At 39.5% G+C, this 144179-nt stretch overlaps 1 protein-coding gene across 1 annotated transcript; it reads right to left on the reverse strand.

Annotated features, from left to right (window-relative positions):
* Positions 1–11788: 11788 nt before the first annotated feature.
* LOC124621357 (lysosomal alpha-mannosidase-like) lies at positions 11789–112079 on the reverse strand. The gene is made up of 17 exons (XM_047147134.1): positions 111925–112079; positions 106720–106822; positions 106411–106492; positions 90634–90819; positions 77490–77695; positions 77174–77310; positions 72165–72298; positions 69942–70161; positions 69629–69828; positions 69278–69468; positions 51626–51831; positions 51333–51549; positions 50795–50912; positions 50436–50712; positions 35100–35351; positions 22697–22846; positions 11789–12472 (listed from the first exon to the last, which is right to left on the reverse strand). The coding sequence occupies exons 1-17, from the start codon at positions 112015–112017 to the stop codon at positions 12248–12250; spliced, it is 2997 nt and encodes a 998-aa protein (XP_047003090.1). The 5' UTR covers positions 112018–112079; the 3' UTR covers positions 11789–12247.
* Between the last annotated feature and the right edge of the window lie 32100 nt (positions 112080–144179).

The following is a 144179-nucleotide window of genomic DNA, read 5'->3' on the forward strand; positions in this document are numbered from 1 at the left end:
TGAAGTGGAAGTCAAAACAAGATGTTTTTTGTCTTTCCACAAATCATAAGTCTACCTGCACTAGTATTCAAGTGAGGGCCAAAGGTGGAATAGCAGAAATTTTAAGGCTAGACGTTATTATTGATTACAATAAGAATAAAGCTGGAGTTGACAGAGCAGATTAGTTCTCCAGCTATCATCCGTTTGCCCGAAAAACTTTGAAGTGGTGGAAAAAGCTGTTTTTCCACTTGTTTATCGTGTCAACTGTCAACAGTTTTATTTTATATAAAGAGAAGACTTGGAAGAATGTATCCCTAGTAGACTTTATTCACAAAGTGGGGAAGAAACTGGCTGAGAAGAGCGGAAATGTTTTTCAGCAACAAGCCGCTTAATCCACACAAATTGTGAGGACATTTGCAAGGCACATTCCAGAGAAGGTCCCACTCACTGCAAACAAGGTGAATACTACTAGGTACTGCAAAGTATGTTCAGACGGGGGGAAGAAAGAGACGGGTAAGCGCATCAGGATGGAAAGTAGATGGTGGTGCAAGGACTGTGGCGTTGGTCTTTGTGTCCCACAATGTTTCCAGGATTTTCACACAAAGGCTAACTACATTTGAACTATTAAAATACTCTGGTTTACAGGTACCTGCAGTTATTAGAGTCCAGTGATATATTGTTTTAAATTTAGATACAGTGATAATGGCATTACTCAAGAGAGGTCATGTAAGACTTTTTTATCCACGACATTTTTGTGTTTTCTTTTTTTAATTATAAACACCCATGTGTTTTTTATGTTGTAAAATAAACTCACATTCATGTAAAGCTCTTACTTTTTCCTTTTAAATGATGCAAGATCCATATTCCTATCATTTTTCTGTTCTTTGCAATCTAATTTCAAGCTTCCATTAAATATGCCAGTTCACAGCCAAGTGCCGGGTGTAAAGATGGCAGTGTTGAAAGTGGTAATAAGCCTAACAAGATCACAGAAGTTCGTTGTTGTCAAAAAAAAAAAAAAAAATCAGTAAAAGCCCAGGACTGTCACGTGCTAATGGATTAATGAAATCCCTTCGGAACATAATCCAGAGAAAATAGGTAAATTGCGGAAACGAAGATATTGTGTTGTATAGTATGGAACTGGGGACCTAGAAATGAAGGAGAAGCTTCGTCCCAGCCGTAGCCCTCAGTGGTTCACAACCCCACAACATGAAATTTTGGAAATTTGTGGTACAGTACTATGGGACCCAACTGTTGAGGTCATCGGTCCCTAGGCTTACCCACTACTAAATCTAACTTACGCTAAGGACAACACATACACTCATGCCTGAGGGAGAACTCGAACTTCCGACCGGAGGAGCTGGCCCACAACAGGCTACAGCAGTCCACTCACCCCACCGCCGCCCCACACCGAACCCAGGGTTATTGTGCGGTTCGGCCCCCAGTGGACCCCCCTCTCCCCCGCGAACGTCACACACCAGACGACTGTGGTAGAGTAATTATGGTGTACGCGTACGTGGAGACAGTGCTTGCGCAGCAATCGCCGACATAGTGTAACTGAGGCGGAATAAGGGGAACCAGCCCGCATTCGCCGAGGGAGATGGAAAACCGCCTTAGAAACCATCCACAGGCTGGCTGGCACGCCGGACGTGGACACTAATCTGCCGGGCGGATTCGTGCCGCGGACCAGCACGCCTTCCCGCATGGCTAAACAGGCGGGCAAACGAAGATATACTGGAGTTTGTAAAATTTTATTAAGTAGTGTTGCAAGAAAGTTCGTCTGCAGCAGGTAAATTTCCGTTTGGAAATAACAAGAAAACGCTCTGGCGGCGTGAGAGACTTCCAGTTCATACACTACTGGCCATTAAAACTGCTTTACCACGAAGATGACGTGCTACAGACGCGAAATTTAACCGACAGGAAGAAGATGTTGTGATATGCAAATGATTAGCTTTTCAGAGCATTCACAAAAGGTTGGCGCCGGTGGCGACACCTACAAAGTGCTGACATGAGGAAAGTTTCCAACCGATTTCTCATACACAACGCCGGCCGCAATAGCCGTGCGGCTCTAGGCGCTGCAATCCGGAACCGCGGAACTGCTACAGTCGCAGGTTCGAATCCTGCCTCGGGCATGGATGTGTGTGATGTCCTTAGGTTAGTTAGGTTTAAGTAGTCCTAAGTTCTAGGGGACTGATGACCTAAGATGTTAAGTCCCATAGTGCTCAGAGCCATTTGAACCATCTCATACACAAACAGCAGTTGACCAGCATTGCCTGGTGAAATGTGTTGTAATGCCTCGTGTAAGGAGGAGAAATGCGTATCATTTGGTTTCCGACTTTGATGAAGGGCGTATTGTAGCCTATCGCGATTGCGGTTTATCGTATCGGAACATTGCTGCTCGCGTTGGTCGAGAATGTGGAATGTGGAATCGGTGGGTTCAGGAGGGTAATACGGAACGCCGTGCTGGATCCCAACGGCCTCGTATCACTAGCAGTCGAGATGATAGGCATCTTATCCGCATGGCTGTAACGGATCGTGCAGCCACGTCTCGATCCCTGAGTTTACAGATGGGGATGTTTGCAAGACAACAACCATCTGCACGAACAGTTCGACGACGTTTGCAGCAGCATGGACTACCAGCTCGGAGACCATAGCTGCGGTTACCCTTGACGCTGCATCACAGACAGGAGCGCCTGCGATGGTGTACCCCACGACGAACCTAAGTGAAGGAATGCCAAACGGCATTTTTTCGGATGAATCCCCATTCTGTTTGCAGCATCGTGATGGTCGCATCCGTGTTTGGCGACATCGCGGTGAACGCACATTGGAAGCGTGTATTCGTCATCGCCATACTGGCGTATCACCCGGCGAGTTGGTATGGGGTGCATCGGTTACGCGTCTCGATCACCTCTTGTTCGCATTGACGGCACTTTGAACAGTGGACGTAACATTTCAGATGTGTTACGACCCGTGGCTCTACCCTTCATTCAATCCCTGCGAAACCATACATTTCAGCAGGATAATGCAAGACCGCATGTTGCAGATTCTGTACGAGCCTTTCTGGATACAGAAAATGTTCGACTGCTGCCCTGGCCAGCACATTCTCCAGATCGCTCACCAATTGAAAACGTCTCGTCAAAACTCTTGGTGAACTGTGGTATCGTGTTCAAGCTGCATGGGCACCTGTACCTGTACACGCCATCCAAGCTCTGTTTGACTCAAGGCCCAGGCGTATCAAGGCCGTTACTACGGCCAGAGGTGGTTGTTCTTGAGAATGTAATTATATGTCAGTTCTAGTATAATATATTTGTCCAATGAATACCCGTTTATCATCTGCATTTCTTCTTGGTGTTGCAATTTTAATTGCCATTAGTGTAATTTTCTCAGTATTACAACTCTGCTACAAATTCTGAAAGCAACGCTAAAAAAATGACGTTTTCGATTTGAAAACTCATGGAAACATACCTAAGGAACAACACTCAAAGTAGGCTGACAAGGAAAACGTCCAATAAGACATGTCGAAACCTACCCTGAAATTTTTTCACAGGAAGAAGATAACGAAAGAAATGCACTGCCAAAATTTTAGCTTCTAAGAGGCACTGCAAGTATTTTATAAGAAATGTTGAAGTTACACGTTTTACGGCGCGAAGAACAGCCGTAACATCGGTTTGTACAGCTCTGCCCGCCTAGCGTGCGACTGGGCGAATCATACACGCAGCTCTGCGTGGCGGAATTATCCGGAGTTTACAGACGCCAGTTTTAAGCACCTAAAGCCTGGTTTACAATGGAGCGTGTGTAATCGAAAACACGTGCGGATGAGCATTTGCAGAAAATTCACTACCTAGCGCTTGTATATGGGAAGAATCGTTTATACTAGAGGGAACGGAAGAGAACACGAGATAGCGAACATTGCTTATGAACGCTGTGTTATTACTTTTTAGTTTTGGAGCTAATATTTGGTATAAAGGATACAACTCAATCTTGTTAGAGCCACAATGCGAAACTTTGCTATTCAGTGAGGATTATTTCGCATGCCGATGCGCAATATTGTTGACAGAGTATGCAAAATGGTGCAGGGAAGGAAGAATGTGAGTGTCTCAATTTGTATGGAAGCGTGACATGCGTGGGGATTCAGCACTTTACACAGAATTGCATCTCCATCTCTCCTTAGCACTGGTCCAAAAATTTCCATGTATGTCAGCTGCCATTTCTCCCTGGCGTCTCATTACCGTTGAAGGGAAATTTATAGACAGAACCAGAGGCGGATTTACATATAGACCCACTAGGCACGGTCCTATGGGCGGCACCTTAAGGGGACGGCATTTTTTGCTCTGTACTCATTTTAACCTTTTACGTTTTAAAATAACTGCGCTTACAAAAGACAAAAATTTCTAACGAGACGAATTCCAGCCGGCAGTTGTGCTTCTACTCTTCACTGAAAACAGAGAAACAGGGGACAATGAAATTAAATTATTCTGCATTGTCGTTCTGCCGTAGCACAGAAACGTCGAGTAATCCGAGTTGGTCAGTTCATCGCTCCGTGTTTAAAAGAAAAATCTTTGTGCTCGTGTGCCGTGTCTGAAGTAAAAAGCTTTGCGCTCATGTGCGGTGTAATACGATTGGAATTGGATACAGTCTTTTTTCGTTCCCTTTCACAATTTGATTTTATTTTGTTTTGACTGTTGGTTGACAACTTTGTAAGTGCCTTAACATGAATAACAACGAAAAAAGCAAACGTGCAGAATTAAGTGGGGCGGCATTTTGGAAATTTTCGAAGGAAAGGCGAGAACGAGAAGCCAATGTTCTAAAAACGCTTGTCAGAGTAGATAAATTTTTCGCAAAAAATGTTGCTGGTTCGACTTCGAGTTCAAGTGGTATGGATGATATTTCTGGCACTGCAGCTGTTGTAACAGAAGTAAATACAGACGAATCAAAAGTTAATGTAGAAAAGCACATTGTTCCTGATTTCGAGTTTCACAAAAAAACTAAGTGTCAAGTCAGGCATTACAAAAAGAAATAACTTTGTTAGTGATGATCCTGCAGAATGTCGTGTCACTGAATCAACAATCGACATTCTCTTACAACGTGGGATTAATCAAAATTGTAACGGTGATTTTTCTAATTCAAGAAGATCAATAGGCTATAAAACCAGATATTTGAACAAAAATGTATTTTACCGTAAACTTTTAAATGGTGAATCAACTTTGCGTGATTTTCTAGTATACTCCTGTAGCACCGGTGCTGTTTTTTGCGTCCCATGTAAATTGTTCAGCGGTAAGGCCGTGATTGCTATTAATGGTTTTTAATGTTGGGATCCATAAGGTTCCCTTTCTGTGCAGCGACCGTGGAATAAAAAATTATTATAAAGAATGTAGTAACCAGTCACGGGAATGTAATTTATTTATCTTTTTGTAAATCGATGCCAAGGACAGTACTTCTACTGATGGCATGTATCGGTTAGAAAAATGCATCGATGATGATTGATATCAGTCGAAATCGATTTGCAACAAGATAAATAAATTATGTTTCCGCAACCGATTGATACATTCTTTATAATAATTTTGCTGTGAATGGTATTGCAGATTGGAAAAAATTTCTAATATTTGATCTCATCGTGAGAATTCACTTGAACACAAAAATTCTGGGATATCACTCTTAAGACGAAAAAAGTCACCTTCAACAGTAGATAACCATTTCGAGCTATATGTTGAGACAGAAAAAATGTACTGAAGCAGTGTGTTGCAAAGGGTGTTTACAGTAGTGAAGAAGCTAACAAGTCGTGGATTTGCCCTACATGGATACGTTGAAAGATTTCCTTCATTACATGATGGTCAATTTATGATGTCTCTTGAACTTATGGCCGAGTTTGATCCTTTTCTCACAGAGCACATTGAACGATATGGAAACCCAGGCAGGGACATACAAGTTATCTTTCTTCAACAATCTGTGATGAAATAATTGAGCTTCTTTCTGAACGAATAAAAATATCATAAGTGAAAAAAACAGGCCAAATATTTCTCTATAATAGTAGATTCTACTGCGGATATTTCACATATTGATCAATCATCTTTCATCTTAAAGATTTGTGAACGAGAATGGTGAACCAGTTGAACATTTCCTTCTGTTTTTACCAAACCCGGGACACAAGTTCGAAAACTTAGCTGAGGCCGTTGTGAAACCCCTGTCTACAAATTTTGATACTAAAATAGTGCATGAATTATATGAATCACTTGTAGGATTTATTGCATCTGTTCATGCCATGTTCGACTATTATGAAAATTAATCCATGGAGATTGTGAGTGATATAGACAATGAATGCACCTATAAAAGATCACGAAAACGCAAATTTCATGATGACGAAGAAGCGGACTCTGAAGAAGTTTTTCTGACTGGAAGGGAAAAATTTAGAGTCCGATACATTTCTCCCAGTACTCGACAACTTGTACGCTGCATTATGGAGGAGGAAGGACAGCTATAGAACAGTGTTGGACTCCTTCAGTTTCCAGTAACCTTAAGAACAGTTCAACTGACGATATTGCTGAACGTGCAGCAAAACTCCAAGCGCCATATGACACAGATTTAGATCCCTCCTTCCCTGGTCAAAATGAGTAAATTTTTACGAAAAGAGCGGTTACAGTCTGTATTTCCGAATGTTGACATTGCTCTTAGAATGTTTCTATGTATGGCACTTACAAATTGTTCACCAGAATGCTCGTTTTCGGCTCTTAAAAGGGTGAAATCGTACCTACGTTATATGTTGTCTGAAGAGAGATTGAAAGCCTTGTCCATTCTTCACATCGAAGCCAATCTCCTAAGTGATAAGCGTCTGAACTACGAAGATATGAACAACGAGTTTTCTGCCGTCAAAGCCAGACGCAAACTTTGCTGACTAGTGAGTTTGTTTATTTATTCATATTAGTTTTAAAAATTTAAGATTATAATGTGATTTTTGATCTAACTTATAGCACTTTAATTGGATTTACGAAGTACGTATTACCTGTTTATTTTAGAATTGTCGATGGCAGAACGCGGAACTAAACTTCGTTTACGTGCATACGTGACCGAAGGCGCCCGACAATACTAAAAAGTACCCTAATGACGAAGGCCGCTCAGTGCTGTACAGTCAAGTCTTACAGATACTGTAGTATATTACAACTAATGTGTATTCTTGGCGTCTGCCAATATGTATAGTTATCGCGGAAACATTTGTCGTCAGAGAGTACGTTCAGATGAAAAGTGTTAACAAATAACGAACGTAGTTCAGTTCTGTCGATAAATACGTAAAAGCTTTGCTAATACCGTTAGAAAGAGCTATGGTGAGAGCAGTAGCTGCAGTACAAAACTGTTCAGCCCTTACATGGATTAAAGCTATTGCACACACTTATTACGCAGCATCTAGCTTCACAGACCCTAATGCTTTTACACGTTAACTATTAGATTATAAAACAAATTTGATTTTTCCGCACTAGTCTGTAAAATTATACAACAACAAATCAAATTCTGTGTTTGTTCGTCCGTATTTATTAGTTATTAGTCCCTCAAGGGCGACGATGCCCTCCACCTGACTTCTCCTGCAGTAGGCCTACAGTATGACATCTGTTGTGCAAAATAAAATTCTGAAAAAATTAAGGTGAACACTTAAAACTATAAGGATGAAATAGACGAAAGCACTTTAGGCACAAAAAGTTTAATAATGTTATAAAAATTAATTGTTTATAAGGTTTTTTGAGAGTGATAAAATTCAAAGCACGGCGCAATACATAATGCTGGGTCTGCAGGGCACGTTTTGCATGTACATTATGTGTCTCTTCTTTGCTGGTTTGTTGTACACAGCACACATCTCCTTAGGACCACTCTTCTGTTTTTTGTTCCTGGATTTTCTTCAGGGGAGCGTCTACCAGTAGGTTGGTGACAGTCACTCACATCAGAAGGTCCTCCTTGCTTCTGTTCAATGGCACTGTGGTGGTAATTAGTTATGAGCTCATCTATGAGCTTCACTCTAAACTCTAAATCGTCCTTCCTATTTCCGTTCTGACAATACAATACGTAAGCATTTAAAACAGCCACAGTCAACAATTGCTTAAAAAGTTTTTGCACCGAACCTTGCTTTGCTTTCTTTCCACAAGGAATGATTCCAGTAACTGGTCTTTCAAGTCCACTCCCCTCATGTTCTGGTTGTAGTCAGAAACACAGATCTGTGCCACTTGACTGTCGTTTAAAAATCATCATTTGATGATGAGCCATTTAGAAGACTTTCGAGCCCATAGAGCCGTTACTGGCACATTTGTGTGATATATCTTAAAGTGTAATATGCACAAAAAAGATCAGTATTTTATGTGAAATCGTAGCTTCTCATGCAGCGTATGAACCTTAGTGACCAATGTTATATGTGAAAGCTTGGCTTTCCTTGTAGCAGCATTATGTATATTAATTTAAACCATTAACTCTTCCTTTTTTGTGTGTTCGCGCTACTTAACAGTAATGTTGCTATGGGCTGACCATCACGTGTACTATGCTCTGAATATTCGCTGTCATCTGCCGGCGGGATCACTTGACATGAGCTATGACTGGCTTACAAAAGTGCATCGCAATCTCGATTTCAACGCTTCAGAAAGTAACATGCGGTGTTTGGTGGAATTCGAATTTGTACTTCCATAATACGAATATATGCAGTGTACATGTTGCTACACATCAAAGATCTTCTCAAAACGTGCCTTTTTCCCAGAGTTTCCTTTCCTAAAGTCCGGGGAAATTCTACGTCCGTGTATAAAGCCAAAACCATTCAAAGGTTTCGTAAGTTTTATAGTTCAGAGGGAAAATATACTGTCACTTAACACAGAAAAAAATACGTATTCATCCGGGAGAAAGTGCATTTTTAAATGGGAAATCCGGAAAAAATCCAGGAATTTCTTTTTCCTTGTCAGCGTATGCACCCTAGCCCTTCAATTTACCCCGTTTTTCGTATGTTTGCTGGCTCACTCATGTTGGGACACAACGAAAATATGCACTAAAATCACACAAAAATGACTATGAACACAAACCGCGTGACCACTTCTATGTTAAAAGCCAGCATAGAAGTGGCAGAGACTAGTTTCGAGGCTGGCCACTGTGGCCGAGTGGTTCTAGGCGCTTCAGTCTGGAACCGCGCAGCTGCTACAGTCGCAGGTTCGAATCCTGCCTCGGGCATGGATGTGTGTGATGTACTTAGGTTAGTTAGGTTTAAGTAGTTCTAAGTCTAGGGGACTGATGACCTCAGATGTTAAGGCCCATAGTGCTCAGAGCCAATTGGTTCAAACGGCTCTGAGCACTATGGGACTTAACTTCTGAGGTCATCAGTCCCCTAGAACTTAGAACTACTTAAACCTAACTAACCTAAGGACAGCACATACATCCATGCCCGAGGCAGGATTCGAACCTGCAACCGTAGCGGTCACACGGTTGCAGACTGCAGCACCTAGAACCGCTTGGCCACTCCGGCCCGCAGAGCCAATTGAACTACTCTTGATACTTGCTAGCAAATGTTGCTCCCCAGCCTTTGTAGAAGAGGGGAAGAGGAGGGGACCCACGAATGCCACTAAAGTGCAGGCACACACAGCCAGCTAAGAGAAGTGAGGCAGAGACAGAGCAGTAAAGTCTCAAGCAGGCAAATACACCAGTACTCAGGTTGCTGCGCAACCTACAAAACTGACATCTTCGCACATTTGAGCTCTTATTAGAAAGTTGTTTATATTTTTTATTTGAATTAATATTGAATCTTTTTTAAGCATGAATACAGGGGAGACTTGAGTCTTAAAGTGTCCTCTCTCGCTATGCCACTGGTTCTTTACAAATTACGATGGGGTACTGTCGTGTTTCCTTTTACAAATATATCGCCAACCTCGACTCTGTGTGTGTGTGTGTGTGTGTGTGTGTGTGTGTGTGTGTGTGTGTGTGTGTGTGCAGCGCCAGTAGGGGTGTACTATGGGTGTACATTACTGCCGCTGCCTGCCGTGCTACGAATTTTGCAATTTTCAGCTTTTTACACATATATATATATATATATATATATATATATATATATATATATATATAAAATTTTAAAAAAGCTGAAAATTGACTGTCAATGTCAGACGAACTACCTAAGTATTTTCATAGGGCATTTAATGAGACCAAGCGCATACTTATGATGTGAACTTTCTGACAAGGGAAAGGTCCAATAAGGCAGTGCCTTTCTTTCATTGTCTTCTTCATGTGTAAAAAATTTCAGAGTACCTTTCGACAAGTCTTATTGGACCTTTCCCTTGTCAGAAAGTTCACATCATAAGTACGCGCTTGGTCTTGTTAAATGCCCTATGCAAATACTTAGGTAGTTTGTCTGACATTGACGGTCAATTTCTTTTTTTAGTCCTTGTCATAAATTAGGTTACCCATAATCTGTGATGATAATTCTGTAGTCTGCATGTTAATTCCTAAAGATGTCAAGAGAGAAAAAAATTAAATGATGCCAAGTAAGATAGCTTGCACAGACCTACCGTTTTCACTGTTCCTTATTGATGTAATTAAGCATGAAGTTCACCTTTTTACAAAAATTATTAGTCAGCACCATGTCTTTCAAACTACACAAAAAGATTGACCAAAACATGCTGTGACATTGTTAAAGGAAGCATCCTGATTTTTATCTTAAGTGTACTTTGTGCAACTACAGAAAACGTAAATCAGGGTGAATGAACCAAAATTTGGCCTCTTCAAAAATAAATACGCTTGCTGAACACTACTTACAGCTATTTCATGTTGCCTGATCTATTAGAGCAGTGATGTCATGATTACATGGATCAATAATTCTGTAACACACATTTGACTTTTTAGTTTGTGAAATTATTTTAAACTAACTGAGAGCAGCTAAATTCTCTTATTTCTACAAGTTTCTTGTGACACTATTTTTACTAATGCCAAATATTGCCTTTTGCTACTGATTTTCTTTCAGCTTGAGGAAATGTTAACATCAATCGTCAAAACCCGAAAAAACTTCAACAGTTACATGATACAGTCCTTGAATATCATGAAGAATATTCACTGATGATGGAGCAGTAATATAGTTCAAATTATACCACATATCTTGAAAAGATATTTCTTTCTAAAGAGAAGAAGCGCTCCACGCACTCTTCATGAAAAGTGTGTGACCTGTGATTCAGTTACACATTTCACGAAGTAAGTGGATGGAATGGGGTATAATATAAGCTTAACATTGTATTCACTGTCAACATTCAGATGAATATGGAGATTCATTGGTAAAGGAACCAGTAAAATATAACTGTGAGGAGGAAAAAATATTTATGTCCATGTTACTGGTTTGTAGCCCATGACAAATGTCATCGTTGTGCGTCATAAGTCCATGTTGTTCATGAACCACATAATGTATTTCATATTATTGATGACAAGGCATGCTTTCACTGCTTGGAAAATATTATGAAATGTAAGTTGTAATAGAAATGTGTGTCATCAGTTGAAGATCTAGGGCCTGGTAATAACAAATCACACATTTATTTGGCAAAATTATATGTGATGATGTTTCCTTCTCATCATTCAACATCTGGAAAGATTTCTAGGACAACCATTATGGTGATAGCAATAATCTCTGACATAAATAAATATTATTTCAAAATCAGTTTTTTTGCAGTGAGTTTTCATTAGTTTTAGGAATTTTCATTAGTTCTAGATTTATTTTAGTGATTGTTAAAAGGTATAATTTTCAACACTCTCCCAGCAAAATTATAGGCTGGCAGTAAAAAATCTGTGTTTTTGAGGACCTTTCATGTAGGGACATTTTGCAATCTTCATTTGCAATATAATTTTATTGTATCTCTTGAGAAATCTTTCATTCAGCATTTACAACTTCTTTACATACATTTTGGCAACTTCTTTAAATATCATTTTATGCAAATCAACCATGCTTGATTTTCAGAAATTCAATGTATTCCCTTAATTCACAGTTACTTTTGTCAAATTTTTACTAGTCTTCACATATGCAATTCATTCCCTACCTTTTAAAATGTTCTTTTGTTGTACACAACTCATCAAACTAGCTTTTATTTTCATTAATGTAACAAGACTGTGCAGGAGAGCAATTACACTTTTATTCCATAGCCTCCACATTTGAATGAATTTTATTGTGCGATGTGGAAACAGGTGTGACATCCGTGCACTTAATGGTGAGAGAATAACACACCAAATTATGTATTAATTAATGTAATAAACCACAATCTACATATGTTAATACTGAAGATAGATCTTATCAGAACTGAGAGTTGCGTGCACTTTGGCGATTAATTTCAATTATAAATGTGCGTATCTGCATGGGTTCCAGTACGACATTAGGAATGTCATCTGTTGGCTGCCTGGTTGTTGAAGCAGTACCTGTCTCATCAGTCCATATCAGCCTTGTGTTGTCCTCCAGCCACTGGTTTGCACCCAGTGTTGTCTCTCTAATAGACGAGACATTGAATGGAGCAAATAGTGCCTGAAATAGAAAAAGTATAGATCATAACTCTCTTGAAAGACATTTAAAGAAGAATAATTTACTAAAAAAAGTTAACTGATGAAAATTAAATTAAAGGATAGTTTCCACTCACCATGTAGCAGAGATGCTGCGACACAGATAGGCATTACTAAAAGACTGTCAAACAAAGCTTTCAACCAAACATGCCTTCATGACAACGTACGCACACACACACACACACACACACACACACACACACACACACACACACACACACACACACACTCATGCAAATGTACATCTTGCCTTGGCAGTCAGGGACTGTACTCATGTGTGTGTGTATGTGTGTGTGTGTGTGTGTGTGTGTGTGTGTGTGTGTGTGTCGCATTTGCATGAGTGCGCGTGTATGTTGTCTAATTCTGATGTAGGCCTGTTTCGTTGAAAGCTTTGTTTGACAGTCTTTTTGTTGTGGCTATCTGAAACTCAGCATCTCCACTAGATGGTGAGAAGCAACTATCCTTTTAATAATATTGTCAAAATTTTATCAGTGTCCTACTATTTTGCTGCTCACACTCAAATAATAATTCCAGTTCATTTTCCTGTCTGTATCTTTCAAGAAAACTACAGTGAAATCTCCACAAACTACTAACTGTCATTTCTTGTCTGATGGGTAGCTTAATAAAGCATCTAGATTTCTCATAAATAGATGAAAGTCTCCTAGAGGGGATCTTTAAACTTACAGTTATGAGCGAAATATTCTGCAGTAACTAGTCACAAGCATATGCTTCTAGGTTCTGATTAACACAAAAATTATTTGTTTCAATATATTTGACTTTGTGTCCAACTTTTACATTTGTTGCAACTCCTCCTTTTTTATGTTAATGCTACACAAAATGATGCAAGTCTATAATCCCTGATATGTAACTTCTCCATCCCTGTGGTTACATAGTGTTTAGAGGGGCAGAGAATGTCTATCACTTCAGAATTTTCCACAGCCATGATGAATGAACTCACATAACGTAACTAGTGCTTCTAACAAGAAAGACACAAAGTGTTGACCTTGATCTGTTGTCACATCTGTTGGACACCAAAACCTTAAAATCCATGTAATCAAAAAGGCCGGTGCAACTGTATCTACGGAAATGTCCATAATAGACATGGATTTGACCCAGCAAGCAGATGTGTCAGTAGCAGTGAGAATATATTTGGTTCATTGGACTGGGGGCATGGCTCTGTGAGGTCTATGTGGACATAAGAAAATGGCACCTCAGTTTTGGAAAGGAACAGGAGGCTTGTGGATATGGTGAGTGACTTTGGCTGACTGACAAGTTAATTAGATTCTAACCCAAATACAATAACCACATTGTACTCCCAGCTGAACATATCCATCTGTTACCGTACAATTAGTTGTATTAGTGGCGGGATGTGTGAGGCTGTGAATTGCATCAAAAACCTATTTACTACAATGGAAAGACATGAAATATTGGGGTTGGCTCTGAGAAATGTCACACTGGATGCGGAAGTTTCCCATAGTTAATTGTTTCAGCTGCACATCCATTGTTTGTTTCATATGGAATTAATGTATTTTCTCATCTATTTCCTGTGCCATAGCTATCTGGGTTGGATTCACTCTTGCTGAGAGCAATTTGATTCCTCAGAAATAGTTAGCAAACACATCATCAGCTCCTCTTAGGTGACAGAAATTGGTAGTGAATTGTGTGATGAATTCCCAGTGGCTGAAATGCCAAGGAGAGTAGGAATTGTGAGGATTGTTAAACACCAAATAAACAGGTTTGTGGTCTGTAAGGAGAATGAAGTGGCATGCCTCAACTTGGTGACAGAAACGTTTAATTTCTTCATAGACTGCTAACAGTTAGCAGTTGTAGGCGCTCTACTTAGTTTGTGTGTCAGACAAGTTATGGGAAAAATGACTGAGGGGCTGCCATGGCCCCTTTACCTGCTGTTGCAGTGCTACCCCTATAGATGCCTCACTGGCATTGATGACCACAGTCAGTGGCACTGAAGTCAGAGGGTGTGCAAGAAGTACTGCCTCTTTCAAGGAGGAATGTACTTTGTGAAAAACGGATAACATTTCAGGTGTCCACGTGACAGAGCATTGTCCACATGAAGTGATGCCAGAAAGTGTTGCTGTGAGTGGTGCCTGGACAGCTGTTGCACATGGTGGTTGGGGCCTGTAGAAATTAGCAACAGTGAAGAAATGACACAATTGCTGATATGTTTTGTGAAGTGAAACTGAAGAAGCAAGTCCACTTTAGTCACCTCACACCCCAAGAAACCCAATGCTTGTTGGGAAAGCACACACTTGGCACTATTTATCTTCAGTCCATAATCAGAAAGTCTTTCAAAAATAGTCCATAGGTGAATTTCATGCTCAGCTGCACAAGTGGAAAGAATCAGCATATCACCGAGGTACGTGAAGCAGAAATTCAGGTTGTGGAGGACCTCATCAATGATATGTTGCCATGTTTGTGTGGCATTCTTAAGGCTGAATGGCATACGTACATATTCAGAGAGGCCAAGAAGCATGAGTACTGGTGTCTTTTGTACATCCTCTGGTGCTATTAGAATTTGGTGATTGTCCTTTTTTAAGTCGAAAACACTAAATTTTTGGGAGCCTGCCAGAGCAGCCATGAAATCATGTAAGTGGGGACAGGATAATAGTCCTGTGTGGTGCGCACATTCAGCATGTGATAGTCTCCACACGGACCCTGTGAGCTATCATTCTTTCAAACTAGATGTAGAAGATATGCAAAGGCCTGTCAGAAAATCTAATAACCCACATAGCCAGCAATGCTTTGAACTCATTCTTTGCAGTAGTATACTTATCAGGAGCCAGCAGACAGGTCTTGTATGCAGCCAGCAGCCCTGGCATGGCAGGTTTTGGTGTGTATGTTCTGTTGCACTTGAAACTGTGATTTGGGTTGGTGTTCTGCTGTGTCCACAGTCATACCGGGAGTGATGTCATCCTTGAGCAGACATAGATGCTCAAGTCATAGCAAGTGTGGTGGCACTATCTGACTGCAGACACAAAGGGTCTCATTGTCAATGAGGATGTCCATCTTCTATTCTTCCACCATCATAACTTTTGAAATTAGTTCGCTAACAATGGATAGCAAATGGTATTTTTCACTGAACACACTGGAGCCCTCTCATGTAGTGGGTAGGGTTATTGCCGACGTGAAATGGTCTTGCACTGTTATCTTATGACCACTTACAATTTCATTGTTCATGTGAAATGTAGCCTCCCCTATGGACAACAACATCAGAGATCTGGAAAGTCCACTCAACTAACTGAAGAGGTGTTAGGGGGTATCAAAAGCAAGGAACATGTGGCAGGTGTATACCTAGACCTGGAAAAAGCCTTTGATTGTGTGAATGTTGGGATCCTATTAGCAAGCTATGGAACATGGGCATTAGAGGCGCTGCTTATGACCTAATGAAGTGTTATATGAGAAATAGAAAACAGTTTGTTCTGCTTAAAACGGAAAGTGGTGTCTACAAATCAGAGAGAACTTGCATAAAATATGGCATGCCCCAGGGCTCAGTGTTAGGCCCCCTTCTGTTCTTGATCTATGTAAGTGATATTAAATACTGTACTACAAATTCCAAAATTGTTCTATATGCTGATGACATGCCCATTGTGTGTAAAAAGGAATCATGTAATGAACTAGAGGCTGAGTGTAATAATGTGACAAAAGAAATTGCTCAGTTTTTTAATGAAGCCACTTAAATGTAAGCACCAGTAAAACATGTTTGATGGAGTTTAACAAAAGTAGTTTGAATAATGAAATTAAATTATAAATTGGCAACAAATTAGTAAAGAAAGAGTTAATGTAAAATTCCTTGACGTAACAATCCAAAGCAACCTGAAGGGAGACACACATATTGACTCCCTAGCAACTAAGTTGTCAAAAAATATATTTGCAGTCAGTACTATTAGCAAGTTCTGTGAAGACACTATAGTCCTAAAGACTGCATGCCATGCTGTTTTCTCCTCTCACTTGAACTACAGCATTGAAATTTGGGGGGCAACAACCAACGCTAATCTAGAAAAGCTACTCATTCTTCAAAAAAGGGGTGTGAGAATAATCTGTGGAGCAAAATATAGGGAACCTTGTCGCAACTAGTTTCCAAAAACAGAGCTGTTAACTGTTATAAACACATACATTCTAAAAACCATATTGCTTGTGAAAAGACTACACCCAAACACTTATTCAGATTTCCACCAGTACAATACTAGAAATAAAGAAAGATTTTACATTGGCCACATGTTCCTACCCCCAGACCACACAGAAGCATCCCCCTTGTCACCCAATATTATCCTGGCCTCGAAAACATCAACAAATTACTCCGCCAGGGATATGACTTTCTCAAGTCAACCCCTGAAATGAGATCATCCCTTGACAAAATTCTCCCCACACCACCCAGAGTTGCCTTTCGTCGCCCCCCTAACCTCCGTAACATCCTTGTTAAACCCTACAATATTCCCAGACTACCTTCTCTACCCAGCGGTTCCTACCCCTGTAACCGACCCCGCTGCAAAACCTGCCCCATGCATTCGCCCACAACCACCTACTCCAGCCCCGCTACTGGTAAAACATACACAATTCAAGGCAGGGCTACGTGTGAAACTACACATGTCATTTATCAACTGACGTGCCTGCACTGCACAGCCTTTTACATCGGCATGACAACAACCAAACTGGCTGAGCGAATGAACGGACACAGACGAACTGTCCGCCTAGGAGATGCCCAATACCCAGTAGCGGAGCATGCCCTCCAGCATAATTCTAGGGACCTAGGAACCTGCTACACCGTATGTGCCATTTGGCTTCTCCCACCCAACACCAGTCCCTCTGAACTGCGGAGATGGGAACTTGCACTCCAACACATCCTTTCATCCCGCCATCCCCCTGGACTGAACCTACGTTAAACAACCTCACTCCCATTCACTCTTCAGTCTTCTCTTCTTTCCCTTTCCTCTTTAGCCATTCACGCATCTTTTCATCCTACATAGTTGTGTTTATCTTTATACTTTACTTCTGTATGCATCCTCTTTGGTTTGAAGCTGGCACAGTACTTACAGTAGAATATCTTTGGCTTCCCTCTGACAACCATGCCTCCATCCTTGCTACCCTCCCTGTTTACCTTTCCCTGTTGCTTCATAACCTGGGTTGTGAGTAACTGAATCCACTTTCCCTTCTTCCCTTTTTTCCCCTCTCTCCTCCCTGATGAAGGAACAAAGTTCCAAAAGCTAGGAATGTAAATTTTCATTTCTGTTTTATGTGTATCTATCGGCTGTACTGAGCTGAGGTAAGTACTGGCCAGCCCCTCTATCTCTTTGTTAGTATTTGTTTCACATCTTATATGAGATTTTCCATTAATCATTTAGATCACCTATATGGTCCACATCCTTCATTGTTTTGTCCCTTTTGTTAGCTATCACTTACGTCTGTCATCTTAACACTTTCTCTTCTTCAGTGTTTTATATATACATAAATAAATATTTTCGTCACCAACTGTGCTATTTTCATCTTCCTCCTATTACCTTGTTCCGTTTATAGTCCTCTTCTCTTTTTTATTTATTGATTTATTTATTCAACATTTCATAGTTTTAACGTTCGTTATTCGCTGTTTCCCAGCCAACAATCACTGCCAACAATCTCTTCCACACCTACCAGTATCATCCATTTCCGTCGATTTCTTGTTGCTGGCGATATTTTTGTGCCATTGGCTATCTTTCTCTGCCACAAGAAAAATTTTTTGGGACATTTCTGCCCCACCCGCGATCTTTTTTGCGGAACGCGCGATCTTTTTTGCGGCACGCGCGATCGCTTTTGCGGCACGCGCGATCGCTTTTGCGGCACGCGCGATCTTTTTTCGCCACTCGCTATCTCTGTTTTTGAGCTACGTGTGTTCTTTTTCCCCTGATCTGGACATACTTGCTTGGTCTGGTCAACTTTTTCCGTATTTTTCTTATTTACTGGTCTTCCTTTGGTATTGAACATTACCAACACAATTTCTTTCCTTCTCGTCCTTCCCTCCGTGTTTTACTCCTTCTTATGATTACTATCTCAACTTTAGTTATTTAATTTCCCTATCCACCAGTTACCCACTATGTACCCTAATCCTATACCACATTATTTACATTCATTCCGGAAACATGCATTCACTGTAGCCAAACTGCAATCCCACATACTTTTCCTCCAGTCCTGCTTAACCTTTGGAATTACCCCTAAAGGGCTTACCTTAAAAGTTCCCATCTCTGGGTGCAATTCCTCCTTCCACCAGTCTCTCCTGGACTTCCAGAACCTTCAATCCTTAGCCCTTACCCAACTTGTCCTGAATCTCTACACTACTTCATGTAACCACCTCTCCCAACAGCTCCTATCTCTCTTCAAAGTCCTCCACCTCTCAAACCCTTGCTTGGAGAACACACTGAGGAACATCATCCTAGAAGCCAGCTGCAAACTTGAGTTCCATGCCACACAACACCTGAAAAAACTATCCACAGTGCTAGTGCAACACCTAAGAAGTGGGGTCCCTCTCCCTATCCCTCACAAACACCAACTACAACAGAACCTTCAACAAACCCCCCTCATAGCCAACAAACCTAGCCTAGCCACCCTACTCAATCTCCCCATCCCAGCACATACCCCACACAGACCAAATCTCAACTATAACCACAGTCAAATGCCACATATCACCAGTCCCAATTCAGTCCTAAACCTCTCATCCAGATCCCTCTCTCCTCCAGAGACATCTGTTCTATCAAAAGGCTTAACCTTTAGCCCCACACCTAAATTCAACCACACTGCCCTGGTTAAAGATCTCCTCTCATTCACCCGGAACCTCAACTGGAAATATCACTTCACTACCCAAACACAGCCCCCAAGTACTAGACCCAGTGTTGAACCCTGTCTAGAACAGTTTCGACTGCCTTCTCAAAGGGATCCTCCTCCCCTCCCCCAAAACCATCCCTTGCAGACATTTCAGGAATTCCTCACATCCAGTGTTGCCTCCCAGTCCTTCTTGAAGAACATCCCGACAACCCCCAACATCACCCCAGCTGAATCTCGTGCCATTAAAGAGCTGAAAATAGACCACTCTATTGTCATCCTCCCGGCGGATAAAGGCTCCACAACTGTCGTACTTGACCGTGTGGAGTATGTAGCAGAAGGACTGCGTCAACTCTCTGACACCTCAACCTACAAAGCTGTTACCCAGCATCCCATTCCCTCCATCCAGACTGAGCTGCAAAAAATCCTAAAAATCCAAGGTCCCTCACAAGGCCTCACAACGGCTTCCATAGACTTACTCACTCCACCTGAGCCACGTACCCCTACCTTCTACCTATTACCCAAAATCCACAAAGAGAACCATCCTGGCCGTCCCATTGTAGCAGGCTTCAAATCCCCAACCGAACGTATCTCAGCTCTGGTAGACCAGCACCTACAACCTATCACCCGCAGACTCCCATCCTACATCAAAGACACAAACCACTTCCTAGAACGCCTCAAATCCGTTGCCACTCCTCTCCCACCTGAAACCTTTCTTGTCACCATAGATGCTACATCCCTTTACACAAACATCCCACATACCCATGGTCTCTCTGCCCTTGAGCACTACCTCTCCCAACGCCCACCCGAAGATCTTCCAAAAACCTCGTTCCTTATCACACTTACCAACTTCATACTCACCCATAATTACTTCACTTTTGAAGGCCAGACCTACAAACAAATCAGGGGAACGGCCATGGGAACCAGGATGGCTCCCTCCTATGCCAACCTCTTCATGGGCCGCATGGAGGAGGCTTTCCTGAAGACCCAACAGCTGCTTCCCCTGGCCTGGTATAGGTTTATAGATGACATCTTTGTGGTCTGGACTCATGGTGAAGAAACACTCCTTAATTTCCTCCATAACCTCAACTCCTTTTCGAATCTGAATTTCACCTGGTCCTTCTCCAAAACCCAAGCCACCTTCCTGGATGTTGACCTTCATCTTGTTGAAGCTCACATCCACACCTCTGTCCATATCAAACCCACAAACAAAAAACAGTACCTTCACTTTGATAGCTGCCATCCTTTCCACATCAAACGCTCCCTTCCCTACAGCCTAGGTATTCGTGGCAAACGTATCTGCTCCAGTGACGAATCCCTCAACAACTACACCAATAACCTGACCAGTGCTTTCCTCTCCCGCAACTATCCTGCAGACCTTGTCCACAAACAGATTTCCCAAGCAATACATTCCTCCCCGTCCAACAACAATGTTCCTACCCCCAGACCACACAGAAGCATCCCCCTTGTCACCCAATATTATCCTGGCCTCGGAAACATCAACAAATTACTCCGCCAGGGATATGACTTTCTCAACCCCTGAAATGAGATCATCCCTTGACAAAATTCTCCCCACACCACCCAGAGTTGCCTTTCGTCGCCCCCCTAACCTCCGTAACATCCTTGTTAAACCCTACAATATTCCCAGACTACCTTCTCTACCCAGCGGTTCCTACCCCTGTAACCGACCCCGCTGCAAAACCTGCCCCATGCATTCGCCCACAACCACCTACTCCAGCCCCGCTACTGGTAAAACATACACAATTCAAGGCAGGGCTACGTGTGAAACTACACATGTCATTTATCAACTGACGTGCCTGCACTGCACAGCCTTTTACATCGGCATGACAACAACCAAAATGGCTGAGCGAATGAACGGACACAGACGAACTGTCCGCCTAGGAGATGCCCAATACCCAGTAGCGGAGCATGCCCTCCAGCATAATTCTAGGGACCTAGGAACCTGCTACACCGTATGTGCCATTTGGCTTCTCCCACCCAACACCAGTCCCTCTGAACTGCGGAGATGGGAACTTGCACTCCAACACATCCTTTCATCCCGCCATCCCCCTGGACTGAACCTACGTTAAACAACCTCACTCCCATTCACTCTTCAGTCTTCTCCTCTTTCCCTTTCCTCTTTAGCCATTCACGCATCTTTTCATCCTACATAGTTGTGTTTATCTTTATACTTTACTTCTGTATGCATCCTCTTTGGTTTGAAGCTGGCACAGTACTTACAGTAGAATATCTTTGGCTTCCCTCTGACAACCATACCTCCATCCTTGCTACCCTCTCTGTTTACCTTTCCCTGTTGCTTCATAACCTGGGTTGTGAGTAACTGAATCCACTTTCCCTTCTTCCCTTTTTTCCCCTCTCTCCTCCCTGATGAAGGAACAAAGTTCCGAAAGCTAGGAATGTAAATTTTCATTTCTGTTTTATGTGTATCTATCGGCTGTACTGAGCTGAGGTAAGTACTGGCCAGCCCCTCTATCTCTTTGTTAGTATTTGTTTCACATCTTATATGAGATTTTCCATTAATCATTGAGAAATTTATTACACAGCTTGGGAGGCATAGTGCAGCTTGATGGTGTGTTCACAACATGAAACTATTGGTGACAAGGCCCCTTCCATTTTTTGGTATCTCTTGCAATCACTGGTTTCCACAAATGAGGTTTCTGATGCCATGTTCAAACATATTTGGATGAGCCAGTCACCTTTTGCCACGAAAAGAGTGGTGATTTCCAGTACTTATTCACCTTCTCACATGCAGTTACTGATTGCAGATCAGTTCTATCATGTTCTATCACTCAATGACACAAATGGAGCCCCACAAACTGGGCAACACAGCATTTTGGGTATGGTTACAGATGCCACTGCTAGGGCATTACTTTTGCAGAACAAGTGAGTGCACTATGACACAGTGAGCAGCATAAAACACAAAGTTCCCAGCACTTGCCCAAAAGTTAACACTGGTTGTGGAATAGTCTGAAGATCTACTAAAACACTTGATAAGTGTCTTGGAGATGCAGTGTCCATGTTAGTAGGCAAAATGATACCACTCTTGAGTTGCTTATTGTTTTCCATGGTTAGGTTCACCACTTGTCATTATTAAGATCTAAAGTTGAATAAAGGCACCGTAAGCACTACAAAAATTCAGCAGGAAACCAGGGTGATAACTAAAACAAAGTTGTTAAACATAACCAAGATGCTGCTAGATTGTTCATCAAACAGGCACAAACTTAGAGCACACTTTCAATTACATTTTTGACTGTTTTCATCACACAGTCTTTCCTTCAATACTGAATGAACTTTGACTTCTGACATTGATCTATATAATACTGTTACAACACAAATGAAACTGCTATTTGTTATCTTTTCTCACCTCCAAGTTTACAGTAGCAGGCTGAGACAACTCTGTATCTTCACCTTTCTCCAAAATATGCTCTAAGCGTAGTAGTAATGAGCCTTCTTTCCATGGTTCCAAGGTTAGGATCTGAATATTTTCTGGAAGTTCTTGGCTCAGACCTGAGAACTGGAAGATAATTTAAAAAAACATATAGTAACCATCAATAAAATATGTAGAAAGTACCATTTAAAATAAATGGTCCCTGTCTCCAGTATGATTTGAGACAAATATGTTGCTCATACATGAACACTAATTACACAAAATGATCCATTAATGCAGGAAAACAATCAAATGTTATTACATGTAAGAATTAGAACATAATTTATATTAATATTAGACGTATCATTGTAGCAGCAGCAGCAGCATAAAATATATCACATGCAGCAACTAGGTTTTTCTTTCAACAATGGTGAGGGTAACCCGAAAAGCCAGGAAATTGGGGTCTCTGTTCTATGCATTTTATTCAGCACTTATGATTTTACCCATAATATGACCAGTTGCATTGTAACACACTGCCTGACAGAGAACTGAAACACCCAGACAGGGAAGAGGTAACATGAAACTTCACAGGTTGAAAGGGTGTGTGGTGTTACTTCAGTGATTGCAAATTCGAGTCAAATTTACAAAGAACGTGGCAGCATGAGAACAATTATCAGTATGAGAACATTTATTACTTTGGCCTGGAAGCATGTACTAATTAGGTTGGGAAGGGTCTCATAAAGTCATTGTATCATCTCCTGAGACAGGCTGGCCAACAAATGTCATAACTTGTCCTTGATATCCTGGGTACTGACACTGGGATCCAACTGACATCCAAACTGATCACTCACAATCTACCGGGAAGAGATTTATAGATCTTGCTGGCCATTGGTGTACCACAACATCTCACAGATAGTTTATAGAGACTTATGCCGTGTATGGATGAGCATAGTCATACTGAAAAATGGCACCAACATACGGCTGCAAAAGTGATAACATATAGGGATGCAGCAGCCTGTGACATACCATTGTACCATGTGGCTTCTCTAAATTACTGCCAACTGTGACCTGAAGTCATACCAAATGATTTCCCACATCATGATACCAGGAGTACCACTGCTATCTGCTCCACAACATTGGAAGAATGGAGCCTCTCCTCAGGTCACCACCACACTCATTGGCAATCGTCACCTGGTGTAATGCAGAACCACAATCCATTTCTGAACACGATGCAATACCATTTATCAACAGTCCATAGTTCCCAATAATCGCACCACTCCTAATGTAGCCATTTGTGTTGCGGTGTTCATGACAGTCTACGCACTGGACAGTAATTCCCCAGATCGGCTGTTGCTAGTCTCCAACCAATAGTGTGGGGTGGCAGACTGTTACAGGGAGTCCACTGATTTATTCTTGGATGGCAGCAGAGATGTGAAGTGGTTAAAATTTGCTTCGTGCACAGTACAGTGATCCTCCCTTATGATGTTCAGACATGTTTGATTGGAACATTGTTGATGAGTATGCCTGCCCACACATTCCCACATAGTCCAAACTTAGGCCACTGTCACATCCAAATACCCCAAAAATCTGGATACTGCACAATTCAAGAAAACAGCCATATAGAGACCCAGAATGAGGCCCCTTTCAAATTTTATCTGGTGCTGATAACGCTGTGTCACATGAGTATGCAGTATCTCTGTATCCTTCACCATGGTCACACAACATGTGAAGACAGTCACAATTATTTACATACCCTCTGATAGTCTGTACATGTATGAAGTTACACCGACTGTTGATCATGCCTTCTGGGTACTTTGTTTTTTAACAGGCCATTTATTGAAAAGGTAATATGTGTAACAAGTAGATAAAATTTCAGTTTACATTAAATAAGAAAATGATGACATGAATGCCAATATTTGGAGTTAGAGGCAATACAAAAAAATGAAAGAGGACTAACTGTATCGAGCCAAGTGAATGATGAATTTGTTCAGCAAAAGTGAGCACTAAGAATATTGTGTAAAGTATCTTTCAAAATTGTATCTTGAAAGAAAAAGTTAAAAAAGCTGTTAAAGTGACTTGATTGTGGTAGTGCAGCTGGACCCAGTGGTATACCATCTAGTTTCTAAATCACTTACATACCTGACTCTTCCTCTGTTAGAAGTTGTCTACCGAAGATCACTAAAACGCTGAAGCATCTAACATAACTGGAAAACACAGCAGTTCATTCCAGGTTTTAAGATAAATTGCTGGATATATACAGAAAATTCTGTGCTCACTTATCTTTGTGTCTGCTATTTTTATATCGTGGTACTATTATTTCTCATGGTACAATTTTGAAAGACACTTTATACAATATTCCTAGTGCTTGCTTTTGCTGAATAGCTCTTTCTTTCACTTGGATCAACACGAGAAAGTAGATCTATCTGGAACTGAAAAATACAGGTGAGTATCATTATAAGCAGTTGTCTCAAGGTTTTTGGAAGAGATAGTGTGTGATAAAATAGATACTTTGTAAATAATGGATTTCAGCTATCAGTCGTCCTTTGGAATTTTTATTTGCAAATCTAGATTTCGGCTAGCAACTAGCCATTCTCAATGCTAAGAACACAACAGGTACATACCGTAGTTAGATGATGTCATAAAAAAATTTCAATTAATGGCTTAACTCATATGGTTTGTATATTACATATCACTATCCTTTTTTGGTCAATTAATGTAATGCCTGTTGGTCTGGCTTTGTACACAGTTCATGGAATACTAATTTTTGAGGCAGGTGGGCTGTGTGGAGAACACATCAGTTGGTTGTATAGCGCCCTCTATGTGAACTACATATAAACCTCAATGGAAGTAAACAACTTCAAATTTAATTACATGAAATGGAACATAAGTAAAATTCTTACATTGTCATCCGACTTATTTCATCTTTATCATCAAGTAATAAAATTTCCATGCTCACTTCTTGTGAGTCCATTTGTTGTTGTTGTGGTCTTCAGTCCTTAGACTGGTTTGCTGCAGCTCTCCATGCTACGCTATCCAGTGCAAGCTGCTTCATCTCCCAGTATGTACTGCAGCCCACATCCTTCTGAATCTGCTTAGTGTATTCATCTCTTGGTCTCCCTCTACGATTTTTACCCTCCATGCTGCCCTCCAATACTAAATTGGTGATCCCTTGATGCCTCAGAGGATGTCCTACCAACTGATCCCTTCTTCTAGTCAAGTTGTGCCACAAACTCCTCTTCTCCCCAATTCTATTAAATACCTCCTCATTATTAAACCTACTCCTGCATTACCCCTATTTGATTTTGTATTTATAACCCTGTATTCACCTGACCAAAGGTCTTGTTCCTCCTGCCACCGAACTTCATTAATTCCAACTATATCTAACTTTAATCTATCCATTTCCCTTTTTAAATTTTCTAACCTACCTGCCCAATTAAGGGATCTGACATTCCACACTCCGATCCGTAGAATGCCAGTTTTCTTTCTCCTGATAACGACGTTCTCCTGAGTAGTCCCCACCCGCAGATCCAAATGGGGGACAATTTTACCTCCGGAATATTTTACCCAAGAGGTGACCATCATCATTTAACCATACAGTATGTTTTGGTTAGTGTTACAATGCCAGATCAGTCAATCATCCAGACTGTTGCCCCTGCATCTACAGAAAAGTCTGCTGCCCCCCTTCAGGAACCTCACGTTTGTCTGGCCTCTCAAAAGATACCCCTCTGTTGTGGTTGTCCCTATGGTATGGCTATCTGTATTGCTGAGGCACACAAGCCTCCCCACCAGTGGCAAGGTCTATGGTTCATGGGGGTGGGGGTGGCGGGGGGGACAGGGGGGGGGGGGGAGTCCGTTATTCCATTGTTATTATTAAATCATTTCAATTACGTCAGGTGGGTAAAACTTTCTTAATGGGTACAAAGCCGGACCAACAGGCATTACTTGCATTGACCAAAAAAGAATAGTGATATGTAGCATACAGACCATATGAGTTAAGCCATTAATTGCAACATTTTTATGACATCATCTAACTGTGTACCTGTTGTGTTCTTAGCATTGAGAATGGCTAGTTGCTAGCCGAAATCTAGATTTGCCAATAAAAATTCCAAAGGACAACTGATAGCTGAAATGTATTATTTACAAATCAAAATAATGGTCACTGCATGCAACAGCCTCTGAATGGAGGGTACCCTGAAATAGATACTTGTTTCAGTAATTATTACTTATGAACAGACTCACAAAATGGAGAATGTTTTGGGGAAGTTCAGTATAGAATAAATGATACCTTTAGCTCTTTAGCTCAAAAATTTATCATATGAAGTGTTTATTCATTGATTTCTTGTAGCCCACTATTTAATAAACTGGGGATTTTTAAGCTGGCTTTGCAGTACACTTACTGCTCCTGATATCTGCTGGTTACAGCAAAATCTTCTTTAAAAGAAAGAGCTGCATTTGTTCAATAAACACAGGATAGATATACCATATGTAGAGGATTGTTTGTTCCTCTGCAGTATATATAATCAACAATCTCCCACATGAATTTAAGGCAGCCATGTACTAAGTGTATATTTTCAAGTTATGGATCTCACATAGGGACCCTGTCCTTATGAATGCTGATGTCTCGGTAAGCTCCTTCAGTTCTATGCAGAAATACGAAATGTCTATGGAACTGGTAATATTAATGATATCAATATAATGGAAGGAAACATTCCACGTGGGAAAAATTATATATAAAAACAAAGATGAGGTGACTTACCGAACAAAAGCGCTGGCAGGTCGATAGACACACAAACAAACACAAACATACACACAAAATTCAAGCTTTCGCAACAAACTGTTGCCTCATCAGGAAAGAGGGAAGGAGAGGGGAAGACGAAAGGAGGTGGGTTTTAAGGGAGAGGGTAAGGAGTCATTCCAATCCCGGGAGCGGAAAGACTTACCTTAGGGGGAAAAAAGGACAGGTATACACTCGCACACACGCACATATCCATCCACACATACAGACACCCATCAGGAAAGAGGGAAGGAGAGGGGAAGACGAAAGGAGGTGGGTTTTAAGGGAGAGGGTAAGGAGTCATTCCAATCCCGGGAGCGGAAAGACTTACCTTAGGGGGAAAAAAGGACAGGTATACACTCGCACACACGCACATATCCATCCACACATACAGACACCCATCAGGAAAGAGGGAAGGAGAGGGGAAGACGAAAGGAGGTGGGTTTTAAGGGAGAGGGTAAGGAGTCATTCCAATCCCAGGAGCGGAAAGACTTACCTTAGGGGGAAAAAAGTACAGGTATACACTCGCACACACGCACATATCCATCCACACATACAGACACAAGCAGACATATTTAAAGACAAAGAGTTTGGGCAGAGATGTCAGTCGAGGCAGAAGTTTAGAGGCAAAGAAGTTGTTGAAAGACAGGTGAGGTATGAGTGGCGGCAACTTGAAATTAGCGGAGATTGAGGCTTGGCGGATGACGAGAAGAGAGGATATACTGAAGGGCAAGTTCCCATCTCCGGAGTTCGGATAGGTTGGTGTTGGTGGGAAGTATCCAGATAACCCGGACGGTGTAACACTGTGCCAAGATGTGCTGGCTGTGCACCAAGGCATGTTTAGCCACAGGGTGATCCTCATTACCAACAAACACTGTCTGCCTGTGTCCATTCATGCGAATGGACAGTTTGTTGCTGGTCATTCCCACATAGAATGCATCACAGTGTAGGCAGGTCAGTTGGTAAATCACGTGGGTGCTTTCACACGTGGCTCTGCCTCTGATCGTGTACACCTTCCGGGTTACAGGACTGGAGTAGGTGGTGGTGGGAGGGTGCATGGGACAGGTTTTGCATCGGGGGCGGTTACAAGGATAGGAGCCAGAGGGTAGGGAAGGTGGTTTGGGGATTTCATAGGGATGAACTAACAGGTTACGAAGGTTAGGTGGACGGCGGAAAGACACTCTTGGCGGAGTGGGGAGGATTTCATGAAGGATGGATCTCATTTCAGGGCAGGATTTGAGGAAGTCGTATCCCTGCTGGAGAGCCACATTCAGAGTCTGGTCCAGTCCCGGAAAGTATCCTGTCACAAGTGGGGCACTTTTGTGGTTCTTCTGTGGGGGATTCTGGGTTTGAGGGGACGAGGAAGTGGCTCTGGTTATTTGCTTCTGTACCAGGTCGGGAGGGTAGTTGCGGGATGCGAAAGCTGTTTTCAGGTTGTTGGTGTAATGATTCAGGGATTCCGGACTGGAGCAGATTCGTTTGCCACGAAGACCTAGGCTGTAGGGAAGGGACCGTTTGATGTGGAATGGGTGGAAACACTGCCTCAATTTATCTCTAACCTATTCTTGTGATATCTACTACAATCTGAATTTACCGTAGCATTTCACTTTTGGTTTCAGCAACTTTCTGTTTCTAGTACCATCTTGACATAATTATTTTTAATAAGCAATACTAATTCTGAGATCTTACCATTGATGCTCCTGTAGATTACTAACATCACATAAATATTTCCTATTCCCAATCCACAGCAACAAAAGTTCTCTGAGAGCTGTGGCTGACCTTTCTTTGATTCTGTCAGGAAATTCATCACTGATCCTAAGGAGGTGTTCTTCTAATGTAAAAAAAACCCTCAAGTGCACATCACAAATTCACATCTACCCAAGCAGCTGCTTCCCTTGTGTAGAGCATGCCTGAGCTATTGACGGTGGCTGTAGAATCCACAAGAGGTACTGTAGAATGAAAACTTCACATCCAAGATAGCCAGAGCATCACTTGAGTGTCTGGGTTACACCTTCCACTAAGCTCCAAAGCAGAGGACTACCATTGACTCTGGTTAGGATGCTGCAAATATTGAGCTGCGGCTGCACCCTGTGTGTGTTGCTAGCTGCCTTCACCAACCCAGTCAACCACCTAAAGGAAACAAGGATGGCCTCACTACCCAGGTGCAAGTGCATGCATGCCAGCATGAGCTCTGATTTTCAGCTAGTGGTACACAATGCATTCAGTAGCCACTGGCAGAGCTTCCTCCACATCTCAGAGGAGAGTTCTCAACAAACACAGCAAACATACAGTGTGCACACTGGCCTTCTTTCTTGACTGTCCTGCTGTTTTCCTGAAGTGCTCCATCACCCACCTAATACTGGAGTTTGTGTACCAGCAAACCCACTCTACAGGCTTGTCTAGTCTTTGTAGGTAAATTAGCCACTGCCCCAAAACATGCACCCTGTGCTGGCTCAGATGTGTTATTCATACCTGTTGATAAAGTGTAAGGAGGCAGCTGTCTGGCCAGTTCTCACTTCCACCTTCCACTCAGAGGTATACACCACTCCTCCCTGTGTGAGAACGAACTGCTCAGATGTTCTGCACAGGATGACACAGTGACAGTGGAGTTTCCAGGGTTGCAGCTCTTTCAATTGCTGCAGCTTCAAATAACAACCTGAAGTCTATCAACCGTTACATATGTGGTTTCAAGTTTTTTTCATGCAGTGGACATTTCTTGCTGTGTCTGCACATAACAAGAACAGTCCCTATCCATTTCATGCTGTGTATAAACTGTACAGAATCATCAAAAAAAGAATGTACTAACAAAATCAGTCAGGAGTAGTTGAGAAAGAATAAACAGACCAGAGCAAAAGATAAAATTATCCAAATGTGGCACTACTGGTTGTGGTGCATACAAAATACGGATAAAAAATTAAAAAAAATACAGAAATCTGTTCTACAAAGTTCTCGCTCTGCATTACATATTTAAAGTGCATAAGCTCTCACAGCAAAATAAATAACAGTACTAAAACAGAAATACAAACAACTACTGTTAATTAGACACCAGATCACGCAAGAAAAAAATTCAAACACTTACCAAGTGTTATTAAACACTAAAATCAATCCAGATACATACACAGATATCACTCATTTCTTCACAGAAGCACATAGGAAAAACACTAAACTGTGTACAAGAGAAACTGCTGCTGGTGATGTCTGCTCTTACCTTTGGCAGCTTCTGTGCTAAAAACACACACACACATACACACGGAGAGAGAGAGAGAGAAGAGATAGAGATAGAGAGAGAGAGAGAGAGAGAGAGAGAGAGAGAGAGAGAAATTATTCTGTCCCATTTTGGCATGGTGGAATAGTAACATTATTGCTGTTATTCAAAAAACAGCCGTAGGTTGCATAATGTTCCTTATTAATTATCTGAAAACTGCCAGGGCCTTTATCAATTGTCATGTGTATGCAATTGTTTTTGACCTCTTTAGCATTGCTAACTTTTAGCCTTATGTTTGTGTCTAATCTTTATTTTATTGGTCTATGTTTTTTACTTAATTATTCTTTTACACTACTTTTGAGCATAAGGATTTTCTATGTCTCTGTACATAGCCTTCAGTCTAGAAAGTCATGCATTTTGTATGTTCCCATATGCCCTATTATGATTTTATGTATTTCTCAATTTGTCCATTACTATTTGAATTTTATGCCATTATCGCACTGTACACCTGATTACAGTGCTGCATGGCACCTGTCATTACTATTAGCCTAATAATTGGCTTAAACTCCTATTTTTTGCAATATGTGAATATGGATGGGCCTCAGGCATCGTTCTAGTGTACAGCTGTGTTTACAGTTTGCATATGAGGTTCTGTTCTGGGCTGTATGCCTATTATTGCCTCCATTAGGTAATATACATTTTTTGGTTTCTCCTTCATTCTCTACTCATGCCTGATCCTGGTGCTTTTATTTATTAATTTTTAATATTTCCTCCCTTATAGGTTGCCTTTTAATATGTTTTATTCGGTGTCATCCCTTCTTTGACATGTGCTTTTGGCAGGAAATTTCTGATTTTTTAATGGAATTATATTACTTTTCTCTGTGTAATTTTATCCAGTTGGTGTTTGAAGCTTATTTTGCTGTTACAGTAGTCCAGGATAGGACCATACCAGATTAATTGTAATGACATCCACCCCTTATATTTTGAGATAACCTGATGATGCTCTACCCAGGTGAAATGCGTCATTCTTAATGAAGAATGTTGTGTAACCTATGACTGTTTTTTCAATAGAGAGATGAATGTCCAGAAAAAGCACTTATGCGATATGGCCCATTTTACTTTTGTCGTGAACATATGATACTCATTGGTATTGGTGTAGGGTGTTTTCCTTTTAATGCTGATTCCCGATTCCTTATTGGTTTTTACTGTGATGTGGTTATCAGACATATCATGTGCAACTGTCTCTTACCTCAACTACTCTGTGTGAATAGTTTTGAGGTTGGCTGGAACAAAAAGATAAGTGGTTCTGTAAAGAGTGAAGAACATAAGTTGTGAAATGGGGTCCTGTCATTCCACAAAGGAAATGGCAGACAAGGTATTCTATTAATTGATTAACCAGTGGTATCACTGAACAGGTGTATGTCACATACATCAAACAACACCCTCAGTGCTGCATTCCATCTGGAAGAAAAAAGCAACTGGTTGTTTCAGTGACTTCCACACATGGAATCGTTCAAAACAGTGGCAAGGGATTATGGTAGACGTCACACACACTGCATGCTGGATATGGAGAAGCAAGTGTTGCAATGAACCTAAAACAAGAGTGTGCAAAATTGTAGCTTTGAACTCATAAACCACACTTTTGTGTGTACAATTCAGCACTAGCAGTCAAAAACATCACTTACAGCATGTGCAAAGCAGGTCACAGAGTGACCATGACAGATTACAGTTCTACCAATGGATTTGAAAACAGAGGGCTGAAGATGCACAGTTTTCAGCTTACATTTTATTTCTGGATGAGGTGAGATTCACACAGAGTAGGTTAATATACAGGGCGATTATAATTAAAGTTAAAGTTTCGAACCACTGTAGAAATAATACCACTGGTCAGAATGATGTCCAATTGCAACGGAGTATCATCGGAGATTGGGGAAGATTATGGCAGAAGAAAAATAAATAGTTACTAAATGTAGCAATAGATGGTGCTGTAAGCATCATAATTTAATAATGGTCAACTAGAGATGACAAATGAATCATACAACAATGCCTAAGGTGTATGTTTGATGTTAAACAAACTGTACTACTCAGTGTGCATGGGGTGTACAGGTGTGATACTGTTAGTTACGTAAGCCCATCCACCATGGTAAGGTCATTTCACATCAGATGGGAAAATCAGTTTTTAATTATCTGGAGGCCAAAAACCGGATAAAAAGCATCAATCAGATCAGTTTTCAGTTGTCCTGAGGCCAAAAACTACATAAAAAACATCAATAAGAAACAAATCAGATTATTAATTTCTGTGTGACTGGCGCGAAATATGTTCAATATGCTGTCCACCATTTTCTGCAACAAGTTGAAATTGAGAAACAGCATGTTCCACAACTGATCAAAGGGTTTCTTGTATCACATTCAGAATGTGTTCTGCAATGCGTGCCTTCAATGCAGCTAAGTTTGCAGTCAGAACACTGAACACAACATCTTTCAGATAGCCCCACAGCTAGAAGTCACACAGATTAAGATTGGGTGATCAGGACAGCCAGGCCATAGGGAAATGGTGGCTGATAATTCTAGCTTTCTGAAATGATGCTTCAGCAGCTGCTTAACTGGATTTACAATGTGTGCAGGTCCGTCATCTTGCATAAAAATGATCCCATTCACCATCCACACTGTTGGAGAGCTGGAAATGTGGTTGTGGAAAAGACACTCATAGTGACGATATAGGTAACAGAACCAGAAGCACCTGTCTCTTCGAAAAAATATGGCCCTATGATAAATGATGCAGTAAACCTGTACCACACAGTGATCTTTTCAGTATTAAGTGGTACTGGTTGATTTGTGTGTGGATTTTCCGTTGTCCATATTCAGCAATTCTGTGTACTGACGTATCCTGTTAGAAGGAAGTGGGCTTCGTCTGTCCACAGAATCTTCCATGGTCAATCATTGTCCACTTCCATGTGAGCAAGGAATTGTAAAGAAAAGGTCTCTCTTGCTGGCAGGTCAACAGGAAGCAACTTGTGCAGATGGGTAATTTTGAATGGATACGAAGAAGGATGTTTCGTAGGATTTTACGCACTGCGCTCAAGGATATGTCCAACGTTTGGGCAGTTCTCTGTGCGCTATACATTTGCACATCACCACTCATCTCCTCCTGCATTGCTGTGGCCACTGCTTCCACTGACGTCAAATCAATTCGTTTCCTCCCTCTACCAGGTTGCACACCAAAAGAAACTGTCTTTCTGAATCATTTTCTCCAGACCTACGCTGTCATCAGACCAACTCTTTTTTTCAAACCCTCCAGTGTCTGGAACTTCTTCAGAGCAACATGCGCACAGTCATCATTCTTGTAATACAGCTTTACAAGCAGAGTGCGATCCTGGGTTGAGACTGTAATGGCGAACATCGCAGACACGAAAGGAGGAAAATCCAACGTGTTTATACCAACTTTAATGAGTCGCGCACATGACAGGTGTTTTCATTTATGTATTCTGACACATACAGCACCATCTGTTGATCAATTTTCACACTATTTTTTTTCTTCTGCCAACATTTGCCCCATTCTCAGCTAATATTCCATTGCAATTTGATGTCACTCTGACCAGTGGTGTTATTTCTAGAGCGTTTTGAAAGTTTAACTTTAATTATAATCACCCTGTATTATCACAATAACCACATGCAGGAAGAAGCTGCAAAGCCTCAGATGATCTTGGTGTCAAGTCATCAGCTGTTCTTTAGTGTCAGTGTGTGTGAACCAGGAATTGTGGATGACAGACATGTTAACAGGTGCTCTTTATCACCAATCTGTGTGTGACAAATTACCAAATGTTGGAGAATTCTACTCTTGCAAAAAAGTGAAGGATGTGTGATTCATGCATGATGGGGTTTGAAGCCCACTCTTTCATGTGTTGTATGAAATCACCCAACAAAAACTTCTATTGGGTGGTGGATTGGTCGAGAAGGTCCAGCAACAGGGCCTCCCCTTTCACCTGACCTTAGCCCTGTAGTTTTGTGGCTATTGAGACATTTAAAGGCACTGGTATATGTTACACACCCATCAACAATGTGCACACATTACAGGAGCAATGCATGTGACCAAATCTGAGGGTAGCCAGGTATGTTCACATGAGTTCATGATTCTTTGAGGAGGAAGGCTGAAGTATATGTATGAATGAGTGGTAAGTGTCCACAATGAGCACCTCTTGGAGTGTCAACAAATAGATGGTAATTACAGAGAGTGGCTCTTAACTTGACAAGCATTTTTTCTTTTTTTTTTTTTTTTGTGTGTGTTGTGACTTCTATCCAGTTTTGACCAGTACTATCTCCTGTAAAGAAATTAGACTCATTTTGTAAACACCCTGTAAATAATGATAAACTATCATAAAGTATGTGTTAAATGTACATAAAGAAACTTATTTTATACAGACCTGCGTTACATGTGAATTAGCCCAGTCTGTGAATAAAGTGTTGCTAGCATCACCGAGAAGAACCCATGGAGATAAGAGCTGCTTCTGTGCCAATTTACGTTCTTGAGCTGCCAGGCTCTGTCCACCATTACCTGTTATGCTGCCAGCCAGTAGCCAGTGTTTACCCCTTGCAACTATACCCTTGCCAAATGCCGGTTCAACTAATGCTTCGCCAACTCCCATTCCATCATCACTAAGCAGCCTACGATGGACCTGTATTGCGTTTAGAGTGTGTAGTAAGCTATTATTACAGGACAACATAAAAAATAGATGATTCATAATGATAGTATTTCAAGCGTGATTCACCTTAAAAGGTCCAAAATAAATAAAGTTATCATTGCAGATGAGTTCAGTAGATGAAAGTCACAGTAACAAATCCAAGTAAACTGGTTAAACAACAAGAATAAAAAACTGCTAGTCAGTGCATCATTTCTAAAAGTAATGTGGATGATTCACGATGTATCTTTAAATTTTTACATGGCAATCAAATATTTAACTAATTTTACTTCTATGTTGTAAGATATTCATACAAATATTAAATTTATTAACTTATTAAATCACTGAGAACACAGATTGCATTATGAAATAAAACATTCACATAAAAGTAATAAGTAATGTATTCATTAACAGAGAGCAGTAGCAATCAGAAAATAATTATCTAAGCTGCATTAACAATTAACTATCTTTATACTGCTAATTGTATATACTATTTGTGTTTGCACAGCCTCCAGAGGAAAATAATAAAAGTTGGATGGAAGCTATTACTTTGAAAAAGGTCTTTCATCCTCTGTTATAGTGTAATGATTTCTCTGCATATAAAAATGGTAGTAAAAAAAATTACTAATTTGATTACACATTTAAAGTAGCAAGGTAGCTGATACAGTTTTCACTGTGGCATTTCTGCAGGAAAAAGATGAACTGTCTATGTGAAACAGTATAGGTGAAATCATCTATCAAGAACAAAGTAAAACATATCATTTTTTCTGTCTATTAACCATTAATTTTATCCACTGAGTTTAATGGAAATTTCTGAGATTATCACAGTTTACTATTACATTTTTACCTCTAATAGGCTATTATAAAAGCATAGTATTTTACTCATTAAGCAATGGAATTAATACGTTACAACTGCCTCAGTAGACTGTTTTGAAATCCGTGAGTGATATGCAGGCGGCAGTAGCATAGTCCTAGATTCCTCACTTAATACTGGTTCTTTACAGTTTGTAAGCAAATTATTGCTGAGACTGACTCCATTTTCCTAGTATCCTACCAATGTACCAAAGTATGTCATATATTTCACCTTCAATTGAACCTATGTGAACAATACATGTCGTGGCCTCACAAGTCACAGCCAGGTGTTTGTATGAGTTGACTAATTTCATTTGTTGTATAGTGACCTTATAGTCACAGATTATAATATCTTGCATTTTACAGTCTGCACAAAATTACATTTTTGAACAATTAAAGCAAGTTGTCAAAATTTGCACCACAGTGAAAAATAATGAAGAACTTGCTGGATATTTACGCAACTTTCTTTCAGATAGCATTTTGTTATAAATAACTGTGCCATCTACTTAATGTCTGAGGTTACTATTAATATGGTCTGTTACATCATTAATATACAAAATGAACAGCAAGTGTCTTATCACATTTCCCTGGGATATGCATGAAGTTACGTCTAATCTGAAAATGACTCTCCATCCAAGGTAATAGGCTATGTCCTCCCTGTCAAGAAATGTTCAGTCCAGTCACAAATTTTGTTTGATACCCCAACGTGACTATACTTTCATTAATAAGTGGTAGTGTAGTACTGAATCAAATGCTTTATGAAAATCAAGAAATGCTGCACCCACCTGACTGCCATGATTAGTGGCTTTTTCCACATCTACATCTACATACTCTGCAAATCGCTTTTAAGTGCCAGGCAGAGGGTTCATAAAATCACCTTTAAAATTCTCTATTATTCCAATCTCGTATAGTGCACAGAAAGAACAAACACATATATCTTTCCATATGAGTTTTGGATGTCACATGCAAAAAATGCTATTTGGGTTTCACATGACCAACGTTTTCTAAATCCATTCTAGTTGACATGAGGAGATCATTCTCTTTGACAAATCACATTGTATTTGAGTTCATAATATATTCTAAGATTCTACAACAGATGAATTTCAATGATGTTGGATAGTAATTGTAAGTGAATGTGACCCCTGCTTCCTTCCAAACTATGGGGGTAGTTCTCTTTTGAGACATCTACACCACATTATCAGTAAAAGAGAGACTAACTAAGCCACAGATTCTGTATAGAGTCTGATATGGATTCCATCTGGTCCTGGAACCTTATAAATATTTGCAAATTCAGCTATTTCTCATTGCCACCAACACTAATATGTATATCACTCATCTTTCCAGTGGTGTGGAAATTAAACTGGGGAAGGAAACATTTGAAAACAGAGTTCATCATCTCTGCTTTTCTTCAGCTACCCTCAATTTCAGTTCATATGCCACTCATGAGTGTTTGTATATTACCTTTGGTTGCACTAACAGCTGTTGCATCTGACGAGAATTTCTTGCCATTTTGTGAGTGATCTTTCAAAAGGATTCTGCAGTGTTAGTCATTGAAGGATTCTGTATTACTCTTTTGACTGTATAAAATGTTTCATGTAGCATCTTCCTATATACAACTACTATGTTCTTTGTTTTATTCCTGTTGTTCAATAGCCACTGTTTCAGTAGAAGTTTCTTAACAGACTCTATATGCCACGGATTGTGCCCCTCATCATAAGTTTTTCCACTAGATGTCTATCAAATTCTTGGTCAAATACCCTGTCAAACTTGAGCACAGTTTGTCTACATGCTCCTGTTTGGTCCACAATGTTTCAAGTTCCTCTTGGCATTACTGCCTCTTTGTCTATTACCAACAATTAAAATTGCACTATGATGGAGGTGGCACACAACAAATACCGATTGGCATAAGGGGTACTTACTACCTGCTTGAATATGCAAATGTTTAACATTTCAGGACAATCACACAATGCAGGCAGGAGTAACATCATGTATATTAGGAAATAGTACGCAGAGGGTTCTTCATTCAGAACTTCTGTTTGAATTTTGGTTGTTTATGATAATATTATATTACACAGCATGTAAGAAGGAGAAATGTGTACCAGCACATGTTAGAACTCAGCAGCTGCAGGATTGTGGACTATCAAGACTGCACTTTATTGTTCTGTGATATTTCTGCTTGTATTGGTCAAGATCCCATGACTGTCATGCAAATATAGAATCATCGGATATAAGAGGACCCTACCTAGCATCATCTGGGATCTCAGTGACCCCATACAATTAATTCCTAGAGGACAGTGATGCAAACAACAATACCACTGTTCACAGGAATGGCACTACACAGTGTTCTCAGTCAAATCCTCATTCTGCATACAGCATCACAATGGACAACTCTGTGGAAACTCCAAGGTGAAAGTAAAGTTTTGATGGATCTTTTGCAGAACCAGGGAACTCTTTCATCTTAGGCAGTTGCTGGAAGAAGATTTTGATGTTGCATTTTCCAGCAACCTTTTCACTTTTGGCTGAAAGCAGTCCCAAGTAAGAAACTGAAGTGAGTCTCTTCTCTCCCTCTTTGTATTCCCAATTTTCTGCATCTTTTCTTTTTTTCTAGACCATTCTAATCTGTGCTCTGCTCTGTGAAAGACCCAACAAAGCTGAATGCACCATGGGTACATTGCATCATATATAAATATGGTTGCCAGTGCATCGGACAAACACAGCACCGTATTTTGCAAATGTTATGGGTAACGCATTAGGTGTGTAGGAATGGGATGCACAGAGAAGTCAGCAGTGACAGGGACTAGAACAAATGAAGATCACATTTTTGACTTCGAGAAAACAAAGTTGCAATGCTAAGCAATTGGGACACCATTATTAAGAAAACAGAAATACAGATCCCTGAGAACCTTGTCAACAAGTACAAAGATTCCCAACTTAGTGTGATTTGGAATCCTGTGTTAAGTGCAATACAACAAGAGCACTCGCAGCACTGCACAGCTCACAAGATGCATCAAGAATGCCCATACAGAGATTGGAGCACACTGCCAGCCCACATGGCACCCCCACTATTGCACCACCATCTCCATGCCTGCCAGCCAGACAGGACCAAGCTGTGTGCAGCCAGGTGGAGAGGGTGCACCACTAGCATAAGCATTGAGACATCCACAAATCTTGACACTTAGACAGAAATTGTTGAGTATGGTGCTTGTCAAAACAATGAGATATCTTAATGCTACCTCCTGGCTGAGAACCAGAGAGCTGTGCATCAGTAGAAAATTTTGGGGAAGTCTACATTCACACTTGTGGCACCTCTAAGGTGAGGGGATGCTCTGCATCTTCTGATAGCTGCAGAAAGAATGCATCAGGAAAGCAAAATAACTAAGCACACTGGCTTTCCATCAACAGTGTCAATGATTTGAGAACATACTGCCACTGTTTTCACTACTACAGCACCAGGTGAAATCAAGGAAAACTGACCAGACATTACAATGGATGGGCATAGCTATCACAATGGGGCACATTCACTTCACACAGAAAAAGTTGGGAAAGAATGCTCTGTACTCTGTTACATCCCATTACAGATTGCAGGGGCAGTACCAGCACACACTTAGGAGAAAGCAGACTGCAGCTCTTATTCCAACAGTAAAGTACAGAAACAGTGTACTGCTGTACAACAGCTCAGCAAATTCAGCAGGTTATTGGGACTTAGACTATGAATAGAGAGATGAGTAATGTCAGAGCTGTTGTAAACTTTACCAAGAAAGAACTGGATTCAGCTACCATTTAGGCCATCACAAAAGGGCTGAACTCTGCACATATCCTGATATCCATACTGAAATGAGATATTATTAGTGGCACAGAGAAACGAATTCAAGGCTTTCTAAAGAAAGAAGCAGGGAAGATTAGATGAGGAAATCTGCAGGGTTATTGACAAGTTTGGTGTTCTGAAATCAAACCTGACTGTGGTGGAATGGGAGGGTCTCTGATCACTGAGAGATGATGTTGACATTGCACAGACAAGAAACGTGCAGAGGGTGGGTGTGCTTGTCATTGGGAGCTCCAAAATTACATGCATTATGGAGATACTCAGGTTGGGAAAGAATGCCGTGGACTTGGTATGTTTGCTCAGGGGCCACGTTGAGGAGGGGATCGGAGAGGGGGGGGGGGGGGGGGGCAAGGGCACTCTCATCTGAATCATGGAGGAGGCTCTGCTGGTGGTTGACGAGTACACAAGTGCGCTGGGAATAACTGGCTACAAATCTTAACTATGTTGTTACGAACAATGCTTGCTGCTTGCGTTCAGTGGATGGCTAAGTTGATGAAGGTAGCTATCATCACATGTGGGGTGCAGGCCATACTCACTGCTTGTAGCATCATACTCAGATTAGTTCACAGTCCTCTAATTTGAAACAGAGTAGAAGGTCTAAGCCAGAGGCTCAGATGATTCTGTGATGGTACTGGATGCAAATTTCTTGACCTCCATTATTCAGTGGAGAATTGTTGGGTCTCTCTTAAAAGGTAAGACATGCTCTATATGCAATGCAATGAGAGAAGTGTACAATGAGTTTGTAAGTAAAATATTGCCAGCCAATTCAACTAAAAACTGTAAATCATTTGGGCTTAGGTAAAGTCAGTACATGGATCAAAATCATTATTCAGTCACTCAGTGACCACAGTGGCAGCAAAATGGAAGATGACAAAGTGAAGGCCAAAATACTCAATTCAGTCTTCTGAAATTGTTTCATCATCAAATATCATAATATGGTCCCTCGTATGAACATTGGAGTGGAAGATATTGAGATAAGTTGTCGTAGAATAGAAAAACAGCTACAATTGCATAGTAGTGGAAAGGCATCAGGACTAGATGAAATATCTGTAAAATTCTGCAGAGATTATGCGAAAGAACTTTCCCCCCTACTACCAGCAGCTTATCATAGATTATTGAAGCAACAAAGAGTACATAGCAACTGGAAGAAAATGCAGTCATGCCTGTTTGCAAGAAGACAGATGCATAGGCCTATACTGCTGTTGTAGAATTGTGCAGTATACTTGATGCTCACATATTATGATAATTTTTGAGAACAAAATCTCATATACAAAAATCAACACAGATTTTGCAAACAGGGATCTTGCAAAACTCGGCTTACTCTGTTCCTCCATGATAGCCATAGTTCTGTAGACATCAGCACTCAGGGTGATGCTGTGTTCTTAGACCTCAGGAAGGCACTTGACACCATCCCGCACTGCCATTTAGAGGAAAAATGTGAGATTATTGAGTATGGGACCAGATATGCAGCTAGATTCAAGACTTTCTTGCAGAGAGAACTAAACATGTTGTTCTTAATGGAACATAATTGGCAGATGTAAAGGTACTTTGAGGAATACCCAACGATGTGTGATAGGACCATTACTGCTTACAGAATATACAAATGATCTAATAGAAAATCTCAGAAGCTCCAAAAAGCTATTCACAGATGATGCAGTTGTCTACTAGAAGGCATTAAAAAGGTCTTTCAGATGGTTGACAAATGGTGCAGGGACTGGCAGTTGACAATGAATGTAAATATATGTAGCATACTGCATGAGCACAGGAAAAGAAATCCACTACAGTACAACTACACCATCAGTGACAAATTGCTGGAAACAGTATCTGCTGTAAAATATGTGGGAGTAGCCATCTAGAGCAACTGTAAGGGGAATGATGATATAAAACAAGTACTAGAAAAAGCAAATGCTAGGTTGAAATTCATAGGAAGAGTATTAAGGAAATGTAATTGATCCACAAAATAAGTGGCTTTACAAAACACATGTCCAGCTGATTCTTGAATATTACTCACCACCAATGGGACCCCTACCAGGTATGGTTAATAGAAGAGAGAGGGAGAGAGAGAGAGAGAGAGAGAGAGAGAGAGAGAGAGAGAGAGAGAGAGAGAGAGAGAGAGAGAAGATCCAACAAACAGCAGTCTGTTTCATCAAAATTGTAAGCTGTAAAGGTACTTTCAGGAATACCCCAACAATGTCTGATAGAACCATTACTGTTACAGAATATATAAATGATCTAATAGGAAACATCAGAAGCTTCAGAAAGCTATTCACAGATGATGCAGTTGTCTATTAGAAGGCAGCAACGGCAAAAGACTGTAGTGATTTAAAAAAGGATCTTCATATGATTCACAAATGGTGCAGGGACTGGCAATTGATACTGAATGTAAATATATGTAGCATACTGCATGCACACAGGAGAAGAAATACATAACTGTGCAACTACACCATCAGTGATAAATTCCTGGAAACAGTGATGATATGAAACAAGTAGTAGGAAAAGCAGATGCTAGATTGAGATTCGTAGGAAGAGTATTAAGGAAATGTAACCGATATACAAAATAAGTGACTTTACAAAACACATGTCCAGATGATTCTTGAATATTACTCACCACAATGGGGCACCTACCAGGTATGATTAATAGAAGAGAGAGAGAGAGAGAGAGAGAGAGAGAGAGAGAGAAGATCCAACAAACAGCAGTCTGTTTCATCACAAGGTCATATAGTCAATGCAAGTGCTTTACAGATATGCTCAACAAACTCCAGCGTCAGATGCTACAAGAAAAGCAGTGTGCATCATGGAGTGGTTTCCTAATGAAATTCTGAGAAAGTACATTCCAGGAAGAGTTGGACAACACATTACTTCCTCTGACATACATCTCCCAAAGTGACTACAATGAGAACATTTGAGAAATTAGAGTTTAGAGAGGTTTACTACAATTATTCTTTCCCCATGCCATTTACGATTGGAGCAGGGATGATGATGGGGGGGGGGGGGAGGGGGGGAGGGGGGGGGGGGAACAGACAGTGGTACCAGAAGTACCCTTCACCACAAACTGTCAGGTGGTTTGCGGACCATTGACATAGATGTAGGATAGTCCTACCTGCAGACAAAGGAATGTGATGATGCTAATGTGTACCGATGGCTACTACCACAAAATTGATGTTCCACTATAAGACTCAGCCTACAAGAAGCTCAAGGAGGACACAACCATGACCATGACCAGGACAATGTTGCTGTGTTGAGGAGCTCTGAATTAGCAGAGAAAGTGAAGAAATGACTGTATCCTCAGGTGCCAGCTGTACCACACCTTTATGGACTTCCAAAAATCCACAAGGAAGGGTGCCTCAGTGGCCAGTCCTCAGTGCCATTAACTCACACAATTGTGGGTCCACCAGACATCTTGCTACACTTCTAGAATCTCTTGTGAGACACTGCAGTCACCTTTGTAAAAAAAACCTGGCTGATTCTGTGAAAGTTCTGTGTGGTATGTGACTGCAGAGGGATGAGCTGCTTATGAACTTCAATGTTATATCACTCTTCAGGAAAATACCTCTCCAAGGCTCCTTGTCGCTCTTAGCTCAATACTTTGAGCTGCAAATCGTTAACCTATTTAAGCATGCATACACTGACTGCCACCTTTTTTGAATACCACAGGGAGTTTTGTGAACAATTTGATCGTGGTGCCATGGGATCCCTACTGGGACCTAGGATTTCAAATCTCTACATCGACTGTTTTGAGGATGTGGCACTTCAAACTGCCCATTAAAAACCACAAGCACTTCTTTGACTGTGCTGATGATACATTTGTGGTGTGGGAACATGGGAGACAGGTGCGAACAAGTTTCTTGACCACCTTAACAGCATTCATACAAATGCTGCATTCACAATGGAAGTAGAGGAGAAAGCATGTCCCCTTTCTTGAATGTACTAATAAAGAAGAAGTCAGATTTTACACCACACTATGCAAGGTATAGAGAGAAAATGCATGCAGGCCTTTATTTATGGATATAGATATTTATGGATATAGTGTATCACAGATTAGATAGCCTTCAAGAAAATATGCAGAAAACATGTAAGAAGGTGAAGGAGGCAAGAGACTTGCGTTCCTTCCTTACTTGGAGGCTGCTTTCAGCCAAAACTGCAAGGCAAGGCTGCTTTGTGAATGCATCATCAAAACCATCATCCAACCGCTGCCTAAGGTGCTGCTCTGTGATAGACCCACCAAAACTGGCAGGGACATACAGCATCCTATGTGAATGCAGACTGGGCAAACACAGTACTGTATATTAAAATGCTGTGAGGAACACATCAGGTGTATAAGACTGGGACAAACAGAGGAATCTGCAATGGTAGAAAAGGGCATAAATGAAGATCACACTTCTAAAATCAAGATCACCAATTTGCTGTGCTGAGAAACCAGCTACTGTGACATCATTATCAACGAATCCATAGAAAGAACCTCATCAATAAGGATGAAGTTTATGAACTTAGTTCAGTGTGGAATGCCACATTAGCTGCAATACAATAAGAGTGCAACCAGTGCTGCTCAACATGCAAAACGCATCCAACACATTCATACAGAGATTCAAGCAAAGCCAGACCACCCATCACTGCACCCCCACCCCCTACCAGACCCAGCTGCTTTCAGTTAGGTGGAGGGTGTGCACCACTAAAATAAATATTGGCACATCTGCAAATATCGATGCTTCACCAGAAGATAATGTGTATGACATTCATTGAAATGTCATGATATCTTAACACTACCACCCAGCTGGATACCCGAGAGCTTTAAATCAAGTTTTTATCTCTTGAAGTCAGTGATCCAATCCAGGAACCAATGGATGGTGCTTAAGATCTGTATTGCTTCCTGTAGTAAATGAAAGTATTTGTATGTGTGTGGGCTATGTGAGATTCAATAAATACAATCAACATGAAGTTAACCCAGAGGCAACAGCTGAAAATATTTTGGAGTAACTTTGTAAATCAAAATGCTTCAGCAAAATGGACAAAAACTACTGAGTGGCAGTCAAGAACAACAACTGTTCAAAACATCTACACTGCTAATGGGTGGGAATTGTTTCAAAAACAAATTTCACAGATTCTTGGAGGGTGTGCATAGTTAATTTTTATGAGATTCTGGTGAATGTAGCAGCAACCGAGTACCAAGTTATTAAATTACACCACTTTCAGCAAAGTTTGTAAAAAGCAGGAAGACACTGGTCACCACCACACTCCCAGCCTTTTTGCCAAATTTCCAGATCTTGAAGCTGCTACACTGCATTCAAGTAGCTCCTCAAGAGGCATCGCAAGGCTGAGTACACTTTGTACCAGTTCTCCACCAAGCAAAATTCCTTGTCAGTTTCAGGAATCAAACCTGGATCCCTCGCATAGCAGCCATCTAAGTTGACCACTCAGTTACCAAGGTGGAGAACTAAAGCGTGTACTCTTAATAATTTACTCTGTAAGAAATGTTCATTTATTTTGTGTCTTGCCCAACAGTCAAAATTTGAGGGACTCAAGGTCAACTGTAGTAAATCATGAGTAGTAGAATGTTGCAATGCGTGGGGAGAGTCAGTTGTCTTGACTGACTCACAATCATGTGGAGTGGGTGACAGAAATATTTAGTGCCTTCCTGATTTTGACAAACTTTATAGAAAGTGGTGTAATTGAATAACTTGTTACTCAATGGTTGTTACATACACTGGAATGTGATAAAAATTAATTACACATGACATCTAACAATCTGTGAACTTTGTTTTTGAAAGAATAATGTCACTGCACTGATGTCAAATGGTAGCTGTTTATAATTTTATACCTCTGATGTGTAGTGATATACACTCCTGGAAATGGAAAAAAGAACACATTGACACCGGTGTGTCAGACCCACCATACTTGCTCCGGACACTGCGAGAGGGCTGTACAAGCAATGATCACACGCACGGCGTAGCGGACACACCAGGAACCGCGGTGTTGGCCGTCGAATGGCGCTAGCTGCGCAGCATTTGTGCACCGCCGCCGTCAGTGTCAGCCAGTTTGCCGTGGCATACGGAGCTCCATCGCAGTCTTTAACACTGGTAGCATGCCGCGACAGCGTGGACGTGAACCGTATGTGCAGTTGACGGACTTTGAGCGAGGGCGTATAGTGGGCATGCGGGAGGCCGGGTGGACGTACCGCCGAATTGCTCAACACGTGGGGCATGAGGTCTCCACAGTACATCGATGTTGTCGCCAGTGGTCGGCGGAAGGTGCACGTGCCCGTCGACCTGGGACCGGACCGCAGCGACGCACGGATGCACGCCAAGACCGTAGGATCCTACGCAGTGCCGTAGGGGACCGCACCGCCACTTCCCAGCAAATTAGGGACACTGTTGCTCCTGGGGTATCAGCGAGGACCATTCGCAACCGTCTCCATGAAGCTGGGCTACGGTCCCGCACACCGTTAGGCCGTCTTCCGCTCACCCCCCAATATCGTGCAGCCCGCCTCCAGTGGTGTCGCGACAGGCGTGAATGGAGGGACGAATGGAGACGTGTCGTCTTCAGCAATGAGAGTCGCTTCTGCCTTGGTGCCAATGATGGTCGTATGCGTGTTTGGCGCCGTGCAGGTGAGCACCACAATCAGGACTGCATATGACCGAGGCACACAGGGCCAACACCTGGCGTCATGGTGTGGGGAGCGATCTCCTACACTGGCCGTACACCACTGGTGATCGTCGAGGGGACACTGAATAGTGCACGGTACATCCAAACCGTCATCGAACCCATCGTTCTACCATTCCTAGACCGGCAAGGGAACTTGCTGTTCCAACAGGACAATGCACGTCCGCATGTATCCCGTGCCACCCAACGTGCTCTAGAAGGTGTAAGTCAACTACCCTGGCCAGCAAGATCTCTGGATCTGTCCCTCATTGAGCATGTTTGGGACTGGATGAAGCGTCGTCTCACGCGGTCTGCACGTCCAGCACGAACGCTGGTCCAACTGAGGCGCCAGGTGGAAATGGCATGGCAAGCCGTTCCACAGGACTACATCCAGCATCTCTACGATTGTCTCCATGGGAGAATAGCAGCCTGCATTGCTGCAAAAGGTGGATAGACACTGTACTAGTGCCGACATTGTGCATGCTCTGTTGCCTGTGTCTATGTGCCTGTGGTTCTGTCAGTGTGATCATGTGATGTATCTGACCCCAGGAATGTGTCAATAAAGTTTCCCCTTCCTGGGACAATGAATTCACGGTGTTCTTATTTCAATTTCCAGGAGTGTATTTTTATACCTCTGATGTGCAGTGATGGATGTTGTGAACAGTTATTGTTCTTGATTGAATTCACATATGTTTTTGACCTAGTCTTTATTCTTCTAAGACCTTGCCACCTCATCACAAAAATTGAGTACAGATTGAGAATGAGGGATGTTGCCTTGTATGAACATACAAATATTTTTAGAATTTTGAGACTGATTTGAAGTTCACACTAGAAATGAATTATGATCCATATTTCCAATCTTCAGCATGAAAGCTTTTGATGATATTTTACTAAAGCTACAGTGCATGAAATTTTACCTAGCAAGATAGTTGTACAAAATTTGTGTCATTGCGATAACACAATTCAAGCAACAGTCATCTTATCATGAAGATGGGTATTATAAAATAACTATGATCATAATTTAGAACCAAAAGTCATAGTTTTTGTATACTTAGTGCTCAGGAATTTTCCTGGAGCTAAATACAAAGAGTTTCAGTTAGCTCACAACTACCTAGAAAAGGAACAATACAGAAATCGATCAATGCATACTTTCAATTATTTGATTCCAATGATGTTCATCAATGGACACCATATCTTCTGGAAATAAACAAGTGAAATGATGTGTTGATCAGGATATTCATCACTGGACACCATATCTTCCGTAAATGAACAAATGAAATAATGTATTGATCAATGAATTACACAGATATGGACAAATGAAGGAGAACTGCAGTCCACCACATTCTTACAAGGCATAAAATATGAAGGAGGCATTCCTATTTAGTGAAGACAATCGACTTTACAAGTGGACTCTCTCAAGCGGAGGAGTTTACATTGCTCAACAAGGGCAGAATGAAGCTCCATGAAACTTCCAAAAACCAATATTCAACAGTCCCAAGAAAATGGCAAACTGCACAAAGTGAACAATGTAATGCAGGAGGCTCAGCTACTCTGCAGAACATCTCATCAAAACTATGTGATATTGTCTATTCTGCATGAGAATTTTGTTACAGCTAGAAAGGGAAATTACATTATATGTGTGTTTATTGTTTATTTAGAATGATCTGTCTAATATCTCTGAAAATTTCAAGTTGGGTGTAATAAAAGTTAATCTACATTTATATTATTTCTTAAATTTTCACTCTTTGGTGTATGATATAGTAATATGTTTCAAAAACCAAAACTAAAATTTAGTAGGTTTTGGATCAAGAACAATAAACACTTGAAACCAGTGACTTCACAGAAATATCAGGGAATATCTCTGCATGTGGTGATGAAATTAAATAAAGTGTTATCTCACATATTGGTAAATAATTTGTTATGCTTTTTAATTAACATTTACTGGAAACTATAGATCATGCACTAAAGAGACAGCTTACAAATTGCAAAATAGTTGTTCATTTTATTTTGGAATTGTGCTGATTTCCTTTAATGGCTTAACTGAGGACACAATGAGAATGAAACAGTGTGGTATGGATGTCCACTGCTCAGTTCAGCTGATATGTGAAAATCGCAGCAATAATGGATGATACCATTATACAAGCATTTAAAGGCATTACCTTCTCTTCCAGAAATTAAAATATTATTTTAGTGAATTATCTGAGAATATTGTACAGTCTTTTGTGTGTCAGTCTTATACTTATTGTAAAACAAAACATCAGATTCATCAGAATATATGTCATGAAGGGGAAAGTGTCGTACAATGACATAGTCTGGTTAAATGACACACTTCATGTGTCTTTTTAATGCCACAAAAGGTAGCACTTTATGGTACCATTTTCTTTCTTTCTGTCTTTTTTTAATGATGACAGTATCACACAAAAATGGCAAGGCTATTTGCTTAGATGAGAAGAATCCATACACATCAGGTTTAGAAGTTGTGTCGATTGTTCTTCTGTGGAACACTGCAGCTGGATAATTTGGTTTTAATTCTTTTAACATAGAAGGTGAGTAAACACTTCCTTTGCAATCATTTTAAGCATATTTCTGAGTATATAGAGTCTGGTTTTTATGAACAGTGACCTTGTACATGGAATGCTGTAAGCAAATAAAATGACTTACCATGAAGGAGGTAAAATGGCATAGGTATGTCATTTCACTGGCAAACACAATTTATGCTTCCTGTTATTCCATTCCTTTTGATTTATGGTAAATTAAAATATTGTTCATTATTATTATTATTATTATTATTATTATTATTATTTTAATGTTATTTCCTAAATAATGATGCCAACTATAACAGAATTATTAACCTCCAGTCATAGAATTCAAAGAGCATGCAGAAGGTTATTGATGCTGATAACAAGGAAATGAGTTGGCAGAATGCCTAAAAAATGTTTAGTGTTCAGAGGCTACTTTAAGGAGAGTACAAGGCAAGAATAAGCTATTTTTTGGAGTTAATAAAGGTTTAAGTTGTTCTAGCAAATGTTTCCAGCATAACTAGAAACTGAGCTATTACAGCACATTAAAGAACTTGAATCCAGATGTTGAGTGATGTAATGAAATTGGCATCTGAGTTATCCAAGAGGAATGAAACTGGCAATTGATTCAAAAAGCAAACATTGGAGGCACATAAATGCCTACATAATTTAATCAAAGAAATGATGAGTGTTTAATAGCCTAACTATAATTTGATAACCCACACTTTTCTGATGTTTACATGTAATGCTTTCAAATAAAAGTTGATATCTATAGAAGATATAAGAGTATGTCAGTTTGCCCAATGACTCTCATGAGATGACACTGTAAGTTTTCTAATAATACACTGTAATAATCATATAAAGTGTAATATAATTTTCTTTAAAGAAACATAGTTTAGTTAACAGTTTGTAATGTTAACTTACAAAAACATGAAACTTATAATTAAAAAATTGTAAAAACAGTAGAATTTTTCCCTCATGGTATCTCATTTTAATGGCAGCTTCCCCTACTAATAACAGATGTAATATTTACAAGTAGGATAGTAATAAATAATCTACACCTCAAGTTCAGTCAGTAAATGTAAATGCAAGTGGAGACAGCAGTGTACAGTGATGAACTGAAGGTCAAAAGGTATTCGTTTTGCCCTTAATTTTTTAAAATTAGACAAGGAAATAAAAATTAGTGCTTTCGGGTTATGACTGACAAAATTAATTTCTTTTAGTTTAAAAATTTATTTTCTTACAGCTTACCATTATTTCAATTTCACCATTTTGGAGGCTGGAACCGCCTTGTGCTCTGTCATTCAGAATAGCCATTTCTAAGCCTTTACTATCATCTTTTATTACTATCTTGGATGTGATGGGATAGTAATTCCCTGAGACAGGCTCCTCTACAGAATAATTCCATGTAGGTCGATAATTGACTCGCCTTTGTAGCATTTCCCGGCCATTTGAATCCGTGTAAAATGTTTCATCATTAAACAGATCTGTATTAAAACGTGAAATTATTTCTTTTCCTATTCCATCCCTGTAAGTAGAAAAAGAATTTGTGATATATAATTCACAATACAATAAATTTCTTTGGTATTCAACGCCAGAGAAATACATACTCTGTAGGAATAGGCCCAACCAGCCACTCAAATTCGATGTGCTTTTCATCCTTGTAAACTCTGATAACTTGACTAACCCAGTCATTGAAGGTTTGATGTATTTCTTCTACAAGATCGCCTGCAAAGATGAAAATCAGTATTAAATAAATAATTGATAACATGATATCTTAATATTAATTAACAAATTAATTTAAGTATGATGGAGTGTATAAGGAAGAAGTCTACCATTCATAATCTCAAAACTATATGGTTTTAATGAAAGTGTTGGAACATGTTGGATGAAATGAAAATGAAAACTTACTTTTACATTGTGCATGCATAAAAAAAGTTTTGGATGACTATGATGTTAACAATTTTCTAAAATAATGCTTTACATGCTTGATTCTAAGCTATGAGTAAAGTAATGTGACTACTGCATGTGTGTTCATTTTGTATTTAACTATGTATTTATGAAATTTTTAGATATTTGTAAATTAAACTCCATACAAAATTCTTAAATTGTGCATTTACATTCTGCAAGTTACTCATTATTACTAACCTTTGTATATTTTTACCGTTGCAGTTTCAGACACTGTTAGAGCATCAGATCCATTTGGTCGGAATAAATAAGCACCAGATGACCTGTTGTATGATTCTGCATTGTTTCCTATCCATCCTTTATAAAAGTAGAAGCTTTGGTTGAGTGCAATCTCTGTTCCATTGATTACTATGGACTTTACAGTCCCTTGAGTATCGTTCAAATGTACCTGCAAGTGCTGTTGACAGAGGTGGCATTAGAGTTACCTTCAACTGATATTCTTATCTGCATTCATTCAATTTTTTTCAGCTTACATCATTTCCAATTGAAGTACTGTTTTCTGCTAGAATACTTAATTGTTGCCGTGATTGACTAGTACTGGATACATAATATGACCTGTAGCCTAATGCTGGAATGTCTTCAGCTTGAAAGACAATTTCATATGTTGCATTACTTTCTCTCCCAGGAATATCATAAACAGAATCTGGGACTGGTACCAACTGTATTAACTGCTGATTACCTGCAGTAAAGAATATTAATATTAAAATGTAATAGTAAAAGTAGTTTACATGTTGAAACATTTGAAACAGTCAATCCACAAACTTAATAAGTTTTCTGAGTACATGCATATTGTACATATTATGCAAATTTTAAAAAACAATAATATCAAAGTTTTTACTTACAGATTCTATTGTGAGGCTAGTAAAAACTTGCACATTAATTTGTGAATGGAAGTATTTGGTAACTGTTATTAAGTTCCCCCACTGATAACTATCCATTGTTTGTGACTGTGCCATTTAAAATACAAATTCACTATTCAAATACTCTTAAATTTCAGTGGAATTAATCATTAATATATTGCACAAATATTGACATAAAAACAGCTTTATTTGAGCAGCACTGTCATAACAAATATTTCTCTCTTTCAAATGAACAGTGGTGTTCAGAATTAAAGCAACAAACTGCTGTTTCATTGTCCTGTGTCTAATTCGCAATATAATCATACAGACTGTCAACAGATGTCACTGCGATCATTTTCTGCACAGAAGATGGCGTTCTGATCAATGGACAACTGCATCAGCAATGACATTAAGGCACTTAAAAAAAAGTGGGGTAGTGTTTGCATGGTTGTCCCACATCCACAGTACTTTTTACACACTCACAGATGGTGTAGTATGGCACAGAGAAGATGCCTCCAGACTCTCTGCTGTGCAGGGCCATAGGAAGAATGGAAGCAGGAGAGTCACAAACTGAAGTGGCCTGATGGCTTAATGTGAATTGTTCTGTTGTTTCTTAGATGAGGCAACAGTTTAAAGAGACTGAAACTGTCTCCTGGAGATCAGGACAGGGCCCACCACGTGTGATGTCAAAAAGAGTGGACCGCTATTTGGGTGCAAGGGCACGGCGGTACCTCATTACTACTGCACTGCAACTGATATCTGCGGCATCCCCTGGAGATGTTGTGTTATGGCAAATTCTATACAGAAGGCTTTAGCAGAGTGGCCTTTATTGTTGGAGACCTGCTGTCTGTTTGCTTCTGGCATGTCTTCACAGAAGGGAACATCTAGAGTGGAGCTGTCAACATACCACCCGGGAGGTTGAACAGTAGGCCATTGTTCTTTTCACAGATGACTCCCGATTTGATCTGGAGTGTGATTCTTAATGGAGTCACATCTGAAGGGCACATGGAATATGATTTAGAGACCCAAACATTGTGGAAAGAGACTGATATTGGGGGGATCCCTAATGGTGTGAGCAGGGATTATGTTGACCACCTGAACATTTCTTCATGAAATTGTATTGATGAATCAGCAAGATTTAACTGCTCTCAGATACAATGAAGAGATCTTGGGATCTCATGCATGGTTGTTGTGAGGTGCTGTGGGCCAGACTTTTTAATGATGGATGATAGTCCTCGACCTCATAGAGCACAGATGGTTGATACATTTTGGAAACAGAAGATATTGCACACATGGCATGGCCTGCTTGCTCTCCTGATTTGCATCCTATAGAGCATGTCTGGGATGCATAGGGAGACAGGTTGCACCATGTCAGCATCCATGAACCACTATCCAAGACTTGTAAGCAGCTGTGGAGGAAAAAAGGCCATTATTCCCACAACATGAGTTTGATGACATCATTCATAGGACATCCCATTGTCATCAGGCCTCTATTGGTGCCAGAGATGGTCACACCCCATATTGAGCACATTAACCAGTTGTCAGAATGTGTGTTCAAATCTGTTAAATTGGAAAAAATGAAGAACGTTTTTGTCTTCCATTGTACATGTTGCAGTTGATTACTTTCTGTGTTCTTTCTATTGTTTCTGTTTTACCATAATCTTTTTATACTGTTTTGTGGCAAAATAAATGCAGCCTTGCAAAATTTCTGTTTGTTGTTTTAATTTTGAATACTAACATATATTTCTTAGATAGATGAGTTGTAATAGTGCTGAAGCTGCAGAACAAAAATTAAAATTTTGCAACCCAGGGCCTCGATGTTCTGCCAACCTCATTTATTTCATTTCAATCATTCATCAACCACTGACTGGATTTAGGTAATTGTACTTCTGCAGGTATACAACAATAAAATTTTACATTAAAATTACATATGAAAGATACATACTATTACAGCATTCTTCTATCTTGAAACACAGCGGTTTATTAAAAGGTTCTGTTGATACCTCTCAAAATAATAGTTTGGTTGGTCTCTCACTGTCAGGAATAGCTTACTATTCAGCTTTATAATAGTATATTTAGAGCTTTTTTAGCATTTACTTCATCTACTGCAATCTAAACATATATTATTACTGTTCCTTGTTCCACATTTGTGGATACAACTTCTGCAAGTTTAAGTCTCTGGTAAGTTTTTTTGAGAAGAGACACACTTTAATACTGAGAGAAGGCACTGTTAATATTTTTAGTTCTCTGAATTTTGGAGGGCATGAATCTCTCTTTGTAATACCTCCAATTGTTCTCAATTTTTTTCCACATAAACTCTGTTTTTGCACCAGAAAAGTTGTACCATAGAATATGCTCAAGAATTATGACTTTTTGGAAAATGAACAGCTCCTCTATAAAAATCAACATGGATTCTGCAAACAGAGATCCTGTGAAACTCAGCTCATTCTGTTCCTGTTAATAGCCATGTTAGAAAAGCGCTACATAAACAAAGAGCACTTCATCTCAGGTTTGAGAGAAGTAAAAACCTAGCTGACTAACAAAAGCTGAATGAGGCACAACTGAGTGCAAGGAGAGCAAAGAGAGAAGTGTTCAATGAATTTGAAAGTAAGACATTGTCAACTGACCTGAGTAAAAACAATGCAGTGCAGTGGACAATGCCGCTCAGGCTGATGCCGTGTTCCTTGACTTCAGTAAGGCATTTGACACCATCCTGCATTGCCGTTTAATGAAAAAATATGAGCTTATGGAGTATCAGAGCAGGCCTGCAATTCTATTCAAGACTTTCTTGCAGATAGAACTCAACACATCATCCTTAATGGAACTAAATCGACAGATGTAAAGGTAGTATCTGTTGTACCACAGGGAAGTGTGATAGGACTGTTGCTGTTTACAGTATATATAAATGATCTAGTAGAAAGTATCTAATGCTCTTTAAGGCTGTTCGCACATGATGCCACTGTTTATACCAAAGCAGCAATGGTAGAAGATAATAAGAATTTGCAGAATGACCTGCAGAGAATTGATGAATGGTGCAGACTCTGGCAGTTGACCCTGAATGTAAATAAATGTAAGATTTTGCACATACATAGGAAAAGAAAACCACTACTGTACAGCTACGCTATTGATGACAATCAGCTGGAGACAGTGTCTGCTGTAAAATATCTAGGCATAACTATCCAGAGTGACATTAAGTAGAATGACCATATAAAACAGATAGTGGTAAAAGCAGACATGAGATTCAGATTCATCAGAAGAATCTTAAGGAAATTTAACTCATCCACAAAAGAAGTGGCTTATAAGGCGGTTGTTTGCCTGATTCTTGAGTATTGTTCATCTATCTGGGATGGCTATCAGGTAGGACTGATGGAGGAGATAGAGAAGATACAATTAAGGGTGGCGCATTTCATCACGGGATCATTTATCTGGCGTGAGAGCGTTACGGATATGCTAAACAAACTCCACTGGCAGACGTTACAAGAGAGACATTGTGCATCACAGAGAAGTTTACTATTGAAATCTCAGGACAGCACTTTTCAGGAGGAGTCAGACAACATATTACTTCCCCCCACATACATCTCGCGTATTGACCATAAGGAGAAAATTCAAGAAATTAGAGCCAATACAGAGGCTTATCGACAATCATTCTTCCCCCACACTATTCGTGAGTGGAAGAGGGTTGGAGGGATCAGATAGTGGTACTGAAAGTACCCTCCACCACACACCATTTCGTGGCTTGCAGAGTATGACGTAGATGTAGACAACAGTTGCTGAAATTGCTACTGAGGGTGGCGTAAGCTAAGATAATGCTCAGACGATCATTACTGACAATCCTGGATTTTGGAAAGTGTCCACAAGGTGGGTGCATCATTTTCTCACTGCAGAGCACAAATTTAATCGTCTCAAGGTGTACAAATAACTAAGGACATGCTGTCAAACTGAAGGGGAACATTTTTTGCAACAGACTGTGACCTGTGATTAAATGTGGATGCACCATTACACCACAGAATTGAAAAAGCTGCATGGAATGGCCCAAGAAAGACGAATCTGCAGCTGTCAAAGCTGGAAACCATGGGGAAGGTTCTTGCACAGTCTATTTAGGGTTCTGTTGCTCAGTCAGTAAAAACAGAACCCTTATAGGGTTGCTTTGTTGTCTTTCTGTCAGTATGACTGTTAAAAACCCTTTTTCTCAGGAGTAGGTAGACATACCAAGTTGAAATTTATGCCACATATTGAGGTCTACGGTTCCTTGGTGATGTAAGAAATTGAAGCTTCGAAGTAAATGCAATCAAAAGGTACTGCCGTTTATGTCACATGTTTTAATATTCGCAAACTCACTCATCGAAACTTACAGGGTAGTTCCCGTTGGCCTAGAGTCGTGAAATTTGGCAGAAAGAAAGGTTTCACTGTACAAGTAAAAGAGAAAATCTGAAAACTGTTAATTTGTAATTATATCACAAAAAAATTCTTTTGTCATTTGTTATCTATGGCAAACTTGAAATTAAAACAATCAGTAGTTCTGCAGTCAGGCTGACTGGATTGCCATGCTAAAAGACAATCAACAGGCAAGGAGTGACTTTATTGCCCATGTGATGCATTTCAGAATTCATCCATCATCAGATATCCAATATCACTTACTGCACGTAGATTGTTTTGAGTTGTACATGAAACAAATATTCGAAGACTGGTTTGCAATTACTGCATGTAGATATGGCGCTTCAAGTTGTATATGAAACACTATATCCATGTGCAAACTAGGCTGCAAATTTTTGTTTCACATACAACTTGAAATGCCATATCTGTATGCTGTAATTGCTCCTGGATATTTGATGATGGATAAATTCTGAAATACATCATACGAACAATACAGTCATTCCTTGTCTGATTTTTGACTTTTACCATTGTGATCCAGTCAGCCTGAATGCAGAGATACAGATTATTACAGTAGTTGTCACTTGCCTGCTGCATAACTTGGTCCCTTTTGTATTATTGAAATTAAAACATTCTCAAAAATATTGGAATCCATGGCACTGATATTTTGTCAGCATCAATGTTGATAACAGGCAAAAATGATCAAGATTCTCAATTCCCAGAATGGATGAATTATCCCTATACATTATTAAGTTTATACAGTACCCACAGTGCGCAAGTCCTACTCACACCGGGCCAATTTCTCAATTTCTTGACTGTAAAGGAATTCTTATTATCAGTTTATCTATGAACATTGTACTGTAAACACTGCATACTACTGCCAACTTCTGGACTAAATAAAGTGTGCATATCATCAGAAAAGCTGCACATTTCCAATCTGGGTGTGATTGTGCTTCATGATAATGCTCAAGCCCCACACAGCTGCCCAAACTCAACAAAAAATTCAGGAACTGTTCTGGACCATACTAGAACATCCTCCCTGCAGTTTGGACATATTGCCCTGTGATTTTCATTTGTCTGCACTACTAAAGGAAGTAGTCAGGGGATACAAATTTAATGATGTTGGTGCTGTTGAAGTGTTCATGAGCAACTGGCTGCTATCACCGCCATGTTGATTTTACAAAACCATGATCAAGAAACTGCCTATCCACTGGAAAAATGTGTCTCTGATTCAGAAGATGAAATAGAAAGATATATTCATGTGTATGAATTTTTCTGAAGCTTAAACCTATGTACATAAAAGGTAATTGCCCTGAGTGAGTGACTGACTCACTCATCATTGCCCAATCCAAACCACTAAGAATAGAAACTTCCACCCGTAAGGGGATGAAATGCTTTTTGAAAATACATCTCTATTAAGACAATTTTGGAACTAGACATATGAAAATTGGTATTTGGTTTCTCAGTCAGAGAAAATGAAATATGAGTTTCAGCATTTTTGGAAATTCGACCCCTGAGGGGAGGAATAAGGGACAAAATGTTTCATGAAAATGTTTCATTATGCAGGTACAGGGTGTTTCAAAAATGACCGGTATATTTGAAACGGTAATAAAAACTAAACGAGCAGCGATAGAAATACACCGTTTGTTGCAATATGCTTGGGACAACAGTGCATTTTCAAGCAGACAAACTTTCGAAATTACAGTAGTTACAATTGTCAACAACAGATGGCGCTGCGGTCTGGGAAACTCTATAGTACGATATTTTCCACATATCCACCATGCGTAGCAATAATATGGCGTAGTCTCTGAATGAAATTACCCGAAACCTTTGACAATGTGTCTGGCAGAATGGCTTCACGTGCAGATGAGATGTACTGCTTCAGCTGTTCAATTGTTTCTGGATTCTGGTGGTACACCTGGTCTTTCAAGTGTCCCCACAGAAAGAAGTCACAGGGGTTCATGTCTGGCGAATAGGGAGGCCAATCCACACCGCCTCCTGTATGTTTCGGATAGCCCAAAGCAATCACACGATCATCGAAATATTCATTCAGGAAATTAAAGACGTCGGCCGTGCGATGTGGCCGGGCACCATCTTGCATAAACCACAATGTGTTCGCAGTGTCGTCTAAGGCAGTTTGTACCGCCACAAATTCACGAAGAATGTCTAGATAGCGTGATGCAGTAATCGTTTCGGATCTGAAAAATGGGCCAATGATTCCTTTGGAAGAAATGGCGGCCCAGACCAGTACTTTTGGAGGATGCAGGGACGATGGGACTGCAACATGGGGCTTTTCGGTTCCCCATATGCGCCAGTTCTGTTTATTCATGAAGCCGTCCAGGTAAAAATAAGCTTCGTCAGTAAACCAAATGCTGCCCGCATGCATATCGCCGTCATCAATCCTGTGCACTATATCGTTAGCAAATGTCTCTCGTGCAGCAATGGTAGCGGTGCTGAGGGGTTGCCGCATTTGAATTTTGTATGGATAGAGGTGTAAACTCTGGCGCATGAGACGATACGTGGACGTTGGCGTCATTTGGACCGCAGCTGCAACACGGCGAACGGAAACCCGAGGCCGCTGTTGGATCACCTGCTGCACTAGCTGCGCGTTGCCCTCTGTGGTTGCCGTATGCGGTCACCCTACCTTTCCAGCACGTTCATCCGTCACGTTCCCAGTCCGTTGAAATTTTTCAAACAGATCCTTTATTGTATCGCTTTTCGGTCCTTTGGTTACCTCCGTTGAAAACTTCATCTTCTTGCAACAACACTGTGTTCTAGGCGGTGGAATTCCAACACCAGAAAAATCCTCTGTTCTAAGGAATAAATCATGTTGTCCACAGCACACTTGCACGTTGTGAACAGCACACGCTTACAGCAGAAAGACGACGTACAGAGTGGCGCACCCACAGACTGCGTTGTCTTCTATATCTTTCACATCACTTGCAGCGCTATCTGTTGTTGAAAATTGTAACTACTGTAATTTCGAAAGTTTGTCCACCTGAAAATGTGCTGTTGTCCCAAGCATATTGCAACAAATGGTGTATTTCTATCGCTGCTCGTTTAGTTTTTATTGCCGTTTCAAATATACCGGTCATTTTTGAAACACCTTGTATTTTTGAAGCTAAATCTATGAAAATTTGTATTTGCAATTTCTGTTATAAATTAAAAAAATACTTGTTTCACTGTGTTGGAAATTTAACCCCTAAGGAGGCAGAATAGGGCCAGACTGATTCACTGACTCATCACTGCCTAGCACAAACTGCTGAGGACAGAAATTTGAAATTTGGAGAGAGTGTTGATCTTACACTGTAATCATCATTTAAGAAAGGATTATTCAAAATTCCACTCCTAAGATTGGTGAAATAGTGGCTGAAAGTCTTTTTGAAAATATGCTATTAAGACAATTTTAAAACTAGGACTATAATAATTGGTTTTTGGTTTCTGTCAGAAATAAAAAATATGCATTTCAGCATTTTTGGATATTTAAACCACTAAGGGATGAAATAGTGGCTGAAATTGAATTTTTTATAAAATAAATCATTATTAAAAATTACTAAAGCAGTTTAAAGCTATATCTATGAAAATTGGTATTTGACATCTAGCTTAGCAATAAAGAAATATATATCTTTTAGTGGTTTTGGAAATTCATCCCCCTAAGGGAGTGAAATAGGAGATGAAAAATTTTATGAAATTATTCATTATAAAGGCTTCTCAAATCAGAAATTTACGAAAATTTGTATTTGGCATCTCTGTTATGAATTAAAAAATACATGTTTCACTGTTTTTGGAGGAGGAGAAAGAGAAGGAGGAGGAGGAGGAGGAGATTAATGATTAAAGGCCCATCAGTAACAAGGTCATTAAAGATGGACCACATCTGAGATTATGGAAGGATGATAAAGCAAATCGGCTGTGTCAAAGGAACCATCCTGGCATTTGCCTGAACCAATTGAGGGAAATCACAGAAAACCTGAATCAGGATGGCCAGCTGCAGACTTGAATCATTGTCCTCCCAAATGTGAGTCCAGTGTGCCAACCACTGCACCACCCGACTCAGTGTTTTTGGAAATTCAATCCCCAAGGGGATGAAATAGGGGATGAAAATATTTTGTTATGTTAAAAAAACCAATTCCTTAAAAATTGGTTAGATATAAACAAATATGTGTTAGGGGATGAAAGTTTCTCTGGAAATGTCACTGAAAGAATGCAAAAGGCATGATTAACTAAAACCTTAAACTCCAGCTACCAGAATCAGTTTTTGGTCAGAAGTGCACTCAGAAAAGACCACGCTTCAGAAGATCTAATTAGTGTGAAAGGTTTAGAAGATGTTGCAATTTGTGAATTAAATCAGAGAAAGCTATTTAACATTCATCACAACAAATTGACTTTGTCAGAATGCATAGAAAGAGAAACAGCTCATTAATACATTAATTTTTCAGAAGGTCTAATATCTGTTTTTCCGCCCTCATGAACCATGGACCTTGCCGTTGGTGGGGAGGATTGCGTACCTCAATGATACAGATAGCCATACCGTAGGTGCAATCACAATGGAGGGGTCCGTGTGGTTCCTGAAGAGGGGCAGCAGCCTTTTCAGTAGTTGCAGGAGCAACAGTCTGGATGATTGACCGATCTGGCCCTGTAACACTAACCAAAACGACCTTTCTGTTGTGGTACTGTGAACGACTGAAAGCAAGGGGTAACTACAGCCATCATTTTTCCCGAGGGCTTGCAGCTTTACTGTATTATTAAATGATGATGATCATCTCTTGGGTAAAATATTCCGGAGGTAAAATTGTCCCCCATTTGGATCTCCGGGTGGGGACTACTCAAGAGGATGTCGTTATCAGGAGAAAGAAAACTGGCGTTCTACAGATCGGAGCGTGGAATGTCAGATCCCTTAATTGGGCAGGTAGGTTGGAAAATTTAAAAAGGGAAATGGATAGGTTAAAGTTAGATATAGTGGGAATTAGTGAAGTTCTGTGGCAGGAGGAGCAAGACTTTTGGTCAGGTGAATACAGGGTTATAAATACAAAATCAAATAGGGGTAATACAGGAGTAGGTTCAATAATGAATAAAAAAAAAAATAGGAGTGCGGGCAAGCTACTACAAACAGCATAGTGAACGCATTATTGTGGCCAAGATAGACACGAAGCCCACGGCTACTACAGTAGTACAAGTTTATATGCCAACTAGCTCTGCAGATGATGAAGAAATTGATGAAATGTATGATGAGATAAAAGAAATTATCGAGGTAGTGAAGGGAGATGAAAATTTAATAGCCATGGGCGACTGGAATACGACAGTAGGAAAAGGAAGAGAAGGAAATGTAGTAGGTGAATATGGATTGGAGCTAAGAAATGAAAGAGAAGCCATCTGGTAGAATTTTGCACAGAGCACAACTTAATCATAGCTAACACTTGGTTCAAGAATCATGAAAGAAGGTTGTATACATGGAAGAACCTGGAGATACTAGAACGTTTCAGATATAATGGTAAGACAGAGGTTTAGGAACCAGATTTTAAATTGTAAGACATTTCCAGGGGCAGATGTGGACTCTGACCACAATCTATTGGTTATGAACTGCAGATTACAACTGAAGAAACTGCCAAAAGGTGGGAATTTAAGGAGATGGGATCTGGATAAACTGACTCAACCAGAGGTTGTAGAGAGTTTCAGGAAGAGCATCAGGGAACAATTGACAGGAGTGGGGGAAAGAAATACAGTAGAAGAAGAATGGGTAGCTTTGAGGGATGAAGTAGTGAAGGCAGCAGAGGATCAAGTAGGTAAAAAGACAAGGGCTAGTAGAAATCCTTGGGTAACAGAAGAGATACTGAATTTAATTGATGAAAGGAGAACATACAAAAATCCAATAAGTGAAGCAGGCAAAAAGGAATACAAACGTCTCGAAAATGAGATCAACAGGAAGTGCAAAATGGCTAAGCAGGGATGGCTAGAGGACAAATGTAAGGATGTAGAGGCTTATCTCATGAGGGGTAGGATAGATACTGCCTACAGGAAAATTAAAGAGACCTTTGGAGAAAAGAGAACCACTTGCATGAATATCAAGACCTCAGATGGAAACCCAGTTCTAAGCAAAGAAGGGAAAGCAGAAAGGTGGAAGGAGTATATAGAGGGTCTATACAGGGGCGATGTTCTTGAGGACAATATTATGGAAATGGAAGAGGATGTAGATGAAGATGAAATGGGAGATATGATACTGTGTGAAGAGTCTGACAGAGCACTGAAAGACCTAAGTCGAAACAAGGCCCCGGAGTAGACAACATTCCATTAGAACTACTGACAACCTTGGGAGAGCCAGTCCTGACAAAACCCTAACATCTGGTGAGCAAGATGTATGAGACAGGCGAAATTCCATCGGACTTCAAGAAGAATATAATAATTCCACTCCCAAAGAAAGCAGGTGTTGACAGATGTGAAAATTACCGAACTATCAGTTTAATAAGTCACAGCTGCAAAGACTAACGCAAATTCTTTACGGACAAATGAAAAACTGGTAGAAGCTGACCTCAAGGAAGATCACTTTGGATTCCCTAGAAATGTTGGAACACGTGAGGCAATACTGACCCTACGACTTATCTTAGAAGCTAGATTAAGAAAAGGCAAACCTACATTCCTAGCATTTGTAGACTTAGAGAAAGCTTTTGACAATGCTGACTGGAATACTCTCTTTCAAATTCTGAAGGCGGCAGGGGTAAAATACAGGGAGCAAAAGGCTGTTTACAATTTGTACAGAAACCAGATGGCAGTTATAAGAGTCGAGGGACACGAAAGGGAAGCAGTGGTTGGGAAGGGAGTGAAATGGGGTTGTAGCCTATCCCCAATGTTATTCAATCTGTATATTGAGCAAGCAGTTAAGGAAACAAAAGAAAAATTTGGAGTAGGTATTAAAATCCATGGAGAAGAAATAAAAACTTTGAGGTTCGCCGATGACATTGTAATTCTGTCAGAGACAGCAAAGGATCTGGAAGAGCAGTTGAAAGCAATGGACAGTGTCTTGAAAGGAGGATATAAGATGAACACCAACAAAAGCAAAATGAGGATAATGTAATGTAGTTTAGTTAGCTTGGATGATGCTGAGGGAATTAGATTAGGAAATGAGACACTTAAAGTAGTAAATGAGTCTTGCTATTTGGGGAGCAAAATAACTGATGATGGTCGAAGTAGAGAGGATATAAAATGTAGACTGGCAATGGCAAGTAAAGTGTTTCTGAAGAAAAGAAATTTGTTAACATCGAGTATTGATTTAAGTGCCAGGAAGTCGTTTGTGAAAGTATTTGTATGGAGTGTAGCCATGTACAGAAGTGAAACATGGACAATAAATAGTTTAGACATGAAGAGAACAGAAGCTTTCAAAATGTGGCGCTACAGAAGAATGCTGAAGATTAGATGGGTAGATCACATAACCAATGAGGAGGTATTAAATAGAATTGGGGAGAAGATGAGTTTGTGGCACAACTTGACTAGAAGAAGGGATCAGTTGGTAGGACATGTTCTGAGGCATCAAGGGATCACCAATTTAGTATTGGAGGGCAGCATGGAGGGTAAAAATCGTAGAGGGAGACCAAGAGATGAATACGCTAAGCAGATTCAGAAGGATGTAGGCTGCAGTAGGTACTGGGAGATGAAGCTTGCACAGGATAGAGTAGCATGGAGAGCTGCATTAAACCAGTCTCAGGACTGAAGACCACAACAACAACAAAAACAACAACAACAATATATGTTTATAATTATTTTTGATGTAATTACTACACAAACATGAGGGAAGCAGCAGGCTCTATGCTAGTAAACTTATAAAATAAATCTGGTGTATGTTTATGTTTCTGGCTGTCTTTTCCTGTTTATAGGCTTTGACATAGTGTGAAATTTAAAATCTTAAAAGATAGCCCTGTGGACGTCCTTGTTTCCTAAAGATTTCTTTTCAGGAGCTGCTTTCTAAGATTTGGTAACTCATCTGAAATGTAGTTGGCCACCTGAGGCATATAGTTACATTCTGAGATTCTCTTTTTTAGTAATTTAATCTGACTGCTGACAGTGTTAGATGCCAAATGCTATTTTTTTTAAATTTTACTCATCTTGGCTCCTGACTAAAATGAGCTACTAATTGCAGCTGTTCTAAAATTGTATTTAAACACATTGGTCACTGTGAAAGCACTTAACTAATTACTGTTAATTTATTCTGTTGCCTTTTATGGTGGCAACTGTTTTTCATATTTCATTATTTTTGTTTCATTATTCTGAGTCTTTACCAGGGCAGGAAAGGGTATAAACTGATTTTCTAAACTGGCTACCTGGAACATTAAGAGAGATAAAACTTCTTGTTGTTTTTTATGTTTGATCTTATTGTTAAATAGTCTAATTGAAACTGTACCAATTTATTTGATCCAGCATCTTACCACTGTCCTGTCTAGCTCCCCACTGTTTCAGTGTTCATTCACACTGCACAAATTGACAGCTCTTAAACAGCTCAAAAAGAGTGCAATAGCTTGTGTTTCTCAGCTACTGTTAAGGGGGGATGTAACGGAAAAAGTAAACATGTATTTAAAAAATCATTACGGCCATATTTATTAATGTACAAATCTAAAATTTTGTATGTGTAAAGCAAAAGAACTGTGTTTTAAGAGAAAAATATAAAATATTCAGGATTAATATTTTGCCAAAAATTAAAAATTTTAATTTTTCATTGTCTTTTTAATAAAAACCTGTTACTCAGATTCCAATAATGGAATTAATCTGAAAATTTTATCGTAGTATTCTGAGAAAGTTATAAGACCACTGAACTACAGTTATTAATTTATGGTACAAATTGTATCATTAACAGAGTTTTTAATTTTGCATGTCCAAAATTAGCTTTTTTTCTATATACCTTATGTGATCAAAAGTATCCAGACACCCCCAGAAACATACATTTTTTATAATAGGTGCATTGTGCTGCCACCTACTGCCAGGTACTTCTTATCAGTGACGTCAGTAGGCATTAGACATCGTGAGAGAGCGGCATAGGGGAAACGGCTGAACTCACAGACTTGGAACATGTTCAGGTGATTGGATGTAACTTGTGTTGTACATCTGTATGTGAGAGTTCCACACTCCTAAACATCCCTAGATCCACTGCTTCCAATGTGATACTGAAGTGGAAAAAGTGAAGGGACACATACAGCACAAAAGCGTACAGGCCAACCTCGTCTGTTGACTGACAGAGACTGCTGACGGTTGAAGAGAGTCATAATGTGTAATAGGCAGACATCTATCCAGACCATCACACAGGAATTCCAAACTGCATCAGGATCTACTGCAAGTACTATGACAGTTAGACGGGAGATGATAAAACTTGGATTTCATGGTTGAGCAGATGCTCATAAGCCACATATCATGCAGGTAAATGCCAAACAACGCCTTGCTTGGTGTAAGGAGCATAAACATTGGCTGATTGAACACTGGGAAAAACGTTGTGTGGAGTTATGAATCATGGTACACAATGTGGCAATCTGATGTCAGGCTGTGGGTATGGCAAATGCCCAGTGAATGTCATTTGCCAGCTTGTGTAGTGCCAACAGTAAAATTCAGAGACAGCGGTGTTATATTGTGGTCGTGTTTTCATGGGGGGAGCTTGCACCCCTTGTTGTTTTGCATGGCACTTTCACAGCAGAGGACTACATCAATGTTTTAAGCACCTTCTTACTTCCCTCTGCTGAGGAGCAATTCAGGGAGGGCGATTGCATCTTTCAACACAATCGATCACCTTTTCATAATGCACGGACTATAGCAGAGTGGTTACACAACAATAACATCCCTGTAATGGACTGTCCTGCACAGAGATCTGACTTGAATCCCACAGAACACCTTTGGGATGTTTTGGCACTCCAACTTCATGCCAGGCCTCACTAACCGACATTGATGCCTCTCGTCAGTGCAGCAGTCCATAAAGAATGGTCTGCCATTCCTGAAGAAACCTTTCAGCACCTGACTGAATGAATGTCTGTGAGAGTGGAAGCTGTCATCAAGACGAAGGGTGGGCCAACATCATATTGAATTCCAGCATTACTGATGGAGGGCACCACGGACTTGTCAGTCATTTTCAGCCAGGTTGCTGGATACTTTTGATCACATAGTGTATAATCACCTAAAAATCAGAATGTAATTACAGGATCTCATATTTTTTAGTTCCAGTGAGACAGCAACATGTTGCAAATCAGTTTCTGAAAATTTCATAGCATTAGTGCATATACTTTTTGAGGAAAGGTTTCTAATAATGCAAAAAGTGTAAAACAGAGAAAATGAGGTTCAAAATATTTTATTCCCATACTTATACATCTAATAAGCTTAACTCCATTTTAAAATCTTCCATGCTGATACTCCTCATCCTCCAGCTTTCTCTTCTCTCCTCTTTGAATCTGCCTGGCCTGTATTTGCAACTAAGACACTAATCTGTCAGCTTTCTTGACCCTGCTCTCGTTGATGGTGTAAAATGCTTTTGTTGTAAACACACCAGGATCTATACCAACTGTCTTCAGCACTTCAGTTCTACCATTATGTCCATTATTGTAACATAAAATTGCGTCATGGACACCTATTTTGAGTACTTCAAGTCCACAGAATGTCATTTTTGAGCATCTAATTCAAATTAAATTATTGAGACCTTCATCTGCATTTTGTGTCTTTCCATGAAGACACTTCCTCAATAAATCAGGGTTTGCAAGAAACCTGAATGTGGGCTTTTGCATTCATAACAGGTTCTGGTAATGAGTGTTTATGTGAATGTGTCTTGTTTCTGTTGTTGAACACAAATCGTCTTTCAGACACAAATTGTGCATTGGTGTTTGGTCAGTGGATAGTTTGTGGATAAAAATTGCCCACACAGCATGCCTCATTTTTCTGATAGCTCTCCCATAAAATAACTGAAATGAATCAATTTCTTTCAGAGTGAGTCTGCCTTCTCCTCCTAGTGATTTTCCATCCTCAAGTACTTCACATTTCTTCTCTTTTAGCAAGCGATGAAGCCTACCACCAAGCCTCTTTCGGATGTGCCAACACATTCCAACTTTTGTGTTATTGTATTGTACAGAGTTTTATCTGTTACAGCTTTGAACGAAGAGGAGTCCCCGTCACTAAGATATTTAGTACATCTAACACCATACTGGTCCTCAGATCTGGAGAACATCCTCACAACTGCAGCAGCCTCCATGCCCCCACTTGAGCCACTATAATTTTTAGGGCATGCTACAGCATGCTTTTCTTGCTACAGTTTCTCACTGTCTTCATTGTTGGACATTTTCCGTGTTGCACACTGGCGGCAGGACTTAGACATTATTTCTACATCTAAAACTTTACCTGATCCAATACCAATAACAGATGCAACTCCATACAGAGGTATGTGACCCCTTTTGAGGCAGGTCCCATGTACAGACACACGCAGGTCAGTAACATTTGTAGGAAATTCAATGTCATGTATATCTACCCCAGGATCTATTTCTTTTTGTTTAATTCCACTGCTTTGGCAGTATAGCTTACAGCATCAGACAATTCTTTATTTATTTTTTCAAACCTTGCATAAGGTGGAGGCATGTTCAGAAAGCCACACAATAAATTACCACCTTCCCTGCTGTGCCCAAGGCATCTCAGAGTATATGCTAACCTAAAATTGCTGTTATTGGTACCAGTGTCAGTTGTTTTGGAGGAGGAAAATGAAAATTCATAGTCACATGAATTAGAAATTAATTTAAAATCACAAGCTATTCCTGCTCTTCTTTCTTCAACAACAATCATGCATTCTGTATTTTTACAGCTAACACCTAAACATGAAAACTATATAGCCTGACACAGAAGCTCTAAATCAATAAGTCTGAATCCAGTGGAATCCATATCAACATCATTCATGCACCTGTACAATTCTCCCTTTATTTCAAGTTAATTTTTTGGAGAGCTTACATTTTAATGAACACATGGTTCAGTACATGAACGATTTAGTTCTCATTTAAGAATGTGTTTTGTAATTTTGCACTAGGCTGTTAAAGTAATTCAAAGGAGGACACCAGAACTTCTGCAGAAGCAGAAATTACAATTGGCAATCCGCAATCCTCATGACTTTATCATTGGAATAATCTTCTTCTTGCTCCATGTTAATGATCATTCATTTTATTCGGGCCATGTAGTTGACTTCTATCTTTTCCTGTGATAAAACTATTGTTGTCAACTGAGCAGGGAAGGATCAACACTGGAGATACTGAATGCTGGATTTTGTGAAAAATTTTAACTGGTTTTCCATAAATGGACTAGCTTTAAACTTCAAAGAAGGAAAAAAAGGAAAAAACTTGCAATGCTATTCTCAATCTGCTGTCTCTTGCATTCGTAACTTACTCTCTAGCACTCCATCTTTGATACAGTTTGAATGTTTTACTAAAGACCCCATACAGGAGGGAGCCATTTGGATGAGAATTCTCTATACCATTCAGTTGATATTGAAGTGAGCATTTGTTTGAAATATTGACTACAATTTATGACTAATATTTTGTTTTCCCCTATCCTACGAATCTTAACTAAAATATTCAGGAAATATATGACAGTTTATATTTTAATAATCCAATAAATTGATGTCTGAGTCTTATCCAGAACATTGGTGGTTGACATTGCTCTTGAAGTTACTAAAGACAAGTAACAAGATTATTTCCATGTAAGGTGTGTACTGCTGCAATGAGTAACAGTATGTAGCAGTAATTAGAGGGAGTAATGGAGTGAAAGAAGTAAATACTGCAGTGTTAATGAATATTTGCCATTGAGGAATGACTAAAATTCTATGTACAACAACAACAACAACAACAACTACTACTACTACTACTACTACTACTACTACTAATAATAATAATAATAATAATAATGGTAATGCAACACTTAGTTACTTACCGTCAGCATCTTCCACAGCATATGTTCCATTTTGCACAGGAAGCCTGACATAGTAGGATGATACTTGGCTTAAAGGATTATACACAGTCACCACAAAATTCTCAGAGGTCTCAGATATTTCGCACTGACTTATGTTGCTCAGGAGGCATGATGAGAATGAAAGTGTGGAATTGCCACCTGAAGAGATCTTTCTGTAAATGGAAATAGCATATTATTTATTTGCCAAAAATATTTCCATTTCTTGTTTACTATCATAATAAAAGTATAAACTGTTCTGTTTTCACCATAATGTAATTTTTTACATATTTGTTCTCCCAAGAGTGAAGACATTCTAACAGAAGTGTTACCTACTTCAGTGCCCTGTCAACAATATTTCCGCAACCCTGAAATCCGTCATAAAGCATGCGATTATAGTCATCGGCCACATTCTGTTTTGCTGTCCCCGTGATGGCATCATGATGCTGAAGGACTCCCATGGTTTCTCGTAAATTATCTAAATCTTCACTGTAGGTGTCTTCAACATCTGCCAAGGCGTATAGTTGTTTGCAGACCTGCAGTAATTTTGTTTGCATTGTAAGAGGTATTTATTTCTCAAGATTGTGGGATATTTTGAAACTTTGAAATACGTTTTAAAATTTTCCTTCCAATCTACATTTTTACTTACCTGAAGGAAGTTATTTCCTCGTCTTTCAAAATATTTACTAGTGGCTCTAGAAGTGAAATATCCTGTCCAGTACTCATGAGAATCACTGGCATAAGGAAAGAAATCATCTTCTTTTAGTTCCCATGTTATATTTGCCTCATTAACAGCTTTCAAGTAACATGATGGTGTTGAGTACAATGCATTTAGTCTACCTCCATCTGCTTGCAAATCATTCACATACCTGGTAAACATATTATCAAATCATAAATATATTTCTCCACAGATTTTCATCATCAGTTTATTTACATTGGTGTTTTGTTACTGAGACATGGTGTTCCAGCCTCAGTAATAATCAAGTTTAGTTACTGTGTCTAATCATTTACATGTGAAAGTATTCCTGCAAATACATTCTATTTCTACCAACAGAAGCATAGCAGAATTTTCAGGGAAGAAATACTTTGGAAAAAACATATTAGTTTCTCAGACATATGTTAGGTAACTACTAGATTTGTCTTTGCTGCTTAATTGCTACTTTTTACTCTATATTTACACAACTCCTCTGACAACTGACAAACATTAACAGTAATGTAAGCAACGTGATGTGTTGTGCCTAAACAGATTAAAATGTTTCCCAGTAGTTAAGTGCAGTAATATGTATGGGGTTGTGTTGTTTTGGGGGAGGAGACCCGACAGCGAGGTCATCGGTCTCATCGGATAAGGGAAGGATGGGGAAGGTAGTCACCCGTGCCCTTTGAAGGGACCATTCTGTCATTTGCCTGGAGCAATTTAGGGAAATCATGGAAAACCTAAATCAGGATGGCTGGACATGGGATTGAACCATCATCCTCCCGAATGTGAGTCCAGTGTGCTAACCACTGTGCCACCTCACTCGGTTAATATTTATGATGAAACAACTGGTGCAGTATGCCAGTGAAAAGCCCTTGTGCACTGTCCATCATGAGCATTTCAAATTGTAGGCTATATGTAATAAGAACTCACAGAAATGGAAATTCTATCACAGAGATAGAAAAGATATTCACACCACAAAGTAAAGCCATTTGGATCATTTTTAAAAAGAGAGAAAAGAATCTTATTGAAATTGTTTTAAGGACCTTAATATTGCAGCTTCTCCTTCAGTATATGTGTATATTTAAGACTAGTGTGGTTGCCTTATAAGATCCCACAAAACTGGAGACCAATGTGATCATAGATACACACAACAACAGCTACCGGAAATAAATGAGGTGCCTTCCAAATAGACAGCAAAAAAAGGTGTCAGGCAACAGATAGGTTTCTGTCAACCTAAAATCTTAGTGCCCTGCCCCTTTTTTCCAACCTTTCCCTACCTTATCATCATTCTTCCTTGATGAAGGAAGTAACCTTTTCAAAGGACAGATATAGGTTCTTCTTGCTACATTTAACTGTGATTATTTGTAATTCTTGGAATTTAGTGTCCAGAAGAAAAGTATTCACCAGTCATTCTGTCTAGTAATTTTACAGTTCTGTAAAGTGAAATTTCCTTATTGATAAAATAATCATTCACGTTATGAGATATTACTAGTAAAGTGTGATCTATTTGGTTTTAGAACTGTTTTTTAACCCTTTAGACATTTGATACACATTACCCCTTCAGTAGTGATGGTTATTCATCTCTAATTGAGGCTACATTGTTTGATTTTTCTATTTGCTAGTGAGAACTTCATAAGAATACTGCTCACTGTGAGGCTATTTCTCTTAGTATAGGTTTCTATCTTGCTTGTAAGAGAGATGGTAAAGCCAAGTTCCTCCTTCTGCATATAATATAAGACATCACTATGACATGTAATGCCAGTTGCAGAAGCTGACAGTGATGCTGACTATTGGTCAGACCTCAGGTGATGAATTTGGTGTTAGTCAGACAAGATCCCAGACTTGCTGGGTACAACCCTTGTGATACTCACTCTTTGGCAGCATTCGTGTAGCACATGGAGACAGAGGAATTCTATTTACCCCCTCCCAGATTCCAAACTGTTAATTCCTGCCCCTGTTGTCCATGTTGAGCCACTTCACCCAAATTATTAAGTAATATTTCCATCATTACACCATCTGCACCTCTCGTTTGCATATTGTAAACTTTTTCTGCTTATTATGAACTCTTGAGATTCAACACTTTTTTAATCTCTGTTTCAGTGAACTCTACTGCATTAATCACTTAGATTTTATTTAACACTAGTATGTGTATTCTACCATGCAGTTACCACTTACTTTATTAATTTGTCCAAGTTGACAAACCAAGCTGCAGCTTCTTGGTAATGGAAATCTCCTCCCATTGTGACAAGAATGTGGTCAGTCTTCTTATGTGATGCCTGTTCTTCTACATATGCAACAAAATCTGAGATCTGGCACAAACAAAATTAAGCAATTAAATTTATGACTTTCTTAATATCAGCTCTAAGCTGAGACTTGCAGCAGTTAACAAAATCACTACACATAGAATAAAAATTACTGAAATTGACCCAAGTAACTAATAGCACACAGACATTGTTTGGTATTGGTATTAATCATCTGCAGAGAAGTGACCAAAATATTATTAATAATGAACAGAAATAAAATAGTATTCTCACAATCGGGAGCTTGTATTTGGTATTTGAACTGTTGTTGCCAAAAATCATGTAAAGGTACAGTACTATCCAGAAGAGTAACATCAATACATGAGAGAATATTTCATAAACTGCATGTTGGAAGAGCTACAGATAAATGTAAAGCTTAATAACACAGTGTTTGGCATATGGGAATGTGACTGAAAATGTTCTGTAACTGAAGGTACACTATTGGGGAAGAAAAATGTTAGCTCTCTGCTATGGCAGCCAAACAGTTAGAGAGTATGATGACTTCTGGCTCCCATGCATGACTGGGAGTCATGTGGAATACTCTCCTTGAGGTGGTTCAAGAGTTCTGCTAATGGCTGATCTCCATTCCAGGGAATCAACAGCATGAAAGAGTACTTGGTTGTGGGCTGCAATTTGCTACACAATGCATGCTGTATATGTATCAGTTCTGGAGATCTCACTGGCTTTTCCATTCAGTGTAATTGTGTTATATATCTTCACTTGTGAGGAATTCATTTGTCAGATCAACTCAATGGGGATAATTTAACATCCATGATCATCAAGTATGGAATGATGGCACAACTGAAAAGTTATAGATTTGGTTGCAATATCTCATTGCTGTACTTCATGGCACTGCCAGTACTCCTTCAGTCACTGACTAGTTCATGTAATCTCCATGGATCAAACTATCAAACTAGTCTCATTTCCCAATGTCCCTGTACTTGCTACTACTACCCGGCCACACTTTACAGTAGCAAGAATAATTCTGACCAAAGCCATTGGAGAACTCTTCAAAAACTGTTAAATTTGTTGATAATACAAGTATACTGATGAAGGGCCCAAACACATCCAATCCAGATATAGCAAGTGGAATAATGGAACAGACTTACAACTGGTTCCTAGCAAAAAGCTTAATATCTTACCAAGCTTATGTCATAATTTTACAAAGAGACAGGATGGTTGACCAGAATTTATTTCTGGAAGGAGAAATTCCAGTTGTTGGGATAGACACACTTGAAAATGAAAAAAAAGAAGCTGCTCATAATTTTGAGAATGATAATTTCCTCCTTCAGGGAAGAAAGAGAAATGATTTATGGAATGTTAGAAAGGAGGATCAGGTCACACAGAACCCGGGATGAGAGATTCCCACATGTTGTCAGGATGACAGGAAACAAAGATCAAACCCACTAAATTAAGCTCTGTGTTTGGAATTTCAAAGCATTCAGGTGGATAACAAATTGAGGTGAAACCATCATGTGGAAAAGTTAACCAGAATGCTTGATTACACCTGCACCACACTTATAAATCCCTCCCACTGCATTCACCTGCAGACAGGGCCATACCAAGGGAAGGGGCTGGTAAGAGAGACACAGGCACAGTGGAGGTGCAAAAGTTGACCAGAAAGGGGGTGGGGGAAGAGAGAGACAAGGGGAAAAGAGAGAGAAGGGGAAGAGAGAGAGAGAGAGAGAGAGAGGAAGGCAGGGAGGGAGGGAGAGAGAGAGATCATTGCCTACAAGGAGATACCTTTCCCTTGGCCCACTACTGTAAACTCATGCTGTTGTCTCAGTGTCATTTCTACAGCGTCATTTCACCAAAGCAGCATAACAAAGAAACAACTACTAACAAAGAGATGTCTATTGCTTGTATGTTTTGTGTGGCAACAGTGTGCTCAGTTCACACAGCTACCACTTACACAGATTACTCCTTATCAGAAATGTAATTCTTGTTGCTGCATCGCTATGGTGTCACACAGTTTCATAGGTAGTGAGCAGGTCCTGAAGTAAATATGCTATTTGACTAGATGCTTACAATTTTTGTTGCTTTCTGCTTATTGAGGACTGGAGTGAGATGTGATAGAGGAAGCAAGCAGAGACAGTGGAGAGGATGTATAATTAACATGCCACTCAAGTTAGTACTTTTCTTGGACCCCAGCTTTGGCTGATATCATCTGCTATGTAAGTAAAAAAGGAATTCAAGAATAAGCTTTCTGTGGCTGATCAATAATATTATGGGAGTTGTCTGGTCATCATGCATTTGGTTAACTATACACTGTACATCTAAGTTGAAATCATGTAAACAGTCATATGCTCTTCCAGCTATACTCTGCATTGCTCTAGCATCAGGTGTTATAAGATCACTGGAAGTAGGTCTTACTTATGTATTAGGTATTTTGTTGTTATTCTACACTCATCAAAAAATAATTTTGCATCATTTCAGTTCCAAGAGTTCCGGAACCTGTACAGAACATTGGAATTGAGATCAATATAAACATCATTTCCACCCTTTTTATTACTCATGAAAACCACACATTGCATGTTGTACCACCATACAGAGGTGATGATCCAGATTGCTGTACACACCAATACCTCTAATACCCAGAATCATGTCCTCTTGGATTGATACAAGCCTGTATTCATCATGGCACACTATCCACAAGTTCATCAAGGCACCGTTGGTCCAGATTGTCCCACTCCTCAATGGCGATTTGGCATAGATCCCTCAGAGTGGTTGGTGGGTCACATCAGCAATGAACAGCCCTTTTCAATCTATCCCAGGCATGTTCGATAGGGTTCATGTTTGGAGAACATGCTAACCACTCTAGTCAAGCAATGTTGTTATCCTGAAGGAAGTCATTCACAAGATGTGCATGATGGGGGTGCAAATTGTCCCACATGAAGAGGAGTGCCTCACCAATATGCTGCTGATATGGTTGCACTATCAGTTAGATGATGGCATTCATGTATCAGCCAGCCATTACGGTGCCTTCCATGACCACCAGCGGTGTACATCGGCCCCACATAATACCACCCCAAAACAGCTGGAAACCTCCACCTTGCTGCACTTGCTGGACACTGTGTCTAAGGCATTCAGCCTGAGCGGGTTGCCTCCAAACACGTCTCCGATGATTGTCTGGTTGAAGGCACAAGTGACACTCATCAGTGAAGGGAATGAGATGCCAATCCTGAGTGGTCCATTCGGCATGTTGTTGGGCACATCTGTACTGTGTTGCATTGTGTCATGGTTGCAAAGATGGACCTTGCCATGGATGTCAGGAGTGAAATTGCACATCATCCAGCCTGTTGCGCACAGTTTGAGTCTTAACATGACATCCTGTGGCTGCATGAAAAGCATTATTCAACATGGTGTTGCTGCTGTCAGGGTTCCTCCGAGCCATAATCTGAAGGTAGCATTCATCCACTGCAGTATTAGTCCTTGGGCAGCCTGAGTGAAGCATGTCATCAACAGTTCCTTTCACTCTGTATCTCCTCCATGTTCGAACAACATTCAAGATGCCTGGACACTTCCCTTGTTGAGAGCCCTTCCTGGCAAAAAAGTAACAATGCTGGACATGATCGAACCATGGTACTGACCATCTAAGCATGACTGAAGTACAGACAACACAAGCCATGTACCTCCTTCCTGGGGAATGACTGGAACTGATCGGCTGTTGGATCCCCTCCGTCTAATAGGCGCTACTCATGCATGGTTGTTTACATCTTTGGGTGGGTTTAGTGACATCTCTGAACAGTCAAAGGGACTGTGTCTGTGATACAATATCCACAGTCAATGTCTATCTTCAGAAGTACTGAGAACCGGGATGATGCAAATATTTTTTTGATGTATGTAGAATGAATGACTAAAGTTTCTTTGCTATGCACTCTACTAAATGTTTAATCTGTATATTTCTTGTATCAAATCTCACTAGATTGTTGGTTTCACTGTGCTTCATTTTTATTCATCTTACTTACAAAATTATGAGATTTGCTTGATCTCTGTAGGGAAAATAGCAGAAAGGTAGTTTTGTGGGAGCTTGGAGGAGATGGGCACAACTTTCACAGTTCTGCCAAGGACACAGGATTATGTCGGTACAGTGGATGTTAGTGTGGTTCTTGAAAGATGAGCCACTGCTTGTGCATAAAAACTTGTGGTTCCAGCACCATCTCATTTTTCACTTGAAGTCTGAGATCATCTGGATTAGTGATTTGGGCAACATTGTATAGGTTGTGGTGGCCCAGTTGTTTGGACTGCATGTTCTCACAATACTACTATCTCTGGGGTCATGAAATCCTTATCTACAAAATCCCTGTGAGATCTGAGGTAGACCTATTGGTGCAGGTTGTGCAACAGATACTAGAGGACCTGGGATTGATGTTGTGTATGGAGGTATTGTATCTATACTGACATTGTTGATCATCACATTGAACCCTACTTGTAAGTGAATCCATATAACAACCACCAGGAGTCAGAGTGTGTTGCAGTACTTTGCGTGTAGTGGGAAAATAGTATGTTTCTGGAAATGACCTCCTTTGCTAAAGTTAATTGTCTTGGATGCCACTACAAGGCCTCAAAGTCTACAAAGGGAATTTAGTTACACCCTGTATACAGCAAAGTAACATAGAATAAGTTAATATGGATCTTTGTCAGTGTGCGCTATTAAAAAATGTATGCATGTAGACTGGAATCATCAGTCAAGAAATCATGTTAACAATTGTTTCGTTATATAGATAAAGGAGATAGCTGCAGCTGAGTTGCATGTTTGATGTACATAATGAAACTGTAGTGTAAAATATATTTTTTGTCAGTTCACTTAAAAATGATTGTTTTGATTAATAGGACACTGCATTTTGTATCACTAAAGTCCCTAGGAATAATCTGTCAGCTTACCCTAGTTTTAACATTGTAATCAGGACTTTTCAGATCATCAATAATGGGCAAGTCATCACAGTTGATGTCAAAACAAAATCCACTTGGTGGATAGTAGGAGTTATTAAAAGTTGCTGCAAATAATCTGGATGATGTACCTGCAAGACACATTTTTTTAAATACACTACACCAAAGAAATCAACAGGTCATAATAAAGAGACAAATTATAAATATATGATCTCTAAGTTTGTGTTAATCAGCTAAAAATGAGGTTAAGATGATAATACAAGACATTAATACAAAAGTGTGTTGATTGTAAAAGATATGCTTTTCATACCAAGATTAGCACTGCCTTGCCATATCATCTCTGTGTTCTTTGTCTTGTATCTCCTCTGACGGTCTTGATAGTCTGATCTAGCAAAGAAGACACCATCATACCCAAGCTGAGCAAAAATGGATGCCATCTCTCTGGAGTGTCCAAATGGATCAATCTGCCATCCTACATGGGGACGACCACATGCCCCAAATGTGTCATTTAGTTTCCTGAAAATTTCACATTTTGTTACAGACCTGTAAGAGTTTGGGGGGTGGGGGGGAAAAATGCAATATTCAAACAACTTTATGAAATGCCACTACCAAAGAGGCCATGGTGTAAATGCCATGGATAATAAAGCAGAAGCAGTAACATCTTCAGTAGCTTTTCATCCCGTACAAATGATCTAATTACACAGCCATATTGCAGAATCAATGTTTTTAGCATGAACAACATACCTGTTGCATACAAGCCTATTTACAGCAAAACATTGATGGATGTTATATTCTGTGGCCAAATGTTTTGACAATGTTGGCAGTATATTACTGAATATGATCAACGGCAATAATCATATTTTTTGCCAGTACCAGGTTCCTTGATACTCTGAAAGGAACAAACATACTGATTTCTTTGAGAGTAAATTTTTGTTATTTAGGGGAGTTCATGCTGACTTTAAATTTCCTGGCAGATAAAAACTGTGTGTTGGAGCAGGACAGGTTCAAGTTCTGGTCTGGCACACAGTTTTGAATATCAAAAATTCATGCTGATTCCTGTTTATTGTTCCCTGTCCTTTGGTTTCCATTCTCGCTAATATCTCATAGATCTCTCTCTCAAAGTTGTGTACCAAATGTGTACTATATTGTCAGATTTCAGCACTCTTCTTTCTCCTCTTTCCTCCCCATCTCTCTCAACATTGGGTACCAGAGGGGTGTTATATTTCCAGGTTATTATTCATCTATATCTATATCATACTCCACAAGCAGGCAGAGAGTACTTTTGGTACCACTAACTGCCCCCCTCCCTCCCCCTCCTTTCTTGTTCCTCTCACAAATGACGTGTGGGAAGAATGGTTATCAGTAAGCCTCTGTATTAGCTCTGACTTCTCAAATTTTCTTGATGTGGTCATTTTGCAAGGTGTATCTGGGAGGAAGTAATGTGTTGTGTGACTCAGCTTAGAAAGTGCTCTCTCAAAATTTCAATAGTAAACATCTTTGGGATGTATAACACATCTCTTGTAACAGCTGTCACTGAGTTTATTGGGCATGTAATGCTCTTGTGCCCCCTAAATGATCCTGTGACAGAACACATTGCTGTTCATTGGATTTTCTCTCTCCCTTCTATCAGTCCTACCTGCTAAGGATACCAGATTGATGAGCAGTTCTCAAGAATCAGTTGAACAAGTATATTGTAAGCCACTTTCTTCATGGATGAGTTGCATTTTCTTAAGATACCTCCTATGATCTCACCCTGGCATCTGCTTTTCCTACTATTTATTTTTTGTGGTTGTTACACTTACTCCTAGACATTTTATAGGGTAGTTGTAGAGTAGTGTCTTTCTTTTCAGGTGTGTGTACAAATGTTACATTTATTTATGTTCATTATTTCTCTTCTTTCTACCTCCCCAGACAGAGTAGCAAAAGCTACTGAAAAAACCATTTTCTTAAGCATTTTTGCTATTTTGCGTACTCTGTTCCTCCATTTTGATGACTAAAATAGCATTCTTTAAATATATTTCATTGTCTTCAAACTGAAATTTCATTTGAACAGAACACGGCAGTACTTTGCCAGGCATGATCATAACAGAGTGACATAACTTTTTTTCCCTCCAAGCTTTGAACTGACTAAACTAACCAGTTAAAGAGGAATCTACAATCAAACACAGAGTCTGAAAGATTTCACATAATTAACATATATGAATCATTGTCAAAGAGGAAAGAAGTAAAAAATGATAGAAAAAAATCCTAGAATCGACAAAATTTAATCTTGAACCTTGCAGACAAACACTTACTATTTATACTCTGAGAATATTGTGATAAGGTAAACAGCATTAGATTTTTGTCTATTTATGCTGAAGATGTTAATATCAGAATAAGTTAGTCAACACAATGAAAAATCAGTACTTTTGAAAGGTCAAAATTATCTGTCAATTTATCATCTACCACAGCAACAACATTCAGGCATTCAACCTCTATTATGAAACACAGAACTTTGAATATCTGCATCATAGTATCAGCCATAAGTCAATAATACAAGTCTGCTGTCTACAAATCATGGTTCATAGATACCATAACAGTGGTTCCTAGTCCACTATATACTGTAGGTCGATCTATAACTGAGTGAGTCAGTCTGTTTGAATGTGGATGGAAAGTAGTGGCATAACATATCGAATTGGACTATGCCCAGCAAAACACTGTGGTATTCAAACCAATCTTTGTGTTGATAACAGCCCCACTTTTATGCCCCAAAAACAGAAGCCACACTGCATTTTTGGTGACATATACGAGAGTTGTATCAATCCAAACAATGCGCAACACTCTCCACACAATCAATTTGGCTTCTGTTCATTCATTATAAACAATAGTACAAGACCCCCACCCCCTCCGCCTCAGTGTCACGGTGCACAAAGAAGACATGCATGGAAATATCTGAAATGGAATGTCGGCCAATGGAGTTGAGTGCTCTTCACCAACAAATGCAGGATTTGGCTGGTGCCTGCTGACCATCACATAAGATCATGGAGGCAACTCAGTACCAGTGCATGTTGTAAACATACAAGGCTGTGTGTTTAGCAGAGAAGTGAATCAAACATACTGCCCAGCTCTACAGTTAAAATTTTAGTGATGACTATGTCATTCCATAGGATAATATCTAAGCACACTATCCCCCACCTTGCATACCTTCCTCCATGAGGCAGGAATTGACAGAATGGAATGTCTTGTGGCATCTGCTGAGATGAAACCAAATTGAGCATGCTTGATATCAGTTGAAACTCGCAGTGTGTCAATGCAAGAACATTCATCATATACTGCACACTGAATTACCTCAGGAAGTCTGCAACCAAAGAGTGGGACATGCCTGAGTGTCAATCACGCACTGGACAGATGCTAAGGAGCATGTTTTAATGGAAGGGGCATAGCAACAAGATACTGAAAGTTACTGAGCAGGAGATTTTGATTTCACTGATATGTACTTTCAAACAAAGTGCATTTATATTTTGGTTATTTTTTGTTTTCATTTCACATTGACTTTATTTTTGTAGTTTTATAAGACTTATTCTTTCATTGAGTGCTCCACTTCAAAACTTTTTGAGCACTTTATGGATAATTTAAAAGGGAAAATAATTATGAAATTATTTTACTGAAGGTTTTGCTATGTGTGCTATTAACAAGAATACAGAGTACCTACATTTGGATATTTCACAGAAAGGATGTCTGATGTAATAAGTTTTAAGCTCATTTTTAACACTTTGAGCTCCTTACTCCTTGCATAACATCTTTGACACCTTTTGATGTATCTTGGCATAAAAGCAAAGAGTTTCATTCTGAAATTTGGACAGGAGTACAATACCTTTTGACACTGTTTCTGTATATTGTTGTGTAGGTTGTAACCTCAGTTCATATTAAATTATTATCATCCTTCTTATTCAGAAATAAGTGTGCAGCAGTATAAAAGTACCACAAGTGTTGAAGAGGCTTTTTTTGTGATACTTCATTATTGATCTTATGCAGTGTTCAGAGGGCTGTATTATGAGATTCAATATTTATGTCTGTACCTGCATTGTGATACAGAATTATCCAATAAGACCACGAACAACAAAAGAATAAAAAATGTCCAAACATTTTGTATGCATACTAACACACTGAAAGATTCTTCTCAGTATATGTAGTTGTAGGCATTGTATGATATCCTTATATTCCTGAAGAGAGAGTGGTATTTCAAGGTGTAATCAGTGTCATTCATCAGACATCCAACAACTCCAGTTGTTTTATTATCCTTCTCTATTAGTGTTCTCAGTGTCTATGAGCCATTAGTTTCTTCTTTCCTTCACTCCCCACTTCTTATCTCACCATGTCTTTTGAGTCCCACTTTTTATCATATTACTCATCTTTTCATCTCTGTGTTCATCCTATGGCCAGTGTTCTTCATAGACACTGGTGAGCCAAAGCATTATGACCACCACAGGACTGCATGCCACCTAGTGGCATTGTGAGCAAGTGACATGGTAAGGGAATTATATGAGTGAAGCAGAGATGAATGGGGAATCATTCTAGCATTGGTAACAGGCTCCAAATGGGGAACTCCAGTGACATAAGCGACTTTGACAAATGCATTGTTATGCACCTGTGCATGGGAATGAGCATCAGTTGTTCCTGTGCTCCTGTAATGAGTATCTATAGAAAGTGGTTGAAGTATGGTGAAACCATAAGCAGGAGACAAAGTGTGTCATGCACAGCACCTCATTACAGAATGAAAAGGTCAAAGACTTTCCAGCTCTGTAAAAAAGAATAGGCAGTGATCTGTGTAGATCTTGTGACAGAGTACAATGCTGGTGCAGGCACAAATGTTTTAGAGCACATCATTCAGTGCACATAGTTGAACCAGGTTCAGTGCACATAGTGACATAGTCAGTTATGATTATAACAGGTAAAGATTGGACATGGAAACATGTCACCAGTTTGAATGAACTGCATTTCTTATTATATTGTGTCAATTGCCGTGTCAAAATGCGCTGTCTTCCAGACAAATGGCTACTCAAAACATGCACTGTGCCATGGAAGCAAGCCAGTGTGAACAGTATTATACTATGAGGGACATTATTCACCTATGCCTCCATGGGTCCTGTAATGGTAACCAGAGGCACCACGATGGCTGTGGACTACGTGAATGTTATTGCGAACCACCTGCATCCCTTCATGTTGACATCTTTCCCAATGCCTTTGGTATCTTCCAGTAGGGCAACTATGCATTTCAAAGGTCAGAATCAGATACAGTGGTTTGAGGAGCTTTATAGTGAACTGGATGCCCTGCCCACCAAATTTGCCTGATATTAACCAAAGAGAACCAAGTGGTTTGCTATTGAGTGCCAGCTCCACAAATACAGGCCACCAAATTATAATGCACGGGGAATGCAGAACCATTTTGCAGACATCTGGTGCAATACACATCTGCAAAACTAGCAAGGCACTGTTGAACACATGCTATGATGAATCACTGCTTTATTATGTTCAAAAAGGTAGACAGATAGTCTTCCCACCAAGAATAAATCCCTGGCAGTACTGGCAAACAAACCAGGGTCCTCAGCATGGCAGTCAGGTGCACTCAGTACTCAGCTAATGAGGTGAACTTTGGATTAATACAGTAGTAGCCAGTTCTTAAAAGTACTACCTTCTTATTTGAAGTACCTAATATTTTGCTAATAGTACTTCATTAATTTCTATTTGCTTAGTTTATCAAAACAAAAGTAAACTGAATGTGGAAAGAATAACTCACTTTATTTTTACTTAAAATGTTTCATAAAGGGACTGTTGGAAAAAAATCATTAAAGATCTTGTGAGTTTCATTCTGGTACTAAAATCTAAAATCACATTTTTTCAAAATTAAATTTATTAATTGTTTCAAGTCTAATGAATATAATTATTTTCAAAATTTGTCCCTTTAAGACTGGTGGGTGATATTAGAAGGCAGAATTATTTATTTTTAAAAGGAAACTTGTCAAGGTGAGTTGGCATTGGTTCCTGGCTCAGTGGTGAACAATGGCATTGTGTTTTACTGATTTACATTAATTGTTAAAATGATGTAAGGAGTATTAAACTTTGTTCATGGGTAGAATAACCCCTAGTTTTTAACTAAATGCTCCAGAATCAGTATGATAGCTTAAATAACATTCAAACAGTTTTATGTGCAGTTACAACTGTAAGAGAGTTCAATTTAAGTCAAAATATTTCTCAAAGTGTAAATCTTTTTCTTAGCAAATATGTAGTCACATGCTACGAAAGCCATTCAATGTTGTGGAAAGGTCACACAGTTTTGCCTGTAAGTGCCATATATGTGGTCACATGCTAGCCACTTCTGCCTCCACAAAATACCTGCGACCAGCAGGTACTCTGGCTCCAGGTTTCTCCCCCAATCGGGACATCACACACTGACCAATGCAAGCACACCACCAGTTTGTCAACAGTACAGCCTACAAATACAGCCACACGTGTTGGCAAGCCAGTCCTCAATAGGTGCCACTAGAAGTGCCAATCTTGCCACAGGCAGTGCATGCACCAGTGACAGTGGCTCTGCTGTCACTCCACCAGATTATGCATGTGGGTCGTATTTGCACCAAGCACGACATGGATACTCTTCCACCTGCTGCCTATATAAGGCACTGCTCATAAGCAGGTAGCACACAAACTCACACTTATGCTCATGCTCCAGGCTTATGCTAATCAAGCCTAGCAGAGCTGACACCAGCCGTTCCTTTGGAGCCTTTGCCTGTCTGTCACTGATTGTCCCCAAACTCAGCATCTTAGCAGCCATACATGGATTGCACACAATGAAATCTGCACTGATCTGCCAGCCATCACACTTGAAGCCTTCACCTCCTCTGATGCTGGCCTTCCCCACTTTCATTGTCTGTGAAACTATATTCTTGTACCTAAAACTGCATCTAGCAGTTACTGTCATGATAGACTATTGTCATAACCTGTGTCGTGACCATATCGTGACAGACTCCTGGCATCGACACACAAATCCTGGATTGGGAGGATCATTTTCAGTCATATTGATAAGAATCTATATTGTGTTCATTCTTGTTATTTATGTGCTGTGTTAATGAAGTGTCATTTACATGCTGCTTGTGAACTCATCATTTATTGTGTGCAGCTTACCACAATCTGTGATGTGCTGCAGCCAGAGGAGTTGTACTGCCAGACTGCTGTCCTGCCCCTAGTTGTGCCCAGTGCTACCCTGCTCCTCTGTTGCTTCACCAAGAAGATGCAGCCATGGCCAGTCTTCCTCAGGAGGTTGGCACAGACAAAGACACATCAGTTGGTGACAAGGATACAGCTCCATTCACATTGCAGCAAACCTTGTCTGCTGCTCTCCTCTGGGTGCGAGCCCAATGCTGCTTCTGCCACCCTGATCCTTCACCAAGAAGATGCACCTGAGGTATGTGGGTATTGTGCCACACCAGTTGGCAATGAGTTTCTCATTTATTTCCCATCAGCTATGTCTGACACTGCCCCCGTGCTCATGCATTCGTGAAGAATATGCAGCCACAGCCAGCCTTCTTGACACATTACCAGCATTCATCTGGCACCTGGCAACTCCCACCTTGCAGCTGCACCTGATGCCGCTTCCACCACTTCACGTCTTTACCTAGAGGATGCAGCTTTCCTTATGAGGGTGCAATATACATCAATTGGCAGCAAGAATACAGTCTGCATTCCCAATGCAGTCATCACAGCAACCAGACACACGCACCATCATCTCCTGCCCAGACACCACCTTCCACCAGTTGAGCCTGACACTGGCTCGGCCACTTCATGCCTTTGCCAAGAAGATGTCATTGTGACCTGCCTCCCTGATGAGGGTGGTGCAATACTTTGTGCCCTCCTCAATGGCACCACAATCCTACATTACTATTCTTATTTCTGTCTTCTCTCTAGTTTCCTTTCCAGTCACATCCAGATTGTCCACACTCTGCAGTAGCCTGCTTTGTAACTTGGGATCCTGAATTCCATGGACATGATCATAGCTGTTATGAGCTCTCCACACCCTTGGATATCTTACGTTGTCCAGGGAGATGTGCTGCTTCCCTGTGGATGCTTTTCGGCACTGCCCTTCATCGTCGGCACCACCATCTCCCTCCATGAGGGGAGGTATGTGGGATCTGTGGCCAATCTCATGATGAATTTGCCATCTTTCTTTTAAGTAGGAATGGATGCTATGTACCTGGCCTTGTACAATTCTGACTCTGGCACAACACCTGCAACCAGTGGGCAGTCTTGCTCTAGGCACTCCTCCACCAGAGACAGTACGTGCTGAAAATGTGAGTACACCACAGGTTTGTTAACAGTATAGCCAACAAATACAAGCATATCTAGAACGAGATTTTCACTCTGCAGCAGAGTGTGTGCTGAAATGAAACTTCTTGGCAGATCAAAACTGTGTGCCAGACCGAGACTCGAACTCGGGACCTACGTCTAGGCAAAGGTCCCGAGTTTGAGTCTCGGTCCGGCACACAGTTTTTATCTGCCAGGAAGTTTCATATCAGTTCACACTCCGCTACAGAGTGAAAATCTCATTCTGGAAACATCCCCCAGGCTGTGGCTAACCCATGTCTCCGCAATATCCTTTCTTTCAGGACTGCTAGTTCTGCAAGATTTGCAGGAGAGCTTCTGTAAAGTTTGAAAGGTAGGAGACGAGGTACTGGCAGAAGTAAAGCTGTGAGGATGGGACATGAGTCATGCTCGGGTAGCTCAGTTGGTAGAGCACTTGCCCGTGATAGGCAAGGTCCCGAGTTTGAGTCTCGGTCCGACACACAATTTTGATCTGCCAGGAAGTTTCACAAGCATATCTGTTGGCAAGCCACTCTCCAGCAGGCACGAGCAGAGCTGCCAACTTTGCCACAAGCAGCTCATACACTGATAACATCAGTGCTGCAGTTGTGGCACTAGATTACATCCGTGTATCACTTGTGCACCAGACACAATGTGGATACTCTTCTGTCTGCTGCTCAGCCACAAGAAGGCAGCACACAAACTCATGCTTCTGCTCATGCTCCAGACTTGCACCAGGTGTGCCTGGTGGCCCATTAGTCAGAGCTCATGTCAGCCAATCTGGAAGCTATCACTTTTGGAGCCTTCACATGTCCAACACTGGCCTTCCCTGGAGTCACCATCTCAGTGGTCATTGATGGAAGATATACAACAGGATCCACACTGATCTTCCAGCCATCTTCCTCATAGTCTTTGCCCCTCTGATGCTGACCTTCCCAGACTGTAATGGCCCTGGAAATTGTGTTCTTCTATGTGGACCCATCCTAGCAGTTACCATCATGACTTACATCACAACAGACTGTCATCACAATCTATGTCACAACATTGTCATGACACAGGTCAGAACAGGCTCTTGTCTTCACTATATACAGCCTTTATCAGGAAGATCCTGTAAAGTTGTATCAGTCAGAATCTACATTATGTTGACTCTTGTTCTTATATGCTGCATTAATAAAGTGTCATTTTCACTAATTGGGACTTCATCATTTGTTATGTGCATATTATCAATCAGGGCACATCAGTAATGAAAGATAATAAACATGCACTATAATTACAAATAGAGACATGAAGGGTCAGTCTAAGTTCTGCGTTTGAAAAAATATGGGTTAGAATTCAGAATTTTGATACTAATGTGATAGAAATAATAGCTGAAAGCAAAACTGGAGATAGTGTTGTGCATCCTTGACACTGAATGAAATTTAAGTACTCTGACAAACATGATTTAACTAAAGAAGTTAAAGCACTGGTGACATTTAACATTCCACAAGCACTGCTGCCATACATAAATACTAATATCTTGTGTCATTATAGCATCATCTTCACATTACATGTTGTTAATTGACAGGAATCAGGTATGACTGACAAGAGAGCAGATTAAAAAAGAGCCACTGATGAACTCTGTTAAACAGGTATTTGGATCTGTCCAATGGTACACCACTTAGTAAGTGCACAGGGCTGGGTGTAGCTGGACAGTTTTTTACCACTCACTTTACTGTATCATCTTCACTAAACAGTTTTACTAAGCTACTCAACTACATAATTTTGTCCAAACATATTTGGTTACTACACCTTTCAGTTCTGGACTAAGAAACTGGTCCAGTGTAAACCAAATTTGTCCATCACAATGCAGCTTAACTGACATACAATAACGTTCCATCTGCTTTTAAGTTATGCTATAAACACCACATTGTGATAATGTGTGATTGTGTCTTTTTGATTAAATAATATCCTATCCTTATCACTGTTATAAAATGGGGGTCTGTATTTTAGGTCTTTCAATTTCTTTCAAGTCTCTAATTTTTGGTAACATGTGGGATTGTGCTCCATTGTTTCTCACAACTTATTGGTTTGCAAGAATATTGAGAATGTATTATTCCATGCCTTGTCTTTTGTCTAGGACATTATCAATCAGTTCAGAGTTGTAACTAATCCTGAAAGTGTTATGCCTTATCATCCATATTGTGGTTGGTAGGCTGATTCAAATAATGGAACATATATTGAAAAGAAAACTGCATGTATGTTTCTCAGTATGTCTTGGGAGGTTGCGTGGATTACAATTTTTATAGTTTTTTTGTAAATGACAAATCACTGTTTGCATTCCCAGAATTAATCTTTCACTCTGATCTTTTGAAGCTTCCTGATACATTAAAACTGTGTACCATACTGGGACTCACACTTGGAGCTCAGCCTTTCATGGGCAGTTTTCTTGGGGATCAATCTATCCAGGCACGACTAATTATCCACACTGACAGCTTCAATTCTACCAGTACCACATTTTACAGGCACTCACCTGCCTCAATATCTTGCTGGACTCTCACACCTGGGAAGAATGATGTTGCAGAGAAATTGCTTAACCATGGGCTCAGGAATAAGCTTTGCCTTGATAATTCAGCCAGTAAGAGAATGGCTTGTCAAAAATATGGTTCTGGGTTCAAGTACTGGTCTAGTACACAATTTTAATCTGACAGGAAGTTTCACTTTTTGTGTTTCCTAGTGTTTATATTAAATCCCAAGAAACTTGCATAAGATGTTATGTTCAAAGTTTATGCGTTCAAAGAATGTATTTAACATCTGTTGTATCTCCACCAACAGTGGCGCATAGTATTATCCTCAGAATGCCTCACAACAGGCAGTAACAGCATGGCATCACACATATAGTATATAGTATGGTCAATCGCTTCCTTGGTGACTCTCATACCAGGAATTACTTTGTGCTTCCACACAAGACACTCGAATATGCTATTCATGTGCCAATAGTTATGTCTACTACCACAAGAGCACTGAAACTTACAACTATCTGATGCATCCTCCAGTAGTTCACAGGGTGACATTCATACATCAAGCACTTGACTTAACTGACCACATGCTGACACTGCCAATTCTCATCAGCTTCTGCAGCTTCAGTTCAACAGTTCTACAGTTGCCTACAGTGGTGAACAGTTCCAGCAGTTAGACAAGTATCAAACATAAGTCACAGGGATAATCAAAATGTTCATCTATTGCAACACTGAATTTCAGTTCTGTAAACTGTTGCCTACACTGAACCTCAGTAAGATTAGTTGGCAATCATCTGCTGTGTTAGGTTAGATTAGGTTCAGAATTTTACATCAGAACCATGCATTTCCGCAAGCAAAAACTGAGTATATTTTGGTGCATATAATTTTAATAAATGATTGATTTTGTTACTCATGTGTTTCCACAGTTATTCTGTTTCAGATCAATTCCTCAGTGATACACTTATGTCATCATACTAGTTGGGCACTATGCTATGGCCACAGAATATTGTAGCAGTGGGTTCGCTTCCTGCTACCTTTATGTCACCTTAGGTGAAGACAACAATGTTGAAGTTGTACCCACCCACCAACACAGCACATCATAGACATTTGTAATCCAATATTAAGTTTTTTTATTTGAGAAGCTTTTTATGTACACAATAATTGTTATAAATTTGAAGAGTTGACTGTTATTCATCTTCTGCATGTGTCTGTATCTTGTGTTTCAGTACTTACTCATTCTACATTTATTTTATTCTACTTCAAATTGACACTCAACTGCTTGATTTACTATTTGGCTTCTCATAAGTAATCTCTTGTTCTTCTCGGGAACTTTTTTCTCATTTTTCTTTTTTAGGTACCCAGCATTCACTTCCAATAAGTAGTTCTGGAGGAGCAACAGTTATATAAAAATTTAGCCTTGTTTCTTCTTCAGTTTTATTTTTTAACATGTTTTCATTGTGCCACATGCACTCACAAGTAAAATAATTTGTACATATTTATCTTTATTATATTTTGCGCCACTTTGACAGCCCAAATAGTTAAGGAATGATCACTTTCCTAATCATATTGTCTGCAATCAGTCTTGTAAAAACTGGATCTTTACCCCTGCCTGAGTTTTAGGGTATTCAGCATCATATTGCTTACATATATGTATCAAACAGTAAATTGCATGCATAAGTAACTTACTGTATGTTGCTGTATTAAGACACTTTGTGAATACAGTAAAATATTTAAGGTTACATCATAAAGCCAAGCAGGAATGATAGAGAAGAGATGGCTGTGAAAAGACGTCAGCTAATCACACGTTGACCAACCCTCTCGAGGATGGCAATGCAACAGCAGTTCCCCTTTGTGAAGAGGACATCAACTGGTGATGCCCCAACAGCTTCAAGACTAGTGACTTGTATAGCAAAGTCAGCTCTATTCACATCACTTGCACACTCCTTGTAACACAGACTTAGAACTGTTTATACTGAAGAAGCCTGATTATTTTGTATGTCGCCATTTGCTTGCGACACATCTGTCTAATTGGAAAGTTAACTATTGTATCTTTTCATTTTGTAATAAAACTCATTAATAGGATTTGTTTGAGTGTTTGTCTAGCAAACCAAGAACAGAGGTTTCTTAGACACCACCTATTTGAGAATGAGCATGGAGACAACATTTAAAATACTGTCTTTTGATGTTTTCATACATTCATGTATGCATTGGACCCCATTGTGGATAATTTTAGTCATATAGATATTTAATAAAGAATGTAAGTGCCTTTGGACACCTTTTACACAGCCTTTTATTGTTTAAAATTTTATCAGACTTTGTTTTACCAGCATCTGCCTTTTTTTCAAATTTTTATTTGTGTGTCGCATGTCGTTTGTTAACTTTCTGAGGTAGCCATTATTTTCCTTCACTGTCCAAAGTTTATTTCTGCTTATGTGATCAAATACTTTCACAAAGGCTATTGAATGGAAATAATTTTGCTTTAAACATGTTTGAGTAGTAGAGGTTATGTCATGTAATTACATCAAAAAGTTCACAATATAACAGACAATAGCTGTATCCAATACCAAAAAAATTGGAAATAAAAAAAAATAATGTGAAAGATAAGTAGTAGTCTATTTAAAATACCTGAGACCCCATGTAAATTGATCAATGGTTGACTGATAGTGTGTAGCTGCCTCATCATTCATACTCCAGGCACCACCAATAATTTCCAGCTGTCCTGAGTTAATGAAGTCTATCATTAACTGTCGCTTAGCCTCATTATGATCTAACCACCATTTCCACAGGAAAGCTGTCTCAACATAAATGAACCTAGAATTTGAAGTTAACAGTTTTCATTTAGAAGCAGTACAGCTGTAATTTTTTATATTATAAATATACAAATAATTGCAAATGGAGCTATTAAAATTATGACTGTGCAGTTTTGTGGCAGTGGCATTATTTAACTTAAACAATCAATAACATCTTGCCAGACACCTCTATAAAGCGGTTATTTTAAGAATCACTAAGCACTCATAATACCTGTAAGTGTAAACTTCTGGAGCCGTTATCACAGCTAATAAATTTCTTCTCGGCCTATGACCACATTCAATGTGTAAAACTTCCAACATTTCAGCCACTTGCAATAGTGGCCAAAATATTGGAAGTTTTACACATTGACAATGCAGTCACAGGTCCAGGAGAATTTTATTGACTGAGTCATAATTCATCCTTGTAAACCCTCTTACATACTATTCCTTCTACTTTTCACTTGATTCTGAATGACAGAAGAAGCTCATCATGATTAAGTCTCTACATCTTTATTTATTTATTTGGCCCATATTACACAGTGTTTACAGATGTCAAAAATTATATTAATATTCACATTGGGTAGATTATGGTTTACAACACACCGCAAGAGATTCATATAAGATTTGTTTTACTCAGTAGTTCATGTGTTTACTTAATCAGAACCATCTCTTTTACTGATATAGGCATTCTTTTATAGAGTGAAACTAGTGACATAACAAATAAGACTTCATGGCTTTATAAAATTGCATAACACCTACGATAGACTTTGCATTTGAAGGAAGCTTACTGAACAGCTGAAGAGCTTGTAACACATGTATGGGGTGTGCCATAAGTCTGTTGTCGATAGCAACCCTTAGGCATTGTATTGCGCAGCATAGTGGCAGTCACTTGTGAACTTCACTAGTGTGCTGTACCCATAACACAGTTGATGTTTGTGATTTGTTCATGGAACATTTTCTATGCATCCAATTGCATCTCAACAGGTATTTGCAAATTAAATTTAAGATTTGAAGATAATTGGTCAGTAGTATAGCTTCCTCATTCAAGTAGTTCAAAGTCTGTTAACACAGAAGAGAATCTCTATTTTTTGTGCAGTGTTTTGTGTGATCACCAACTAAATCTCAAAGAAAAGTGTCCAATGAATTTGGGATAGGAAGAACAAGCCTACAAAGAATCCAGAAAATGTGAAACTGAGACCATTTAGGCTTTCCTTACTTCAAAGTTGATAATGCAGATATGTCTATGGAATTCTATGACTTGTACACACTCCAAAAAGAAGGTGGTCACATGTTTTATAAAAGCTTTCTCTGGAGCAATGAAGCACTTTTAATTTGAATAGCAGAGTGAATAGACACAATTGTGTCTTCTGGGATTCTATAAATCCCCAGCTGGTGTTGGAGACAAAGTTAAGCTCTCCTTGTGTGTGTGTGTGAACAAAGGTTTTCAGTGGTAGGATAATCAGGCCTTATTTTTTTAATCATACTGTCAGTATATTATACGTCTCTGGTAGGTTCTGTTAATGACAAATGCCTATAATCTGCCAACAGGCTTAAAAATCATTTATCAACATACAATTATGTCTACTTGTGTCTGTATAGATACATATAAAACACAGATGATGTGACTTACCGAATGAAAGTGCTGGCAGGTCGATAGACACACAAACAAACACAAACATACACACAAAATTCAAACTTTCGCAACAAACTGTTGCCTCATCAGGAAAGAAGGAAGGAGAGGGAAAGACGAAAGGATGTGGGTTTTAAGGGAGAGGGTAAGGAGTCATTCCAATCCCAGGAGCGGAAAGACTTACCTTAGGGGGAAAAAAGGAAAATAGGACAGGTATACACTTGCACACACACACATATCCATCCGCACATACACAGACACAACCACGTGGAATGTTTCCCTCTATTATATATATATAGGACTGACAACATTGCAGAAGATCACTTATCATTTGGACACTGCATAACAAAATATAAGCTGTCGTATAGTTCAGAACCGTCTTTGTCTGCCTCACACTGGCAGCCCCACGTGTCACACACCACAAGCAATACAGATTAGCACGATAACAATAATAATGATATTAGGTAGTTGGTACATTTAATATATTTAGTTACTACAATCATCAATTCTTTCATCATTTCCTGTAGAGTCCTTCATTAAGGTGCATTTTGAGTGATGTGTAATAATTGCAGTCGTAGGTAAGGCAGGTGATGGACTATGGAACATTGGCAGGACACTGAGAAAATGAAGGCAGCCTATAAATGACACTGCTTACAAATTGTATGTACATATCATCTTAGAATATTGTTCAAGTGTGCGGGATTCATACGAAACAGGCCTAATAGGGAGTATTGGACATACACAAAGAAGGACAGCACAGATGGGCACAGGTTTGTTTGAATCACAGAAACATTATAAAAGCTGAATAGGCAGGCACTTGAAGATAGACACCAATTATCCCCTGAAAGTCTACTTACAAAGTTTCAAAAGCCATTATTAGGTGAAGGATGTAGAAATATTCTTCATTTCTCTATGTATGATTCCTTTAGGAACCATGAAGACAAGACTACACAAATTAAAGCATGTGCAAAGGCATGTAAGTGGTCATTCATTATTCATGTGCTACATTCACATGGTACCACACAAAGTACCCTCTGTGATGCACTTCACAGTCATTTACAGAGTATATATGTAGATGTACATATGTCAAAAGAAGCTGCTGGTGAAGTCTAATCGCTTAGGCTCAGTTAATAATTAAATATCATTTGGCTGCTGTATTTGTACTTAGGAAGGTTATAGAGCCACAACTGTGAGATGAGTTGCTGAATTTTTGGATGCACCAAGTAGAGCCTGGTTAGCTAGTACTCTTCATTTAAGGTATACAGGGTGCTACAAAAAGGTACGGCCAAACTTTCAGGAAACATTCCTCACACACAAAGAAAGAAAATATGTTAAGTGGACATGTGTCCAGAAACGCTTACTTTCCATGTTAGAGCTCATTTCATTACTTCTCTTCGAATCACATTAATCATGGAATGGAAACACACACCAACAGAATGTACCAGCGTGACTTCAAACACTTTGTTACAGGAAATGTCCAAAATGTCCTCCGTTAGCAAGGATACATGCATCTACCCTCCATCACATGGAATCCCTGATGCGCTGATGCAGCCCTGGGGAATGGCGTATTGTATCACAGCCGTCTACAATACGAGCACGAAGAATCTCTACATTTGGTACCGGGGTTGCGTAGACAAGAGCTTTCAAATGCACCCATAAATGAAAGTCAAGAGGGTTGAGGTCAGGCGAGCGTGGAGGCCATGGAATTGGTCCACCTCTACCAATCCATCGGTCACCGAATCTGTTGTTGAGAAGCATACGAACACTTTGACTGAAATGTGCAGGAGCTCTATCATGAATGAACCACATGTTGTGTCGTGCTTGTAAAAGCACATGTTCTAGCAGTACAGGTAGAGTATCCCATATGAAATCATGATAATGTGCTCCATTGAGCATAGGTGGAAGAACATGGGGCCCAATCAAGACATCACCAACAATGGCTGCCCAGACGTTCACAGAAAATCCGTGTTGATGACGTGATTGCACAATTGCGAGCAGATTCTCATCAGTCCACACATGTTGATTGAGAAAATTTACAATTTGATCACATTGGAATGAAGCCCCATCCGTAAAGAGAACATTTGCACTGAAATGAGGATTGACACATTGTTGGATGAACCATTTGCAGAAGTGTACCCGTGGAGGCCAATCAGCTGCTGATAGTGCCTGCACACGCTGTACATGGTACGGAAACAACTGGTTCTTGCATAGCTCTCTCCCTACAGTGACGTGGTCAATGTTACCTTGTACAGCAGCAACTTCTCTGACATTGACATTAGGGTTATCGTCAACTGCATGAAGAATTGCATTGTCCATTGCAGGTGTCCTCATCGTTCTAGGTCTTCTCCAGTCACGAGTCATAGGCTGGAATGTTCCGTGCTCCCTAAGACGCCAATCAATTGCTTCGAACGTCTTCCTGTTGGGACACCTTCGTTCTGGAAATCAGTCTTGATGCAAACGTACTGTGCCACAGCTATTGCCCCATGCTAATCCATACATCAAATGGGCATCTGCCAACTCCACATTTGTAAACATTGCACTGACTGCAAAAGCACGTTCGTGATGAACACTAACCTGTTGATGCTACGTACTGATGTGCTTGATGCTAGTACTGTAGAGCAATGAGTTGCATGTCAGTACAAGCACTGAAGTCAACATTACCTTCCTTCAATTGGGCCAACTGGTGGTGAATCGAGGAAGTACAGTACATACTGACGAAACTAAAATGAGCTCTAACATGGAAATTAAGCGTTTCCGGACACATGTCCACATAACATCTTTTCTTTATTTGTTTGTGAGGAATGTTTCCTGGAAGTTTGGCCGCACCTTTTTGTAACACCCTGTATATGAGAACTCTCATTAACTGTAAAAAAAATGTGCTGCAAAATGGAGGGAAATTTACAGATATTATTATTACTTGTCATGCCCCCAACAGGAAATTACAATCCTTGAACAACAGACAAAGTGACAAAATCTACAAGGAACAAGGACATTATGTGTGTAAACCGCCCTAGGCCTAAGGAGGCCTCTACAAGATGTATGTACAACAGACCACAGTTCAACATGCAGTTGCAGGCATAGACTATAATCAAATGTACAGTAAATATTCTCAATTTAGGAAATTGTTGTAAAGGGCAATATCTTTCTGCACTTACAGTTTATAAGTACTGTTTCATAAATTAATTATGAAATCCATTTTGTCAAGTTTCATTATTTGTAGGAAAAATCTTATTCTTTTGTTTTGTATCATTATTGATGGTGTTGCAATGTTTTGTTATGGTCTTAATTCCAAGGCTGATATGCTTATACATATTTATAAATAGAAGTATGAACCATGTTATCTACAAGATTTATTCATTTATTCTGCACCCAAGTATAAGATCTTTTATACTGTGTGTTTGTAGTTCAGTTTGCTACAGTATCTTTGTAATTCTGTCGTTATTTCTTGATTACACTGCCTTGTTGAGCATCCCAACTGTTCTTCTCCTTGCATAGCTCTAATGGCATTATTTTAGACACTATGAGCGAAATGAGGCACAGATGAAGAATGAGGGGTTAAAGCACTATGCCTAAGATGCTATAGAGATTTGTTGGATCATAGATAAGTTGAAGAAAAGTTCTTAGAAAATTCTCTCATGTTGTCAGCAAGTCTGCTATCATACTTTGCATACTTACACTCAGTACTGTTGTGTGATATAAACTTCTGGGACACTGCAGTTAAAGTTGAGAATATGTTTATTTACAGATTCACATAGTAAGAATATTATGTTGGCCTTAATGTGATAATTGAACATCTTACAGATGACTTTCCACAGCCCTTGGGATTCTCGTACTTACAAGACAATACATTTACTCTTTAATGATACTTGAGATTTTTTAAATAAAAGATAGGGAAGACCATAGTTGTAAATATTTGTCATGTATTATTGTTTTTCTGACATGTTCTACATCCTGGAGGACCTCCTCACTACAGATCAATTGGAATGAAAATAAAGCTAATCTAATCTAATCTAAGTAATTATTAAAATTTTTAACCACAGTACTAGAAGCAAAAGTAGTTTCCATATAGACCATAGAAGATCTCAATATTGGGTTCAGAATTGAGTCTTATAAACAGGTGCAAAAGTTTGTAGCATGTAGCCAGCAGAAATCAACAGTGTCTGAAATCACTGAAGTTGTATTACATACTCAGTGTGAAGTATTAGACAATGGCATCATCAGAGTAGTGTAATAGGAGGAGCAGTGGCTGTTTTCAAACCAGCTGCTGTACTACTTGTACCATTAATAAGCCCCTCGTGCCCTGATACTTTATAGTGATTGCAGCAAATGTGCCGAATCTGATAATGAGTGTAGTAAATTTGTTTTTGAAAGAAACACAGTGAAAAGTATGAAAGTAAGATACAACACCAGATTCTCAGTAAAAAAATGTAATGAACCTCTGAAAACTACTGTAATGAAGTGTAATGAACTCCCAAAAACTAAAGAAAAAAATACTGTTGTAAGGAAAACAGGCATAGTTCAGAGTGCGAATATAATCACGGCAATGCAAATAGTAACTCTTTCAATGAATTTCGTAATTCTTGTACAAAACATACACCAAAGTGCAACGTGACTTTACTCTCAGATACCCATGGAAGGAATCTTGCTGAAATCCTAAATAACTCATCAATCATCTTCAAGTGAGCAGTGTTGTGAAACCCGGCACGAAAACTAAAAACATCGTACAAGGTGCCGACTTGAAATGTAAAATGTTGTGAAGCAATGATTTCATAGTTTGTATAGGTGGTGCAAATAATGTGGGAAGCAATTGAGCTGGTGACAGCATTGAAGCGCTGAAAAATTTACCTGAAGAAAATAAGCAGAAAAACACGGTAGTCACTACTGTCCTGAATTGGTATGACCTGATCAACAACTCATGTGTAAAGAAGGAAATAAGAAAAACAAATATTAGAATTAAGGCACTATGTCCAAACTATGGAAATTGTTCAGTTCTAGATATAGGAAAGCTGGATGGAGGTCAACGCACTAACTCCATTTCATTTGAACTATAGAGGTAAATGTTATTTGTGTGAAAAATTAAATCAAATAATAAGAGAAAGGATCAAATTGGAAAGCTTTATACAAGGTGATATACAAAATTTTTGGGACTGGTGCTGCCATCTGTTGGAAACCTTACCTTTGGACTAATGGTAACCATCACCCTCGAAGTAGTTCCCATCCGCAAGTACACACCAGTCCCAGCGCTTCTGCCACTGATCAAATGTTTTCTGAAAGTTCTATTCTCTGAGGGCATTTATCAATGCCAGCAATGCTAGTTGAATCCTCTCTAGAATGTTGAACTGACTGCCTTTCAACTCGAGTTTCAGTTTTGGGAATAGCGCCAAGTCGCAAGGTGCCAAATCTGGCAAGTACAGTAGGTGGGGTACAACCGCCATGTTGCTTTTTACCAAAAAGTTTCTGGTGAGCAAGAATGTCTGAGAGTGTGCATCGTCATGATGCAGCAGCCAGTTCCCTTGATGCCAAAGTTCGGGCCGTCGTCGCTGCACATTTTCACGGAGCTGCTGCAAAATGTGACAGTAGTACGCGGAATTCACTGTTTAGTTGGGTGGGACGAATTCTTTGTGCACAATTCCCTCGGTATCAAAGAAAATGATGATCGTGCTCTTCACTTTGCTCTTCACCTGTCTCACTTTTGTGGGTCTTGGAGAGCCCGGGCTCTTCCACTGGGACAATTGTTGCTTTGTCTCTGGGTTATAACCGTAAATCCAGCTCCCGTCACCAGTGATAACCTGTGACAAGAAGGTTGGCTCATCAGATGCGGTCTGATGAAGGTCCATGCACACTTCAACATGCTGTGCCTTCTCATAGGCAGTCAAGATCCTTTGCACAAATTTTGTGGTGACATGATGCATGCCCAATTCATCAGTCAACATTCGTTGACATGCCCCATAACCAATACCCACTTCATCCGCAAGGTCTTGAATGGTTTGACATCGATCCACACACACCATTTGTTGAAATTTGGCAACAATGTCTGGCGTTGTGTAGCTAATGGGATTTCCAGCGTGAGCATCATCTTCGATGTCTGCACGGCCAGCCCTGAACTGAGCATGCCCCTCAAACACACGTGTACGGCTCATGCTCTGTCCCCAAACACTTGTTGAATCATTGCGAGGGTCTTCATAGCACTTTTCTCGAGATCCGCACAGAATTTGATACACATGCGCTGTTCTGTTCGTGGATCCATTGTAAAATCGCCACACACCAAACACAGAGTATTACGGAAATCACTGTGGACACACAACATGTCCTCCCAGCTGAATGCCATTCCGCACACTGACTCATCAGATATGCAGCTCTCACTACCTAGCGGTGCAAAAATCTACTACTCCTACTTTTCAGATGGCAGCACCAGCCCCAAAAATTTTGGATTCCACCTTGTATATAAAAATAGTTCGTTCACAAGTGAAAGTAGTCCTACAGAAACTTTTTTAGAGTAAAACAGCATTCAGCATGTGTACATGAAGGCAAAGTACTTGACAACAACATCATAAATGACAGTAAATTCAAAATATCACAAAAAGTCCAACATATTATCAACAAAATAGAACAAATTGATAAATTTTTAAGTGTTAGTAGCCCTCATATTTATCTCGTGAATGAACTAGGATGCAAAACTGAAGAAATGTATAGCATTAATTGAAGTTATTATAAAACTATCAGTGTCTACTGCAGGAAACAACAAAAATGTGGGGGTGTTGTTATTTATATCAAAAACAATGTCCAGTGCAAAAAAATTGATTGGGTAGATAAACTTGCATGTGAGATGGTCCTTGAAATAGCTGAAATAAGAATAAATCTTAAAAATAGCAGTTCAATAATAGCTAGCCTGTGCAGATCCCCTAACAGTAACATGGAAGAATTTTTCTGTCATTTAGAGGAACTTGTTGACAAATTCTCACCTCATAAAAACAGACTGTAATAGTAGGGGATGTGAACGTAGACTCCTTAATGAATAGTATAAATTATCTTAGATATATTGATATTTTACAGTCATATGATTACAAACATGTGAATTCAATACCAATGAGAAATGCATGTGACTCTCAGACATGTATTGACCACGTTATTACAGACTTAAGAAAGGAAGACTTTGTAGTTAGAACTGTCGAGAAGCACATTTCAGATCATAGTGCATTAGTCCTATAGCTTCATACAGACAAAGAAATAGTATCTGATGGGGACCTCTTTACCTATAAAAGGAAGCTTGACTATCACACATTAAAGGAAACCCTGGCACACATAAATTGGCATCCGGTAGGCCTGTATGAAATAGAAGATATTAATGAAAAGTAGGACAAATTTTATACAACATCAAGAGTGAAGCAAAATTCGCGCACTCAGGCTTCGCAGCACGACTCCTCACATGACAGCGATAAAAAAACGTCTGTCACAAAATTTTGTCTGGCGAGTACATCTGGCAGAAAAAGGACATTGAGGAGTGGCAATCTGGCAACACTGTAACCAAATGCATGGTAACTACCTCTGCCAGCAAATGTTATTTATGCTATACAGATGGTGCAGTGGATAGAGTTTTGGATTAGCATGCAGGAGGTCGATCGCCAACAGCGTTTGCAGTGGATCCTCTAGAAAACATTTGCACTTACTTACTACAATTGTAGAAATGGAAGACTGGTCATCTTTGAAAGAAGCCCTTTCCATGTCATGGGCATGAATTTGTTCGGACTAATTCATCTACTAGATGTGAAACCTGTTTTCTTCGTACCATGCTCCAGTGTTCCCATAGATTAGTACCAACTATTATTCTTGTCTTGTTCAGGTCCATTACATTTCATTTGGGCCTTATGTTACCAGTAGGACTAGAAATGTGCTTTGCGAATAATGGCCAAACTCGGTTACTATTTGTTTGTGTTATCACCATGGTCCCACTAATTATGACTTTCAACACAGTCTGATAACTGCATGCTGTTTAGTACCTATCTCAGTGCATTATTATTATTGTTATTATTATTATTCTATCATTGGGATTGTGGGAACATCATCTCTATTACTGTTAGGGAAACAGTGTAATTTGAAATCGAACATTTCACAATTAGCGGTGTAGGAATGAATTATGCAGAGCAATATCTGTCAGAGGGGTAATGCTCATTAGGTGGAACAGTGCGCAGGACTGACAGTGTGTTTATACTGTATGCACTGCCCGCCAGATAGAGATAAGTTGCGAGCAGAGTAATGCGCCTGTGACAGACTCCAATGTATATGCGTACACGTATCTAATTTTCTCATTGTAAACCTCTAAACCAGTGTGGCAGACATATCACATTCACAAACGATGAATATGTGGATATGCTTCTGGTCCTTGGTGGATCTGATAGCCAGGCTGGTGTTACCACTTGTGAGTGTGCTGCTAGATTCTTCAGTGATGCCATTCAGATGAAAATGTGTTTCGTCTTCTGGAAATGCGCCTTCAGGAGTCAGGTTCTCTCCTTCCACCATCGTGAGACAGAGTTCATCCACAGACTTGCCATACTCCATCTACTGAGGAAGCTATTCTGGAGGTCATACACCAAGAACATCAGTGAAGTACATGTAGTGTAGCAAGGCAGCCGCGTGTCTTGCAATGCACGGTTGTTAACATGCTGCACCACTTTTATTAAGCTTGTATCCTGCAGACTGCCTTCAGTGGATGCAATTCTGTGAATTGTTCCAACAACAATAGGAAGCCAACAATGACTTTGTGAACACTGTAATATGGTCAGATGAAGCAGCATTCACTCGTGAGGGTGCCTTCAATATGCACAATGCCCACCTTTGGTGTGAGGTTATCCTACATGTCACCTGCAACTGTGAATATAAATTTCGCTTTGGTATCAATGGCTGGGCTGGAATATAGGGATTCAGGTGTTTGGGCCCCTACATGTTGCCTGTCTGGTTGACTGCATGAATATATCGTGCACACCTCTCAAACTAGCCGCGTGATATGCTGGAAGATGTTCAGCAGAGGATATGGTTCCAACATGATGGTGAATCTCCACACTCTGGAATTAATGTGTGACAGTATTTGGACAGAACATTTCTAGGGAAATGGCTCAGACATGCATGTCCAGTTGTATGGCCACTGTGTTCACCTGACCTAAATCCCCTGGATATCTTCCTGTGGGACACCTGAAGGAGCACTTGTATCTACTCCGCTGACGAATGTGGTAGTGCATGTTCATTCTGCTCTTGTTACTGTGGACACAGCTTCGCTGTGAAGTGTCCAGAGCAGGTTGCACAATGTTTGGACATGCAGGGAGGTTGCTTTGAGCATCTGTTGTTCTGAGGACAATGTATTCTGTTGTGAAGGTCATGCAGTCATTAATAGGGACATTATTATCGTCACTGGTTGCTAATATGTGACATCTAAGTTCTCATATTACATTTAGTATAAATAACAAGTAGATTTTTTTGTTATTGTACTGTGCTATCATCTTTAGAATCTCGAAATTGACATTGTTTTTGTAGTTATTCTGTCCTATGACAGGCCATTTGTTTCAACTGTCTATTTCTTATTTGTCTAACCACGTATTTGTTATGTTCAGTGTTACAAAATGTTGTAAATTTAGGATACATGCGACCTAAGAAACGGTGTATATTACAGTATGAAATGTCAGAATGAAATTAGCAAATAAAAAACAGTGCACCCCAACCCAGGATCGAACCTTCAACCTCTGTGTGCTAACCCAAAACTCCATCCGCTGCACCATCTGTGCAGCATTACTAAGTTCTGCTGGCACAGGTAGTTACCATACATTTGGTTATGGTATTGCCAAATTTCCACTCTTTAATGTCCTTTTTATGCGAGATATACTTGCTGCACAAAATTTTGTGACAGACACTTTTTTATCACTGGCATGTGAGGAGTTGCGCTGTGAAGTCCGAGTGCGCCAATTTTGCTTCACCCTGTATATTCATTTTAGAGACATCAAGCTGCAGTACTTCCAATTTAGATACAAAGCCTGTAGAAAAACCTATAGGGAAGCACGTAAGACATTGAAAGCACAGATGTATGCTGAACAGATGAGGCAATCTAGTAATGTTACCAAAACAGTGTGGAGTATAGTAAATACGGAAAGAGGAGGGATCTACAATGCAGTGGGTAATAACATAATAATAATAAGTGACAATGAAAAATTGCTGAGTGACCCAAAGGAAGTATGTGACAGATTCATAGACCAGTTTAGTAAGATGAGTAGGGAGGATGTGATCGACCAACCACAGGTGCTAAGGTGCTAAATTCCAGTATTGTAAGTAATCCATTCTTCCTGAGGTGTGATACAGAATTGGAATTCCTTAAAACCATTTCCAACTTAAAAGCAGATACATCCAGTGGCTGGGATGACATCTCAGCAAAATTTCTGAAAAAATGCAGTAATGAATTAATAAAGCCACTAAAACATTTAATAAACAGCTCTTTGAGTCAGGGGTCATTTCCTGACCTGTTAAAAGTCACTGAAATAAGACCAGTGCATAAAAATGGAATAACTACAGAAATACAAAATTATAGGCCTATCTCATTGACATCAATACTTAGTAAGCTGTTGGAAAGGCTACTTCTTGATCAATTTGAATCATTTTTCTGTAAGTACAATCTATTAAAATGTCAGCATGGTTTCAGGAAGGGTTGGTCTACAATAACAGGTGTAGCTACATTTTTGCAAGAGGTACTGAATAAACTCGATGATAGAAACAAAGTTATTGGCACCTTTTTAGACCTATTGACTCTGTAAATCATTCAGTTCTTCTACATAAATTAGAAACTTATGGGGTCAGAGGAGTAGCTTTAGATTTGTTAAGATCCTACCTTGCTGACTGGAGACAATGTGTAAAGCCGTAGCATACAACTGGGAGACATACATAAACAGTAAAATCATCTTATAAAATTCTTAACTGTGGAGTCCCTCAGGGAAGCATTATCGGGCCTTTTTTGTTTATTGTATACATCAATGACATAAAAATTCCACAAAATTCAAACCTAGTAAATTATGCTGATGATACCTCCTTCATGAGTTGGGGCTCTACAAAACAGCTAGCAGGGCAAAATAATCCAAAGAACATTAGCCTCATCACAGACTATCTCACCAAAAACAAATTGGCACTAATTAAGGACAAGATAATTCTGATGGAGTTTCTGCTAAATTATAAATCAAGACAAGTGGATACAGAACCAGAGCTTTCAGTTGAAATGACTGATAAACATAAATTCCTGGGTATTATAGCAGACGAACATCTTACATGGAAGGAGCACATCAGCTACATGTAAAAAAACTCCTGTAACACCTACTTACTAAAACACCTTTCTAACATAATAGCACAACCTGTTTTATGACAAATCTATTTTGGAATTATACACTCCCACCTGCAGTATGGTATAAAGATTTGGAGTGGGGCACCAGCATTATACATGGATAGGGCTTTAAGAGCCCAGAATAGAGCAATTATGATAATAGCTGATATTAGTAAACACCAGTCCTGTAAAGAATATGTCATTAAGTAGATTAGATTAGATTAGATTTACTTTCATTCCAATTGATCCGTAGTGAGGAGGTCCTCCAGGATGTGGAACATGTCAGAAAAACAACAATACATGACAAATATTTACAACTAAAACAAATAAGCTAATGTACCATTCCACAGATCCCAAGTCGAATGATCGTCATTTTTTAATGAACACTATATGAAAGAGTTTTTTTACAAATACTAATGCACTGAATTTAAAATAAAAAAGTTTTTATTTATTTATAAGCTAATAAACATGTAATACAACTACTGTAATACTTATTTACAATGAACACATTACTGCACTGAAATGGTGCAGAAGTTAGATTATACTTACACACACACACACACACACACACACACACACACACACACACATAAATTTTCAATGAACACATTACTGCACTGAAATTGTGCAGAAGTTATATTGTACTTAGATACAAATCAGTTGGTTTCACTAAGAAACTCATCAATGGAGTAGAAGGAGTTGGCCACCAATAGATCCTTTAGGCTTCTCTTAAACTGAATTTCATTGGTTGTTAAGCTTTTTATGGCTGCTGGCAAGTTATTGAAAATGTGTGTTCCTGAATAATGCACACCTTTTTGTACAAGACTAAGTGACTTTAAATCCTTGTGAAGATTATTCTTATTTCTAGTATTGATTCCATGAATTGAGCTGTTGGTTTGAAAAAGTGATATATTTTTAATGACAAATTTCATTAAGGAATAAATATATTGGGAAGCAGTAGTTAGTATCCCTAGTTCCCTAAACAGGCTTCTGCAGGATGTTCTTGAGTTCACACCACATATAACTCTTACTGCATGTTTTTGTGCCCGGAAAACTTTAGCTTGGCTTGATGAATTACCCCAAAAAATAATCCCATATGACATTATGGAATGAAAGTAAGCATAGTATGCCAGCTTTTTCATTTTTATATCCCCTATGTCTGACAAAATTCACATTGCAAACAGAGATTTGTTAAGATGCTTCAGCAGTTCTGTGGTGTGCTCCTCCCAGTTGAATTTATTATCAAGCTGTAATCCCAAGAATTTAACACTGTCCACTTCTTCTATCTTCTTGTCATCGTATGTTAGACATATACTCTTGGGACACCCCTCACAAGTTCTGAACTGCATGTAGTGTGTTTTTTCAAAATTTAGTGACAAAGAATTGGCTAGGAACCAGTGATTAATGTCCACAAATATTTTATTGGCTGATCTTTCTAAGACTACACTTGATTTGCTATTTATTGCAATGTTTGTATTATCGGCAAACAAAACAAACTTGGCATCTGGTAATGTTACTGATGAAAGGTCATTGATATACACATACTAACAGTGTATTTATTGTTTGTTCTCAGAACTACACTGTTTGTAAAAGAAAGTATGGAGCACAGTGTAATCTATACAAGAAAAAGAGAGGATTACCACATAAAATTTAGTAATAAAACAGCAACAGATCATAGTCCATCTTCTGCTGGAGGACGTTTTTATAACAGATTGCCAAATAATATAAAATTGTTAAATGGAAACATATTTAAGACAAAATTAAAGCAACTGTTGATTGATAGATGTTTGTCCTCCATCAAGGATTTGTAACATTGTTGTGTATAATTTATGTTTACTCCTAAACTTTTTTAAAATGTTCTTGTGTTTGTAAACAAACTATGTCCACTACTGTTAAGTTATTATGGACAAATAAACCATTTTATTTATTTATTTATTTAAGAATGAAAGTCCCATGTATAAAAAAGCTACAGACGTATGATTACAAAAGAGTTAATGTGTTAAACATTTGACAGAAACATGAGAAACATTATGGCTGAAGACGCACAAACCTAATTATGGTGACTTTATCAGCCTGGATTATTCACCAATAATGGAAAAGTCAAAGCCAAAACCAAAAATGTTTGAAGTGTTAGAAGTCACTAAGTGCTCTGCATTTCACACACTGAATGAGCATGGTCTGGATAATATGTGCTCCACTTTGAGAAACTTGACAGTGTGCTAAACCATTAACATAAAATTGTACATGATAGTGAGTTAATTATTACAGCATTTTAAATTTTTAAATTTGGTCAATTCATACACAGAAAATTAAATTTTGGTTGCCATTATGTTTTGGTGAAGATGCTGTCTGGATGAATGAATAAATTAATAAAATACAACAATGATATATGTAGTAAAGTATCACAAAAGACATGTAGGCCTTATTAAAAAAGTTTTATACAAAACTCAGTTACACATGATGAACGCTCTTATGCTTTTGTAATTTATCTAAGTAAAAATGACTCTATAGTAGCTAGCTGCAAATTACTCAAAATTAAGCTAGGTGTGGAGAATTTATTGAACCATTTCATGTCAACTCTCTGTATTACACTTATTTTAAAAGTTATTTTTCCTGTTTCTGCATTTCTACTTTACCTTCTGTCAGGATCATTCCTAAGTTCATTCAACATGGTATCTATTATGTACTGTACTCCTGCTCTTTGTGTTGCCTGCTTGCCTGTAAAATTGAAAAGGTTTATTTAATCAAAAAGTACCACATTTTTAAAAACATGTTCTTTTAAAGTATCTGTGTTAATGACATCATCTATACTGCAAACACTAAGATACAATGACAGACATGTTATTTTCTTTTTGCAGTGTTATTATGTGAAGGCTGTTATCAAGTATTGTTTGTGAGTATTCATCCACCAGAAAATCTTTTCTGATGCACAACAAAAAACTTACTTCCATAGTAGTATTGATCAACTGTCTTTAGCCATCCCACGTCATCATGAGAATGAGGTATGATATGAACATTAATGTAGCCTGGTTTAGTTGCATGGCATGCCTGAAACAAGAAATGTTCATAATATAACAAAATAAATAACTTCTAAACACATTGCTGTGTGTGAAAATTGCTAGTCAAATGGATAAAAGTTGTCAAACACATTACTTACTAAAGAAGGTCATTTTGTCTCATTCTGAAGACTAGAAAGGACTTTGTCATGGAGAAATTGGTAAGGTTTGAAGCTCTTATATGCAGCAATTACAGTTTATTCATTCAGTTGTTCTTTCAATCATCATGTTTAATAGATGTCATCAAATGGGAACCTTCAGTGATATGGAACATTGCAAGGTACTCATTAATCAGTAAGGTGAATGATGTACTGGAGAAATTGGTAAGGTTTGAAGCTCTCATATGCATTGATTACAGTTTATTCATTCAGTTGTTCATTCAATCATCATGTTGAATTGATGTCATCATGAAGGGGAACCTTCAGTGATATGGAACGTTGCAAGGTATTCATTAACCATGATGCACAGCAACTTAGCCTATGTACACTGTTTTAACAATAACATGTCACTTTACTGCTTAGTACTATTTGCACTTACACCAGCTAAATTTAACCTGTTAATTGAAGGGAAAAATCCAGTACTTTATAAAAAAAAAGGTTACTGTTCCCTATTTAGATTTGTTAGTTGATATTTATCTTATATTGGTAGTTTAATATAGACTTGATTACATTGTTATTTTTCAATGAAGATATTTACCCAAATCTGTCAATATAGAAGTGTGTGTACAGTAGTATCTGATTTTAATGCAGCTTTATACTGAACACTGCTACTTGCCATGAAGCAAACTGAACTCGCCAGTCTTTGAAACTAAGCTAGATAATTTGTAGGAGTGGATAAAGATGTATGTTTTTAATTTTTTTAATTGGTAGGGATTTCAAAATTCTTTTTTTGTGTTAGATGATGGTTTATTGAATACATTTGGAACTACATAATTCCACTCTGCATACTACACACAGGGACAAAGAGTACATGAAAGCTTTATTTGGGCCTTGTCCTGTGACTGTGCAGTCACCAATTGAACCTGATTTTTATTACTGGCAACAAAGACAATTAACGATCATGCATGTAATGTGCACAGAGACTTTTAAACTAAAGGACTTCCAGGGCATGTGAACATCCTTCTGTAATTAGTTACCTCATCTGACAGAGTGATTTATGTATGGACAGATAGTTTCTGTATGTGTTCCAACAACAGCATATTAGGTGAAAATTGAAAAAAAAAAAATGCAGGAATAATGGTGGCTTTTGTCAAAGGCCTCTTGTTAGTACAGTTCTTTTTTTGTGTTAGATGATAGTTTATTGAATACATTTGGAACTACATAATTCCACTCTGCATACTACACACAAGGCATTTATGTATGAAAATGCTGCAATGTGATGATGTAAAAAGACAATCCCCCCTGTCCCACCGTTTCCTCTCAGGGAAAGGAAAAAATATAGTTAAGTGTATATTTTTCAAGAAAAGATTCAAAAGTTGGTATTACATTGGTTTTTAACAGAGTCAAAAGTGGAGCTTTCTTATGGCTACTTACAAGTAATCATTTATCTTCCAAATGATTAAAAATACACCATACCCTCAGGTCTTTCCCCATCTCTAAAAACTATTGGAGGGTCTCCTCACTCAGTGTATTGATAAATAGGAAGAAGTCAATAAATATGTATAAAGTGAGAGCCTTAGTGCACCTTGTGTCACCTCAATCCATGACATTAGGCACTGCAGTCATTATAGGTGCTCAAGTTTCAGCACTTATAGACTGGGAAAGAAATCCTTATGATACATACTGTTTCCAGTCACACTTCAATCTGAATTGTCCTAAGTCATAAGTGTGTGGCTGTCATAACAGTATACACTGATCAGCCAGAAGATTATGACCACAGACCTACTACCTATACAAAACTGTCCAGGTGACAGCAGCATTACCCGGCAAGAAACGACTACTAGTCAGACAGACACATGGTGCATGTAGTATCAGTGAGTATGCTGTTCTTGTGTAGAATGGGGAAGGTGCACAATCTATCTATGTTTGACCGAGGGCATGTTGTGATGGCCCAGAGGTGTTCGAAAAGTGTTGTGATGAGCATCTTCGACACATGGTGAAACCAAGATGAAACCAAGTCCGTATGTCTTGGGTTTGAGCAGCCACCCATCACTACAAATGTTGGACTTTGGAAGCTGAACAGGCTGATAAAACAGGGCAGGTGGCGAACTTTGATTGAACTAACATCAGACTTCAATGCTGGACAGAGTACAATGTGTCTGAACGTACAGTGCACCAAATACTCCTACTGATGAGTGTCTGCAGCTGATGATCCATGCACTTGCCAATGTCAACTCCATGACATCAGCAATTATGACTGAAATGGGCATGTGACCACTGGCACTGGATGCGGGTGCAGTGGCAGAGCATTGCATGGTCTGATGAATCCCAATGGCAGTGGCATTTTTCAGCAAGATAATGCACCATGTCACAAGACCAGGAGAGAGAGATGTAGTGGATCCAGGAAAACAGTGGGAAGTTCAAGTTGATGTGCTGACCCCCTTCTCCCCTCCCCCCTCCCCCCCCCCTCTACCCCAAATTACAAGATCTGAACCTGATCAAACACATCAGGGATGTGATCGTACGTGGCATCAGAGGTCATTGCCTCCTCCATGGAATTTACAGGAATTAGATGACTTGTGTGTGCAAATGTAGTGCCAACTCCCTCCAATGACCTGCCAAGGCCTACCATACCATGACGAATTGAAACCATTATCTGTGCCAAATGTGGACATATCAGCAATTATGTATGTGGTCATAATGTTTTGGTTGATCATTGTATGAGAAATCTTTTGCAAAGGTCACTGTCATACATTACTTACATAGATTCCATTACTTGAGGTTGTACTCCAGCATTGAATTAACGCCATGAGCATTGTTCAGAAGTCCATCAGGGCTGTGATAGATATTCTTAGTGTGTGGTTATCAGTCTTTTGTGTGACTGAATAATGTAACCAAAAAAAGCAATGTTTTGCATGCTGGTGGCCACTTTTATATTAGTTATTGTACTTATTTACAGTAATTTTAAACTTATAAGACGTGTTTTTTAGAAATAAAATAAGCATAACAGGCTATTAGTTATGGCAGTGTAACCTTCTGGTACTGTATATAAGTAATTATCTCTAGTTCATTTGTATCTACATCAGTTATCTGCAAATCCTTATAAAGAATATGGCAAATTATACTGTTTATTGTGCTGTTTAATGTTTGTTCCATTCAGTTCAGGGATGGAGCAGGGAAGAAATGACTGCATATTTGTCTTAGTGTTAGTTGTTACTAGTCAAATTTTATTTTCATGTAGACTATAGGAGCAAAGCAGTCCTGTACAAACATTTGATGTCTCCTATTACATCAATCATATATAGATCCCACACATCTGGGCAACATCCAGTATGGGTCATATTAGCGATTTAGAAGTGATTTTTCTTCAGATAGCCTGAAGTTTCCTAGTATCTTAATACTGAAGCTCGTCATTTAGTTTAGTACCCTTGAATAGGACTAAGTGATCAGTACATTGCAGATAAATGCAGTGTTGCAATCTGTACAACATGAACAACTGAGTGAAACTATTTGTGTAGTCATAATTTGTTCCTCTTTCATATCTGGTGAGAGCATAACTTTATAGTGCTCTTCATACAGAGTTCATTACCAATCTTTACACAAAACTGACATCTTGTCAAGATCTGATTCTGCATATTTGTAGAAAAGGTTGTAACATTTCCTTGTATATAAACATATCAGCAGTCTGCTATTGCAGCTGAAATTATAAGTATTTCATCAATACATAACGTGATCAGTATTGGTTGTATCACAGTCTTCTGGGTGACAACTGCAATTACTTCTGGACCAGTGAACAGTTCTCTGTTCAGGATAACATTCTGCATACCATCTGCCAAGAATTCCTGAGCTCAGTCTGGTTAGATATCTCATATAGACATATTTTCTTGAGTATGCATCAGTTTAGTAATATGTAAAATGCTTCTTTGAAAGTCAAGAAATACTAAATCCACTGTATATTGCTTCCTCCCGTGACTTTTAGAATATTATGTAAAGAGTGTGAGTTGCACTTGCAGGATAGTTATCTTTCGGAACCCATGCTGTTTCCTGGGACTAAAGTCATTTTCTATTGTGTTATATTTGCTAACTTATTCCACATCCCTTAAGATTCTCATATGTTGTGGGAGGATAAACAGCATGCAACATGTAAGTGAAGGATGTCAATAAGGTAGTGTGCCCTACTATCTATGAATGAATGAATTAATGTGTTTTCTGTAACAAACTTTCCCATGGATATCTAAGAAGATATGAATCCATGTTAACACTGCTATAAGCATAATGACTAGAGTACAGGCAAAGTTTGGTAATTTTGAGACTGAAACTTAATTCAGCAGAAAAATGAATACCAAAACTTCAATTTAGAAAAACATTCGGAAAAGAAACATATGGTGCATTGCCATCTTTTAAATGTTGTATTGTTGTAAAGATGAATGTATAAGCTATTGTTGCTAGTGATTCTGTGAAGCAGCAGTGAACACTGAAGTTAACAACAAAAACACATCTAGTTTCTAAACAGAATATCAAACTGAACTGACTGTCAAGTCCCAATGATTTGTTACACATACCTTCACCATGAAACAGGTAACCATAACAAGTGGGCAACATGACTCACAATTATTTAAAAGAGCACTATAAATAAGCTACTATACTACTGCCATATACTGATTGAGATCTGCCTTGTGCAGAAACCTTGATCAGATCTTGAAGAACAGTATGGTACAGTGAAAAGTTGCTTCTACCAAGTTCTTTTGCACTATTGTTACTGCATGGGAGCACAATACAAGTGATATTAAATGCACCAAAAAGAAAGAATCTGGGGCAATATCAAGATTCATTTTATTTATAGTCTACGAAGATCAACATAATTAGGAAACTGCTGTTTAATATACATTATGTTGTAATGTACGCTGTAAAAGTACAACTTGCAAATCTCCATGTATTCATAATTTCTACCTCTACATATTGATACAGCTAGATTATAAATGAATATCTTGCTTACACTGTAACCACATGTAGACTCTTCTTTGGCATTTTTGACAGGAAGAGATGTTGTGAAAATTGGTAATACTAATAATATTAATATTAAATACATGTTTATAAAATTTACACTGATGGTTGCTCAACAGCTGGTCTTGTTCCAATGAAATCCTTTTGAAAAGTTTGATATACTTATACTGGAAGCTTATCACCACAAAGTTAGCACTTGAACTCAAACATCAAATGACCCATTAGGATTATCTTATCATTGCCACTTAGTGTAACTTTTATCTGACACCTTGTTTTGTACTTTCCATAACAATCAGAAAAACGTACCCATACAGCACACTTCTATTTCAATATTGCACAATTATGTGACCATTTCATCTTACAACATATACCTAATTTTAATTAAATTTATACTATTGAAAAGAGGATATTTTTCTCAGTTTAAGTTGTGTCAATAACTAAAGGAGAATGTTTCATATCTGAAATTCTGGAGTAGAAGACTATATTCATGCAGTAATGAAGCTGTTTTAAGTATTTTAATTAACATGGTAACTGATACTCGTTAGTTTCATTTTCAGTTAATGTTCTCAGACACTTTTTGATAAGTGGCCATTTTTTGAACACATAATGCTGGAGTTTATTTTTGACATCAGGTTTATGTTATATAATAATACATGAAACTGGAATATGAAAATAAAAAATATACATCAAACTTATGATTCCAACATCAATCCACTGTAGGAAGTGTCTATTAAGAAACAAATAATCAGCATGGAAGGTTACCATTTATAGAACTTTCTTCATTACTGCTCAAAGTGTATGTCATCATTTTTATCACAACATGACTGTTGCTAATAACATCCAGTTCAATAATGAATTTGGTGCTATTTGGAGTTTGATTACCTAAAGCCACCTCTTTAGCCACACAGAGGTCTTCTTTATAACATAATTTCGCATTTAATAGCCTAAGAGCACTACACTATAAATGTTACAGATACACTGCACACATTTGTTTGGAAGTAGCTGTGTCCTACCCATTTTCTTAAGCTCTATAATACGTCAGTCAGTTGCTACAATAATGCTGCAATATTCTTTGTATTTAAATTGAGAAATGTCTTGCTAATAGCACTTAGAACAGAAGTATTATTAAGTGTGACTAATGGAGAAGCACCTAGTATTATCCTTTGTTTATGTATGCTGTTTATGTATGCTGTAGTCATATCAGAATCACCTGTCAGTTGAGGATTCTAATGTAATTCCTTTTTTTTTCAAAGATGCAATCTTATTTAACATTTGGAATATCCTTAATGTATCATCCCATCTAGTTAATAGCTGCATTTATACTTTTCTAGTTTGTTTGGTATGGAAAATGTATTTGCTTGACTCATTGTCTCATTTTGCATTGATGAATGATGTTAATCTAATAAATTTTAATGATATGTGAATTCTCACTAGCTGTTCTCTTATTGCATTTATCTGCTGTCTTTTTATTGCTGTGATAATTTTAATCCAGTTCTATTTTTTTGTACTAACACCTTGTTATATTGGTTTGATTCCTTCTTTTGTTCGTGAACTGCAAGTCCATTTAAATTGTTTTTTTTTTTTAATTTTTTAGGCACAATACTTTATTTTTCCAGTTCCTCTTCTAATTCTAAGTAAATTGTGATTATTTAACTTTGTCCATGAGTACATCTACTGTTTGTAGACACAACTTGTAGAAGGTCACTATCTGTGCAAGTGTCTACGGATTAATTGTATCAGTGCTGATGACTGCTGATGACTGCCCTTGAAGCTTTTCCAGATGCTAATATCTTAGCCTGGAAGACATGGGAGTATAGCAGAGAGTACAGGACTCCTTGCTAAGGTGCCTTATGGGACTTTGGTGCCAGACAAGTCGTTTACTCTCTCTACAGCAGTCATTAATCAAAATGGTCCCTTAAAACTGAGGCAAAGTGTTGATGCATTCTTTGATCTTTTATGTTTTGAGCACATGATTTTTGAATACACAGATCATGCATACTGCCTCATTCTTTGATTGTTAGTCAGATGTGGAGATAGTGATACGTATAATTCATTCCAAACTCAGGATGTCTTAAATATTGGCTCTGTAAATGGTAAACAATTGTCTGCCAGTGTCACCTCAGCAGTCTTTCAATGACAAGAACCTTCACTAGGCGACACTGGTTAATGTAGAGGGCATGGATACCTTATAAAATAAACTTAGAAAAATGCCTTCCTTTATCAAACATTTTTGTTGTAGAAATAGGCCAGTGAAATGTACACATATTCTCTCTCAATGATCTGACAGAATAGAAAATGGGATGAAATTTTGTCTGGGCTCTACTACTTGGCACTCAATACTAACTTTGAGTCCCCTGGAGAAGGCACTAGATGTCACCATTGATGGAATTAATTAGAATAGTAATAAGCTAGACACTTCATGTTATGCATCTGTTGGCTTGATGATACAGACTGAGAACCTCTCCTGCTAATGATAGGAGTTACTGCTGGCATTCATCTCATGTGATACCTGAGAAGAAAAGTTGCTACTCACCATATAGCGGAGATGCTGAGTCGCGATAGGCACAACAAAAAGATTCACACAATTAAAGCTTTCGGCCCTTAAGGCCTTTGTCAGCAGTAGACACACAATCGCACACACACACACACACACACACACACACACACACACACACACACACACACAGACGCGCGCGCGCGCACGTAAATGCAACTTGCACACATATCTGCAGTCTCAGAGAGCTGAAACCACAGTGCAAACAGCAGCACCAGTGCATGATGGGAGTGGCGACGGGGTGGGGGTAAGGAGAAGGCTGGGGTGGGGAGGGGGAGGACACTGTCCACCACTCCCACCATACTATCCCTCCCACTTCTCACCCCAGCCTCCTCCTTACCCCCACCCAGTCGCCACTCACATCATGCACTGGTGCTGCTGTTCACACTGTGGTTTCAGCTCTCTGAGACTGCAGATGTGTGTGCAAGTTGCATTTACATGAATGTGTGTGGGTGTGTGTGTATGTGTGTGTGTGTGTGTGTGTGTGTGTGTGTGTGTGTGTGTGTGTGTGTATGTGTGCGTGTGTGTATGTCATCTGCTGCTGATAAAGGCCTTAAGGGCTGAAAGCTTTATTTGTCTGAATCTTTTTGTTGTGCCTATTGCAACTCAGCATCTCCGCTATATGGTGAGTAGCAACTTTCCTTCTCTGGTATTGTTACATTCCTTCCTGGATTTTCCATTGTTTGATTCATGTGATACCTGTATGTACTAGGAGACAAAGTTGCATTTAGAAATACTATCTGGTAAGTGTATCAGCCACCTGCTGCTCTGAAGCTAGCCAACAAAAATGTAAGAAGACACATAATATCCAAAGTGCTGCGTCATTCTCTGTTTGTCAACCAATGTAGAAAGCATCCACTGGAACCTCTTGAATTCTGTTAGTGCTGCCTATGTCTAAAGAAAAAGTCTCCCAGAGCATCTAAGACTGTATCAGGCTCAGATGGAACAGGGCACATGTATTTGCTCGTCTCATTGTGGGTCAGTAGTTTATTTCACAGTTATTGTGAATGAAGTTTAATGTGTATTGTCACAAACACTGAGCTGTACAGAAAGGATATTTTGTGCACTGTTGTAAATTATGTGTATTGGGAATGATACTGATAGGACTTAAAATTCTAGCTCTTTTCTTTCACATTGGGCATTCCTGCACTATCAACAAAACTAATGCAAAAGGTACAAACAAGTAATGAAGTCAAGTCTTATATTGTGCAGATCCTTTACAAGTATTAGGTAATAAATAATATATCACAAAAAAATCAATGGTTTTACAGCATATGGTTGGGTTTTGGTATCACAAAAAAAGATTCCATTTCTCCCACCACAATTCCATCACCTAACAATATTTCTGAATACCCATCAGCAGATGACAACTCCAAACCTGATGGGAAAAACAAACAGGATCATCCAAGACAGACACCAGAATGAACACCACAGACAGAATTACACTGACAGTCTTCAGTTCCATCAGAACATCCAGACACTCCAATCATTTCTGTAAGTTTGCCAATACCTTTGTCAGCCTCTAAACATTTCATAATATTTCCTCATCCACACCATAACCAGATGCCACATGTGTGCTGTCTTCTTTATCCACTCTCTCACTGGACTCTACTCAAGGACTGCAAGTTAAGCTACTGTGATTCACTGGTCACTAGTCATAAGTCACCTAAGAACTTCTACTTAGGGACCAACAATCTCCAGGGTCATCGATATCTTGGATACAGAGTGGCATGCGATTTTAATTGCTGTTCCAACACTCACCAAGGACATTTTCAATGAGGATCACAGGAGGGCAGTTGTCCGCTCCCCTCTGCCATCTCTGGCAAAAACCTTTACAAACTGCTATGCCCTGAAACAGACAAACATAATACTCCAGAGCTGTAGGACAATTAGCCTCTTTTCACATATGACCAAATTTATGTTAAGAATATAATAGAGGGAAACATTCCACGTGGGAAAAATATATCTAAAAACAAAGATGATGTGACTTACCAAACGAAAGTGCTGGCAGGTTGATAGACACACAAACAAACACAAACATACACACAAACTTCAAGCTTTCACAACCAACTGTTGTTTCATCAGGAAAGAGGGAAGGAGAGGGAAAGACGAAAGGATGTGGGTTTTAAGGTAGAGGGTAAGGAGTCATTCCAATCCCGGGAGCAGAAAGACTTACCTTAGGGGGAAAAAGGACAAGTATACACTCGCACACACACACATATCCATCCGCACATATACAGGCACAAACAGGCAAATATGTGCGGATGGATATGTGTGTGTGTGTGCGAGTGTATACCTGTCCTTTTTTCCCCCTAAGGTAAGTCTTTCCACTCCCAGGATTGGAATGACTCCTTACCCTCTCCCTTAAACCCACATCCTTCCGTCTTTCCCTCTCCTTCCCTCTTTCCTGATGAAGCAACCATTGGTTGCGAAAGCTTGAAGTTTGTGTTTATGTTTGTGTTTGTTTGTGTGTCTATCAACCTGCCAGCACTTTTGTTTGGTAAGTCACATCATCTTTGTTTTTAGACAAATTTATGTTAAGAATCATAAATAAAAGAATGGAGAAGATAACAAAGGAGACTCTGACTGAGAGCAATTTGGTTTTGGTGGAATACAGCAGAAGAGACTGAATAGGTTTTTGCAGTTTTTGGAGAGAGGTATATTGTAAAGGGAATATAGCCTGTGTTGTTACAAGCTGTAAATGATTGCCTCCTCAAAATAACCTACAGATATGACTTATAGACATGGGAAAGGCATTTCATAATGCGGCCTGGGATCAGCTGCCAACTGTTCTGAGGGAAAAGGGAGTGGACTGGAAAACCAATTGACTTGTTGCATTGTATTTCAATCAAAAAGATTCAGTGAAAGAGAGAAGAGAAAGTACCAGCTGAATAGAACTAGGTAAAGGAGTAAAACAAGGCTGCTGTCTGTGTCCTATCAATTTCAATCTGTAATTAGAAAATATTATTGACCACTGGCCACTAGGTGATAAGGGGATAATAACTGGAGGAAGAAGAATCTGGTGTTTGAGGTCTGCAGGCAAAATGGTTCTTCCTGCAACAAATGAAAAAGAATTACCTGTACAGGGTGTAGTGGATACTATTGAAGCTAAAGGAAAGGTTTGTGGAATGGCACTAGGAGGGAAAAAAGAGTAAAAATAATGTTGAATGAAAAAATATTAGAACATGTTCACAGCTTTATATACCAAGGAAGCTGGACAGATACTGACTGGAAGAGCAGCACAGGATTTATGTCCAGAATAGCAGTGGCAAAAGTTGTATCTCCTAAGGAAAGAAGTATTTTCTGCAATGAAATAGACAAAGATTTGAGGAAAAGACTAATAATATATTTTGTATGGAGTGTCTTCCTGTATGGTGCTGAAATATTGACATTCACAAAGATAGCTGGAACAAAGCTGGGGGTTTTTGAGATGTGGAGATGCAGAGAATAGAAAGAATAAGCATAGTGAAAAATGAGGTGGTGTTGAGGAGGTGAGAGATGAAGTGATTTCAGATCCTGGGTGATGTGAAGGACAGCAGTACATACAGCAACATTAAGAAGGAGGAAATGGATGGCAGGAAATGGCAAAGCAAAGGGCCTGTTAACATAGTAGAAAACTGATGTTGATGATTGCTTCAAAAAAAGTCACAACATGTAATGCATATTGACTAGCAGCAAGTGTAAGCCATAGCTATTTGTCATTAAATCTTAAAATTATTTAGGCATTCCACAAGAAACTGATGTCATTTGCCCCCACCCCCACCTCTGATTCTAGATACCCTCTTGCCACTCACACCATCACTAAGCCAACTGCCAGAAAGGGCTTTTCAATTATTTACTCCTGTAGGCTTTGAGACCACTGATAACTAATGGTGGTCTAGAAAAGGATAAATTGGTGATAGGGACTCACATGAATTAACATGTTATATATCCATTCAGACAATGTGAATACAGCTATCCATAAAAAATTAAAAGTGCAACAGATACTGCAAGAACTGACACTGCAACAGCAACAGCTGTTGTTACACTCACCATAAAGAACTGATAATTTTTTGGGTTTATTGCTTGTACCACCTACATTTCCTGAGCTCTGCACTGCCAGTTATGAACTCTTATGTGAAATGCCTGGCGCAACACTTTCAAACTCACAAGGCGTGTGAGGCACATCAGCACCATGCCTTTCTTCTGTCATGGGATAGGCTCACATCTATTTAGATTATTGAAGATGCACGTCCCTCAGAAATATACAGAGTCTGCCACAAGATGACTCAGTATTTTTGAAGGAACATCAGTTTCATATTGCCCCATTAATCAATTTTTTCCCTTTGTTACGTCACCAAAAGAACAAATTCATCATACAAATATGTAGACAGCAATAGAACTGCAGGTTCTCACCAGAAACAAGAATCAAAATGCAGTAACAAGTTGCAAAACTTCATATAAGGATACTGTGACTGGGGACAAGAAGAACCACAATGATACTTAATTTTAATAAAATATGTTTACTGATAAATTAGCTATGTTTGTTGACAAATTAACTTCACTGGCTGGTTTTTATACATTAAATTTTGAAGAAATGTTGTACAAAAGGCATACATTTCTGTTTTTTATTTATTAGAGTATCTAATACGTATACTAGTAACCTTGGTTCTTGTCAACACATTACCATTCCAGCAGTGTGTGTTACTTAACACTTGTTTGTCCTGAGATCTAACTATTATTCGTCTGTAGAGCCGGGCATTAAAACTAACCTCTTCCTAACATTACAGAAAACCAATAATAATAGTAATAATAATAATAATAATAAGAGGAACTTAATAACAGTAAAAAGTGAGAGAGAGGGAATAGAAACAAGAATGGAAACAAAGAAGAAAAGAAATTTTTCACTATTACAAAAATATTTGGAGGAGGCACCAAGAACAATGTACGTTGTGAGTAATCAAGTTATTTCAGTGGCTAGAATACTCTATACAAGGTTTCCTTTTCACACTAACTTTAACTTTTGGTGCCTAATGACTTGAAAACTAGGTTTCAGAAAAAATCAAACAATGTAAAATCCAGGATGGAGTAATGACAATGTTATGAAAAGAGTAGATTGCTACTCAACATTCAGTGAACATGCTGGGTCACAGATAGGCACAACAAAAAGACTGCTAAACAAGTAAGCTTTCAGCCACAAGGCTTTCTTCTAAATTAGACAATACACATAGTCATACAAATGCAACTCACACAAACATTCATGTAAATAAAAACACACACACATATATGACCACTGTCCCTGGCTTCATATGGGAAATGAAGACAAGCTCACAGCCTGCTCTACTATTTCTCTGTCCATTAGTATCTTGGTTCCAAGTCATTCCCTCCTCCATGACAAATCACATACTCCTACCATAGGTATGCAATAGATGGTCTATATGCTGTCTTTAGGCTGCCTGTGATAAGCCTGAAGCTAATTCATTCAACAAGCCATTATTCAGGTGGTTACTAGCCTGACCTGTAGATAGAAATACCCTGATGCTGCTGTATGCCTTCTGCTGTCAGGGCTCACAAACTGGAAAATCCAGTAGAACTTGGTTATGTGCAGCTTAGCTCCACAGCCACAACTTGGTTGCTTTTTCTCCTGAATTCTGTATGTATAATCCAGATATGGATCATGTCCTGTCAGATAGAGTACAAGTGCACAATTTGGGAACAAACTATACGTCTGCCTCCCTGTGGCAGAAGAGACCCATCTCTCTTCACATAAAGCCATAGTTCGACCTTTGATGGAGATGCAAGTATTTTCATAAGCCCCAAGTTTTTCATTAATTTTATGTCACATTTTGTTTCATCATCCAGAAGATGGCAGCTCTTAGTCTGACAAGCAGATCAAAAGGTAGGCTCCCAATCTTTACTTACAAGATGTGTGTTGAAGTTCTGTCAAATGCGCCTGAGCAATGCAATATAGCTGTACACGGCACCTCCACCATAGACAGTGTCTCAGTCACCAGCTCAGGCTATGCACTTGTATTGTCATACCATAATCCATAATGACCACTAGTATCACTTTACATTAGGTATGACAATTTTTTAGAGGTAGTCTTTTATATAGCATTTCTTCAAACATTGTGGCAAAAACATTTATAGGCTTGTGAGTTTATAAAATTTTACATGGGTAGGGTCTTCAGTCTCCCCCTTTATCAGGGTTGTGACTTCTTCAGATTTCCATGCATCTGCAAATTTTCCTTCAGAAAGAAACACACTGATCTGCCCACTCAATGAGGATGCAAAGACTGTACCTAAACATTTTAATATTTCAGCAGAAATGCCATCTGGATCTGGTGCCTTATTATTTTTCAATGTGCTGAGGATCTCTGGAATCTCTGTGTTATCAAATGGATAAAGACTTCTGTGCAGACCCTCCTCCTCAGCTGAGTAAGCTCTATGCTCCAGTGGGTACCATGTGGAGTGATGACTCTCCTACCACACAGAACTGCAATGTTAAAAGTTTTTTTGAATAAGTTCTGGTCTAAGTCTGAATAAGGTAAAATCAAGAGGATATTCTTTAACTGACCTGCTTTGAGAAGCATGAATGATATAATGAAAGACTTTTGTGGGAACGAATGAAAGAAATTAGTATACATGAGCAGACCCTTTGATGGGATGACCACAATAGATGCTCTTAAAAGAAGTTTTCCAGAAAGGTTATAGTGGAATTTAGTTCATGGACCAGACATATCACTTGATCAGTTACTCAAGTATGCGGACAATATAGATAGAGCTACAGAAAGGAATATTTCAGAACTTTGGTAATTAAAATCATCATAATGGGGATTGTAATTCTGGTTATCAAGGGGAGATTTCTAGAAGAAGGTATAATGGACAGCACAGGGATGAAAATCAGGATCGCAGGGTAAGAGAATATAATGGTAATGGAAGAGGTGGAAAATGGGATTGGAATGGTGATAATATAAATGGATAATGGTGTGGGGGGAAATAAGTGGAGGCAGGATAGTAGAGGGAATTGACTGGAAAACTCTAGACCACATCAATGAGTGTCCACAATTTTGGGCAAAACAGAGCATAACAGGGGCTCAAACTTTTACTAAAAACCAATTGGGCAGAACAGTTATGTAAAACAGACAGATTAGGCTCAATGAGTATCAGATAAATCATATTAGTTTCGATAAAAAGTTTTGAGATACCATGAGAAACAGTAACCCATCATGAAATAAGAGTTTTGAGAAACAAGTAGAAGATCCAGATTTGGGAGTAGAGGGTATAAGAGACTTTTACAGCCCAGCTGAGAATAAGGTACAAAATAGTCATGAAGAGTGTAACGAGTGCATTGGTTCTGAAATGGGTAGGCTGCTTGGAACAGAGGATGATAAAACAAGGTGAACATTAGTACTTGGTCACAAGAAGATATAATGTGATGCAAGAGTGGGGGGACAAGTTGGAAGTAATGATGGTGATGAAAACTTTAATGAAGGCAATTACGTTAAAAATACTATTGTGGAGGGAAGATGAGCTGAAGAGCCAAAAGTGAGTATAGAATGTTTATTGAAATAAACAAAAACGAAATTAAGTTATGATAATATTTTTATTAGTGAAATAAAGAGATGTAGTGATTGATGAAATTACATCTGAAAACCAGTTGTTACCTGCCTATGCTGACCAATCCATAGTTACTGGAAGTGACTGGCAATAAATTAGAAATTTCATGTACTCTTTTAAAGCAAAGGGGAGAAGATTTTTTTGGGATAAATTTGAGAATCATATTGACAGAGAACTATTCTGTAGCCAATTATCAAAAATCAATAGAACCCTATACCCAAACTGGTGGAATGCTTTAAAAAGAAAACTGAATGAAAAATGTATAACTAATAGTGATCTGTTTTGTGTTCAACCTATATCTCAAATTGAAACTAGGAAAGGGATGGGACTGACAGATATTTTAAAGACATTGAAAGTGATTTGTTGCATGATGTTTCTGAAGACGAGGAAAATGAGAATGAATTATGTTGTCTTTGCATTAAAAACAGACTAGATCAGTGGGAAGGTAACTGCCTAAATAATTAAGGGAGTCCCATCTGTGGAATTTCAGGGAACTTCAGGGATAAAATCAGGACTGGTAAAGATTTTTGGAAAATGCCCATAATGGGAGTGAAAGTAGAGGAGCTACTAGGAAACGGAGTAAAGTACTAAAAAATCAAGAGGAGACATTTTTCATTCATCTAGGTAAACATAGTGATCCTGTTTTTAAGAAGGAAATAGCAGAAAGACAATTACAGAAAATAAAAAATGGGAGTCAAATAAATACTTAAGATACAGAAATTATTGGAAGAATAAAGAATTTTCGCTTAAAAAAGGTATGTATCTCACAGAATTCTTGCTCTCTTGTTATAAATATATAGCTTTTCATACAACATGGAAATTTTTTCTTACAATTTGAAAGTCGTACTGTCCACTATTGGACAATGGAAAACTCGATATCTGTACCTGAGATAAGAACTGACACGGGAATGGTTTAAATGAAACAACTATAATGGTAAGATGAAGTGATGATAATGAGGATGTAGCTGACTATAAATAATTGATAACAAAAAAATAAATCAAGGGAATAATCAACTAAGTAATGTTTGGATAAAACTTCAAGTACCACTTGTCACTTTGGTTGGAAAACTATGTGAGTCAAGAACATGAAGGGGTACTGATGGAAGGTAGAATGAGAGATCTAAACCAATGTAACACTCTTTACTGTTTTTTCAAAAGACCTCCTGACTCACAGTTGTTAGTAGTCAAGTTGGTAAGGGTTGTAGAAAATGGTGAAACACCACACTAGAATGAAAAATAGTGGATTATTCACACACAAGTAATTATGATCTTTATATTTTTTGTCATGTGCGCTATTTTACTTTAATGATGTCCATTCTTGGTGTGGGCAGTTAAGTCACTATTTAGGAAAACCACTATAGGTTGCAATAAAGTGTGCTTAGTATTTAAATTTCTTGTTACCCATTTCTTTTATTTGGCTGTATCTTGTACCCTCCTGATAAAATCATACATTATTGATTTTTAGAACAAATATGTGATTATACAATCAGTATATAAAACCTGTGGTTTTCTGTGTAAGGAAATCTAAAAACTTTTTATAACTTTATTGTATTTATTTTTAGTAACAGCTGGAATTCATATTTTACTTTAGGCCTTTCAACTTTATGAACAAACTTTTACATTTGTTATGCCATATGTTCTACAAAATTAATTGTAGGCTGGATATATTTTCAGGCACCTATGTTTGTACTCAGATGCTGAACTGGTGAAAACTTCATGATAAGGATAACACATATGATGGTATGAGTAGGGAACACATTAGTTGGAGCTCAGAGTTAGTGAAATGAAAGGTGACTGTACCTTGAATACAGAGTGGACAAAAAAGAGGAATAGTGAATGACAAACACATCAATGTTTAATACAAACAGCTATAAAACAAATGTTACTGAAGTCAGTCTGAACTTAAGGTCAAAATGCGAAGTGAGGTACTGGAGAAAAAGATTCAACTATAAGTTTTTAAACTCTTACTTATTATCTTGAAAAAGTGAAAAGGAATACTAGTTACCATTTTTCATAATTTGTAAAACAAATCAGCTGCACCCAAAACTTCGTCTGCAAGTTAAGAAGAGGTAGTGTAACTTCTCATTCTTATGAACTGTGATATCATAAAGAGTAGGAATACAGTAAAACACTTTTGTAAAAATTTTGTAAATATATTACTTTGCCATTATCAACCTAGAGAACGTGAAATTGCTGATGTCACCAGGTTTTCACACTAAAAATTTATTTGAAAATTTTTTAACAATAGAAATTAATGTAAAAGAAGAAACTATAGTTAATAGGACCATACAGTCTCCTGCAACTTTGTGCACGATATTGTGTGGGATTGGGGGAGGGGGTTGTAGTGAGTCTACACTTGTGTAATTATGTAGTATAGTGGATGGTGAGGATGGTGGTATGGCTGTAACAAATGTGCAACATGACACACTTTTCGTTCTTATAGTATTTCTATCACTGGCAAAGTAGACCATCTCAGTGTGGATTTACTGACTTATTTTGAGGTTTTAGTACCCATATTTCTTATGTCATGTTTATTCATCTTCTTTTATTCTGAAAGCTGATGTATTTGTGTTTTTGTGTTACCAGGATGAAACCTGACAACACTCACACATGACTAATTATGTTTCCATTGCCAGTTATCAGTAGAGAATTTTGATCATATCAATATATAAAGCTGTTAAAAAATTATTGTAATTCATTGTTTTGAAAACTAACTGACTATTCAAACTTGAGCAAAATGCAATTATTAATCAATGTAAGCTATTCTACTTATATTTCATCTGTGAACAAATATTGATTTGATCTGTAAGTCTAAGACTTTTGTATCTTTGGTAGGAGTTGGTAGTGACCTGTGGAGGACAGAGGTCATTTTGTAACAGCACTGATGATGGGACATGGGGAGGCAAGACTGTATCTTGTCTCCACTGCATCCATGTGAAATATATCATTGATGTGCGAAGAAAAGTGAAAAACTGAACTTTGCTTATTTAAGAGTGAGGGAATATACACTACAGTGGTTTCAATTGGTGTTTCAGTTTGAAGGAATTTCATTTGTACCTGATTTCATTATTTTCAGTACACAACAGAATTACGTTATTGATGATTTTGTTGGTCCATGGAATTATTACTGAAAATTGAAACCAGGAAGAAGATTAATATATTCTTCTTAAAAATTTTCAAGATCTGTGCATCCTCTTAATGAAATCATACTCCATTGGTCTGTAAAGAGCAACAATGTGTGCACAGACAGAAATGTGACTGTTCTTTTATTATGATAGTTGACTGTTCTTTTATTATGATAGTTATTGAACAATATTTTAATTATACGGCAAGACAATGTTGTTTAGACCCCTTTAAAAAGCACACTGGTTGCACTGAAACCCTGCAGATGGTGTACAACTGATACAAGGCTGTCATGTGAATCTTGACTGCTGATGTAAACTGAATCAGCGATATGGTGTAGGTGCCAAATGGTTGTACAGAATTTGCGGAGTAGGCAATCGATGTGGAGACATGAGAGAGTAGTATAAAGAAGTTGTTGTTTTGACATCCCCATGATCACACTGTGAATGAAGTTGCCCAGTTTATTGGTGTAGCAATGCCAACTGCCCAACAATTATATGATGAATGGTGTATCACTCTAAGTAGTGTTACAGAGTTAAGAACAGTGTTCATAAAAAGATCTTCACTGACAGGGAATGAAAATGAGTGTCAGACCTTCTCAATGGTAAACAGTTTGAAATGTGGCAGGAATTGCTGTTGTCAGTGAATGTAGGCTCATCTCACTCAATTTAAAGTGAACTGCATGCAATGGACATGTAATGTTACATTGTGTGTATAATATGCAGGAGGTACACAGGTCGACTTGAGTGTACTTTTTATTTTGCTTAAAGACATATAAGAAAGATAAAATTGCACACACAGAAGCCATTAAATGGACTGACTGTCAAAGATAGCATTTGTGATCTCAGTCGACCAACAGCAATGTTCTTTGTATTCATGGAGTCCCTCTCATAGTGTGGAGCTGGAGCACTGTGAGGGAAGGTCAGTGGAGTGTGGGTGCATCAAGGTAATGTGGAGATGGTATGGTTGTCTGTGCACTGTTTGGTAGTCTGAATATGCCCCTTGATGAGGAGTTCATTGTCAGTCAAATTGATGTTGTGGTGTTCAGGGAGGAAATCATGGACATCAAGTTGCAACTCAAAGATCAGAGGTACATTGATGGTATTGGGAGAATCATCAGGTGAAGTAGTTGGTTGAGCTTGGCAGGAATTCTTGTCTCATAAAGCTTCTTGCAGTGTCCAAGACGGCTTAAGATAGTTATGGCCACTATCATAAGTTTCACATTTAACAATTTCTCATAGGTACGATTGTCCCTTCAAAGTGCCCTTTAGCCACCTGAGTATGTGAGTTGTTCAAAATGGTTCAAATGGCTCTGAGCACTATGGGACTTAACATCTGAGGTCATCAGTCCCCTAGAACTTAGAACTACTTAAACCTAACTAACCTAAGGACATCACACACACCCATGCCCGAGGCAGGATTCGAACCTGCGACCGTAGCAGTTGCGCCGTTCCAGACTGAAGTGCCGAGAACCGCTTGGCCACTGTGGCCGGCTTATGTGAGTTGTAATCCTTATGCTGTGTCATCACATAATACCTCCAACTCAGGTCTTTGAGAGCCTTGTGAAGAAAACTTTAAATGCTGTGTACAAAAGAGGAGGAAGTACGCGGAGGTGAGCAATGTGTCACTGAATTCGTGAGATGAGGTTGGGCAGGTCTGGAGGTATAATATACGATTTTTGGAACACAAAGTCTGCTGGCAGGAAAAGCAATTCACTGTATATAATTTCAGTGAGTGAGGCTCCCAGGTCATGTTTGTTGGCTGTATGCACTCTCAGATGTACTCAGGATAATGCTTCTGTCGACAGTCCACTATGGCACATGAGAGCCGCTTTGAATGTGTGGTGTCACTGCTCAATGAGTATATTGCTCTGAGGGTGATATGCAGTCATTCTAAATAGATGAGGTGCTGACCATGGTTGGCTGGGACAGACATGGAACAGCTTATATGAAAAATTCAGGTGTCAATAAAGGCTTTGGCTATTCACGCACCCATTACATCCTTAAGTGGTACTGCTTCTAACCGTTGGGTGTGAAGTAGTGTAGGGGTCCCACACAGTCAGTGTGCACATCTTGCAAACATCCTTTCATGACTTCAAAGTGATCCAGAGGTGGTTGGTTGAGCATGATGTGAAATTTTGGTGTTTTGGCATGGGACACACATGTGAATCAAAAGCTTACCATTCTTCTTCCCATTAGGCCATACAAATTGGTCTGTCACCAGGCATGTAGTCAGATGTATGCCATGACTTGATGGAATGGATGGGGATTGAGAGGGTGTGACTGTTTTTGTGAAACATCACAGAGGTATGTAGTCGGATGCATGCCATGACATGGTGGAATGGATGGGCAACAAGAGGGCATGACCAGTCTTGTGAAACATCACAGAGGATTAGACAGGTCATGCTAGGGATAACCTGAAGTTCAATCTGTAGTCCTGGAGAATAGCCAGTACTGCTGATCTTGCTGTTTCACTTTGGCAAACTGTCTGTAGACAAACTGCGCTAACATGACATTGATGTGCAAGAAGTAATCTGCAATGATACTTTCCATACCTTTTGGATGATGTATGTTAGTGGTGAACTGTGTGGTGTAATAAAAGCACTGAAACCATCAGGGGCAATGGTCCTTATGTGGTTTTCAGATAGTGTCAACATGTGGATAGTGATCAATGCAAATAATTAGTCGGGGTCCTTCAATGTTTTGCTGGAGGTAGCATACTGCTTTGTAGACTGCTACTAGCTCTCTATAATATGCTAATCACTTGCACATTAAGAAGGAGAGAGGTTGCACAAGAAGAACATGGATTGGCTGTGGAACATCCCCGTCCCCTCTTGCTGCAGGGCAGCACCAGTAGTGGACTCACTCATATAAGCAGTTTGAGGAGCTGTGAATCAGGGAAGGGGAGCACCAAAGTAATGGCTCAGCTGAGCCCATGTTTAATGTATTTGAAAGTGGACTGCATCTCTGATGTCCATATGATTTTGCTTCTGCTAGCTATGTTCTTGACGGTGAGGGCTCAAGTGAGTGGCACCTGAATGTGAGAGGTGCCTTCAATCAGCATATTTCTTGGTAGGCCTGTTTGGTGGCAGTTGTTGAATGGTCCCTGTAAGCTGTGATCTGGGGTGAATGCCAGAGGTGTTTACTATGTTACCAAGGAAGATGACTAACTTTCATCAGAGTTGGTCTTTCTCTTCTTTGATCAGAACTCTGCTGTCAGGGAGTGTATCAAGAACTTGTCTGATGTGGGAGTTAAGGGAGTCATTGTCCAGAGAGAAAATTAGGTATCATCAAGGTAAGTGCAATGGGAAAGAATCAGAGGTTATAGTCTCAGAAAGAGCATTAGGGAACGGTTGACAAGAATGGGGGAAAGAAAAACAGCAGAAGAAGAATGGTAGCTTTGAGAGATGAAAAAGTGAAGGCAACAGAGGATCAAGTAGGTAAAAAGACTAGGGCTAGTAGAAATTCTTGGTTAACAGAATAAATATTGAATTTAATTGATGAAAGGAGAAAATATAAAAATGCAGTAAATGAATCAGGAAAAAAAGGAATACAAACGTCTCAAAAATGAGATCAACACGAAGTGCAAAATGGCTAAGCAGGGGGGGTAACACAGATACTGCCTACAGGAAAATTAGAGAGATCTTTGGAGAAAAGAGAACCACTTGTATGAATATCAAGAACTCAGATGGAAAACCAGTTCTAAGCAAAGAAGAGACAGCACAAATATGGAAGGAGTATATAGAGGGTCTATACAAGAGTGATGTACTTGAGGGGAATGTTATGGAGATGGATGAGGATGTAAATGAAGATGAAATGGGAGATATGATACTGTGTGAAGAGTTTGACAGAGCACTGAGAGACCTAAGCTGGAACAAGGCCCCAGGAGTAGTCAACATTCCATTAAAACTACTGACAGCCTAGGGAGAGCTTGCCATGTCAAAACTTCCATCTGGTGAGCAAGATGTATGAGACAGGTGAAATACCCTCAGACGTCAAGAAGAATATAATAATTCCAATCCCAAAGAAAGCAGGTGTTGACAGGTGTGAAAATTACCGAACTATCAGTTTAATAAGTCACAGCTGCAGAATATTAACATGAATTCTTTGCAGACGAATGGAAAAACTTGTAGAAGCTGACATTGGGGAAGATCAGTTTGGAGTCTGTAGAAATCTTGGGACACGTGAGGCAATACTGACCCTATGACTTATCTTAGAAGAAAGATTAAGGAAAAGCAAACCTATGTTTCTAGCATTTGTAGACTCAGAGAAAGCTTTTGACAATGTTGACTGGAATGCTCTCTTTCAAATTCTGAAGGTGGCAGGAGTCAAATACAGGGAGCGAAAGACTATTTACAATTTGTACAGAAACCAGGTGGCAGTTATAAGAGTCAAGGGGCATGAAAGGGAAGCAGTGGTTGGGAAGGAAGTGAGACAGGGTTGTAGCCTATCCCCAATGTTAATCAATTTGTATATTGATCATGCAGTAAAGGAAGTAAAAGAGAAATTAGGAGTAGGAATTAAAATCCATGGAGAAGAAATAAAAATGTTGAGGTTCACCGATGACATTGTAATTCTGTCAGAGACAGCAAAGGACCTGGAAGAGCAGCTGAACAGAATGGACAATGTCTTGAAAGGAGGATATAAGATGAACATCAACAAAAGCAAAACGAGGATAATGGAATGTAGTCAAAGTAAATCAGATGATGGTGAGGGAATTAGGTTAGGAAATGAGACACATAAAGTACCAGGTGATGTTTGCTATTTGGGGAGCAAAATAACTGATGATGGTCAAAGTAGACAGGATATAAAATGTAGATTCACTATGGCAAGGAAAGCATTTCTGAAGAAGAGAAATTTGTTAACATCAAGTATAGATTTAAGTGTCAGGAAGTCTTTTCTGAAAGTATTTGTATGGAGTGCAGTGATTTATGGAAGTGAAACATGGATGATAAATAGTTTGGACAAGAAGAGAATAGAAGCTTTCAAAATGTGGTGCTACAGAAGAATGCTGAAGATTAGATGAGTAGATCATGTAACTGATGAGGAGGTACTGAATAGAATTGGGGAGAAGAGGAATTTGTGGCACAACTTGACTAGAAGAAGGGATCAGTTGGTAGGACATGTTCTGAGGCATCAAGGAATCGCTATTTTAATAATGGAGAGCAGTGTGGAGGGTAAAAATAATAGAGGTAGACCAAGAGATGAATACACTAAACAGATTCAGAAGGATGTAGGTTGCAGTAGGTACTTGGAGATGAAGCTTGATCAGGATAGAGTAGCATGGAGAGCTGCATCAAACCAGTCTCTGGACTGAAGACCACAACAACAACAACAATTGCTATGGAACGGAAATTTGAAGGGTAGTCCATCAATAAAAAGCTGCCAAGTCTGAGTGTCTTTCTTAAGGCAGTATAGCAAAAATGTAGATTGAAACAAGCCAAAAGCCATGGTAATAGCCATTTCATGAGTATTGTATGGTCACATGGAGATCTGCAGGTATGCTATCTTGCAGTCAATGACTCTAAACACAGAGGCTTTCACCAAAGAAAGAATTTAATCCTGGATGTTCAGTACAGTGTGAGCATTGAGAAATCTTTAATCATTACACAACCTGATAGATTCATCTTTTTGGGGAATCAATTTGATGGGTTAATGCAGGAACTGCTGGATGGATGTATGACACTGGCTTGAAGGAATTCATCTACCAATATCTTTATGGCACAGTAAATCCGGTGGTAGTGTGGTCAGTCTGTGACACTCAGGGGGACCAGGCACAGTGATAATCTGATAAACTGTTCCATTTTTAAAGGTGCAGTGCACAAAACAGTCTTACGAAGAAGGGGTCAGTGACACCTTAGGGGTGGATGAATGAAAAGTGCTGTACTGACTTTTGTATCAATAGATGGATACAGTACTGTGCATGTGTCCACAGACATGGAAGGGAGAGTCAGCATAATCTGGAGAGGGCAATGTGACAGTGGGATCAAGTGGAGGTGAATGACATAGCAGGTGGTGGTGCTACCGTGTCACACAGAGTTCCTTCTTGACATCAAGAATTCTGTGACAGATAGTGTCATTGTTATGTTGCAAGCAGAAGTTCATTATGTGCATGTTGAAATAAAGCTGTTGTATTGCTGTATGTTGTCAGTGGTGTGGAGGTAGTCCTGAAAGAACCAATGGTCATTTGATGTTTCCATGAGTGGTGGGAGCTGCTGTATAAAGTGGGCTGAACGGGTGTGCGTGATGACACCTGTGGCAGGACGGCCACTAGCCATGCAAGTCAGCATGCTGCCACACAGGTCAGGAACAAAAAGAAAGTAATATGGGAAGCCTGTGCTGTATACTGACTCACCCACATCCATAAATAAAAATGTTCAGGTGAAAACATTGTTAAAACTGAGGTCCAGACTGCAGGTCTGAGATACAGAAATTCGGATTATTGAGTCATTTCTTGCACAGAGCTGGATGGGTGAACCTGCTGAGGTCAGTCATGATGAAGAGGGCAGTGAAATACAGACTTCCATGCCAGAGTCAATGAGGTAATGATGGTCACTGATGCAATTGAGTAAAAAGAATCTGTTGTCATGATGAGAGTGAGGTAGATGAAAACTATTGTCAACATTGCACATGTCTAGGTGATTTAGATATCTTGCACAGTTCTGTGCACACCCTGCAAACTGTGCATTGAGTTTGGTAAGTCATATGTTGAACAGTAGCTGTGAGTAGATTTACCAAATGGTGTGGCACCAGCAGAAGCAATTCTGTGCAGATTCAGGTGCAGCGTGTTTGGCAGGGCTTTGTGCAGGAGTGGTTGTGATGCAATAGTTGGATGGGCGGGGGTTTATTGTGATGGCATGAAGGTCATCAGTCTGATCAGGTGTGAAGGTAACCACTCCGGATAGATGTGGTGACATCAGGGTCAGTGGAAGTCAGATGAGATTGGCTTGGATCAAGGTAGGCGCTCCCACTGCAGTTGCAAGTTGCAGTCAACATATGGTTGTCAGCATTTTTAATATATTGTTGATCAAATGATGGAATATATTCTATCCACAACTTTCAGTCATACATCTAATGGCTCTTGCTCAAGGGCCACCATAGCCAGTTGCACTTATGTGAACAGCTTGATGACCCGAAATGTCCATAGAGTGTGACCAAGTATGAGGTGTAAATCAATTTGAGTGCATAACTGACACTGTAATTCCAGGAGCACGTGAGGTGGTGGAAGAGTGCTGTTTCTACAGCATCATATTTATTGTCGGTGGGTATTGTGAGGATGATATCACTGATATTATCTGTGTGTTCATCCAGGAAACTAAGCAGTGTGACGGATTTCATATTATCACTGGTGACATCATTCGAAGCAAAACTTCTGTCTACAATGGAAAACGACAGGGTTGGTTTATATAGCTGAAAAGCTGGCAGGTTAAGATGAGTTCCTGGTCCAGAGGGTTGTCACAGAGACATCAGTAGAGGAAGAATGGCTAAGTCATTACACATTGAATGTAACTCAAATGTATTTGGGGTGGACAAATCAGAAGACAATGTAGCTGGCTGTATGTCACTCAGAGCAAATGAATCCATGCATGGGATGGATGACTCCTTGGTGAAAGCTAGCAAATGTGAATCCAAATGGTTAGATTTATGTGCCTCAGAGGTAGCCTGATTTGTGAACAAAACAGAGTCCCTTGCAAAACCACACAATATGTTGTCTGACACACTCCATTGTTCTGCATCATTGTTCATTGTCATGAAAACAACTTTTGATGACTTGAGATAACTGAAAGGTCATGTCCATAACTCCAGGTACCACAGCATGAGAACTGCTGTTCAGAAACATGGACTGTGCAATATAATGTGGATATAGTAAGAAACATTGTAGTCACGCATAACTTTAGAAGTCCAGAATGAAGCATGAAAACAGTCACTGTATGTCACTGTTGTAGCGCTACACTATGTGGGTAACATGTAGGAGGTATAATAATACTGGATGGGTCTGAAAGAGCACACTTTTTATTTTGCTTAAGGCTGTACAAGCCACATAAAACTGCACTCACAGAAGCCATTAAGTGGCTTGACTGTCAAAGATCACGCACATGCTCCCGGTCAACAGCCAGCAATGTTCTTTGCAACTGCAGCATTCCCACAGATATTTGGAGTTGGGTACATGGGAAAGCGTCATTGCTCAAAATGGCACAAGAACAATGGGCCAAAAAACACAGAATGTAGATTGCCTGACTGAAAGGGTGTAATTAAGAGTGCAATGTTTCTCATTTTTCTGCTTTTAAAATGATACAAGGTGCTGATTGGACTGATGGCACAATGAAGCATTTCACCTTCATTCTGTGGAGGGTACTGTTTAGCCAGTTACTTGACCTCACTCATTCAGGTTACTGTTTACATGCATCGGCATAATTGTTTCAACATTATTGATGGCAAGTGTTGTCCTTTCTTCTACATCTTCATGATGAGAGTGCCACAAACATTTCCAACTTCTAAGATGATGACAGCCATGTTCACAGTACTGCACACATCTGTTCATACAAACAGTTTCCATGTGGCACCTTTTATGGCTCGCTAAATCACTCTGTCTGCGTCTATTTGGAACAGCTGGTGATATTTACCAAAGAGTGGCCAGGGCTAGATATGGCATATTTGAAGAAACCTGTGGATTCTCTTCCTCACCCAACTGAGATCATTATCAAGACTAAAAACAGTCTTGGGTGTTGTTGTTATGATGTCTCCTGCAGGTGACAAATGTTTCATCTGCTGTGCTTACTTCTTTTCTTTCAAGACATCCCTGCATCCATGAGCAGTTACAAACAAATGTCTTTGTCTCGGAGGCTCCACTGACCTTTGTGTAATAAGAAGCAATTGAGTTACTGACAGTTGGTGTATTAGAGAGAGGAGCTCCTGGGAGAGCTGAAAAATTAAGCAAATTCCAGTGTTACATTGTTGATTTTCTTTATTTAAACTTACGACTTAATGCCTGAATATGTTTCTTATATTTCATTTGATCTGTTTCTACTATCATGTTACAATTTCATGTATTGACTCATTCCATGACCATGGAGACTTCTCCTTAATTTGGTCCCATGGAACAATAAATAAATAAAAATAAATGTTGCCTTGAGAAAGGAGCTACATGTTATATCATGCAACTGGGATACTAATAATAGTTTTATTCATTCGTATGTCTCTTTTACAAGGATATTAGACGTATTTTGGTATTACAGTTTAAAAATACAAAAGTACCATAATTCATATATATGAAGGCATTTATATACTTACAAGTGTAATATGACAAGGATAGAACAGAGAGTCAGTTACAGCCTTATAGCAGGAACCATCTCTGTACTTGCCTGACGTAATTTGGGGAAACCATGGAAAACTGTAACCAGAATGTCCGGATGAAGATTGGAGGTTCCACCCTCCTGAATATAAGGCCAGTCTATTCAAATCAGTGCTGTCCCATCAGATTTATCCCCAGTTTTACAATACTGCCTTACAGAGAAGTTATTTAATAATGTGTAAAGATACTGCTATACCGATCATTCATTTCTAACTTCCAGTCACTGTTCATATCACAACACTAAACACACTATCAGCTGATGTCACAGCTATAACGATGATGTCAGTTCCCATGTTGGGTACCGCAACTTCCACTTTATAGCCCGAAAAACTGAGTTAGCATCCCTCTATAATGAGTGAGATGTTGCACAAACTGACCTGTCAATTATGTCCCAGAAGTGTTCGATGGGATTCATGTCGGGCTATATGGGTGGCCAACTCATTAGCTCAAATTGTCCAGGAATGTTCTTCAAACCAAATGCAAATGGTTGTGGCCTGGCGAAGTGGTCTATTGTTGTCCGTAAAAATGAAGTCCGTGAATGGCTGAAAATGATCTCCAAGAAGCCAAACGTAACTATTTGCAATCAATGGTCGGTTCAGTTGGACCAGAGGAACCAGTGCTTTTTGCATTAAAACACAGCCCACACCATTATGAAGAACCACCAGCTTGCACAATGCCTTGTTAACAACTTGGATCTATGGTATTGTGTGGTTTGTGCCACACTCGAACCATATCTTCAGCTCTTAGCAAGTGAAATTGGCACTCATATGACCATGCCACAGTTTTCCAGTCGTTGGGGTCCAACCAATAAGGTCACGAACCCAAGAGAAGTGCTGCAGGTGATGTCATGCTGCTATGGACCTCGTAGCGAGGAGGAGTTGGTGCTGTTTGGTTTATTTGGCACCTGACTTGTATCATTTCAGTCCTTTCTCTTTTCTGTTGCACAGAAACATGCGTTAAACCATGGCCTATTGTTCACAAGACAAAAATAACACTCTAAGGGGAAAAAAACGGCGCACCACTAAGAAATTATCCACACAGGATGAAAATCAGTAGACACGATGCACATGTGCAGACAAATCATTGCAGTTTCAGAAAAATTGGATGATTATTCAAGAGAAAGAGCTTTATAAACTAAACAAGTGAAGTATTGGTTCAGCTCTGGCCCTTATGCAAGCAGTTTTTTGGCTTGGCACTGATTGATAGACTTGTTGGATTGTTGTATGTCTTGAGAGATATCATGCCAAATTCTGTCCAACTGGTGCTTTAGATCCACAAAATCCCGAGCTAGTTGGAGGGCCCTGCCCATAATGCTCCAATCGTTCTCAATTGGGAAGAGACCTGGTGACCTTGCTGGCCAAGGTAAGATTCGTCAGTAGAAACTCATGCCATATGCGTCTGGACATTATCTTGCTGAAATGTGATCCCAGGACGGCTTGCCATGAAGGGCAACAGAACAGAGTGTAGAATATCGTCGATATACCGTTGTGCTGTAAGGGTATCCCAGATGACAACCAAAGGGGTCCTGTTTTGAGATGAAATGGCGCTGCAGACACTGTTTCTCAGGGTGTATGGCAGGTGACAGCCAGGTTGGTATATCACCGCTTTCCAGGACGTCTACAGACATGTCTTCACTGGTCATTGGGACTCCGTTTTATCACTGAAGACAATTCTACTCTAATTGGTGAGATTCCGGGTCAAAGACGTTTCCTGACACATCTTTGCTGGTCATTGGGACCCATTTCGAAGGGGGACTCATCACTGAAGACAATTCTACTCCAGTGGATGAGATTCCAGGCAGAAGACGCATCTAGAGACGCACTGGACAGTGGTGGGATGCCAACCTGACTGTCGCCCACCCTACAGCCTGACAGCCAGGAGTGATGGTCTGGGGTGCCGTTTCTTTTCATAGCAGTACCCCTTTGGTTTTCATCCAATGCATCCCTACAGGCAGCAATATGTCGACGATATTCTATGGCACATTTTGTTGCCCTTCAAGAGAAGCCATCCTGGGCTTGCATTGCAGCAAGATAGTACCCACCTGCACCTGGCGAGAGTTTCTTCTGAAACTTCCTGGTAGAATAAACTGTGTGCCAGACTGAGGCTCGAACTCGGGACCTTTGCCTTTCGTGAGCAAGTGCTCTACCAACTGAGCTACCCAAGCAAGACTAACGCCCAGTCCTCACAGGTTTAATAGCGCCAGTACCTCGTCTCCTACCTTGCGAACTTCACAGAAGCTCTTCTGCGAACCTTGCAGAACTAGCACCCCTGGAAGAAAGGATATTGTGGAGACATGGGTTTGCCACAGCCTGGGGATGTTTTCAGAATGAAATTTTCACTCTGCAGCGGAGTGTGCGCTGATATGAAACTTCCTGGCAGATTAAAACTGTGTGCCAGACCGAGACTCGAACTCGGCACCTTTGCCTTTCGCGGGCAAGTGCGCTACCTTTCTCCAGGAGTGCTAGTTCTGTAAGGTTCGCAGAAGAACTTCTGTGAAGTTTGGAAGGTAGGAGACGAGGTACTGGTGGCATTAAAGCTGTGAGGACAGGGCGTGAATCGTGCTTGAGTAGCTCAGTTGGACGCCGGCGTGTTCGGTCAGAGAGCTGGTTGACCTCTGTAATAAAAAAACTGAGTAGAAGGATCAACAAATGAACTTTAACGGATATCATGTGACATCCACTACGATAAAAAAAAAAGTTGGTAGAGCACTTGCCACCGAAAGGCAAAGGTTCCGGTTCCGAGTTCGAGTATCGGTCCAGCACACAGTTTTAATCTGCCAGGGAGTTCCATATTAGCGCACACTCCGCTGCAGAGTGAAAATTTTATTCTGGAGAGTTTCTTCTGCTTGTCCTCTGTGTGTAAAACCGTCTGTGGCTAACAAGGTCGCCAGATCTCTCACCAATTGAGAACGTTCGGAACATTGTGGGCAGGGTGCTCCAACCAGCTCGGAATTTTTATGATCTAACGCTCCAGTTGGACGTAATTTGGCACGAAATCCCTCAGGACATGCAACAACTCTTTCTGGCAATGCCACAGCGAATAGCAGCTTGCATAAGGGCCACAGGTGGACAATGACTTTACTGACTAGCTCAATTTGTGAGGATTTTTCTACTGAATAAACCACCCAATTTTTCTGAAACTGCAATTATTTTAAAAAATGGTTCAAATGGCTCTGAGCACTATGGGACTTAACAGCTATGGTCATCAGTCCCCTAGAACTTAGAACTACTTAAACCTAACTAACCTAAGGACATCACACAACACCCAGTCATCACGAGGCAGAGAAAATCCCTGACCCCGCCGGGAATCGAACCCGGGAACCCGGGCGCGGGACTGCAATTATTTGTACATGTACATCACATCTACCTATTTCCGTGTAATTTGGGTAATTCCTTCGCGATGCGTCCTTTTATTCTTTTTAGAGTGTATTTAAATGATTTTTTACTCATTCCTGTGTGTGTAAAATGGTCAATTATTTTATAAAAATCAATATTTCATGCTCTTTCACTTCCCACACATTTATACACCGTCCTTATTTTGTATATTATTGCTATCAGCAGGACAGAGGAGATTTTTTTTATTGAACCACACATTAAAGACTGTTCCCTTTCTATATGTGGTTGGAACATGTGACGAATGACTGCTTGTATACCTCTGTGCGAGTCTACTCCCATCCGCACATTCACTACGCGACAGGTATGCAGGGGCTGAGCATTCATGGTTTCTATGCTGAAAGATGGGTCGTGAGGTTTCAAAAGCAGTTTCCTTGGGAGGTGTAAGGAGTCTTGCTTCGAGATGTGGAAGTCAAGATTTTTCAACATCTCTGGCCGTTACAATCCTTAACCCGTCAAAAAAGCATCACCATTCGGGTCACCGGTCTTCTGTTGATGGTACTGCCAAACGTGACAACAATGCTTGACTTTGCGAAACGTGAATTTTAAAAAAATACTTTGCCTTGGAAAAAGAGACTCAGTTTTTGCCACAGCCGCAACTTTTGTTAGAAACGTAACCAATCAATGTGTATACGTTACGGTAACTCGACAGCAGCTCTGTTACGTCTCGTGCATCAGACATTTGTTCGTGTTTGTACTTCAAATAAGCTTCTTATGGACAATAGCCATGCCGAAAACAGAAGAGAAATATCTTGCAAAAATGAAATTAATAACTTAGCTGCAAGTATTTTTAATACTTTGGAAGACGATTGGCAACTTATAACTAGCCATAAAATACGCTACTGGCCATTAAAATTGCTATACCACGAAGATGGCGTGCTACAGACGCGAAATTTAACCGACAGGAAGAAGATGCTGTGATACGCAAATGATTAGCTTTTCAGAGCATTCATACAAGGTTGGCGCCGGTGGCGACACCTACAACATGCTGACATGAGGAAAGTTTCCAACCGACTTCTCATACACAAACAGCAGTTGACCGGCGTTGCCTGGCGAAACGTTGTTGTGATGCCTCGTGTAAGGAGGAGAAATGTGTACCATCACGTTTCCGACTTTGATAAAGGTCGGATTGCAGCCTGTCGCGATTGCGGTTTAGCGTATCGCGACATTGCTGCTTGCGTTGGTCGAGATCCAATGACTGTTAGCAGAATATGGAATCGGTGGGTTCAGGAGGGTAATACAGAACTTCGTGCCGGATCCCAACGGCCTCGTATCACTCGCAGTCGAGATGAGAGGCATCTTATCCACATGGCTGTAACGGATCGTGCAGCCACGTCTCGATCCCTGAGTCAACAGATGGGGACGTTTGCAAGACAACAACCATCTGTACGAACAGTTCGACGACGTTTGCAGCAGCATGGACTATCAGATCGGAGACCACGGCTGCGGTTACCCTTGACGTGGCATCACAGACAGGAGCACCTGCGATGGTGTACTCAACGACGAACCTGGGTGCACGAATGGCAAAACGTCATTTTTTCGGATGAATTCAGGTTCTGTTTACAGCATCATGATGGTCGCATCCATGTTTGGCGACATTGCGGTGAACGCACATTGGAAGCATGTACTCGTTATCACCATACTGGCGTATCACCCGGCGGGATGGTATGGGGTGCCATTGGTTACACCTCTCGGTCACCTCTTGTTCGCATTGACGGCACTTTGAACCGTGGACGTTACGTTTCAGATGTGTTACGACCCGTGGCTCTACCCTTCATTCGATCCCTGCGAAACCCTACATTTCAGCAGGATAATGCACGACCGCATGTTGCAGGTCCTGTATGGGCCTTTCTGGATACAGAAAACGTTCGACTGCTGCCCTGGCCAGCACATTCTCCAGATTTCTCTCCAACTGAAAACGTCTGGTCAATGGTGGTCGAGCAACTGGCTCGTCACAATACTCCAGTAACTACTCTTGATGAACTGTGGTATCGTGTTGAAGTTGCATGGGCAGCTGTACCTGTACACGCCATCCAAGCTCTGTTTGACTCAATCCCGAGGCGTATCAAGACCGTTATTACGGCCAGAGGTGGCTGTTTTGGGTACTGATTTCTGAGGATCTATGCACCCAAACTGCGTGAAAATGTAATCACATGTCAGTTCTAGTATAATATATTTTTCCAATGAATACCCATTTATCATATGCATTTCTTCTTGGTGTAGCAATTTTAATGGCCAGTAGTGTAATTCTAGTTCCGACCCTGCTAAAGCCTACGTACCTAAATAAAAACACCTGACTACATTATATTTTATCCTTTCTCTGAGAGCTGGGGTCGGCGTCCGCCCCCCCCCCCCCCCACACACACCACTCCCCTCCCACCCTTATCATCTGGCATGGGCGCCCTTGATTAGGTGCTTCCCAGGCGATAGTTATGAAAAAAGTTGTATTGTTACGCATGCATTTGTAACATACTTCATTCCTTAAACTCAGATATTTTGTCGCGAGTAAATTTTGTCAATCCTTCGATTAAAAAACGTTACTTTAAGCCCAATTACGGACTTTGTCAGCCTCTCATCCTCGCAAAGCTCGCCGAAGAGCTTCTCTACTGCATTAATTCGTTTGTTCACCAATTTACCCCCGATGTTACGTCTTTCACAGTGCTGAAAGTTTGGCCTAGTAGCTTATTGTATTGTCCTTCGATGCTATCTATTTCTGACAGCAATCGAGCGAGCTGACATGGAGGGAAGACACTGGATTTGTATTCGGGAGGAAATGTGATTCAAATTCCCGTCTGTCCATGCAGATCGAGTTCTTCCGTGATATATCCCCCCCCCCTTCCCCCCACCCTACTCACACCCTCCCCAACAAACATTACTTCACGCATATGCGCCGGCCGTGGTGGTCTAGCGGTTCTAGGCGCTCAGTCCGGAACCGCGCGACTGCTACGGTCGCAGGTTCGAATCCTGCCTCGGGCATGGATGTGTGTGATGTCCTTAGGTTAGTTAGGTTTAAGTAGTTCTAAGTTCTAGGGGACTGATGACCACAGATGTTAAGTCCCATAGTACTCAGAGCCATTTTTTTGACGCATATGCCTGGATGGTTCTCTCAGTTTACAGTGACTTCATCGTCGAGTGATCCTAGTCTTCCATCTTTGTTTCTGAAAGCGCCAATTCGAAGTCATATGTAGGTGCAACGTCCATGCTCTTAGACTGCAGGGCCTTATGTGCCCCTCAGGTGGTTTATAATGAAACTGAAAAGCGTAAAATTATGTTTTTAAGATCCATTGCTACACTTCTTTCGCTTCGTTGCTTACTCATACGAACTGTCAAAGCTTTCAGAAGATCAATGAATGTCTATTTAAGTATGTAGATGGTTTCTTATGTGCCAGCCCAGTGCGTTGGATTTGCTGTATTTAACGTAACCTTGGAAGTACTAACGCAACGAATTTTTAAATCCAACCGCCGTAGCTAGCCAAAACATTTGTAGACGTTCATGTTTCGAAGAACAAGCCTGTGTCTTGATTAGCCTCTTGTCTTCTACAACGCCTTTAAGATCTTAATTTAAGTATAAAGACACAAAGTAATTAATGACGTTAACTGCCTGTGGGCATTGCTTTAAATCAATGGGGAAAGTTGGAAAATTGTGCCGCATGAGCGCATCAGGATGCAAGCAGCGAAGTGGCTGGCGTGTGTTCACCAGTGGTGCAGCTGAAATTCATGTTCTGGAACTAACCCTTCCAGTCTTAACATTCAGATTTCACTCAATGGATCTACTCAACCCCACCTGATTCCAGGTACAGTTATCAAGGAGCATTTTGATAATCACAATATTATCTTAGGTGGTTAATCCACCGCCGATATCAGTGGTGCAACTGGTCTTTCGAATTCTGGGGCGGCCAGGTTAAAATGCAATGTGATTCAGCAGAGGAAGTCTGAGTGCTCTGGCCAACATAGAACCAAAACAAATATATTTTTGCAACACTTAACATACAAACACTTTTGCATCCAGATACGTTACAAGAACAGAAGGTTCGAATTTGGAACTTCAAGAAACACGAACGGCGAACAATAACACCATGGATTTCGGCAATTGTCGTCTTTTTAAAAGTAAAACTGATAAAAGAATCCTTAATTATGAGCCACATCTGGGAGTTGCCTTTGGATTCCAAAACTATTTTAAACTCAATAACGGAGGTAAAACCCATTAATAATAGACTAATGATAATTTCTCTTAAATGCGCAAATAAAGCATAAACTTTAATTAATGCCCATATGCCAGTCAATGAGGGTAACCGAAGAAACCTGATCAAGTTAATGAAGCTTGGGAAGCATTAGAAAGCATCCTCTCGAATATTTCCTCAAACCATGCTAAAATTTTAATGGGTAATTTTAATGCTCAAAGAGGTAAAGAGAAAAATTATAAGAAAACAGTGGGTGGATTTACTGTGCATAAAAGGACAAACCAAAATGGGTAAAGACTTGTTGAAAAGTGCAAAAATTTTAACCTAAAATCATGTCAAGACATTTTAAAAAGAACCCTACTAAACAAAAAACCTGGCGGGCACCCAATACATTTATTGGGGAATTTCAAATCGATCATGTAGCAGTTTCATACCATAACTAAGTAGAAATTTTAAACATCCAAGTTAGGAAAGGGGCTAATATTGATTCTGACCATTATTTAATTCCAATAAAATTAAATCTTTAGCCTCAGAAACTCTTCAAAACAAAAACAAATGTTATCCCAAAATTTGACATTTCTAAAGTAAACCCAAGTCTAACAAGTGACCTTGACAAAAAAACAATCCAACAATTGGCAAATCCTAAAATAAAAGTTGATCAAAACAGCACAAAATTTAATTCCACTTCGAAAGAAACAAAAAAACCCTTGGTGGAACGCGGATTGTGAAACAGCAGTTAAGTCTAGGCATGAGGCACTCAAAAATTGGAGTAGTAACAGAACTGAAAAAAAGGCCCAACACTTTTTTAACTGTGAGAAAAGTAATTAATCCGACAGACTAAAAGAACGTACGAAAATGCGCATCTTTTGGAAATCGAAAAAGATTTTTATAAACTTCTACAAAACTTTCATAAAACATTCAAAACAAAACTAACTGGTTACCAACCCCAAAGTCTTTGCTTCAAAAATGAAAATGGCAGTTTGGCTCTTAACAACCAGGAAAATTGTAAGGTACTTGCTAATTATTTTGAAAACTATTGGAGAGAAGTCTTCCGAAGTAAGAGTGATTTCAGGCGTGCCGCAGGGGAGTGTCGTGGGACCGTTGCTATTCACGATATACACAAATGACCTTGTGGACGACATCGGAAGTTCACTGAGGCTTTTTGCGGATGATGCTGTGGTATATCGAGAGGTTGTAACAATGGAAAATTGTACTGAAATGCAGGAGGATCTGCAGCGAATTGACGCATGGTGCAGGGAATAGCAATTGAATCTGAATGTAGACAAGTGTAATGTGCTGCGAATACATAGAAAGAAAGATCCCGTATCATTTAGCTACAATATAGCAGGTCAGCAACTGGAAGCAGTTAATTCCATAAATTATCTGGGAGTACGCATTAGGAGTGATTTAAAATGGAATGATCATATCAAGTTGATCGTCGGTAAAGCAGATGCCAGACTGAGATTCATTGGAAGAATCCTAAGGAAATGCAATCCGAAAACAAAGGAAGTAGGTTACAGTACGCTTGTTCGCCCACTGCTTGAATACTGCTCAGCAGTGTGGGATCCATACCAGATAGGGTTGATAGAAGAGATAGAGAAGATCCAACGGAGAGCAGCGCGCTTCGTTACAGGATCATTTAGTAATCGCGAAAGCGTTACGGAGATGATAGATAAACTCCAGTGGAATACTCTGCAGGAGAGACGCTCAGTAGCTCGGCACGGGCTTTTGTTGAAGTTTCGAGAACATACCTTCACCGAGGAGTCAAGCAGTATATTGCTCCCTCCTTCATATATCTCGCGGAGAGACCATGAGGATAAAATCAGAGAGATTAAAGCCCACACAGAGGCATACCGACAAACCTTCTTTCCACGAACAATACGAGACTGGAATAGAAGGGAGAACCGATAGAGGTACTCTAGGTACCCTCCGCAACACGACGTCAGGTGGCTTGCGAAGTATGGATGTAGATGTAGATGTAGATGTAGAACTGTCCAGAACCAGTGAATAAATTCCAACCACAGCAAATTAATACCACCAACCTTAA

This window comes from Schistocerca americana, chromosome 1, assembly GCF_021461395.2.
Source record: "Schistocerca americana isolate TAMUIC-IGC-003095 chromosome 1, iqSchAmer2.1, whole genome shotgun sequence".
Classification (NCBI taxonomy): domain Eukaryota; kingdom Metazoa; phylum Arthropoda; class Insecta; order Orthoptera; family Acrididae; genus Schistocerca; species Schistocerca americana.

Excerpts from the sequence above, each read along its gene's own strand:
- LOC124621357 (XM_047147134.1), bottom strand. The coding sequence starts at position 112,017 with ATGTATTTAATATTAATATTATTAGTATTACCAATTTTCACAACATCT. Across the intron at positions 70,162-72,164 it reads AACTTGGACAAATTAATAAA|GTATGTGAATGATTTGCAAG; the intron begins GTAAGTGGTAAC and ends TATGTTTACCAG. Across the intron at positions 69,829-69,941 it reads GAGGAAATAACTTCCTTCAG|GTCTGCAAACAACTATACGC; the intron begins GTAAGTAAAAAT and ends AAATTACTGCAG.